The sequence below is a fragment of the Festucalex cinctus genome, chromosome 2, assembly GCF_051991245.1.
Source record: "Festucalex cinctus isolate MCC-2025b chromosome 2, RoL_Fcin_1.0, whole genome shotgun sequence".
Taxonomy (NCBI): domain Eukaryota; kingdom Metazoa; phylum Chordata; class Actinopteri; order Syngnathiformes; family Syngnathidae; genus Festucalex; species Festucalex cinctus.
In genome coordinates, this window is record NC_135412.1 from 32,743,019 (window position 1) to 32,887,197 (window position 144,179).

General features: G+C 39.6%; 6 protein-coding genes and 1 long non-coding RNA gene across 10 annotated transcripts in view; 6 read left to right on the plus strand and 1 right to left on the minus strand.

Moving 5' to 3' along the window:
- Positions 1-6,323: 6,323 nt before the first annotated feature.
- On the plus strand, positions 6,324-74,564 carry LOC144014608 (contactin-3-like). Its single transcript, XM_077514693.1, has 23 exons — positions 6,324-6,831; positions 13,285-13,421; positions 17,626-17,761; positions 22,062-22,237; positions 30,103-30,198; positions 30,293-30,496; positions 31,135-31,237; positions 31,511-31,695; positions 33,979-34,115; positions 36,472-36,601; positions 37,165-37,315; positions 37,581-37,708; positions 46,484-46,653; positions 48,826-48,943; positions 52,116-52,274; positions 57,948-58,097; positions 58,725-58,795; positions 59,731-59,965; positions 60,349-60,458; positions 64,656-64,842; positions 67,322-67,434; positions 68,578-68,746; positions 70,366-74,564. Exons 2-23 carry the CDS (start codon positions 13,367-13,369, stop codon positions 70,461-70,463), a joined length of 3,081 nt encoding a protein of 1,026 aa, XP_077370819.1. The 5' UTR covers positions 6,324-6,831; positions 13,285-13,366; the 3' UTR covers positions 70,464-74,564.
- Positions 74,565-74,922: 358 nt separating this feature from the next.
- LOC144013227 (uncharacterized) lies at positions 74,923-77,218 on the minus strand. Its single transcript, XR_013282190.1, has 3 exons — positions 77,126-77,218; positions 76,991-77,055; positions 74,923-75,498 (listed from the first exon to the last, which is right to left on the minus strand). It is a non-coding gene; the product is annotated as an uncharacterized LOC144013227 (long non-coding RNA).
- Positions 77,219-77,466: 248 nt separating this feature from the next.
- exosc10 (exosome component 10) lies at positions 77,467-88,204 on the plus strand. Of its 2 annotated transcripts, none has more exons than XM_077514694.1 (25): positions 77,467-77,701; positions 78,189-78,325; positions 79,013-79,136; positions 79,231-79,335; positions 79,413-79,572; positions 79,680-79,788; positions 79,873-79,948; positions 80,773-80,883; positions 80,972-81,115; positions 81,643-81,833; positions 81,917-82,073; positions 82,185-82,333; positions 82,444-82,494; positions 82,619-82,730; positions 82,805-82,849; positions 82,939-83,014; positions 84,103-84,212; positions 84,301-84,393; positions 84,488-84,556; positions 84,643-84,748; positions 85,052-85,125; positions 87,448-87,613; positions 87,705-87,769; positions 87,866-87,933; positions 88,007-88,204. In XM_077514694.1, the coding sequence occupies exons 1-25, from the start codon at positions 77,579-77,581 to the stop codon at positions 88,035-88,037; spliced, it is 2,652 nt and encodes an 883-aa protein (XP_077370820.1). In that variant the 5' UTR covers positions 77,467-77,578; the 3' UTR covers positions 88,038-88,204. The 2 variants fall into 2 exon arrangements, with proteins under 2 accessions (XP_077370820.1, XP_077370821.1); XM_077514695.1 differs by lacking the exon at positions 77,467-77,701 and adding an exon at positions 77,845-77,994 and having other exon boundaries at positions 88,007-88,203.
- A 1,158-nt stretch (positions 88,205-89,362) lies between these two features.
- On the plus strand, positions 89,363-94,573 carry srm (spermidine synthase). Its single transcript, XM_077514696.1, has 8 exons — positions 89,363-89,699; positions 90,005-90,125; positions 90,236-90,328; positions 90,742-90,895; positions 91,234-91,317; positions 93,140-93,285; positions 93,372-93,494; positions 93,751-94,573. Exons 1-8 carry the CDS (start codon positions 89,569-89,571, stop codon positions 93,766-93,768), a joined length of 870 nt encoding a protein of 289 aa, XP_077370822.1. The 5' UTR covers positions 89,363-89,568; the 3' UTR covers positions 93,769-94,573.
- Positions 94,574-99,947: 5,374 nt separating this feature from the next.
- Positions 99,948-101,819, plus strand: LOC144015103 (somatostatin-1B-like). Its single transcript, XM_077515420.1, has 2 exons — positions 99,948-100,273; positions 101,257-101,819. Exons 1-2 carry the CDS (start codon positions 100,166-100,168, stop codon positions 101,488-101,490), a joined length of 342 nt encoding a protein of 113 aa, XP_077371546.1. The 5' UTR covers positions 99,948-100,165; the 3' UTR covers positions 101,491-101,819.
- A 15,974-nt stretch (positions 101,820-117,793) lies between these two features.
- On the plus strand, positions 117,794-130,308 carry masp2 (MBL associated serine protease 2). Of its 3 annotated transcripts, none has more exons than XM_077514704.1 (7): positions 117,794-117,898; positions 117,967-118,189; positions 118,250-118,427; positions 120,587-120,718; positions 122,364-122,560; positions 122,740-122,834; positions 129,315-130,306. In XM_077514704.1, exons 1-7 carry the CDS (start codon positions 117,891-117,893, stop codon positions 129,445-129,447), a joined length of 966 nt encoding a protein of 321 aa, XP_077370830.1. In that variant the 5' UTR covers positions 117,794-117,890; the 3' UTR covers positions 129,448-130,306. The 3 variants fall into 3 exon arrangements, with proteins under 3 accessions (XP_077370830.1, XP_077370832.1, XP_077370831.1); XM_077514706.1 differs by having other exon boundaries at positions 117,823-117,898; positions 118,029-118,189; positions 129,315-130,308; XM_077514705.1 differs by having other exon boundaries at positions 117,830-117,898; positions 118,015-118,189; positions 129,315-130,308.
- Positions 130,309-133,678: 3,370 nt separating this feature from the next.
- pex14 (peroxisomal biogenesis factor 14) overlaps positions 133,679-144,179 on the plus strand; it is a 56,323-nt gene continuing 45,822 nt past the window's right edge. The window contains exons 1-2 of the mRNA XM_077514702.1: positions 133,679-133,788; positions 136,086-136,136. Of these exons, the coding sequence (XP_077370828.1) occupies positions 133,753-133,788; positions 136,086-136,136 (87 nt within the window). The 5' untranslated portion in view covers positions 133,679-133,752. The remainder of the gene's footprint in view (positions 133,789-136,085; positions 136,137-144,179) is intronic.

A 144,179-nucleotide genomic window follows, 5' to 3' on the forward strand; every position in this document is an offset into this window, starting at 1 on the left:
TAGCTAAACTTCTGGCAACAAAAGTGAGTACAACCCTTAGTGAAAATGTGAAGAAATATGAGGGGTGTACTCACTTTTGTGAAATACTGTACATGGCATAACTATCTGCTGTTCCATTGCAGTTTTGTAACATACTTTTGGTTTCTGTAATTGTGAAATGATTGCGATTGATTCAATCAAGTAAGCCCCCACTGAGGACCAGACACCGTTTTTTTAAGCATTTGAGCATTTATCAGACGTGTTAAAGTTGGTTATACCATCATATTTCTCTTAAAATGTGAAATTAGTAATGTCATCATGTAGCAGCCACTTGTTGTTAAGACAAAATGATAACAGGTAGGAACATGACAGAACTACAAAATCCTCCCAAAAGCTTGAATGTCCTACAGTATTTTTTGAAGATGTTCTAACCATTTCTTTGTGTATTTACCACTGTATGGCAAAATACATTTCATAACTGTATGGAGGATCTAAAGAGAAAAAAAAAACTTTGTTCCTTCTTTGAAGGCACTATATCCATTGGCAGTCAACACAAGAGGACAGATAGCGGCGCACTTAGGGAAGGAAATGATTCCTTCAGGAGCTGCTATTAAGATGGTTACTCCGCGGGGCCCGGGAGGAGAGTGATAAAATATTCTGGGAGGAAGATTTTCACAACAAGCGTCCAGGCTCAAGGGCATGAATAAATTACAGGTATAATTAAAGGAAATGTCAGCTGGCTTCTGTATGGAGCTATAATAACAGCACCATGCTCACATAAAAGCATCCTGTGTCTGAGATGAAGATGATCAATGCAAGTTGAGTCGGGGTCACATGAGGGACTGTGGGACATACAGCAACACAGTTAATGCAAATCCAACAACTGATGCTGACTTGTGTGGTGGCAACAGTGATATAGAAAAGGGCAACAAGGCTGAAGGCTGGTGATAATAAAAACGAGATTTAAGGATGTGTCTTTGAGAAGCTCAGACAAGGATGAGCAGGACAGTTGTATACGGCAGACTGTTAATAAAGTGAGGGACAAAGGGATGGAAAGCTTCCTTTTTATTTTCTCTCTTTTTTTTTAGTCATGGGAAATAAGTTGTTCCACCCGAAGCTGTCAGTGGATGCTTATCAAGAACAGTGAACCGTGAGCTTTCTGCAACTCAGTGTTTCTTCAGGGCAGAGACTTTGAAACTGCAATCAATTGGGGTGAAGTACTGTATATTTTCCATGCACCATCCAGAATCCAGGTATATATTCTGTAAGGGATTCAGAATCTACACAGCAAACAACACCCTCCATTTATCCTCTGAGCCTCTGTTCTGATAAAGGGGGAAAAGGGATTCAAAGTAACAAGGGAAAATATAGAGAAACCTCAGGACAAGAGCAAGCGTAAGAATATTGCAGGAAAAGACCAGATACCGATAGCGCTATCTATTCAGAATGTTGGCGGCGTAAATAAACTACTTTCACAGCCTTTTGTTTTTTTACTTTGTGACATATAACAAGCGGCAGTGTTACAGTATGTGCGCTCATAACATTCGGTACACTAGCACGAGCCAATAAAATCCTACACAAGAGTTGTACCAAGAATAACAAAGATAATAACGTTCAGTTTCGATCATGTCCAAGAGGTATTGATTTAACGTTGGTTAATGTAATGCCTAATTATATGTCCCTGTCAAATATTTCTTAAGTCAACTGCAGAAAGTACGAGGCATCAGGGTAAGGTGGAACTAAAGTTACAATCTAATATGTAGTCAACTCCCCGCCCATTGTTTTTGTTTATTCCATCCCCAAATTCAGTCTTCTCTTATCTCTGTAAACATCAGCTTCGCAGTTGCCGTGTCTGCTTTGTGGCTGAAAGAACACGAGACTTTAGACTAGCTAAAAGCAGGCCTAAGTTGTGGTAGGTGAATTTGATCGAGGTGCAGTTAGACAGATTCAGCGCTCCTGGAAAGTGTGGTGAATGTCATGGTCTTTCATTCATAACAGCGTACGTCGAACTGTCTGAATCATTATAGAAATAAATTCTGTTATGATTTGGATGTGGATGGACCCAAAGGCAGAGAAACCAGAAAGGAGGAGGAATAGATGAAACGAGAATAACTTTACTAAACAGACTGGATGAGTGAAGACTGGTCGTGACATGGACTGACTGGGCATGATGTGGACAGACTGGGCAGAACGTAGACAGGCGTGGACAGACAGGGCATAACGAACGTGGACAGATGTGGCATAACGAACGTGGACAGATGTGGCGTGACGAACGTGGACAGGTGTGGCGTGATGACTTGGCGTGGAGAACTTGAGCTGATACTGGTGAACTTGAGTAGACGTGGAGAACTGAGTGGGGAAACTTGATAATCAGGCGTGAGGAAACTAGACCAAACAGGCGAGGGGAAATTTGACCAAACTATGAAATCTTAACTAAAACTTGACTACAGCTTAGCACATGGGACAAGCAGCGACTAGACTAGACTAGACTAGACTAGACTAGACTAGACTAGACTAGACTAGACTAGACTAGACTAGACTAGACTAGACTAGACTAGACTAGACTAGACTCCAACAACGACAGGACAATGCACCCACAACGCATGCAACAAAAACCACTCCCTAAATACAAACACTAACGAACACCAACAATAGACAGCTGGGACACACAGCGGGCAGAGAGAACCAATTACCAACACACAGGTGGATCTACTCAGACCTAACGAGACAGGGGAAAAACACACCAAACAACAAACCCTCTCACCAAAATAAAACAAAAACACAACTCAAACAAAACTGAAACATGACAAATTCATTAAATGCATTGTATTTCACATATTTATTATATTTGTAAAATCACCTTCGTGGCCTTCCTAGGTGAGGGATGTCATACACAGACACGAACGATCTGGTTGGAAGGTGGAATGAAGTGCCCACTTCATAGTAGTCGCCCAGGCCAACCTTCACATCATTCGCCCATGGAGATCTTCTTGCAATTCCTTATAAGGGTTCTTAATGCGAAAGAAAAGTCCACCCATGCACACAATTAGACTGCCCTGATTTTTGATTTGATTTATTTGTTCATTTTTCCTTTCGGACAGCATTGTGACAATCAAACATTTCATCATACAATTTCAACATATAATAACCGAAAAGAAAAAGGGCTGGCAGGAAGAAGCATAAAGCTTATAATTTCCCGCCCCCATACTATACTAGGACGCAGAAAATCAACAAATATAGTTTGGGCATGAGAATAGAGCTCATCTTGGCAATACCCGTCCTGGAAAAAAAATACAAATAAAATGTTTACTTGAGCTAGGGAGCTTTTTTTTTCTAGTGGGCAACTAACCCAATAATTACTAAATGGGTGCTAAATAGTGCTTATTACAGTGGAGCATTATTGTGCAATTCTACACCACTGAAAACTTCAATCACAATAATAAACATATAGTTACATAAATACCTCTTTGATGTTGAAAACTGTACATTCTGATCTTAAAAAGGGGAACTCATCCACAGCCTCTCATTTTGGAATGGAAGTTGTGGAGGTGTACTTGTTACAGAGGCTTTTGAGTGAATATGTCCCATTCATGCGTGACATTCATGATACCAAAGCAAAATAAGTGTCTGAATTCCCCATGGAAAGTCTATTAGAACACAATTATAACTAACATCAATAGCAGTAGTTCTTTGTTTTTACCATGCTGCGTATTGCTTGTTATATTTTCACCTTGTCCAGATGGTCATACACGGACGGAAGCGAAGAGAACAGGTCCTCTTCATTCTCCACTAAAGAGAAACTAGATTTGGTGAAGTCCCTCGCCCCCACCTATTCAAAACATGCTCTGCTTGCACACAAAGAGACACACGCACACATTGTCTGAGTAATTTTATCACCCACTCTGCCGCTTTTGTGTTTTTAGTCACTTGCAGCTCATTATATTGGATTGCCGATACATGTAGTGTATGCTCAGGTCCCGGTGGCTCCGTCTGACCTCCCACATTATATCTGGTGGCTACTCACATCTCATAAACTCACACAGACTCATTTCATGCCACATGGCATGTGTGAAATGAAAGCTTGTTTTGAGTAAAGAAGTGTGAAGAAACTTGATGAAATCCGGACAGTAACAAGAATCATGGTCAGAGATGACCATAACGTATCCCATAGCAAATTCTCTCGAGTGATGTTGATTTTTGTACAGTGGAGTTGTTAAAATAGTAGCTTTAGCCCTGTGAGCAAAAAAAAATACAAATTTGATGATCATCTTTACCTATTAAGTGTGCATCTTAGTTGATCGGTTAGTATTTAACATCCCTTTTGGAATGCATTAACCTGATGTAACTTGTTTGGGATTTGGGAAAATTACCATTTACCCACACTAATAAACACCATACATATAATCCCATAGCTCAATGAATAACTCTTTGAAAATGTCAATAAAATCACGTTATGTCACGTTTAAAAGCTACCGAGGACATTTATTCTATCAAAACAATGTGTTCCCATAGCTTTGGTGACATTTAATTATTGAACATTAAGCTTGTGCTTTTTTAGGTTGTCACAAGCCACTTAGCATTCACAACAAATTGTTCTTGTTGTTAACATCAACAATTCTCTTTAGATAAGGTAGTGGATGAGGAACAACTTGCTTCTCCGGATTTGTTGTTGTACTGTGGGTCATGTTCCTCTAAGGTTTCTTATGCCCCTCTCACTTTATGTCTCCCGACTATTTTCTCATGTTGTCATTTGCAGAGGTTGGAACAAGCTTATTTAACAAAGTAAAGAATCATACAAGGTATCAATATTGTTTTGTTTTGTTTTTTAATGTAGGGAGTAACAGCAAAATAAAATACGATAATAATAATAATAATTAGAAAACTTAGTAATCCAGTAAATGAAATGACTAAAAACAAGTCGACGGCCCACTAGGGGTTGTGTAACTAAAGAATTTTCAGCAGGAGGGGTCTTGTTGGTGCTGGACTTCACTTTGATGGATTGGATGTACTGGCTTCTATGGATCTCACTCTGCCTTATCGATCCTTCCCTCCTTCCTCTCTTTAGTTTTTCCTCTGGGCTCTTGAGATCTCGCTAAATTTGCTGGAATTTAGAGGCTTCCGGGGTTGGCGTAAGACTTTGATTTTGTAATCATGGGGAAGGCAGGAAGTGTTTGGTCGGTGCTGGATTTCACTTTGATTTACCTTTCTTTTCTCTTTATTTCTTTTTTTTTTCTGACCTTTTCTCTGGTCTCCTGACCATTTAAACCTCACGACTCTGGCAAGATTCTGAAGTACCTGGTTAAGGCGAAGGGTAATGGGATATTTATAAGGTTTTAGGTGAATGAATGAGTATAAATGTATACGTATTTGCACGCACGCACACGCACGCACGCGCACGCACGCAAACGCACGCAAACGCACACACGCAAACGCACGCAAACGCACGCACGCAAACGCACGCACACATACACACACACAAAAAAAAAAAAAAAAAAAAAAAAAAAAAAAAAAAAGAGCAATGATGACAAGACGTTGAATCGGTAAGACTACCGAATGAACAATTCTGAGCTCTTTAAAAAAATAAAATAAAATTCAGCAGGAATGTGAGGAAAATATCAAGACTTGGTCTGGCCAGCCTCTGCGCAGATTTACACAATGTCACGTGCTGGACTTCCACTGGGCACGAAAATGGAGCACTATAGGACATTAACAACGTTGGCTGGGAGAAGAACTCACTGTCGCGTGATGCTTCCAGCTAAAGAAAAATCCCCTCACTCGGTCTGCATGCCGTTTAGACAGCCAGGTAAGATTTGCAGAACTAGTCCAAATGGGGAAGCCTCACTATTTCAGGCCCACCACATCAGTGGGTTTTGCATGGTGGGAATTTGCAATGTTTGCAAATAACAGACCTCTTTGTGCGCTGTGGAAGAATTTCCTTCCATTTTGGAAAATTGTTCAAATTCCTTTTCCCCCCTTTTACTGATTCTCCCTCACCAAGGCTGCACATCCAGAAATGGAAAATAGTTTAAATCAGTTAATGTGATGCAATCATTTCATTCAGTCCACTTTTGCAGGGAAGCAGCTCAGCCTCCCCCTCTAACCAAAAACATGTGATTAGTGACTATAGTCCATGTCACGCTTTAATTAAACATACAGTACCTGAAAAATCTACCGTTCTCACCAGTCTTATTTGACTGACACGCAACCACGTGGCGTGGGTGGTTATGATGTGATGTGACACAAGGTGGCGCAGTTCCCTGCCAGGTGCCTTTCCCACGTACACCCATGCTGCTGCTGCTGCTGCTGGTGCTGCTGCTACTCCATTGCCTCGTTGCCGTGCTGCCCACTTCTCCTTCCTGCTCTTCCTCCTCCTCCACACAAGGGGAGTTGACTTGATGCGCATAATAAATCACCTCTGCAAGATTGCCCCCCACTCCCCTCCTCTTTTTTTTTTTTTTTTTTTTTTTGGTCCAAGCCTGATTTGAAAGCTGCGCGCGTTGGATTGGAGACCGTGGAATGATTTCAATGTGATTCAGCGCCACAAGCAACGTGGGTGTTGTGCGTGCATGTGAGCTGTGCGTTTGCGCGCGCACGTGTGTGCGGTGTTTTCTTTCTTTTTTTCCTTTTTTTCCCATTATTCATTTTTGTGTGTATGTGATGAGGAGCGGAAGAAGAGGCGGGAGCAGTAGCTATGAAGCGCGTGTCATCTCGACTCAATTTCACCTGTATGAACGACCTTGCCATTGTGACCAAAATGTTCCTAAAAGGCTTTCCATGGAGGATACATGTGTCGCCCATTCCCTGAGAGCTGAATCTGCTCGCTGTTGGCCTCAAGACACTCAAAGATAAGAGGTAAGACACACGGACACATGCACGCAAACGCACACACAAAAAAAGGCGAGAAAACAGTCAAACCTGTGCGCGTGCATGGCTATTGTAAACGTGCATGTACGCTAAATTATTTACACTGTGCCATATGTGTTTTAATATTTATAGCACCTAATAAGTCTCACCAGCTCTTGTCTACCGTCTCAATTTGCCTCAATCAATCAAGTCACACTCGCATGTATTGCATCATAACAATAATACAGTGGAGAATACTTTATTATAGGCTAGAACATGGTGACATGCCCTCATAACTGCAGCCAATTCCTCCACATGGAGTTCAGTTTTATTTTTGGGCATGTTTAAAACCCTATAAAATATTCATTGATTACTATTATTCTGGGTCAGAGAGTGATGCATGGAGTTATATTAGTTACCGCGTGGTTCAGGCTACTGGGGGTGCCTACCTGGCATGATGCTACTGACTGCAGCCTCACTTGTGATCACTCTGTCAAATACGTGGCAGGAACCCAACAGCAACACATTTCACGCCCAACTCAGTCTCAGTGGATTGCATTACAAATGATTTTATGCTTGCTACAATGAAGAACCACCTCCTGCACAATCTAATGCAAGTGTTGGCTATCTAAAAGTCCGCCTTGGAAGAGATAATATCCAGTTTTGATGGGCACTGGTACTCAATGATATACTTAACACGTGGTAAACAAATAATGTTAAAATAAAATTATTTCCAATTTTAGTCATTTGTGCTGTGCTTTATATTCATACTCTTTTTTTTTTTTTTTTTTTTTTTTTATTGAATACTGTTACATTGTAAATATTGCTACATTTCCTGTTCAAATACACAGGGGAGACGCGAGTGGCATCATTCACCTCAGATTGTGCAATACCTCACTAAATGGGTTGAGGAGGCTTGTAATTGCAAGTGCCTTTTCTGTCACTCTTCACATCTCCAATATTGTGTATAATGTGCACTTTTTATATACACTTATTTAGGCTAATGCATTTAATGTAGGATACACAAGATTCTAATCACACTTTTGGTATGTCAGCCAGAAATCACTGTTTAAGTGCAGGGCCATAGCAGTCATTTGGGGCCTAAGGTAAACACAACCAACCAGTAGCCCACCTGTACTTTAGTCCATTAAGGTGAGTGATTGAATCAGATACAATTATCAGAGAGTTTGAGTTAGTCTACTAATTACCAAAAAAAGATTGCTCATATTAAAGTTTTTCCTCATGAACTGAAGTGTGAATTTGAGAAAAATATCCCATTTCCTGAACTAGATAAAAGTCCTTAAATTCTTACTTTAGGATTGGTCTCTAACAAGTGAATCATGTAATCACTTTTACTATATTTGAGAACATTAATCAACTTTTACCATTTTAACTGTTTACTTTCAGGGTGTCTTCATTTTCTACTTAACACTTTCAAAACTTCCAGTAGTATAAGAATGGATACAAAAAAAATGTTTACTTAAATACAAATTTGTTTGAAATTGCCCCCTCTGAAAATGTTTCAAAACAATAAAATACAATTTTCTGCTATGCTGTGTGAATTTGAGAACAGTTTATTATATAAAAAAAAAGGAAACCAACTGGTTATTTGAAATGTATTAAATACAAATGTAATTTTCACAGAATACACGATTATTCCATAGAATTTTTAGCGGGATAATCAAATATTGAAATATTTGGCAGCTGCAGCCCTACATTCAGCCTCCCTGCGAAAATGTTTTATTGTTTAATAAAACATTTGCTTCAGGTCCCCACAAAAATGTGCTCCTCAAAATTTGTAAATTGTTCCTTAAATTAAGTCACTGATGAGCAAAATTTCTCTTCAAAGAAATGTTATTTTGAGCCTTGCAGTCAACTCAAATCACTTCCAAATCATCACTCGTGTATTTTTACAACTAGTGAACATTTAATCAAAAATGAGGTTTCAAGATGTTAATACATCTCCCATTTTAAGTTTACTGACAAACTAAACGGAAAACCTTGGACTTAGATATACATCCATCCATCCATTTTCTTGACCGCTTATTCCTCACAAGGGGTGTGCTGGAGCCTATCTCAGCTGGCTCTGGGCAGTAGGCGGGGGACACCCTGGACTGGTTGCCAGCCAATCGCAGGACTTAGATATTGTGTATTTTAAATAAGCCAACAAAGTTTCCTTAATTGACAGTGTCCTGCTAGCTTGATGCTAACATGAATGGAAAATGCCATTGACTTGCTAACATTAGTGACAATTTTCACAACCCTTTAGTAATGCTTCTTTGAATACATTACATATGGTGGAACATCACATTTGTAGACAGATGATATAACTATTATAATAATAATTAACAATATTCACAGGCATATATTTTTCATCCTTAATGAAAAATTACTAATATTGCAGGAAATTATTGAGTAATCGGATAGTACAAGAAAACTATTTTTCTTGGTTTGTCTTCATGACTGTATTATACAGTATACTGCCTCCCTTCATTAATTTAAAAACAAAAACAAAAACAAAAAAAACACTTTTAGCGGGTGATGGAATGATATATGACATTTTCATTCATTTCAGTGGGGAGATATTAATATACTGTATGTGCTTTGAGTTAAGCTAATATCTCAAGGCACCACTGTATTTTAATCTTAAATTTGAATTTTGTATCTTAAATTTCAATGTGGACCACATTAGCACCTCTCTGACATTTATTGAATTGGATAGCACTCATTATACTGTGCAGGTGTACCTTTCTGATATGTATTTCATTAAATGGACCAAAGAGTGATGGGGTGGGGGGTGAGCAAAAAAAAAAAACCCTCATATCAGCTTAATTTATAGAGTGCTGTAGATTTGACTGCCACCATGCATTCAGAAATGCATTTGGTAAACACACACACCCGCACACGCACGCACGCATTCAGTAGGTAATTGCAGACTGGTATGCCACCATGTCAGCTGAAATAGCTGTGATGAATGCAGCTTAGGCCTTCAAAGTAAGTAGACTCCCACTCTTCCAGCTGCGCTATTTGTTCAAGCATCACCCTACTTGGATGCTGGCAGAGTATGATGGAGGTGCTGGATGTATGTCACCATCTTCTTTCTTTATGTCATTTAAATACTGGAAGGAAGGTACAGACTCCTTGGTGGAGAGTGATCCACACAGCGAAGCTTTCACACCACCTTGCATCGCCATCATCGTTAGCACCATTATTCAGTGCAAACTGAGAATGTGCGTGGTGTGTGGTAAGCATTGGCAACGGTGCACATGCGACATGTGAATCACTAGTCTGCTTCTGCTAATGCTAATTTCAGTAGCTGGGTTTGACATGCACATTAGCATTTAGTAGAGGTGCACGCGAAGAGAGGACCACGTGGCTATCATTCCTTATCAAAACCCCACTCCGAGTGCACATGCAAAGTAGGCAGAGAGTGTATTACCCAGTGTGCCCTCCACACATCACTCCTCAGTCTCTTGGTGCCAACCGACTGTACATTGTGCTCCCATCACGAGTTACGGCGTGCAGGACTCTTTGCAGGAAGGAAGGAAGGAAGGAAGGAAGCATAAAAATCCAATTTGGCCGACTTTGAAGGAGGGTAAAAAAAAAAAAAAAAAAGGCTGGAGCACACATGAAAGGTGGCGAAGAAAATCCTGGCTGAGACTCCACGTGTCTGACTTGACATCCAAGGCAGCTGACAAACAATTAGACCCTCTATAAGTAGTGCTGTGAACCAGGCTCTCTCGGGATTAGACCACAAATGAGCCACACATCACGGCTTATGTCTTCTAAATGGAAAGTGAGTGCATGTGTGGAGACACGGTATTGTTGGGCGTGTGTGTGCGTATGCGCGTATACTCCTTTGTGTGTGTTCTCTGACATTTTAGCAGATTGGTGTTGATATCTATCTGTGGCTCTCACTACATCATGAACCCCTCCCGAAGACATTATTCATTCAATGTGTTCTCGAAGCAGGTGCACACAGAGTGGCACATACTATTAAAAAAAAAAAAAAAAAAAAAAAAAAAAAAATATATATATATATATATATATATATATATATATATATATATATATATATATATATATGGTGGCCAACCATTTCGGCATAGCCACATACCAACCATTAAAATTGACTTCTTGATATCAAACCGTTGAGAGTAGTTGTGTTTCCTTTTGTGGTGAGTTTATTCCCAATTTTGGTTTGTGACACTGAATCTGGTTTTCTTTTTCTTACTTTAGTTGACAATTTGATGCTTTCATGCACCTCGTTTTAGTATTTTGTGAATACATACATTTTGTGAGCCTTCCACTTCGGCCTTGCCTCCCTATGCATGGGTCCTCCATTTTTTATATCACCAATCCCAAAAATTTACTCGTCACAGGAACATGTGGCTAGCATGTACATATTAATTGTACCTTCTGCCGATAGTGGAAGAGCATTTACCGTATTTTCCGCACTATAAGGCGCACCGCATTATAAGGCGCACCTTCAATGAATGACATATTTTAAAACTTTTTCCATATATAAGGCGCTACAATAGAGGCTGGGGTTACGTTATGCATCCATTAGATGGTGCTGCGCTAAAGGGAATGTCAACAAAAGAGTCAGATAGGTCAGTCAAACTTTATTAATAGATTACAAACCAGCTTTCTGACAACTCCATTCACTCCCAAAATGAATAAACAGCTGTTTTATTATTTTCTCTGAGGTAAAGTATTAGTATTAGCTAGCGATCCAAGATGGCGGGATCTTCTGCGCATGCGCGTCACTGATCGTGCAGGGTCACCGATCGAGTCTTGACAGCGAGACCTGGTGCGGCTCAATATTAATCCATATATAAGGCGCACTGGATTATAAGGCGCATGGTCAGCTTTTGAAAAAATTTAAGGCTTTTAGGTGCGCCTTATAGTGCGGAAAATACGGTAATCGTTCCCAATATGTCACTGGTATAGATTGATGAACAAAATTACATTATTTGTTCAGGATGTCCCAATCACACTTTTTTGGACCCGAGTCCGAGTCACTTCATTTTAAGATCGGCCGATTCCGAGTCCCGATCCGATACCTCGGCATTTTATTACGATTTTTTTTTTTTTAACAAAACACTGCAACACCTTTTAAATGGTGAGTGGAGCATTAAAAAACCCTTTTTGGCATATGTATTAGTTACTCAAAGGGGTATTATTAACCAGTATATTCATTTTTCACAAAAGCTTTATTTTTGCCGTTTTAACCCCTTCAGACCCATAAATGGTTCCAGTGGACATGAAAATATTCAGTCTAAACCAATAAAACTCATAATTTGGATTGTGTCAACACTTCTGATTCATGATTGGATCTTAACTAACCAATCACAATTGCAATTTAATTTGCATGATGTTCATGTTAAAAATGTTGCATATACGCTTGTAAATTTACAGCACATTACAGCCATATTATCCTGGCGTCCACGATCCAATACCAACTAAAAACATGAGATTCAAATGTGTTTTGCGAATTAGGCACAACATTCAGGCCACAACATGGCCTCCAACTCCAAAGGCAGAGTTCATAAGCCTATGAAAATGTTGCCATATGCCAGCCATGCCCGCTAGGCTGTTTGAATGACGCTCATGGCTCTCCGCCCCTGGAACAGGCACAGGGAACTCAGACAGGGAAACACTCCAAAGACATTACTATAATATTTACAATGTTTTGCTCACACACATTAATTTTACAAGTAAATCATTACTTTGTGTGGAATGTAAAATACATATTGGAGAAGCTGGCGGGCTCCTTAATGCAGTCGGCAATGTGCAAAACAGAATCTCATATCTGTGTGTACACCTCACTCACTCATTCACTCACCTTAATACAGTGCTCAGGATTTTTTGTTGTGTGTGTGTGTGTTTGACATTTTGTAATTGCATCATTACTCACTCCATCTGCCCCCACTCCCCTCCTGCCATAAGCAAGCGCATGGCAATTTGCAAACACATGCTCCAAGCAGACAGACACTTGTCCTTGATTACGGACCCGGGTGGAATGGCTTCCTCATGGGGCTGTCCAGGTCCATAGCAGAATGTGGGCAAGACACATTCTGCCACTGCGGGTTGATCTAATTGATTGGATAGCACCCCATTGTAAGGGCTAAGTCTCCTCAGGCTGCCAGAAAGTGAATCCGTCCGAGTGACAGATGAGCCGTGTTGTGGGTCGCTCCCCTAATAGTCTAACATTACCTCAGGTCCCACATACTGTACCTGTGCTATCCCCCTATATGACACCTCTGTGTGCAATGTGACCGCAAGTAAGACCGGCAATGCCATGCGATGCATCTCTTATCGTATTTGAAGTTCCATTTCATTTGGTCATTGTCTGCGCTTCCAGATTAGGTTATGAAACGCTTGAAACTGCAAGCATCACATAAAAATGATTGGCTGCCGAATTTGCCATTTTAAAGCAAAATTATCTTTTTGAAACAGGTCAAGAGCTGTCTCGCCAGGATCACAAGTGCCAATTCAACGCTTATTGGATGAAAGTGTCATTTGCCCTTGGTTGCCAAAGATGACGTTGCCATGGAAACAGATTCTACTGTTATCGATCATCGAGTGTTTGGCAGGTAAGCCACACTTGTATTTTTTTTTTTATAGGCATAATTATTCTTTCCCATTTAGACATTTACAGGTGTAGGATGCTTACTGAAGAGATGGAAAACATGTCATTGTCGGAGAGGATGATGGTGGTTTAACCGAAAGGGGGGACCGGGTGGGGGTGGGCTCGTCTTTGTTGACATGTACTCACAAACACCCACTGCTCTTCATCCTCCTCTTCATTCCATTTAGCTGATGAGCAGACTTTTTACCGTTGTACAGTAGTTCTGTTTAGACCCACACTGAGGAATGACATTTTTTTTCTTCTGCTCAATACTATCATATAAGTGTAACACTACTACTTTTGTGCATATTGATCCGTGTCTGTGCCGCAGCCAAGAGGGTGATTTTGAAAATATAATGCAGAAGATATTCAGCTTAAACCATGTGTGAAATGAATTTATTTTTACAATGATTGAGAAGGTTCGATTCACGTCGCCATCATTTTTCTAATGATATACAATGACATGGATCTTACAGTTAACCAAAATTGCGTTACACTACCTGCGCCTATATTTAGACATTGTTCCAGCAGGCATAAGGTTTGTGCGTCTTTCAGCCACCAAATTGGCAGGTGCACCGGCCCGGGTGTTGGTCAAAGAAAAAAACCCTTGGTACACGGAAATGTCCAACGATCCCAAACAGGCTAAACAAAGTTTGCACCAGTAAGGAAATCAGGATGTGCTAGGATTTAGGCTCAAGCACAGCTGTGCTATGAAGGTTGAGCCCAATATGTTGATTATGGTGGTTGTAATTTGTTGTGTTAAGTCGTGGTGCAACGCATCACAAAAGTCACGGTTCGGATCGGATCACGGATTTGAGTCACGGATCGAATAGTTTTTCGGATCAGCAAAAAAAAAGAAAAAAAATAGTACATTGTTTTCATTTATTTTTAAAAGCGCCTTTTCCATTAAAAAAAAAAATCAATTAAAAATGTCTAATATAGCCGTGTAGGATTTAGTGTCTTCATTTATTTTGTAAAACGCCTTTTCCCATTAAATAAAAATAATAATAATTAAAAAAAAATATTAAAAATGTCAAATATAGCCGTTTGGGATTTAGGAACAATATGAGGCACAACCATTCTTCTTTTTACATGTTTCAGGTGTAAAATAACAAGGTATTAATGGCTTCAAGCTGTGCACCTATAATATAAATAGATAAGTTTGACATTTTCAGTTGAATGTCCATCCGTCCATTTTCTGGACCACTTATTCCTCACAAGGGTGGCAGGGAGTGCTGGCGCCTATCTCAGCTGGCTCTGGGCAGTAGGTAAGGGGACACCCTGGACTGGTTGCCAGCCAATCGCAGGGCACACAGAGACGGACAACCATCCATACGCACAAGCACACCTAGGGACAATTTGGAGCAACCAATTAACCTGCCATGCATGTCTTTAGAATGTGGGAGGAGACCGGAGTACCCGGAGAAGAGCCATGCGGGCACGGGGAGAACATGCAAACTCCACCCAGGAAGGCCGGAGCCTGGACTCGAACCGGAGTCCTCAGAACTGGGAGGCGGACGTGCTAACCACTCGCCACCGTGCCGCTCTCAGTTGAATGTTTTTCTTGAAAATGGGCAAAAGCTGTCAAACTTACTTCCCAGTCGGCAGCAAGATACTCGTTGGTCTTGCTAACAGGTAGCACTATAGCCACTTACATCGGATACTTCTGCCATATCATACAATGACGGCATAATTAGTTTCTGAGCACACTAAATTAGTGATTGAACAGGAGTTCGGGGTAGAGTTGTGTTGATGTTGGTCGCAACTAAAATGTCAATCAACTATGATAAAGAAACATCTAAAAGGGAAGCCAAGCTAGCCATCACGTCACAACGTGGGCAAACTTCAAAGTAAAAGTTTACTCAGGTTATTTTCATTGCCATCAATGTATTACTGTATTTGATAAACATTATATTGAAGTGAGGCTTAGCGTGTTACGTTGAGTATGTTTCAGCTTCACTTGGTATTGACTGTGAATGCCACTTTGTTTTTGACCCCACCAATCTGCGGATCGGGCGTGAGCCGAACTGCGGGGCCTGATTCTAACTGACCACGGATCAATGATGATCCGTTGCACCATTAGTGTTACGTGCTTGCAAGGCAGGTTTATTTGTATGGCACCATTCAGAGTGCAAAGAGAACGTGACCAAAAACAAGACTGCATTGAAATATGAAAATAAGATAAAAATCGAGCAGAAAAGCAGGATAAATGACGATAAGGCAAAACAGTACAATGACAAATTGCATGCATTATCAAGTTAAAATCACCAAATAAAAGAGAGCTGGTGAAATAAATATTTTTGATTTATGAAAAAGCAGCAATGAACAATAACATTTTGAAGCAAGATGTAAATTTACTGACAGAGACGGTATCAAGTTTGTACCTTAGCTGAGGAGCAAAGAAACAGAATGCTGCTTCACTTGTTTGGTTCTGGTCCTCAAAACACGCAATAAGCCTGAACTCAACGATCCACGGGGTCTGGTGGTCTCATAGGGGACTTAAAGCTATTGAATACTGCATGTTTACAGTAGATGTGATGTCTCCTGAAAGGTGTTTTCAATATTGTTCCCATCCAATGTAGCCAAAGAAAGTGACCACAACCATCTCTCAGTTTGCAGTACAAAACCAAATAACTCTCAAACAGTGACAATCAAACAACAATATTGACTTTCTCAAGGCACATGTTTTGATTGGATATTATTGGATTTTGTTGCCAGCCTCATTATGAATTAACACACAATCAATGATGCTTTTAAATATCAACATGAATATGATTGTATTTACCACCAGGGAGTGAATCTAGTATTTGAACCTCAGGGATGCTCAGCCACCACTCTAAGAATGTTAATCATATAGCAATTTGCAATTACTATCGTACCACAACAAAACAGCAATGCTGAAAGGTCAAACGAGTTTGAATACACAAAATACTTCTCAAGGAAAATCAATCATGGAAACATAGCCAGACTTTGCACCTCTTCAAACCTCAATTCCATTACACATATTTCATTATAATGCACAATTTAGACTGAAGCATTTAGTTAATGAAACACTCCTTTGGTCATGAAGATTGCAAATGTTATTCACTTCAAACTCCACTGACAGTATTTAATACTACAGTTGAAATGCTGATTCTATTAATGATAACTCAGATCATTAAGAGCTCAACGCTTTTTGACCTTTGAAGGCTATTGCGCAATTTAAAGGTTTTCACATTCACATATTCAGAAATAGATAGATAGATAGATAGATAGATAGATAGACAGACAGACAGACAGACAGACAGACAGACAGACAGAGACAGGTCGATCGATCGATCGATCATAATGTGCCCTCTTTTAAGTGTTTGGGACACAGAGTTCCACATTTAAATGTTGAGTTAAATAATATATTATACACAATGAACGGTTCCTCGAATCAATACACCAAGGACTTAATGATTTTTGAATTATGCGCCAAAAATCGTTCAGTAGAGCTACCAAAGCGACCAAACACGACCAAACCAGATATGATATGACATCACCAACCCATATGTTTGTCTGTGCATGTGTGTGCAGCTATGAAGATGGTAAAGCTCACTCCTCACTTGTGTCACTACTAGTGCTGTCAATCGTTTAAAATTTTTAATCTGATTAATCACGCTTTTCAATTTTGATTAATCACGATTAATCATCTAATTTACTTGCGTAATATAAAATAAATACAAAATACCGTAATATTTTGACAACGCATTTTATGATATGAATGTCATTTGCAAACATCGATTAAATGCATGTACACAATTGCTTGCATGCGTGTATTGCTCAACAGCATCATATCAATTGGGTGCAATTCAGCAATTATTAATGAATTAAATGTAAATTACTATAGTTTTATCTAGAGTCCCAGTCAGAGTGTGAAATGGCTTGTGAAATTTGCAAAAAATATCCAATTTTTACGAGGCCTTTTTTTATCCCATTTTTACCAAAGTAATGATGTTATTTATACTTGTACTCTTTCTTAAGAATTTTTGTTGTCTCAAGTTTCAAAGACTTTCATGTACTTTGTGGGCCACTGAAATTTGTCGCTTAAAGTGCTACATGACTACGTCCAATGAGTTTAAAAAAAAAAAAAAAAAAAACAGCTCATGCAGATCTACTTTAACATACAAACTTCCTGCGCCTTCCAGATTGTCTGGACAGCGGATTGTACCATGGTCCAAGATGGAGGATGGAGCCAGGTGATCTGTTTATTCCAGTGGACTCCATTGAAGAAGAGGCTACTCTGACTTGTGATGCCAAGAGCACCCCACCTCCTCAGTACAGGTAGAAGTGCAATATATTCTTTTTTTATTTTGGACACATTTGTGTCAATTTACATCACTTAAAGTCATCATCCTGTGCTGAAAACAGTCTTCGAACATTTTCATTTGCACAGCACTCCGGGCTGTCAGTGCCACAAGAGGCCCTAGTTGAATGCTTCCTCTCTCGAAGCGCTATCGCACCACATCATGGAAACGGTTCATCTCCACTCGGCCGAGCGCGCCCAGAACTTAATTTGTGCTCTGTGCACCCAGGAATAATTTACAAGATAAACTCAAATCACAGATTCAATGTTGAGATATTTCACACAGGAATATAATTATTCTCAATATACCACAGATAAAATTTATTTTTGGCCTTTATGTCACAATATTGCTTTTAATGCTGGTTGCAAAATGTTTTCGTATTTTAGAATAATCATTGTTATGTAAAATCTTTTTAAGCAGACAAGTCTTAATTCTGATCAAATACACACTCACGTAATGTAAAAATAACCAAAAACAAAACGCCATGCCTCTCCAATGATATCCCAGAAGGGAAAAAAAAAAAAAATGGGGGGGGGGGGGGGGGGGGTATCTAGAAGGGAACCACTGTAGCAAACTTGCAAACAGCATTGACATGCATTACATTAATATTGCAATTCAACCACTACTCTGTATTAAATATAAATTCTATTGTATAGATTGGTGTCCCTTATGAGGAGTCACCATTGGGTACCATTACCTGACATTGGTGCAGGCAGCGTGGGTTCAATTCCCACTCAGTGACAGTGTGAATGGTTGTCTGCCTCTATATGTGCCGTGTGACTGCATTTGTGACCGGTCAAGTGTGCAGTCCGCCTTTCTCCTGAAATCAGCTGAGATAGGGTCAAGCTCACCTGCAACCCTGAAAAGGATAAGCGGTATAGACGGTGGGTGGATGATAAAGAAGCAGTATAGAATTATTAAGACTGTTTTGAAAAATACAGCTTCATTCTTCTAAGTGTCAAACTTTTCTATCCTGACAGCATACTGTATGTCTGTACTTGTAGGGAAAAATAAAAATAAAAATAAGAAAAAGCACATCATTCATCTCAAAAGAATACAGCTTTTCCACTCAAACAGGAATTCTTATTGTAACATTAAGAAAAACCTTCCTCGAAAATAGGCAACTCTCTAATTCTATGACATTTATGGGTAGACTTGGTAGCGATAAATTTTTGTTCGGATTATGAGGGAGTCCCTGGAGAAATTTCTCCCCCGTAAGGGATCCCTGGACCCAAAATACTTGAGAACCACTGCGCTGGACTATAAATGTCACCTGCGCTGTGCATTGAATTACTGCAGCACAGATGAGCTGAATGATAGTGGAGCACATTATGTAGGCTCATTATTTCTCACTGTGTGCCCGAGACCAGGTATCTCCATGTAGTGATTAAAGGTGAATGGAGCACGTTTTCGGCATGGTGTCTTGTCAAGCTGGCTGTGCAGGATTCTGCATGCCCTCAGCACCTCTCCACTTCTTCTCTTGAAGTGTAAATGGGCTCCTATTGCTCCGTCGCCCCGCTTTCCTTCCCTCCCCACTCTCTTCCTTTCCATCTGACAGTCGTGTCACTCAGGCAGCAAGATGAAGTTTCCACAATAAAAATACTGCACAGCAATCCACTTTTTGGGGGGAAAACACAACTTGCACTAAAAGGCATCTTTGTATTATATCTAGAAGTAATTCCAGATGAATTCATTAATATAAAGGGACTAAATTGATCTTAAATTGCTCTTTCTTTTGGAACTTTAGCTAGTCAGATGTCAATAAATTAAATAATAAAATAATAGATTAGGCCAATGTGCACCGACTGAGAAGGTTTAATCTTTACAAATGACTCATCATCAGTTCCATGCCCGTCAATGCTGCCCAGTTACAGAAATGGAAAAATTAATATTTGCTGTTTAGCATAAAATGTTGAGGCTAATCTCTTAGAAGCAAGTTGTTATCTTAATAGTACACTCTGCTAAATGACTGACAGTACAAATAAGGCTTTGTTTCATTACTATATCTTATTTGGAACGGTATTATATCATTTGTATTAACACTAATTGGGCATTTCTCTAAATGCAAATCCATGTAAGTATTTCAATTTCGAGTTAATTGAAGTACTAATTTGTTTTAATATAATAATACTGAAGGTGATTGCCCCAAACCACACCAGCACCACCGCTATTTTGTGTTGTCCATTGCCTATGTTGCCTAATAAGTAAGCTGGGCTCTGCCTTGAGCCTCTCACACAGCAAGGGGACTGGGGTCATTTAGGGCTAATCTAAATGCACACCAAATCACAGCATCCTCAACATCAAGCGTCCATTGACATTCAATGGTTTGGATTTATTCCCTAAGAATTTCATGTTTATTTTATTTTTTTCGTTTTTGAAGGTTAGGCTTGAAAGCTTTTGGAAAGTTTGCCATTTATGTCCTCCACACCTTTCATTTCCACTTAAAGGTGGCAGAATAGAGCAATGTAGCAAAGTAAAAAAGTTGTTATTTTACCGAGGGAACATTCATGAATACTGTCTGTCCTTGAACTTATCCATAATCTGTTTTGGAATAAAATCGAAGAGAGATGCATTCCTGTTGTAGCAGAGATATTCCTCAAATTGTATTTTTCAAGAAAGTAACTGAATTAACCTTTTTAAGTTACTTGAAATTTGTTAAAGTGTGTCTTCTTGCTCTATTTACACCTGCTGTATTATATTTTTACTTTACTGCTCAATGTGAAAGTACTGCAAAAGCTATTTCTGTATCATCATACGAATGTCTCTTACTATTTTTTTGTCATAATGAAAGGTCAAAAGTGGAATAATATGTTATGTAAATTTAATATGACAGAAAAGGTGATTGCGTGCGATATTGATGATAATGTCTCGATGCCTTTTTAAGCCTTGGTGTTCTGTTCCCCTTTAAATAGCAGAAGACAGCTTTGTGTATGATATGGTTAGATTAAATTTTAATGGTCCCAATGGAGAAACTGAGATTGTTGCCTCAGCAGGCATTGATAGTTGAAAGACACTGTGGATTAAAATTAATAGAAAGGGAATAAAACAACATGCCTATTGTATAAATAAAAAAATTCTGCTATGTTTTTAAATAAATTAACAATGGTTTCAAATCTTTGTCTTAATTGAGATTTATCGCCATTGAATAGATTTGGATTAACAGGAAAAAGTAGTAAACAATGTGTAGTAATTTGACTTTTAAACAACAATGAATGTCTTGTAATAAGGAGAATAGTGTCTCTGAAGTTGCCATGACAACCCCAGATCACCTTTATCAATGATCTCTAACGGTGCTATAAAGACCAACCCCTGAATTCCCTGAATAGGAAGACATTTTGCAGGGCAGAAAAAAAGACTTTCCAAGGGAGGTGTTCCTCTTGAGAGGACCGTGATTTTGGGGGGAAGGGGGCTGCTGCACTGAACAACATATTTTCATATGTTGCTGGACCAGGCAGGTCACCTCTGAGCAATAGTGTTATTATTCAGATGACATCTGTTGGTGTTTAGCATGTACATTTGTTAACGTCTGACGATGTCTTTGTTCCATTTCACGAGGTAACCCAGCAGACGTCTTCTGTATTCCCTCAGTCATTCCAATACGTGCAAATCGCAACAAAAGTGCGAATGCTCAGGCTAGTGTGGAATAAATTCTATTTCACAGTGGAAGTGGGGATCCCTGGAGCACATTTTCATGCTTTACCAAAACCTTTTACTATTATGGAAAATATTTACGGGATTGGGATGCCCACCAATTATTTTGAAAGCTCTAATCTTCCAGTTTAGGCAAATATGGCTATAGGAATACAGTTGAAAAAAAATGAAGTTTTAATTCTATGAGAATAAGCACGTTGGTATCACGTTTATACCTTTTTGTTTGTGTGGGAATTTTGACATACACTTCACTTTTATTCTTTGCCGTGGCCCCAATACTTCTTAAATGGTAGACAAATAACAAACAAGCAAAAAGCCATAAATGTACAGATAATAAAGGCTGCAAAAATGACAGATGCCACTTAAATGTCTCTTCAGTTGTCACATTTCTCAAGTGTTTCTTAAAGAGAAGCATTGAAGCTGAGCTTGTGAAATTCATGATAATAACGTAACCTTTAACGTCACAGGACTATGCATTTTAACCATTAGAGTGAGTGCATACTTAGGGTAGATTATTCATAATTTCAGTGAATTGTGTTCCTTTCTCAACTTGTATTGAAGCATCTTGGTTGTAGCAAATGGATGGTGCATTTTGCCAGGGACTGATGGTGTCTTTGCCCCCACAGATGGTCACTGAATGGGACTTTCATAAATCTCAGCCTGGATCGACGGCGGCGTCTGTCAGGTGGCAACCTCATTATAAGCAGCCTGGACCGCTACCAGGATGTAGGCGTCTACCAGTGTATGGCCTACAACACTGAAGGAGCAATCCTCAGCAGGAGAGCACATCTCAAGTTTGCCTGTAAGTCACTCCCTGTCACTTTGTGTCACTCGTCACTCAGAGGTAGCGTGGGCCTCGCACTCAGTCAGCAAATAATGCAGAGACACATGCAGCAATTATTTGCAATATTTATCAGACTGCCACTACCTTAGTGTGAAGCCGCATTAAATGTTAAAGTGCGTGAGGGGGGGCTTTGGATATGAAGACCTCTGACTCATCACTTTAAACTTCATAACTAGGAAACAACCCCAATGACTTGTTTACTGAATCTAAAGTGTGTTATGAAAAGATACAGCATAATCCTGTTTTTCACACAATGCAGATGTATGATAATGACAGGAAATAACTGTTAGAAAAAGGATATTTACCACTCATTAAGGACTCTTCTCATGCAGATCACCTACGCTTCAAGCCATATAGCCACGCACCATTGGTTCCAATCAGTAAGCTTTTAACACATCCACTGCTGAGTTTGGTATGATTTGTTGGAAACGTGATTTGTTGAAAACATGAAAAAAAAAAAAATCTTTTTTTTTAACAATGTAAATTGCACAACCCTCTTTGCAGAACCAATATTGCCGTTAGAACTTCTTAAAAATCACTGTAGGGGCCCCTGAAGGGAGCCTTAACTGTGTTTCAATGCAAATATAATGCGTTGCTACCATTAATCCACTGCTGCGAGCATCAAGGATTATACAAAGCAAACTGTATAATTTCTATGTGATGTTCTCAGACATTAAAAGTAATGGTTGCTTAACTAAACCAAAATGATTCAGAATTAATGGAGCACTCATTAGAAACTAAACCTGGCATATTTGCATACCTACATTCACTTGGTATTTTTGTCACGTAATAGGAAGATAGGCTGAAAAGGAAGTTGCAGGGTTGTTTCAAACTTTTCAGCCTTCTAACAAGCCTGAAAGTTTTACTTTAATCACAGGGTCAGAGTGTTAAAATACAGGGAGAGCTGAATAAAAATCTGCAAAATTAATAAATAAAGATAAGCATAGAACCGTTGGATTAAAAACATATTGAATGTGTTTGTGTAGATTCTCAGTCATCCAGATCATGGTAATTCGTAATGGTTGAATCATATCAACTGGACTGTTCTTGCTTGTGGATGTTCCACCATTTAATCCAAAAGACTTCTTCAGTTCTAATTTTAAAACGTCTGGTGTCTCCCTATCTTAACATGGAGGACGCAGCCCCGAGGGGTGGCCACTATAGAGTTGTTGTTTTTGTCTGTCTTAGCTGGTGAATAACCATCCTGCATCATTCATCTGGCTGGTGGCAAAAAAGCTCGTTAAGGTGGCCACTCTTCCTGTGGAATGAGACAATCTTCAGGGGAGGGATGTCGCCACATTATTTAGAATCTGTCGATAGGTGATGGTGCAAACCTAGTCCCCCAGAGACATTAATATGCAGGAAGAATCCGCACTTAAACATTAGAATTAAGAAACCTTTTAGATTAAAGCGGTGAAACATCTCCAGCAAACAAGAAAATTCATTTTGCCTCAATTCAACCATTGCAATTTTTACTGAAATGTTTAACAAACTGATTCTGATAAAACTGCCCAAGTGAATTCTCAGATAAAAAACAAAACATGTATTAGTAGCTCCCGAAATTCTCGACAACCAATCCGCATAGTATCGTCAAGAACCGTATAACATACAGCATAGGGATGTAACGATATCCAAACATCACAATACAATATTATCACGATATGAAGGTCACGATATGATAATTATCACGATATTGTGGGGGGGGTTGGCAATATTTAAATAAGATCACAATAGTGTAAAAAAAACAAAAACAAAAAAATAGCTCATACTAAAAAAAAGCACAACATTGTGCTTTTGTACAAAACAGCATTGCATATAAACCACCTACAATCTCTTAATAACAATATTAAGGCACTTACATGCTAATGCAAGCACACATTGATCGCTTCACAAGCAAATTAGGTTCCCCTTCATCTGACAGTTACAATATATTTTAAACATAGAAGGCCAAAACATCCCTAATGAAAATTAAATTGCACTAATAAACAAGCCACTAGAGGGTGCTAGAACTGCACAAATGGAAATCAAGCTGAATTTTTTAAACAGATGTGTTCCTTTTAAATATTGTGAACATGACGATGAACATATTGTGGAAGTTTTAATATCACAATATCAGGTTATTGTCCTTATCGTGACATCCCTAATACAGCATGGTACATTTAAATGTATACATGGTGTCACGCCGCCACCAGAGTGGCGGGTCAAGCTTTTATTTGTCACAGTCAGGTTCCTGTTTTATTTTGAAATTACTAACTCTCATCTCATCCCAGGTCACTTACCCTTCCTGCAGCTCACTGATTACCGGTCCACGCCCATGATCACCACCACCTGTTCCCAATCAACCCGGACATAAAAGCCACCTGCATTCTCCCCTCCGTTGCCGAAGTGTCACATCTCAGTGCATGGAAGCGTCCTCACAGTCCTTGTTTCACAGTCCTTGTTCGATGTCTTGCCTTGCCTTGTCTTGCGCCCTTAGTTTACCCCTTGTTTTCCTCCCTAGCGGAGCGCCTTTAGTTGTCCCTGTTTTTGAGTGCCCTTGTTTATTCTCCAGTTTGGAGCTCTTTTTGTTCTGCCTTTTTTCCCTCCTTGAGAGGTGTTTTTGGTTCGAATTGATTAAAGCTGCAGCCTTGTTGGCCAACTGTCACTCTGCGTCTGAGTCCTACCTCCTCGCTTCGTGTCAGTACACTTCGGCCAGCATGGACCCAGCGGAGAAGTTGGAGGCTGCACTTCGACGACAGGCCGCCCGCCTGTCGCAGACAGAGGAGCTCCAGCAGGCGATGGTCACCCGGATGGGAGAGCTCGCTGGACAGGTGCAGGAGCTAATGAGCCACCTGCGACACTCCACGCCGGCCATCACGAAACCAGAGACCGCAGAACCACCGAACCCAACTCCAGCCTTGACCGGGGCGGGGTTGAGACTGGCTTCCCCGGAGCGATACTCGGGAGACCAAGGACAATGTCAGGCATTCCTGACCGAATGCGACTTACATTTTGAACTTTCGCCACAGGCTTTCCCCACCGACCGTTCCCGTGTGGCCTTCATGATTTCACATCTGACTGGACGAGCCAGAGACTGGGCCACCACGGAATGGGCACGGCACTCCCCGACTTGCTCAAATGCAGCCGGGTTTAGCAGGGCACTTCGTCTTGTTTTCGATTCCACCAACATGGATCGGGAAAAGACTCGAGAGCTAAGTAATCTCAGACAAGGCCGAGAATCGGTTAATGACTATGCGATCCGATTCCGAACTCTAGCGGCCAAGAGTGGCTGGAATGAGACAGCCCTCTTTGATCATTTTTTGAAGGGGCTCTCCGCCGCTATGCAAGAACTCCTACTACCCGTGGACTTACCTAGCGACTTGGACTCGTTGATCTCGCTGGCCATCCGCATCGATCACCGACGGCGAGATCTCATGCACACCAGCGGTCACCATCGAAGGACCGGCTCCGAATTCTTTCGGCACCCCGCAGCAATGGAGTCACCACAAGGGGCGCCTCTCCAGTCGTCCACCATGGGGAGGTCCAGCGAGATTGGCGAGGAGCCGATGCAGCTGGACCGCGCCCGACTGACTCACCATGAACGCCAGCGACGTCGTCAAGAGGGGCGGTGCTACTATTGTGGAGAAAGAGGACATTTGGTGGTAGCTTGTCCTACCAAGCGAGGCCCTCCGGTGACTTCCGAGACTCCCAAACAGGTCAAGAACCGAAAACTCACGCAAGTCACGATTTCCGGCAATGCCATTTCCACAGACCTACTAGCTCTCATCGACTCTGGAGCGGACGAGAGCCTCATGGATTGGGGTCTGGTGGAAAGATTGCAGGCAGGCACGGAGCCACTTTCCACCCATATGAGGGCCAGGGCGCTCAATGGGAAAGACTTATTTCTCATCACGCATGTCACAGAGCCACTCGAGATTCACATTGGGCAGCACAGAGAACTCCTTCGTTTTCATGTCTTCCGCTCCCCATCACACACACTGGTCCTGGGACACCCCTGGTTGCAGTTGCACAACCCCCGCATCGACTGGCGATCGGGGCAAGTCCTGGACTGGGGAAAGGACTGTGAACACCATGGGTTGGAGCGGCCAGCGGCAGAGGCACCTCCCGCTGCCGTCCGACAGGTGACTCTTGTGAATGACCAGGAATACCCGGACCTGAACACCGTTCCCACCTGCTATCATCCTCTCAGGGAGGTGTTCAGCAAAACCAAGGCCATGTCACTTCCCCCACATCGATCCTATGACTGTGCAATTGAGCTGATTCCTGGGTCTTCCATTCCGAAGGGGAGATTGTACTCGGTTTCGGGCCCCGAACGCAAAGCCTTGAATGAGTACATCGACACGTCTTTGAAAGCAGGACTTATACGGCCATCGTCATCGCCAGCTGGAGCTGGTTTTTTCTTCGTGGGCAAGAAGGATGGTTCGTTACGTCCTTGTATTGACTACAGCCCTTTGAATGAAATCACAGTCAAGAACCGTTATCCTCTGCCTCTGATGTCCTCAGTATTTGACCAGCTCCAGCAAGCCAAGGTGTTCACCAAATTAGATCTTCGAAACGCCTATCATCTCGTCCGTATTCGTGCAGGGGATGAATGGAAGACCGGCTTTAATACTCCCAGAGGCCACTATGAATACTTAGTCATGCCCTTTGGACTCACGAATGCGCCAGCAGTTTTCCAGGCCATGATTAATGACGTGCTCAAGGACTTCATCGACCAGTTCGTATATGTTTATTTGGACGACATTTTGATCTACTCACCGGACTTGAAGACCCACCAGCACCACGTTACCCAAGTCCTGAAACGCCTGCTTGACCATCAACTCTATGTAAAGGCTGAGAAGAGCCTTTTTCACACCGACACCATCTCATTTCTGGGATTCGTGGTATCCCCGGGCAAGGTCGAGATGGAGTCGGAGAAGGTCAGCGCTGTCAGGGACTGGCCCACACCTGAATCCAGGAAGAAGGTGCAACAATTCCTGGGATTCGCCAACTTTTACAGACGCTTTATCCGCAACTTCAGCTCCATCGCAGCTCCACTCCATGCCTTGACCTCTCCACAGCAACGCTTTGCCTGGACCCCGGAAGCCAATACCGCATTCAACCAACTCAAGAAACGTTTCACAGAGACTCCAATACTCAGAGTGCCCGATCCTACCCGCCAGTTCATTGTCGAGGTAGATGCCTCAAATCTGGGCGTCGGAGCCGTCCTATCCCAAAGGAACCAGGAGGATGGAAAAGTGCACCCCTGCGCCTTCTTGTCTCGGAAACTCTCAAAGGCCGAGCGCAACTACAGCGTTGGAGACCGAGAATTGCTGGCTGTAAAGGTCGCCCTAGAAGAGTGGAGGCACTGGCTGGAGGGCGCGGAACACCCTTTCATTATATGGACAGATCACCGCAACCTGGAGTACCTGCGCCAAGCAAAAAGACTAAACCCCCGACAGGCCAGGTGGTCCTTGTTTTTTAACAGATTTTCTTTTTCTCTGACCTACAGACCCGGAAGCAAGAATATCAAAGCCGACGCACTATCACGAATTCATGATCCTGATACCACTGTGACCGAACCTGAACCCATCCTTCCCAAAGACTGCGTAATAGGCACGATGTCCTGGCAAATCGAGGAGGAGGTCAAGGAGGCCCTCAAAGACACGAGCCCTCCCAAGGAGTGTCCACCACGACGGCTCTATGTACCAGAAACCCTGCGAGCTCAGGTGATCCATTGGGCACACACCGCTCGTTTGTCTTGCCACCCAGGAACCCGCAGGACTCTGTTTGCCGTCGCCCGGAGGTTCTGGTGGCCTTCCATGGAGGCCTCGGTGCAGGAGTACGTCAAAGCCTGCCCAGTATGTGCCAGAAACAAAACATCGACACAACCACGGATGGGCCTTCTTCAACCGCTCCCTGTACCTTCAAGACCCTGGGCCGAAATATCATTAGACTTTGTCACTGGACTTCCCGTTTCACACGGTAAAACCACCATTCTCACTGTTGTCGACCGCTTTTCAAAAATGGTCCGTTTCATCCCACTCTCCAAGCTACCCTCAGCCAAACGTACTGCAGAAGTCATGATTGACCAGGTGTTCCGGGTCCATGGATTCCCTCGACACATTGTGTCAGACCGCGGACCTCAATTCGTGTCAAGATTCTGGAGAGAGTTTTGCAAAGCTCTAGGGGCCAAGGCAAACCTGACCTCCGGGTACCACCCGGAGGCCAACGGACAAGCGGAACGCCTCAACCAGCAGCTAGAGACAGGACTCCGGTGCCTGGTTTCCCAAAACCCATCATCATGGAGCGAAAATCTGGTATGGGTCGAACTCGCGCACAATTCTCTCCCCACATCTGCTACAGGTATCACGCCCTTCAAGTGTGTTCACGGCTACGATCCTCCCTACTTCGCGGACCTGGAAGAGGAAGCTTCAGTGCCCTCGGTCCACGCAATGGTCCGCAGGTGTCGCCGAATCTGGTCAGCAGCTCGACTGGCACTACAGCGTCAAGGGGACAGAATGAAAAGAGCTGCTGACCGGAAGAGGAGGCCCGCGCCACAGTACCAGCCAGGTCAAAGAGTCTGGCTGTCCACAAAGAACCTACACCTCAAGGTACCATGTCCAAAGTTGGCCCCTAGATTCGTGGGGCCTTTCCCGATTGCCAAGACCATAGGTCCTGCCGCCGTGCGCCTTCGCCTGCCTCGATCCCTCCGCGCCCACCCCACCTTCCACGTGAGTCAGGTCAAGCCAGTCCAGGACAGTTCCCTGGTCCCGCCCAAGCCTGCGCCGCCCCCTCCGGAGATGGTGGAGGGGGGCCCGGTGTATAAAGTGAGAAAGTTGTTGGACGTCAGAAAGCGGGGCCGGGGACACCAATACCTGGTGGATTGGGAGGGTTACGGGCCAGAAGAGAGGCAGTGGGTGCCCGCCCGGTTCATCGTGGACCCCTCCCTCATCGATGAATTCTATGATGAACACCCCGAGATTCCTGGGCCGTCGAGAGCCGGCCGTTGAGGGGGGGGTACTGTCACGCCGCCACCAGAGTGGCGGGTCAAGCTTTTATTTGTCACAGTCAGGTTCCTGTTTTATTTTGAAATTACTAACTCTCATCTCATCCCAGGTCACTTACCCTTCCTGCAGCTCACTGATTACCGGTCCACGCCCATGATCACCACCACCTGTTCCCAATCAACCCGGACATAAAAGCCACCTGCATTCTCCCCTCCGTTGCCGAAGTGTCACATCTCAGTGCATGGAAGCGTCCTCACAGTCCTTGTTTCACAGTCCTTGTTCGATGTCTTGCCTTGCCTTGTCTTGCGCCCTTAGTTTACCCCTTGTTTTCCTCCCTAGCGGAGCGCCTTTAGTTGTCCCTGTTTTTGAGTGCCCTTGTTTATTCTCCAGTTTGGAGCTCTTTTTGTTCTGCCTTTTTTCCCTCCTTGAGAGGTGTTTTTGGTTCGAATTGATTAAAGCTGCAGCCTTGTTGGCCAACTGTCACTCTGCGTCTGAGTCCTACCTCCTCGCTTCGTGTCACATGGTAAGGAGTAATATAGTAGAGTAGTACGGTGTCGGAGTGCAATATAGCAAAACTCCTGTATGAGCATTCCCAATTTTAGAAGGGCATTTTAAGTTTTCAGTTGGTCTGAAGTCTTTAGTGTGTCTATCTGTGTCACTCTTCCTCTTTCTATGTTGCTCAGGCGTGGCTGAAGTGCAATTCCCTCAACAATCCTTTCTAATGGATTTGTGTCGGTGTGCTGCTCAAAGCTTTTACCCTGTCTCCGTTCCACTCATACTGTCTGTATGTCGGATCCTGCCATTATGTCCCTTTTGTCTCCTCTTGCACCACAGACTTGGATCATTTCAAAGTTCACACCAGAAGCGCTGTGTCTGTTCGAGAGGGACAAGGCGTGGTGTTGCTTTGTGGAACGCCCACTTCCTCAGGAGGTTAGAAAAAAAAAAAAAGAAGAAAAAAAAATCTGATGAAATGAGCTCGCTTAATTAAAATGTATCATGACAAATGCATCCCCTGCTGTCACAGATCTTACATATGCATGGGTCTTTAACGAGTACCCATACTTCGTCCAGCAAGACAATCGCCGCTTCGTCTCTCAGCAAACAGGAAACCTTTACATCGCCAAAGTGGAGCCATCCGACGTGGGCAACTACACTTGTGTTGTGATGAACAGCATCACAAAGGGCAAAGTTCATAGCTCGCCTACATCTCTCATCCTCAGGACAGATGGTGAGAAATATATCGAGTTGTTGTTCTGATATGGCATGGTGTTATTCTGAGCCTCTCCTTCCAAAATTCAGACCTTTTTGTGTTTCTGCAGTTGTTTGGTACTTTAGTTGACTCACCAAACGCTAATGTCTTTAAATAAATAGTTGCTTGTCCCGTGTATGGCAGGAAAACAATGGCCGTCAATTGCTTTTTTGCTTACTTTAAAAGCTCTCCCTGGTGAATTTACAGGCCCAGTTCTCTTCTGGTGCACTTTCACAAAAATAGCCACTAAAGATTGGCTTTGAAATGAATTAAACATAAGCCATACATCACTGGACCATTACATTGAGTGTTCCAGTGGCTCGACCAGTTACTTTCCACTCATTGCACAGTACATGTCTTCAATTCTGTCACAAGTTTAAAATAGACACACTGTCAAGCATTCAAAATCTATTCAACTCAAGACCAGATTTAAATTTTTCCACATGACATTGTTGTGAATGCTCGCAAAGTGATTTTCTACATTGTGGTCATCCATGTATTTTTTTAAAAAATTTATTGTTCCTGTGTTGCTTTTACAGCCTACAGTATAATTTAAACCATATTGCTTGTAAGTCCTGAATAATGGGAGAATGAGATCTTGTGCTTACTTTTCATAGGAGTGATGGGTGAATACGAGCCAAAAATAGAAGTTAATTTCCCAGACAATGTACCCGCCGCAAAAGGATCAACAGTTACGCTGGAGTGTTTCGCTCTCGGGAAGTAAGCTGGATTCTTCAACGCTTGTTTTCATTCCTTTGCCAGTGGATGAGAAACTAGTGGATAAAGAAAAGTTACTGTGGCAATTATATTTCTTAGAAGGTAGCATTTAAAGCCGTGACGGGTATGAAAACTTGTGATGTAAATCAGACTTATTTTGTTGACGGCTTCTGTCCTTTCGGCTCCGTCGAGCACTTTAGTGCACTGCTATTGAACACTCAACAATCTCAAACTTTCAGAGGAACTTAAATGAGAGTTTGTGCTGTCTCCTCACAGTCCTGTCCCAGAGATCACCTGGAAGAGGGCCAATGGAGTTCCATTCCCCAGCAAAGTCAAAATGAAATACGCCAACGCAGTGCTGGAGATCCCCAGCTTTCAGCAGGAAGATACAGGAGGATATGAGTGTGTGGTTGAGAATAAGATGGGCAAAAATACAGCCGCAGGTCTCCTGTCTTTCTATGGTACACTACTTTTGATTAACATTTTGTACAGTAAAACTACAGCAAAGTTAAACTTTGTATGTGTTATGGAGCCACGCTATTTGCCAGAGGTGGGAGTCATAAGTCTCAAGTTCTTAAGTTAACCTTCAAGTTTCAAGCAAGACCCAAGTTACTGTGGCTAAAATCCAGCAAGTCAAGTCCTCTCTAAATTTCAAGCAAGTCATTGCTTGAGCTAAGCAAGTCTTAAATTTGCTTAGTCACAACATACTGATATATTCACACATTAGCCACTTTGCACTGTCTCTCAACTTACAACAATTAGCGCTTATTGCTTCCAAAACCAGCCTCTGTATTGTCTAAATTGTCTTTTCAATTATTTAAACATAACCAACATGAAGCTCATGTACTGTTTGACCTGCTGTCGGTTAGCGCAACAGTGATGCTAGCTTAGCTATCTTTGAGAGTTTTACAACGACAAATAAAGTTAGGCATCATAAGGTGTGTTGCCATTAGCCTCAGTTTTGCGCAAAAGGCAAGTCGCGTGAAAGCTGGTAATGGAAACATGATTTTCGGGGGAAAAAAACAAACTCAAATATAGCAAAAAAGTTTTTAACGCTCTAAATGAGGTGTTTTTTCAGACATGTTGATATAGAAGTATTTAGCAAAAGTGTAATGGAAACACTTTTTGCGCATTGCCTGCAGTTATGTGACCCCCGCCCGGTCAAGGAGAAAAGGCAGTAGGGGCCACTCGCTTTCATGTCGGAACTGCCTCCTGAGCAGATAACGAGTCTTTTTAAGCGCAAAGAGATTTAGCTATAGGGCCAAGGCCGCCATTCCATGGACTTTCCATATCGTTGCATGAGAAATGGCCGCAACAAGCTATTCAAGCGACATACGGTACAAATCCGTTCTATCCGTCCGCACCATAAGTTAAGAGTTATAAGCGCGCACACACACAACACAAACACCAAATACCCGAACCCGCCCGATGAGGGGCGTGAGATGTTTTTAAAGTAATCTTAACAACTCCAGGCGTCCTTCATCCATAAATATCATGAGCACCTCCTATAGAACTGCGGAAACTCACGAGACGGGACATGACGAGAATTGTGCCTCAGAAACATAACGCTCTTCAATGAAAACACCTATAAGTCGATATTGTACTTTATGGAAATAGTACAATATTTTTTTGTTTGTTTTGCAAAAAACTGTAATGGAAACTCAGCTATAGTTGTTTATCTTTGAGCTGCAAATCTTGCATGTTGCCATAATCTTTTTCCCAATTTTACCAAATACAACTTTAAATCCAACTTTAACAATTTTCCACGCTCTCTCCGTGAGTTTTGCTTCATGAGGTGGCCTCTGCACTCTGCAACATATAGGTTTGCCCAGTTTATATGTATTGTACTACAAGAAAAAAAACCTCTTGTTTCCAAAAATAAAACAAATGACACATTACCTTAAAATTTTCAATGCATCAGGCAAGACTCGTCAATACAGTTCAAATCAAAGCCATTCATGTTTACATTTTAACCAAAGCAAGTCCCAAATTCTAAAACTGGTGACTTACTATAAGTCTCACTCAGGTCAGGTCATGAGACTTGAGACTGCCACCTCTGTTATATGGAAACCTGACAATGGAGATGCTCACCTCCTTTACAGCGAGAACAGCTTTCATTCTTCTGAGGAAGAATGACAAGATGTTGTCATTTGTTGTTGGAGAGGAACAGGCTGAGCTGCATGACCAACAGCAAAAAGCAAAAGATTACATCCGAGCTAACTTTTCTGAGGGGATGCTCACATTCAATTGTTTTTTTTTTTCTCATCTTTAGTCTCATGTACATAAATAGATTTACCAAGTTATTGGAAAGAATCCTAATTTTAGATGTGGCTGATACTTGTGTAATTGTCTTGCTTTTATTTTGTAATAGGGTCTGAGTGAGACAAAGATAAGAATTGTAATTTGGTAATTTAATGACTGTACTAAAACCCAGTTTTATTGATGTAGCCTGAACTAAACATTGCAATCTTCTCAGATAATAAGTCCTGCCGGGTTTCATTTTATGCCAGGTATTACTGTTTTATTTTGGGCAGCATACGTTTGGCTGTAAATTTGAGAGTGAAATAAAATTGCACTTGGTGTGATATTGCATGTGGAAGGAACGAAAACTGTACAAGAACTAGCACAAATGTAGGTTGGTTATATGCTCAATATGAGCATGCTTTCAATTGACCTGTTTTCAATGTGGTGACACAATTTTGCCCCATCAAAAATATCTAGGCCTTGTGTTTGTGTTCCCTCAGCCAAGCCTCAGTGGATTCAGACCATGAAGGACACAGCTCTGGCCATAGAGGAGAATTTGGACTGGGAGTGTCGGGCCAGCGGCAAACCTAAACCCATTCACACGTGGCTGAAGAACGGGCAGCAGCTGCTCTCCAGGGTAAATGTGCATCCTGTCTTTACCAATGTTTTATTCTCAAGGCTTATTCTTCCCCTTCAACTCATCCTTTGTTTTTTTCCTTCTCAAATTGTTTTCTTTCAATTTTTTTTTCTTACACTCATTGCTGCTTTTCCAAGTGCAATTCAGAGGGCGATGGGAGGAGAGCGTAAACATGTCACCGAGTGATGAGACATGGTTCTCTGTCTACCTCGGCAGATCACAGAGTGCAGCACTGTGGTCCCCATGGAGGTTGCTCCATTTCATCTGAATGGAGTCACTCGCAGCTCTTCATTATTAATGCCGCATATTTAAGACCCGCCTGATTAAGGGACTCTGAGCTTAATCTAGTTTGAAATACACCTTGCTAGTACAGCCTATGTATGCATAAGCGAGAACCACAGCTTTTAGTTTGATTGTCTTTAGCATCGAGATTTATTTACTTAAGTGTTGAATAACGCCTAGCGGTAGGCCTAATTTAATGAGATTGACCTCAACACAGCATGTCTGATAAGAACATTTATTTCAAGTGTACATGTTGCTTCATCATTCAACTGAATGTCTTTGAAGGTATTTACAGGATAAGCAAACATAAAATGAGCTCAGTGGACACATGATCCGAAGCAAACCGATCAGCATAGGCAATTAGAGGGGCTTCAATTACTTGCGTTTTTGTTTGTTTGTTTGTTTTGCTTTTTCTGTGACTGATCTTGGTCTCTATCCCTCACAAATAGCGTTGGCGGGAGGACAGAGTGGTGTTCTCCAAACCAGTATGTACGTGTATAGATACACGCTGTGGAATTTCCAGCATGGAGACAGCAGAGAAATAAATGTATTCTAGTTAGGCTCATGTAGTGAGTGGGACGGCGCCGCACACATTGTACAAGTAGTTTCTGTACTCAAAAGATCCCTTGCTAATAGAGCATGTGCAGAAGACCAGTGGCCCCTTCAATCAAAGTATTCCAAATACAGTATGTTTATATGGACAAGCATTCGGGAAAAGAAAGGAGTAACAAAAGGGTCTCATCTGAGATTTTTAGAGCACATTGTTTTTTTTGTTTTTTTTTTGCAAGTGTTTACACGGCCTTTCAAAACCTGAATATTGTCGATATTCGGATCTACTGCATGTATAGAGTAGACATAGTCAATGTAGTAGTTATGGATCAGATAGAGTTACAGTGCAGAAAAGGTTATGACATTATTGCACACACAATAACTGACACATCCAACCATTAGTGGTGAGGTCCAATGATTGGATGAACAGTCACGAAAATGCTGGACAAAGTGTCTCATTAGATTATGTTGGGTGTTAAAAAAAATGTACAACATTTAAAAAATGAATATCGGTGAATGATTTCAGATGTTGCGATGTCGTATAATGTTGTGTTAGAGGCTTTTATAATAACATGCCTGACTCGGAAAGGAAGAAATGAATTAATGAAAGAAGAATCTGCGTAACTGCAATGTTGTAGGCAAAATAAATTAAATATACTTCATGTTGGAAAATAAAAATTGTAACAACACAGTCAAAAGGAATTACATTTTAGAAACAATTTTTCAAAGCTTCTCAAATGTTCAATATGAGCTCCATTAGTGACACGAGACGTTACATCAGTATTCCTTTGCCCTTCACAGTCATCCTTCCTCTTTGAATTTTTTGTTATGTCCGAATCTGCTTCAGAGCTGTTTTTTTTTTGTTTTTTTTCCCCCATGTTTAGTATTGAATTTCTCTGAAAATGAATGCTGCACACTCCGGTTTGATTTTGTTGAAACATATTACACAATGCCCTTTCATCACTCGTGAACGTTATTCTGCACCTTGAAAAAAAGAAAACCTAAGACATCAAAGTTAGTTTACGTGTAAGATATTGACCATCAGTGGTTATATTAATATTATTATATATTGTACTTTTTTTTTTTACTTTTTATTGTATTGTCATTTGTTTTTACTAGAGGAAAATATAAACTGTATTGGTCCAGCATGTCTTGTCAAACGAAAAGTACACATGCAGCTGCAGCCAAAACGCTGCTCATAATGTATTTTTTTGTAATGAGACTTCTTTAATGAAACCACAGACTCATAGAATACTTCCGTGCAAACATTTCAGTGAGTAAAGCTGCTGGTAGCAGTACCGGCTTGCAAAGTATAAACTGCTTTTTACATAATGGTGAGAGTTCCCTGGGCTCTATTTGGCAGCCACAAATGTGGTTTTTACCTGGATTGATCCATTCCTTCTTTGTTGATCCGGTATTGATCTATGCCCAATCCGATGCCTATTAAGCTTTGCCAGAGTCCGCTGAGCAAAGCAACGGCTATCTTAAGTGTCAGGCAATAATTACTTTCTTTCATCCCTCACAGGATAGGATCCTGGTGAAGGACGGCACTCTCTCTGTGTCTGTCCTGACACTTTCTGATGCCGGAATGTACCAGTGTGTGGCCGAGAACGAGCACAGCATTATATATTTTGCTGCTGAACTAATGGTTTTAGGTAGGGTGGCATTTATCTCTCCCTTAAATCATCAAATCATTGTTGCTCCAAAAATTTAAAGGTCATTTTACTGACATTCTAAAAGGTTGTCTGGCTTAGCGGATAATGGGGTCAGTCAGGATGATTCGTGGAGGTCAAACACATTTAAAATATATTTTCTGATATTTACCTGCCAAACGAGAAAAGAAATGCCACAATATGATTGTTTGATGTGTAACACTAATAATTTATTAGATGAACCCTTTAATATTCTTCCGTGGTGGCATTGCACAACAAAACACAACACACTAAAGCACACTTGTGGGTTGAATCATTTTGATTCTCACTGAAACTAAAACTCCTACAAGATTTGCTGAAGTCATTGTGATAGAATTCCAAGTTTTATTTAACTTTCATGGCCTGCTTGTCTTGATTTTGTATTTTGGTATTTATTATTATTATTATTATTATTATTATTATTATTATTATTATTATGAATTTAAAGTTGCACTCCTGTTAGAACAAGGTTCCACTGTATTCTTGGCTTGCCTTAGTTCTGAAATCTGCTGTTTGTTTCCTATCAGCCTCTCCTCCAGACTTCACAGGGACTGTCCTCAGAGCTTTGCTTAAGGCCAAGGCAGGAAGCACAGTGACATTGGAGTGTAAACCCCAAGCATATCCCTTGGCGAGCATTTTATGGAAGAAGGGAAACCTTCCTATTCTCACTAACAACAGGTAAGCACCGAAGTGCTGAGGTTTATTCAGTGTTAAAATCAACATATAAACTTGAAACCATCCTGTCTTTTAGAGGATTTAATTAAATTCCCCGTTGAAGCATAAACAGCCAATAAAGCTGATTCGGGCATACGTGAAGTGCTGATTGACTGGGCTCGGACCATGGACTCCAGTCGGCACTCTTAACTTCATGTCATGATAAAATCACTCGGCATTAATTGATGTTGGCTCAAAAACTGCTGTGTGTGTCGTTGCACTCTGCTAGGATCACCCTTTCACCAGATGGAACACTGAGGCTTGCCAATGTGAGCAAGTCTGATGCAGGCAGCTATACGTGCTTCGCTAGGAATAGATTTGGCATGTCCAGTACAACTGGAAGACTCCTTGTCACAGGTAAATTCTGTTTAGCACTCCACAGGTCAGTATGCACACCAGTTGAATAGTAGACCCTCAAAACTTTTCCACTTTGACTTTTGGTTTGCTTTAGATCTTTCCCATATGACAAAATGGATGACATTTTATCATAGTTAATGGTAAATTCAAATAAGTGAAAAAAGAAGTCACTGTTTTTAATAATATGTGAATCATCTAACCGCTGAGTCGTCTTCCAGTTTTCCATTTTCCATCAATCAATTGACTTTTGCAGATTTGCCAAGAGGTATACAAGGTTCTGTTTATAAAATAAAAAAAAAAGTACAAAAAAGAAAAAGAAAGGAAAAAATTCACCATTAGAACATCGAACAACCTCTGAATCAGGGGAGTTACAAACCACTAAACTTACAGATGAATCATCTGCCTCATATCATGGGCAGGACACTGATTAATAACCTGTGATGTTTCGGGTCAAATTGACCCCCTACAAATTTATAGGTTCAACTTTTCTGCTGGCCTTCATTTTTATTTATTTATTTTTTTGAATATTAAAAACCTTGCATTGCGTTATGTGGTGTTTTTGGGTGATTAAACATTAGAACGGGTCACATTGACTCATGAAAATTGTTAAGAAAACAAACACAACAGGAGGACTATGCTGTCCTTACATTATCGTTACCAGTTCCATATTCTGTATCTATTCATTTGTCAAAGGGGATGTATTTTACCTAAACTTTCTTTGCAAATGGAACACCTATGGTCACTGACTTTTTAAATTTACATTGGTTGTTCTATGTGGTTGCATTTCGTCACAGTTGCTATAAATCACTTGGAAAGTCAAAGGTTTCCCTTAGAGGAGGTGAAACAACCCATTTTGTAGCATCTAAAGAAACGTCCTTGAATGGAAGCAATGAAAATGTTAGTGAGGAGTTGTTACTGATACTATTATTGTTGAAGAAGACTGTGTCATGATATCTGGATCCGTCGGTTCCCCCATGCTCCTTGTTCCTCACATTTGTAACCGTTTTCTATCATCTCTAATTAGGGCTGCCTAGATTAACTGACTAGTACGACTACGTCAACAAACAAATCGGTCAACATAATCATTGTTGTTTTTTGTAGTTCTGTTTTTCCTCTCAAAACTGCCTCGTCCAAAAATGAGAACGTCTTTCAACAAAAATACTTCATCCGATGCAAACCTGCCTTTCATGGCAGCACAACGGTGAAAGAAAGGAAAAACATGTTGTGCCTGAATTTAGTTAGCACACACACGCACACCCCCACGCACTCACGGGTTATAGTGTGTGTAACATTGTAACACAATCATGTTATGTTTTGTTATGCTAATATTCGGTATTGTGCCATCGACTATGGATTACGGAGGTATTGGTCAATGAACTTCCCTTTATTAACAACCAACACAGCACATGTATGCCCGTAGTGATGCCAAAATACAAACAGCACACACATTCTGGTTCTCACACTTGTAAAGAGAATGAATTCTGAAACAAGAGTTGCTTAAAGTACCGGTAACAGAATTTGACGTTTGCCACAACACCGCAACAGCAATGCATCAATAAAACACAAATAACCCAATTCATTTCAATACTACATTACAATGCCAAAGCAAAAGTTCCTCCTATTTTGATTTTGTAGATCAATATTTAATAATTCTAAATTATATGCACTAGTGAAACAATAAATGTTAAATAAAAATGAAAAACAATGTTTATTTTAGTTTTCTTTAGCACAGTGCCTTTTCCTAATCTAATTCTCATCTAATTACACTATCTTTAAAAACAAATGCTTGACTCCTAAAAGTGTGAAATGTGTCAGAGTATTTTGTATTTTATTTTTTAGATATATATTTTTTTTGTATTTATAGATCATTTCAGAGTATTACTAGTGCAACTATGCATAGTATATAGTTTTTGGTTCCACTTTAAAATGTGCAAAAACATTTATAGCTAAAAATGTTTTTGCCACAGTATAAAGTTACACTGTAATTTATAAACAGTTCAGGAATGCTAGACAAGCGGCAAAGTTTAATGCAAATTTAATAAAATCATCTTAATTGTCTTTATTTTTAGTTTGTACATACCTTACATATTTCAAGTTGTAAGATCAACGATGCCTGGATTGGCTGGCATCCAATTCTGTGTGTCCCCGCCTACTGCCCGAAGCAAGCTGGTGCGCCGGCACCCCCCGACCTTTGTGAGGAATAGGCAGTTCAGAAAATGGATGGATGGATGAATGGATGGAGATAATGATGGTTATATGAGAGCAGTTTCTTGCTGGTGCGATTTGCCGCAATTTACAAATGATCCAATTTGTCGACTAATTGTGACTATCAGTAACTCGTCAACTAGTAAAATATACTGTGGCGCCTCCTAACCTCCCTTCTCCTGAAAAATGGGGAATTAATGGGAATTCACTGTAAATATGTGGTAATGTATATCGTTAATATGATATGCAAACAAAAATGAAAATTATGTGTGATGTTTTTAAAAAAAACAAATAGTAGTTCATCAGATTCTTTCATTTAACAACAAAAACATTAAATGAAATACAAAAAAATAAATATAATAACAATAATACATCATGTCCTTTTGACAGATGGATCAGGGACAAGGACGTTTTTCAATGCAGATCTATGATTGAATTTTTCGTAATTTGTAATCTGCACTGCTTTCTAACCATTAAAATAGTAAATGTATATACACACAAGAAAAAAAAAACAGACCAATGACTTTATGACTTCTCCCTTGTCTCTTGACTTAGCCAATCAGGTTGTTTATTCAAAGAATAGGAATTTGTAAATAGAGCAAGTGGGTACGTGTGAAAGCGGCCAGCTGTTAGGACAGTCTAAGAAAGGACATTCAGAGTTTAAAAAAAAAAAAAAAAGAAAAAGAAAAGAAAGAAAGAAAGAAAGAAAGAAAGAAAGAAAGAAAGAAAGAAAGAAACGTTTATTTTGTATTTATTTATTTATTTTTTAAATTGCTGCCGTCTTTTGTGCAACTGTGCCTTTAGTTCATTTGGAAACTTTACACAATGAATCGACTCGATAGTGAAATGTTCTGCAGGTTTCCTACTAGGTTTATGAATGTGCTGCATGCTATTGTCTGCAGTGAAAACCTGTCAAGGTCCGTTATTCTTTTAAATTACCAGTGCATTTTTCAAGGCTATAATGCAGGCAGTGACACGGGGCCATGACCTAGACATTGATTATTACCAGCTTAAGCAGTGAGGGGACACTCTTTCAATGTCATTTTTTAAATCCTTTGGCAGGCCCAATAAGGTACAGAGTGAGAGCAAATCGTCTCTTTGTTGTTCTTCAAGTCATTTCAGCAGAATTGATTTACCTTTTAAAAAGACTCAAGAGCAAACTTTAAAGAAACAAGAAAGTAAAAAGCACTTTAGATGATACAGAACCGTGTTGCAAGAAAAAAAAAGTATTTGGGTTTCATCATGGTGACAATGGAACAGGGCATAGCCATCAATTAAGAAGTAGACGAGGCAAGTTTTTAAAGACTAAGACAACTTAATGATCCTCTTCCATTCAACTGCTCTTCTCTAATTTCCAAAGAACTAAATAACCAAGCATTCAAATTCTGGGTGCATTAACACACAGTGACAGTAAAGCGCAAGTCAGATAATTAATTGAGTATCGTAATGAGTAGATAAAAAAAAAAAAAAAAAGCACAATGGTAACACGGAACATAAAATTCAACATTAGTGGTGGCAGAAATTACTGCACATAGAATGAAAAAAAAGTGAAAAAGTTTTGAACCGTTGTAATTATTATTTTAGCCCAGTCAAATCCAGTTCCTTTGATTTAAGATCTCAAGTGTGAATACGTTCTGAGTCCCTTAATCCTCCATGAAAGCAGACAAGTTATCTTTGTGCTTCAAGCAAAACAAGACATACATAGACATCAATTTAGATTCGGAAATATCAAACACTAACTCAGTCCTTCTGACACTTTTAGAGTGCCACAGCCCAATTGGAACTCTGAAAACTCTGTGACACCCAACATAACTAAAACAACTCTTAAAAAAAAAAAACACACACACACACATGGGGCTAGGTTAAACAATTCCCAAATATATACTTTTTTTTTTAAATAAACATTCCATTTGCAAGGCAAGCAGTGAGCATCGATTCCGAGCATAAACAAAGGAGCGGACTTGTTTCTAGCATTAAAGGGTCCATATCATGTAATTTTAGAAACCCCTTCACAGTTAACTATAGGCATATATATGATTATCTATTTCCTTTAGCACAGTGGCAATGTAATTTCTTATGAAATAAGAATTATTTTGGGAGATATTTTCTCATTCGGAGGTAAGGTGTCCCGTCAACTAAAATCCAAAATATACCAAATGTTAACAAGCGTATAACCAATATGATTAAGAAGGTGATGCAGGGGATATTCTAACACAGTTGAAAAATTGGAAATACCAGTAAGCGATGATGAACTTTCAGTTGTATTTACTTTGGTGTCTAGTGTATATAATTTGATAGAAAATTTCCATTCAAATTCATCTCTGTTCTGAGAGTTATGTTTAATGAATCATTTGAGATTCTTTGTTTACCCCTAACACTTGATCAACCTTCCATCTCTCGTAACCATAAAAACAGAGGTGGACAAAACTGTCATTACATCGGCCCATCATTGATGGATGCCCACCTTTCGGCAAGTTCTTCCTCATTTTCGGCAAGTGCTTTATGACGTCAAGCTTCGAAAAAATACACAAACTCAGCATCGATCCGGGTCAGTACAGACGGTCCATCTAGTTTTACGAGGCTTCGCATCATAAAGCAATCACCCAAAGTGCGGAAGAAACTCACCGAAAGGTGAGCATCTGTTAAAATGCGGGCTTTGCCCACCTCTGCTTAAAGAGAACAAAGACCACCGTGTCTGCTCTTCCCACAGGTCTGTTTAATGCTAATTTCCAAGTTACTGTTTGATGCTTGCTCTCTGTTTGGAAACTGTACTGCCCACAAATGTTGTGTACATAAGGCACATTTTTAACTCAAGATGGCTTTTTAATACAATTTATCACCACCTCTTGACTTCTCTGCCAGATGCTGTCATCTCAAAGGATGTGGAAAAGGCCTTTGATTGTGTGGTGGTATCGATTTTACAATCCAAAGAAGTTTGGCTTTGGCAAGAACTTTGTCACATGGGTGAAACTCGTGTATTCATCCCCATAGCCTTGGTGAGGACAAGCAATTCCCAGTCAGCATACTTTCCTCTTAATCGCTGCACTCGCCAAGGTTGTCCCACGAGTCCCCAGTTGTTTGCCTTAGCTATCAAGCCCCTCTCCGTTGCTCTTTGTTGTGACCCCCGTATTGCAGTTATTTTCAGAAATAGGGTGGAACAAATGTCCCTCTATATTGCATTTTTTTTTTAATACTAATTCTAAAGGTGCAGCAATATCAGAGACACCATTGAGTACATAGGAAGCACAAGGAGTAGCAGTAATACATTTAGATCTTAACAAAACATTCAATAGAATCAATCATGAATACTTGTAGAATTCAGTACTGAAGGCTTTTCAACTAAGATATGTGTATGAATGCTTTTAGGCTGGATAGGTCGTGAAGCAAAGGTGTCCAATGTCAGCGCTGTTATACTCCTTATCAGCAGGACCTCTTACTGCTCTGCTGTTAAACAACGGATACATGACAGCGATATAACTACCAGGAGAGAAAGGAAGATATTTCAGCGTGTGGATGACACAACAGTGGCACAGAGCAATAGATAGCGTAGCGGTGAGGTGTTGGCTGGTTAAGATGTTTCTAGTAGGGCAACCAAAGCAAACCTAAGAAGGGGGAAATCAGAAATCACATACATATGCAAAAATAGGATCGGAAGAACAGAGTTTAGGGTTGAAAGCGAGAGAGGATTAAACAGTTAGGAATAGAGGACAAGGAAGGGAGAGAGATCATCCGAAGAATGAAGAAATAAAATTAGAAGCACAGTAGGATACTGGAAAAATTGGGTGTTGATAATAAAGGTGAAGATGATTGTTGTGAATGCGTTAATAGGCTTGGTTAATGACGAATTCGGTGGTATGCGAAGGGCGCAAAAATGGCAAAAGAGGTGATAGAAAACGAGTACAGAGATGAAGGGTTGAAGCTAATCAATATAGACAATGGGGGAGGGGCACTAATGGTGATGCTGAGATATCTGAGTGGCAAGGATGCCCAAGTGAGAAAAGGAGGTTGCAAGAAAGAGGGTGTGTGTGTTCAAATTGAAGAAAAGCTTGATGAATGGAATGTCTGTATTTTAGGAATATGGGGAGCTAAATACATGCAGTATGAATGTGTGACTATATGTCAGGAGTGGAACCAGTCAGTTTATTTATTTATTTATACTGGTAATATTTGCATCATTCTGGCATTTGGCAATTATTATTATTTTGTTTTTGTATTTCTCATCACGCCTATTACAATAAACAAATGCATGTGTAACTCACACTTGGAGAAACCACAATTTTGTTGTCATGCAGAAGTTTTATGTCAGCCATACAAGGCAATATTAGTGTTAACTTACAGAATCACTATCGTTGAAAATCCTGCCTGCAAAAATATTTCAACCTCTTTCACAATACAACTCTCAATTAGTGTATAATGAATAAATGTAAAACTTTTAGAATAAGTCAACTTTCAATATGCATGCTTTAGCTGGACTCAATCATAAGTGAATAAACATAGAGGCAATGACTCAGTCATGAAGGCCACAATTTTATAAAGTACCGTAAGTTAAAGATTCATTTACAGCTAAATATACACCAGGGCACTTAGCAAACACTAATAACTAAAAAAAAAAAAAAAAAATAGATGTGCTTTGACTTTATAAATACAATATTGTTGCTGTTTGGCTTGCAACCTTCGGCTTACTCAGAAAGCAAAAATAAGCTCATCCACATTAGCAAAGGAACGTTTGTGCTAATATTTTTGATAAACACAATTCAGAGAACAATCATGCATAGTAATGTGTTTAAAATGTACATATACACCCTTTGAAATTTGAATAATGAAATGACCTTTTAGACTTCCTTGAAGAAAATAGCGCTAATGAGTGTCACACTGGTAACACAGGCGCCAGGTGTACCTACATCAAATGAGATCATCTATCCGTCCATTTTATATTCCGCTTGTTCCTCATTAGTACGGTGGGTGAGCTGGAGCCTATTCCTAAACTTTGTGTGAGAGACTGGGTACAGCTGAGACTGGTCGCCAGCCAATTGCAAGGTTCATTTCAACAGACAACCATCCACACTCACATTCACACCTATGAACAGTTTAGAGTCCTCAATGAACAAAATGGAATGTGGGAGGAAGCCAGAGTATCTGGAGAAAACTCACACGACAGAGAACATGCAAAACTCCACAAAGATTCAAACCCAGAGCCTTACTGTGAGGCATATCTGCTAACTAATACTCTATTAGGGTGTGTGTTTTGACATTTCTACTTTTCTGTAAGGGGCACCACTGAAACAGCTGTGAGCACAGAGACCACTGCAGACTGGGATAATAACCCTTGAGGAAAGAAGGAGAGCTCTGAGTGCTCCGACACATTCATTGATTTGAACTCAAAAGCTTTCATTTGTCTTGTATGCCCTGTCTGAATTTGAAAGCAATCAGATAAACCACCTTGACGGAGAAGATTAATATATGACATTTGTTGACATTTCCTGGTGGCGCTGTGACTAATTAAGCAAAGCGGTCTCTTCGGGGCGGCACTTTAACTACACACGAACTGCTCAGTCTGGCTATGACCTTGTGGAGTTACTGGAGCTCCATTTTGTTTGACGAGTCATCAAACTTTATCACCATGCCACGTGACATTTGCATGCTTTTGTGATTTTTTTTTTTTTTTGCAATTTAGCACCTAACGTGGTTCAAATTTTGCGGCAATAGGACATATTCCCTATGAATGGGATCACCAACCTTTTTAAAATTGAGAGCTACTTCTTGGGTACTGATTAATGCATAAGGCAAGGCAACCAGTTTGATTTGCACTTCTGAAATACTGAAATAAATTTGCTCAAATCACATTTTTTTGAATGTTTTTATTAAATATTTATGATATGTACCGATTTGGAGACAAATATGTTAATGATTTCCCACTATCAAAATGATTTATCAAGGTAGGAAATGTATCAAGCACGTCCGCCTCCCACTTCTGAGAACGCAGGTTCGAGTCCAGACTCCGGCCTTCCTGGGTGGAGTTTGCATGTTCTCCCCGTGCCTGCGTGGGTCTTCTCCGGGTACTCCGGTCTCCTCCCACATTCCAAAGACATGCATGGCAGGTTGATTGGGCGCTCCGAATTATCCCTAGGTGTCCTTGTGAGTGTGGATGGTTGGTCGTCTCTGTGTGCCCTGTGATTGGCTGGCAACCAGTCCACGGTGTACCCCATCTACTGCCCAAAGCCAGCTGAGATATGCGCCAGCGACCATTGTGAGGAATAAGTGGTCAAGAAAATGGATGGATGGATGGATGGATGGATGGATGGATGGATGGATGGATGGATGGATGGATGGAAACGTATCAATATTCAACACTATTTCTCTGCAAGTTATTATGTATTTAAATGATCACTTGTTTATAGGAGATCACAGTGTCCCATCACTGGTGAGCTAAAAACAAGTTTGACACTCATATTCTGAGATTTAGGATAAAATGCGCCAAATGCAGCAATAGTTCTTTGTGATATCAGCTGTCCAGAATTAAAAATATATGATGTTGTTGTTGTTGTTTTTTGTTGTTGTTTTTTGTGCTAGATCCAACCAGAATTACCCAGGGCCCAGTAGACATGGAAATCATCGTAGGCGAGAGCATCGTTTTACCCTGCCAGGTGACCAGCGATCCGGTCCTGGACGTTTCCTTTTCTTGGGCCTTTAACGGACAGCTCATTGCCAACGATGACGGTCACTTTGAGCTGGTGGGCGGGGTGAGTGACCTTCGGCCGTCTTCCTCTTTAGAAAGTGTGAATGGGCAGTTGGCACCTCTTTTCCACCCTTGCTTTCATTTCTGTGTTCATTTGAAGAGAAAGCTTGACATTGAGATAGACCTTAAAAAAAAAAAAATGTGCAGCTCGTGTGATGCTGCTTGTTCCTTGTTGAATAAAATCTTTAGACTGTGGAATGTGGAGACCCTAGATATAATTTTACTTAGATGAATGGATTTGTGTCGCTTGCTTTGTCAAAATACACCTTTTGTTGCTCTTGTGTTGATTTCTTTCTCCCTCAGCTCAGCTGCTCTTTTCCTTTCAGATGTTACTTTGACATTGTCTGTTGCAAGCAAGAGAAAGCGGAAACAAATAATTAAAGGTGTCTTTTAAAAGAAGGAAAGCATGGCAAAGCCCCAAATGACAGTACACTTTCAGAACACCCTCAGACATCGAGATTAATCATTCTTCGTGTGTGTGTGTGTGTGTGTGTTTTCTTATCTGAACAGAGACTCCCTTCCCCAGAAATGCTTGAATGTCCCCAGCTCAGAGAGATTATCAACTTAACTTTGCTGCTTCAAGGAATCTAATTTCCATAATTAAACCATGTTGGCACAACTTCCATATTTTCCTTGCCAATGCCAAGAGAACAATTTCTCTGCTAATTTACCATTTGTCCTCACAAATTATTCCCTCATTTTTCCCACTTCTCTCTATGAACCAGCAAACCTGCAACAGTTCAAACATGAAAGTCCAATTGCTTGCAACAGATCCTTGAAACTCATGGGAATGACCTTGCAAATAGAAAAGGAAGCAGCATAAACATAAAAATTAAATTTGTCACACATTTACAAAACTTTCATCTTTTTCATCTAAACCACAAGGTTCTGCCTGATTTGACAATCCCTGTCATATTTTGTGACCAACCTGAGCTCTCAATAGATGTGTGAAACGTGGATTGGTTTTCAGTTAAGGCCAAAATGAAGGTTTTATTTGATAAATGGAGGACCTTTGGCTGGAAAAGACATCGATACTGTGTTGTGTTACAATATTTTTTAATGCTACAGTGTTTTCATTGTGCTTTAACTTTGACGAAATTATTTATTAAATGACGTTGAATTTTCATTGACATGTCTTCTATTTCTGTACAGTAAAATAGTGCTCGGGAAAAAACAAAACAAAAAAAACATAGCTAACAATAATGATATAAAATCAAAGTTTTCAAAGAAATGTAAATGAGTTATCGTCCACATGGTTTACAGTCGGTGAGCCTGTGCTACAAAAATACTGTACAAAATATTGCACCTGTTAAAATTAACCATGTAGGTGAAACAAAACGCTTCATGGAGAAATGACGTGGTAGTCATGCAACTAAAATGAAAGTGACGCCAGGGAGAGTGACAGTAGAAAAAAATTCAAGTTAAGGTTCAATATGACATCAATTAAGAAAAACTGAATGACTATAACAGAGCAATTAAACAGCTTAGACAGTCATCTAAAATCATAAATGAAAACAATAATAAAGTATTTTTTTCCATTGTTGACACATTTATCAAGCCACCATCTATATCATCATTCTGTGTCATGAAAAATGTAATCAACTGACCTTGTTTTTCAATAAGAAAATCACCAAATGATTCATTACCCAAAGCAGGCGCATCCAATGTTCATATTTAATCTAGAGTTGATTACGCTGGCCTAATGGTGGACTGTACTGACAATTACACAATTGTTATTGTTAACAAAATAAATATTAGAATTGTGTTTTTAAGTTTTTAAAAGCAATAATGCAATTTGTAATAATGATGTGGTTTCAAGTAAAACAACTTTGATCATCAAAAAATGATTCATACTCACATTCATTTTATAGTCATTGATCATGAACCTTACTTACGTTCATTTCAGTCTTTTGCCACTTCTAGCCAGAAGCTACCTATTACTGTATGACCAAATCACAATTCACATCACTATATTCCTAAATCATTTCGAGCCTGATGTAATATCTCTTTGAAACAGGCCTTTAAAGTAAAATATCTCCACTATCTGCAGAACCCTTTTTTTTTTCTTTTCCCCTTTTATTTACACCACCTTAAACGTGCCCCGCTCCATCCCTTAGTAAGATGTCACACGCGCTAATCTTCCATGCAACATAAAGCTTTCTTTCCTCCTTGCCAGAGAGCCGCGGGAGATCTGATGATCAGGAATATTCAGCTGAACCACACGGGCAAATATATCTGCGTGGTGGACACGGATGTGGAAAGCCTCTCTGCCGTGGCTGTATTGATCGTGAAAGGTAAGAGAACGTCTCCACCGCTCTGGATGCGCTAATTAAAACAGGGCTCAGCGCGCAGGGTCTTTTTGGAAGCTCTGGAAGGCAGAAATTAAAAATCCCACCCAACTTTTTAAAGTGTGTGAAAGCCACAAATTGATCCAAAATACTATTTATGCCCTGCGTGTTGGCAAACTGCTTTGCTGCAAAAAGATAAAGCACAATTTATCTTCGAGGAGACATTATCCATGCATGCTTCTCTCTGGGTGCGTATTGTTCACTCAGGCTTTTAAGCTCAAATAGGTTTGGTTTCAGCTGCTCAATGGAGAGCGGCTAAATTGCCCACATTGTCATCAAGATTAAGCCCCAGGTTTTATGTGCAGTTTTTGTCTGTACTTTCACTCACTTGATTACGACAAATACAACAGGCTTGTTTTTCTGCCAGCCATCCTTCCTCTAATTACAGCCAATAGTCTGCATGCATGACTATAAGGGAACCATTTGTCATGAGCTACATCAGGCTGTACAGACATTTTTGGTTTAATAGCTGATTTGTATGGCAGCTGGGTGAGAAGAGGTCGGCTTCTCGATTGGATCAATGTGCCAAATTGCGGCACAAATTGACACTACACAAATGTGTTAAATGCCAAACGAGTGGAGAGAGGATGTTCGGCATGTGAAAAGGTTAAAGGCATACACCCGTGGGGCACAACATTGGGTACGTAATACGTATATTATAGTATATAAGCACTACAGAGAAACCCCTAGAGTCGATAGGCTCACCATCACCAAACCTTAGAAACTATAAAGACAACATTTCTAGTAGTTTTTCTACCTTCTTAATCTCATATATTTATTTAAAAAATGACAATGTACTATTATTATTATTATTATTATTATTATTATTATTATTATTATTATTATTATTGTTATTATTATTATTATTATTATTATTATTATTATGGCATTGTAAGTACACTAAATTGTACCACCTTTTAGGGTGTTCGACCATAAATGAAAAATTTTGACTTTGTACGTGAATGTTTATTATTGAGAGTGCAATTTGTATTGCTATACAAATGCATAACGACAAACAGACATTTTGAACATTTACATTTTAAATAAAAAAAGAGGTGTACCTAATAAAGTGACAGTGAGTGTATGTGAGGTTGTTGATTCAGCTGAAAGACATCTTGGAGTGAAAATAGCTGTAATAGCTGAGGGCTAAGTGGAAATAAGGCTCGTTCTTAATAGAAACAATGAAATGCATGTCAAGTGAAGTGAATCCTGCCTGTGACTCTGCATTATTTATACAGAACATCCTGCTGATGGCAGCTGTCAGCAATGTGTCATTCCACTCGCATCAAACGGCTTCAAATGTTAGGCAGCAAACCATGAAGCTAGTGGCAACCAAGCGATGTGTCATTTCAGATATTACTTTCCAGTACAGCTGCCAGCTGATATGCTGTGCGGAAACCATGCTAACCTTTAAACCTGTGGCCAATGATAGTAATAACAATAAGAAAAAGCACAAAAAAAAAAAAAAAAAAAAAAACTGTTAAAAAAAGATGAGAAATGCAATACAAAATGTTTTGGGGGTTTTTTATGCCCACAATGGAGAAATCCCAGTTTTACACCATTTGTAAGGTCAAAATTTCTTGTTAATTTGTTCTATAGCCCCACCGATGATTGACTGATTGATTAATTATTGATGTGTCTCAATACTTTTGACCATAAAGTGTACATTGAACTGGGGATGCAAGCAATAGGAGACTTGCTGAATTGTGAACGTTTCCTTCATTTTAAGTGAACGTAGCACGAGGTATTGTTTTTGCAATGTTCTCATGGCATTGAAGGTCAATGATCTTTTCTCTTGGCACTCCAGAATGATTATTGCTCCCTCCCCAGCTCCTCCTAATTATCCTTACCATGGGAGTATCTTTGATACCACTCGAGTTAGTACTTCACAAACACTACACTGTGGCATGTTGGCCCTTGGGAAGGTCAGTGTTTAAAGACAAGACCATGTTGATGAGTTCTAAAATTGTTGTCATTGTCCCTGTCCTCAAGATATGGTGACACTGTAATTTGATCATCTCACCCAGATTGTCACATTTACCTTATAATTTCTATACTATAAACAAAGCAAGATATTCTCAATTCTGCCACATACTGTATGCTTGCCCCAAGACTTAATCATATTCTTAAAGATCTAGAAAATATGCCCTTATTAAGCAATTAGCACACCTTTTTGGGGGCAACAGTGTCAGCTCGCTCCAGCTTCATCCAACATAATGTAATTTAAGAAGATGGAGAATTGAGCGTTGATTGCTTTTTGGTTCCAATTATTATTTATTAGCAAGGACATACATTGTTATTTTTCTTATCAAGAGCGACTAATGAGTCTTATTAAGATCTGTACTTTAAATATAAGTGTATGCCTGCAGGGTGTAACGCTATGTTAATATTGAAATACTGTATCCCATTGAGGAATGCAGGTTGAGTGTTATAACTTCAGAGTACCGCAAAATCTATTGTTTGCTTGTTAAAAAAGATTTAACCCCTTTAATAATTAGAGTATATAATTTGCTTCTGTTTAAGATCCACTTTAGTGTGTGAGCTAGGACTCGGGGCGTTGTTATTCTGCGGTGCACCTCATAGCTCTCTAGTGGTCTATTATTTCTGATGAGCTGACACCTTCATTAGAACAGGAAACAGTAGATGAGGATGAAGCACTTCTCAAAAGAAGGAGTAATAGAAATAAATGATTAAATGCTTATCCTTCTCAACTATGAGACCCTTTTTCATCTTTAACTTTCATTTTTGTTACGTGACTCCCGGCATCTACTCGCGTCTGCTGTTTCATCGATCAATTACCAGGAGGACCATGAAAGGGAAGTATTGCAGCTTGAGTGAATATTGGGGGATAAATTGTGAATTCAATTTTAATTCCTTGTGAAGGGCATCACCTGTCTTCGAACTCAAAACTTAGGAAATATGTCCCCATGCTAATATCGATTTTAAGGTGTTAAGGCTTTTGACAAAGGGCTGACAATCAGTGGGATAAATATTTTATTCATGCCAACACATTCCTTGGAGCTGTGTGAGCGCACGCATGCATGTAAACACATGTTGTACTGCCTGTGGCCGCGCGTGTGCGTACATCTCAATGTGTGTGTCTTTGTGATCGAGCCAGGCCCGCCCAGCCCACCAGACTCTGTGACAGTGGAGGAGGTGACAGACAGCACAGCCCAGCTGGTGTGGACCCCCGGACGGGACAACGGGAGCCCCCTCAACAATTACATAGTTCAGACCAGGACGCTTTTCACTGTGGGCTGGCAGAGGGTTAACACTGGTAGGAAAAAAATTCAAAGAAATGTTCATTTAATTGCACACCTTCTCAGATATGTTGTGGCCCTCCGTAGGGAGATTCAACTGCTGTGTGCGACGAGGACAGCAATAGAGGTCAACCGCACAGGGGAAGTGGGGGGAGGGGGGTTGCTTAATCGATGTGGTGGTCAGTGGGGCTCACCAGAACCACTTCACACCTGTGTCAGTCAAACCTAAGTCCTCTCATCTTCTTCAGGTTTACGCTTTATTGTGCAGGGGGCAACTAAAGTGGTGTTCCAAATTGACTTTGCGCCTCACTAAAGCTGGGGACACATACTGGAAATGAGGCCAATTTAGAGCAATTTCCCTCCCATACAATTAAAGTTAGCAAAGCCATGATATGTTAAGAAGGATTGTGTCTCCTTGATATGATCATAGAAGAGTCAGGGCCGGCAATTGTAAATGACAAACATGTTTATTATTTATGCTTGCAAATCGTTGTGTACAGAGGAGTAACTGGTTGTCTCACAAGGTGATTTTTTTTCTTAGTCTTATGTGGGGTCTCTGTAAAAAAATAAATAAAAAAAAAGTCACTTAAAGGTATATGTAATGCCCTTATAATGATTTATAATTAGATTTAAGAGATTTATTGTCATATGCACAAACACAGTGTTTACAATGAGCAATCAAATTCCTACCTTGTAAAAAGTTCTCATTGAACAGCTGCCAATTCTTTTATTTTTAATGCTCACCATTAGGGGTGTGCCAAAAAAATCGATCATAAAAGAATCGAGATTTTCTTTTATTAATCGAATTGAATCAGTATTAATATCCAAAAATCGATTTTATTTAAATTAGAAATGAAGAAGAAGGGGAAAGGCAGTTGTAACCCACATGTTGTTTTTGTGGAAAAAGGCACTTAGAATACAAAATTAATAAATGTTTAAAAAAAAAAAAAAAAAAAAAGACATTTTAATGTCTCTATTTGTTATTTTGTCTTGCAAAGCATACTGGAGTAGATCATGACAATGTTGTGCATATTTGTAAATTGAAGCAGAAATAATTTGTCAATCAAATAATTTTGAATCGAAAATCGTTTGAATCGAGAATCGAAAATTGATTCTGAATCGAATCGTAGACCCACAAATCGTAATCGAATCAAACCGTGAGACAGTCAGATTCCCAGCCGTACTCACCATACAAGTACATGGACCCGTGGATTATCAGCCTCGATGGTGCATTTATTTTATTATTATTATTATTATTATTATTATTATTATTATTATTATTATTATTATTATTATTATTATTATTACTTTATTTATTTTATTTATTTATTTATTTTTTTAAATGATCCCTGTTCTTCTTTCTTCAGCTCACTGGTCTAGTGGTAGAGTGTTCACCCTGAGACTGGGAGGTCATAGGTTCAATCCCCCGTCCGGGTCATACCAACGACTATAAAAATGGGACCCAATTGCCTCCCTGCTTGACACTCAGCATTAAGGGTTGGAATTGGGGGGTTAGATCACCAAAAATGATTCCCGAGCGCAGCCCCTGCTGCTGCTCACCGCTCTCCCAGGGGATGGGTTAAATGCAGAGAACAAATTTCACCCCACTTCGGTGGATGTGACAATCAGTGGTAATTTAATTTAACTTAATTTACCTATGCCTATGCAGGAGTATGGCATAGGCTAAACAATGTGTTAGTATCATCCTGTGTGTGACTCCACGGTCTTAACGTTTTCAACGGCTAAGGCCTGGTTCACACAGCAAGATTTTTAAATTGTCGGCCAATTTCCAATATTTTACAGACACCACACGTGAAGACAAAAAATCACGAGAGTTACAGTTTTGAACCTACCGTATGTGGTGTGCAGCCACACCGCACAATCACACACCACACACGAGCCGAGTTCATTCAAGAAGGTGACGGGAAGTCTCGCAAAACCTCTCGAGATTAAACGTGACTTCCAAGTCAACATGAGTCGATCCTGGTTTTCAGCCAAAAAGCGGCATAAAAAGAAAAGGTCTTGTTTAAAGGAGTGTAAATGGGCACTGGCGGGACATCGCTTGCCCTCGGCTCGGTGCTGGCGGCGCGGGTTGGCGTCCCGCCGGAGACCACGTTTATTTGTGGAGAATGTGTGTGCGTGTATAAAAAAAAAAAAATACAAGTAATTTATTAAAAAAATATATATATAAAATAAAAAGAGTGTAATAGCGCGAGCACAGACTTTCTGCTGCGTCATAACTGTTTTGATTTTGGATTCCCCACCGGCTTGTCCTCAGCTCGGTGCTGGCGGCGTGGGTTGGCGTCCCACCCAGAGACCACATTTATTTGTGGAGAATGTGTGTGCGTGTATAAAAATAAATAAATAAATAATTAATTTAAAAAAATGCAAAATAAATAAAAAGAGTGTAATAGCGCAAGCTTTCTGCTGCGTCATGACTGTTTTGATTTTGGATTCACCACCGGCTTCTTTGCTGGCTTGCTTTCTGATTGGCTGCAGAAATAGAAATATTGTGTTTCAGATAAAAGCATTTTCCAAAGGAGTTTGAAGTTCTTTGTAAGGCTGTTCTGCTAAATAATGGAGGAAAAAAAGAACTCTGGGACAGCATGGCTCAGTAGTAGAGTGGTCGTCTCCCAACCCGAAGGTTGTGAATGCAGTCCTCAACCCTTGTGACCATGTCATTGAGAAAGACACTAAACCCTATTTTTGTTGAAGTGGAGCTGAACCTTGCAAGGAGCACCTCCCCTTAGTGTGTGAATGTGAGGCCTTGTAAAGCGCTTTGGGCATCATATAGTGTATATAGAGAGTGCAGTCTATTTAACATTGAATGAGTGGTGAGTGGTATGACTCATTCAAAAATATTGGTCTTCTCAATTCACTCTATTATCAATCCATTTTCTTTCACTGGGTTCCTGGGAAGCCCAAGTCTATCCTAGGTTATTCTGAGTTTCAAACGGCGTACACAAGTGGACTGATTGTCTGTTAATCATAGGGTGGAAACTAGACAAGCAACCAAACACACTCATATCCACAACTGCAGGTATTTTAGAGTTTTTAAATTAACCAGACTGCGAGAAAAATGTAGTATGCAAGCACGGAGGATAACATGCAAACTCCACACAGAAAGGGCCAAGCTTTTGAATTTGAGCAAAGAAACCCAAGAGTCCAGTGAATCTGGTATGGTAGACATTCCAACCACATACTTGCCTCTCGTTTCAACATAAACAACACCATTAGCTCCAAAGTATCTCTTCTAGAAACCTGTGATATTTTTCACCAACAAGAGGTTCTTAGTGCCACCACCAAAACACAATGTTCTTCTAAGAATAGTGTTTCTGTACCTGTAATATAAAATGACAAAATCATATATATATATATATATATATATATATATATATATATATCCCTGTTGATGGATGCATTTGTGTTTCTATCAGGCGAGCTAGCTTTTTGCCCTGCAACGCGTTTGTGATTATGAAAATGAACTGGCCCGTGTGATTGGATTGTTGGATGCCAACTCTGTCAGGGACCTTCAAAAGAATGGGGAGATGAAAATCATCCGTTGCAATAATTTATTCCAGCACTTGATACTCGGAAATCTAATCACAGTGCATTGCTTGTTCTCAGGATAGTGTGGAACAAGAGTTGAGTCTGTGGCAAATCCTGAGGAGGAAAAGATCTAACACGTTCGGAAATAGCCTGGACAGGCAAATAAAAATGTCTCAGGATGCTCTATGGTCCAAGTCTATGAGTCAAAATGAGAGAAAAACAGAACTTGAACTCTGCCTATAAGTACCTAATCAGGTGAACACAAGCTTACATAATTGAAGCTCATAAATTCACAGTTGGGGAACAAACAGCTGCTCTTCTGCACTGCAGACCAATAAATCTGAACTTCCAGTGACCATTCACCAGACCAGACTCCAATCTGCACCTTGCCTCTCAATCATCCAAATTGCCTCGAGATTATGGAATGCACAATTGGCCCACAAATCCCAGTAGCGGTCATTAATAGTCTTTTTCACTAGGCAACATAATGCTTTAAACAAATGGCTCATCTGCATCCGTGGAGATCCCCTAATGTTAACGCGAGAAACTGGTGATGGCTATTCTCACACAAAGTAATACACCGCAGCTATCCCGGGTGGCCAGTCAATCACAGGGCACATAGTATCTAGTTTTACCTCATTCTTTATCGTAACTCGAAAACAGGGAACAAGAGGAGGATTGAAGGTGATGAACTCAGATGGCATGTTTTCTTCATAGGCCTACCAGTAGTTTTATTTGAATTGAGGTGTCATAATCAGAAAACCTTGAAAGAAAACAATATTTCTATTGATGCATGAAAGAAACTTAGATAATCTTATAATTACTTCCTAAATCTACATTAAATAACTCTGGATTACCAAACACTATGCCCACATGACATGACAGAAGCACAAGATAAGCTAAGTTTAGGCTATAGGCCACATGGTACTTAACATTAGAATGACAAGCCAATTGTTAATCTAATAGCTAGAGTAGCATGAAACTAACATTTGAACATAATAATAGTAATGGATAAGCTAAGAGCTAGGATAAAGACAAAGCAAACAGTAGGCCTTAGAGCACAGGTCTCAAACTCCAGTCCTCGAGGGCCGCAGTCCTGCATGTTTTAGAGGTTTCTCTCCTCAATCATATAAATGAATCATATAATGAGGATCATTATCAGGTTCCTGCAGAGCTTGCTGATAAATCAGGTGTGTTCGTGGAGAGAACCCTAAAACATGCAAGACTGCAGCCCTCGAAGACTGGCGTTCGAGACCTGTGCTTTAGAATCTTAATTCAACCTCAATATTTGTTGGAACGGGGGAGAAGGTTGGAGTACTTTGGGGAAAAGTCAGGCAAGCATGAGGAGAACATGCAAACAGGAAGGCCTGAGATGCAAATCCTTATACTTTTGCCTGTGCGGCTGCATGGCATAGGCTACTAATCATTGTGCCCCACCCTATTGCCTGGAGTGGTGGGGGGTCAGATCGATCCAAATATCAATCTTAGCGATACCCAATCAGTATCGAGAACAGATCGATACTGGCACTATAATATTGATGTAATAGTTTAGTTTCAGTTTGGCTCTTTTATACCCTGCTGCGGTTTGGTCAATCAGATAACAGGTATGTCACCACACACTCCACTTCTGGAGTGAGCAGAGCAGAGCAGGAACAGACAGATGTGGACCCGCTCTCCTCACTCCCCTCCTGTTTCAATTATGTGCCATCATGTGATTACTTGTAGCACCTCATCTTTGTAGTAGACTTCCTGAACACATACAGTATTGTACTTGAAAAATAATTTGTTTTGCATCTTATTTAATGTTATATATGTTATGTTATGTTATGTTATATATATATATATATATATATATATATATAGGGCCAGTATCGGCGATATTTACTTGGTATTGGATCGATACCAACATTGGCAGTATCGCATACCACTAACTGCTTGCACTTTTGCTATAACAAAACAAACATTATTTCACTTACTTAGTCAGTTTTTTGTTTTGTTGTTAAAATGCTACATAATTGTTATGAGATAACTCCTTCAGGATTTGTCAAGTTTTCAGAACGCCACCATTTGTATGATTTTCCTCTGAATTTACTTGAAGGAGTTGTCTTAATTATGTGTTGTCTTTGTCTGTGTGTTTGTAGTTCCGGAGATAATTGATGGAGGCACGCTGACAGCCACTGTGGTGGACCTTAATGCCTGGGTGGAGTATGAGTTTCGGGTATTGGCTAGCAACAGTGTCGGAGTTGGAGAACCCAGCCCTGTGTCAGTCAAGACAAGGACAGAGGATGCAGGTACGTAATGTAATCTTCCAAGATCATTTGGTACTATTACAAGAGGAAGACAAAAATGTGGAATATTTTTTTCAAGTGTGTCTTTGTCAATATAAATTTGTCAAATTATGCATATATGTGCAACTTCCTTGTCAATTTGTGTTACGGTCTGAATTAGTTTTTTTTTTTTTTTTTTTTTTTTTTTAAGATGCATACTCTGCATTATCTCATCACTGTGTTTCCATTTATAGCATCATGAAAAATATATATTTGTAATGGACGGAACTTTGAAACACATTTGTCAAATCTTATTTGATTTAAATCAAATTGGCTGTGTACCCAAAAATGGCAAACTGAGTTTTATCCAGGTTTGACCCAGATAGTAGCAATTCAAATTCCACATTGAAAATCTCATTAAACACATTCAAAGTCTAATCAATGTCATAAATCTCATCAAATCATATCATGAATAGTGTATGTTATTTCATTTTGTTCTTATTGTAGACATTTTGGAATAAGAAGGAGTTGTTATTCTGGTTAAATCTTTACCTTCTCGGAGCCTTGGCAGATGTCTCTGCTCTCTGAGTGCTCTTGTTCTCTTTCAAGAGTTTCTTATGTGGAGGTGTTGACAAGCTGTCTGTTGTGTAGTCCCTGATGCAGCGCCAGGTGATGTGGGCGGAGGGGGCGGAAGCAGGTCAGAGTTGGTCATCACATGGGAGGTAAGTCATCGATCTTATGTTGTTCATTTTTATTAGATCATAAACCCCAGAAGTGATGACACTAACTGCATAAAAAAAATGTGAAGGCTTTGGTCTTTATATTATTGTTCAGCCAAATGTATGCAATGTAATGAAGTAGCACAGGTAACATTGCATTAATGCATTAATTGTAGATACTGATGATACAGTAGGTTTGAAAGTCCACTGCTGACTGCATTAGGAGCAGTGCACCAACAGATTGCTGTTCTATATATTTAATACACAGTGACGATAAGAAAATGAACATGCATAATTAAATTGACTTTTGTCCACACGCACATCTCCTTCCGCACAGTTTACCATTCAAAAGCCAGTGTGATTTGTGAAACATTTTCATTGTCACAGTCTTTGGGGCAAATAGGGTTGAGTCTTATGAAATCTGCCTTGCAACAAGTTGTCAGCCAAATGTGTGATGTACATGTAGGTAGAAAAGCAAACAAAAATTCTGTGCATTGCTTTTCCTGGTATGTAGCCCCATTACTATACAGTAAGTTCCTATGAACATATAAAAGACTGCACTTGTTAATGCTGCATATTTCTTGTTTTAATTATTAGACTTCAGTGAGCTGCATATGGGTATAAAAAGGTGAACTCAGTTTATTAAGAAATTCCTCATTCCCGTTAAAATGTTGAGTGCTTCATTCCTATTTTTATGATAGGAGGGCTCATAAATTTGTTAAGCACCGTACATAAGGCGAAATAATGTTTTCATTTGAAAGATACACTGTTGTGAGCTTCGACACTTTTAAGGCCATTTTCTTCATTCCATATTGTCAGGTGGGTCTCAAAAGCAATTTGAGGGTCACACAAACCGATCACGTTGGCCCAAGGGCGGGATGAACGTGAGTGGTTTGTATATGTTTTAATATCACTATAGTTTTGTGTTTCAATCTCAGCCTGTCCCTGAAGAACTACAGAATGGCGAAAGCTTTGGTTACATCATTGCTTTCCGCGCCTTTGGAGAAGTCAGCTGGACCCACGTGGCCACCTCTGCCCCTGGCGCTTCCCGCTATGTGTACCGCAATGAAAGCATTGCACCCTTCTCACCGTTCCATGTCAAGGTTGGCACATATAACAGCAAAGGGCAGGGTCCCTTCAGCCCCGTGGTCACCATCTACTCTGCGGAGATAGGTAAGTCAGTGAGAACCAGACAAATGTGTGCAAGGCTGCAAAACATTCTGAATGCCAAAGGAGGACAAAGATCATATAAATATTTTTTGTTGAAGGCACTCGGGAACACCACGAGGCACGCTATGCAGGCAAATCTTTAAATCGAGACTTACAAAGTGTAGACATTTTGGAACACAAAGAAGATTGCTTGGAAATATCACATTTTTCAAACTCGCAATCAACTGACATTTACATTCAGGCGCTGCGAAAGGTTTATTCTTTTGGATTTTTGCCATCATTTTGAGATGCTACCAATGTAATTCATGTTTAGAGAGACAGATTTATTCTTTGTGCTGATGTAAGAAGGCAGTGATGCTAAGTCCGGCTCCTATTGTCTGCTTCAGAGCCAAGTGGGCTGCCAGTGGGAGTATGGGCCAGAAGTGTCTCAGCCTATGAAATCGAAGTGAATTGGCAGGCGCTCTCCTTCACCCCTGAAAGGGTTCTCGGCTATGAGGTACATTTTACCCTTTTCACATGAGAAACAGAAATCTCATGCAATGCAATTCAAAATTCGTCATCAACTTGGTCATTGGTTGCCCTGGAGACGGTTGGTTTCGCTGGGCTGCTGCTCCAGCTGAAATTATATAGCGCTTTGTTACATCGCGACAGGCATCCTGACAGACTGTTTGCGCCAGAACAAAAGAGAATTGCCTGCTCGCACTTTTCACGGTGGCTGTCAATTACAGGGTAACGTAGTCAATACAGTGTACACACACAGCACTGGATGTCAAAATGCCGAGAAGTGCCAGCTCCACAAATAAAAATGTTTACTCTCTCACATTTTTTAGTTCAAAAACACTAAGAATATGTTGCCCAAACATGACTGCCAGCCTAGCACCAAAAACCTTGTATTGAATTCAAAAACATGTTGTTTGAATATATGCAAACAGAAGTACACCATAGGCTGGGTGACATTATTCCTTATGTCTAATATTAATATTATCATTTTTAATCCACAAGTATTATTCCATGTTTTCTTGAAAGCTAATAAATGACATACTCTTTAGACTGAAAAAAAATGTACATATTTATCGTAGTTATTACTCTCTGGAAATGGGCTTTAGAAGTCTGACTTGACAGATTGATTGTGATGATACACTCTTAGAAGTAAAAGTGCTTGTTAGAACCTTTTTAGGTTCCCCAGCTCATCGTCATAGGAGAACCTTTTTTGGGTTCCTGTTATAACCATTTATGAAGGTTCCACCTGGAACCCTGCAAAAGGGTATAATGGGTTATACCCAGAACCTTCTGTGAAAGGTTCCACCCAGAACCCTGTATGAGAGGTTCAACAAAGAACCCTTTAAGGATTTCATCTACATCTCACACAGGGAGTTCCACTGAGAACCCTGTTATGTTCCAAGAGTTTCATCCAGAACCTGAACAGCGAGTTCCACTGATAACCATTTTGTATTTCAAGGGTTTCATCTAGAACCTTCACAGAGAGTTCCACTGAGAACTCTTTTATATTGCAAGGTTTCATATTGAACCTTCATGGAACGTTCCACTGAGTACCCTTTTATATTACAAGGGTTTCATCTAGAACCTGCACAAGGACTTTTTTTTATATGGGTTTTTTATTAAGAACCGCACTACTCAACAGATCAAAAATATTGTGTGTGTTAATTATTGTTGACACTGAGAAACATTCAAACCATTTTTAAATGAGGATTTTGTTTTTATTATTGAAAAATCTTCAAACAATGATGGATAAGGACAAGCAGACGCTCTAAGGAAAAACTATTATGTAGGTCCCGGAGGGAGGGCAGGACAGGCCATGTACACCATGGCTGTCCTCAGCAGGTGGATTCAGATCATCTCCAGCAATCGCGACATGGACAGGGAGGACAACATAAAAAAAATAATAATAATAATAATTAAAAAAAAGAAGACGACAGTTAGTAGCACCAATACAGTATACATACTGGACCATATGAAGCCATTTATAAAAAGTAAAGTAAAACCATGCATGGTCGAATGAGAGCAGTCCGAGTATGCAGTCATTTATTTAATTCATTTATCAGCACATCCTAATGGTGGGACAGACTGAATAAGCCTGGCTCCTATAACAAGAGCCTCCACTGGCACAAAATCAGGTGAAAGTGAAGGAACCCCACAAGGTTTTCATATTAATTACTTTTAATAAAGTTGAAATAATTTTCAGTAAAAATAAATTACTGGAAAAGAAGGTTCAATAGTCACCCTTAATCCACTTGTTGAAGGCAGTGGCACACTTCTTTTTTGTCCAAACTCTCTCATGCCTACAAAAGAGAAACAAATGTTAACATTAAAAAAAAAAAAAAAAAATGTCTACCATTCTCCATAAGGTCCGATTCGATCCGATAAGAGTCACACTTGCTGAAAATATATATTAGATTTAACTTACCTTGATTATTTGAGTTTTCCAATTGCTTGATGTTTCACTTCAATCCAGCATGTCCTACCAATTCATACACAGGTGATCACGCGAGTAAATAGTAATCACCACTGATATGTCACACCTGTTTTGAAGAGGGCGGAGCGTGTAATCTGTAGAAAAATCGCCATTCAACTCTCCCAGGGCAACCATCATGGCGGCCAGCTCCCAGGTCACACACTAAAATCCAGCTTTTCCCCTGAGCAACACGACATCGACCACCACCAAACATTCGCACCATCCGTACACCAGTGTGAGCAGCAGTGGAAGGAAGTCATGTGTGCAGAATGCCTTGCCCAAGGACTCAATGACACAAATTGGAGAGAGTGTGATTTGAACAGCTGAACTTCTAGTTACTGCCCAAACATCTCTACCCCCTGATCCACAGTCACCATTCACACACAACCAGAAATAGGTTAACTCCACAATTTTCAAAAGTGAATAAAAGGTTTACAACAGCAGGAACAAAGTATACAGAGAGTATATTGTGTTGCTCCATCAAATATTTGTATTGTATTCTTAGGTTAAGTGTTGTACATCACAAATTGGAAATTGTCATACAAAAAAATAGTTCTTCTGTTGACAAATGCCTCTTAAATCCCAATCTCAGTCGCATAGTGCACTGACAAAAAATAGACAGAGTGGGACTTGAATAGCAGACCTTCTGGTTACTGAACAACCAGCTCTACCTCATAGGCCACAGCCACACAGCTACACACAACAAGAAAGAGACTTGAAAAACCTTAGAATTTCTGAGTGAATAGCATGGAGTACATTTACCGGTTATTTAAAAAAAAGAAAAAGAAAAAAAAAGGCTACTCAAAGGGTGAGGTACAAAGCTTCAGGTTTGGGGACACCCAGTGTACCAAATGAGCCATGCTGCTTCTGCTGTGTGGTAGTATATTGCTGCTGTCAGGTGGAATCCTTGCAAGTTGGCCTCATTTTGGACACACCAGCAATGCAGTACAGGGTCAAACATGGTTGCAATAGCTCAGGTCATACTGTGGTTGTCTCCTAACCTGAAGGTCATGAGTTCGTTCCGTAATGTTGGAGTAACTAGTTTTTGGTTTGTTTGTTTTTCAAACTGTAAAATTTACTCAATAATCTCGATGTAGAATTTCCTTCGAATTTCTGAGCGAATACTGAAACATGGCTAAACATTTGAAAATTTGATGGTAAGCATCTTCTAATAGCCATGTTTCCAACAGCCCTTGAAGAACCCCTTCTTCCAAAAAGAGTTCTCTGTATTGAAACGGTTCTTACAGGAACCCTGAGCCTCAAAAGAACCCTTGAAGATGTATTTGTTTATTTATTTTCCAAAAAAGGGTTCCCCAGAAGCTCATAGTTCTGGATAGAACCTGCGCCCTTCATGAAGAACCCTTTTGGAACCCTTACTTCTAAGCATGTATGACTTCCTTCCGTAAAATACAAAAAGTCACATTTGCTTAAAATGTCCATATTACAAAGTTTCATTTGGTGTCATTTCATATCTAAGAGATGAGTGTATCAAGGGGACAAACGGTAGTTTTATTACATTGAGTATGTGTTTTGCGTGCTAATTGTCACAATTCGATATGAGAGTATTTATTAAAAACATGGTATGCTTTGAAGCTGACCCTTTATGATACCAGAGGATGGATTTTTAAAAGCGCTTACTTCAATGTTAATAATATGTCGGAAATTAAATGTATGGATGTTTTATTGGTAATATTTCTATTACAGTACTGTATCTCTGCACGTTAAAATGTCCTAGAAGGTCTTTTTGTTTTTTTAGAACTGCACAAATAATTTAATTGAAATAATTTTTGATTACAAAGCTCATTTCCATAATAAGAATTTTGGACCGTCTGAGATATTTTTTGGGGGAACCTACGTGACACAATTGGACTGCTGCATCCATCTCATATGATGGTTCAATATCTCTGAAAATCTATGATGTTTATCTACTCAGACATACTGCTCTTCTCTTTGCTGGCAAAATAAGACTTTACTCCAAGTAAAATAAAATAAAGGCTGCCCGATCAAACATCTCAGCGGCTAGCTCGAATGCTGTGATCTCTCTTCATAAGATACAGTCTGAGGTGATCATTTAACAGTACCACATGCTGACACATCCAAAACAAACAATCCTAATGGTTTTGTGCCACACGTTAAACGAGATGCTTTCATCCATTATTTTCCTGGGACTTGGAGTTGTATTATTTTGATTCAGTCATTGTCATTCGATGTCCCACATAGGTGGTGTACTGGGAAGATGACACAAAACCAGAGACCATGGGGAAGGTCCGCGTTCCGTGGAATCACACCTCGGTTACAGTTAGCGGCTTGGCAGGGCACACGCAGTATTTCCTGACTGTCAGCGCCTTCAACACAGCGGGCACCGGCCCCTTCCTTCCTGCAATCAATGTTACCACCAAAAAACCTCGTAAGTCTTCCAGACACCCTGCTGCTCTGCTGCTTGATTTTGTTTACACTAGGATGATTATCTCGAGGTATAAACTATGGAGGGTGCTGTGTGTTCTGTTTGTCCCTCCGTGTTGCTTTTTGATGTTCTCAGCTATGTCAGGGAAGACAAAGTCAATTACTGAGTACATCCATTGCATTCTCAGTGCAAGAACAACTTATTCTCTACAGTATATATATATGGCCATTAGAACAGTGTCAGACTTGGCCGAAACTTCCCCTCTCCTGTCCCCTGTTGGCCTGCACTCAAACATGACTTTCTTATACATTACATTACTGCAATTTTCCTGACTTCATTATTTGAGTTGCTCTGTTTATTTATATTGTGCAAGTTGGTCATTATTAACTGGCGAGAGAACTCTTCTCAGACACGTGTTTCCTCTCTGTTTGACTCCTTCAAAGTTCATCCTGAGAGAGATTTGATCAACAGTATCATGTGGTCTAAGTTGGTGACACTCCCCAATGAGCCATCCAGCCACCACATCTTTCAGTTATTGTAAATAAGTTCAACGTGATCAAACTATAGTACATCATTTGATAAGACAGTTTATCATTTCATGTCATTGCAAACAAGTCCAACCTTGTATTGAAGTCCATCAACTTTAACCCAACTAGTTGAAAGCACTCCTTTTGAAGAGAGCGTTTGAGCATGTTACTGTTGACCACATGCTCTTCTCTGAGTGAAAATGACTTAATGGGCCCAAACTCCTTTGGTTCGAATGTCAGTGTTTCCCAGTGATATGCAAAGAGGAAAGGAGGAGGAGGAAAATGGCGCTGATTTGTCTTTCTCAAACTGGAAATGTGCAGGTGCAAAGGTGGAGTTAATCTAACACGTAGTAGATTTTGTCTCACTTTAATTGAGCAACTCTGTGAAATGACGCCTATTCTGGGCACCGTTTAACTCAGAAAATGTTAGAATTATACTTTGGAATTTAAAAATATCTCCCACAACTTTGACACTTCAATTGTTGCTGTATTGCACTGTAACACACATGCATGTGCTTAATTTTGCTTTAGCAGTGTGATTCATTATTTGATGTACACTACATTGTGTGCTGGTGTGCATGAAGTTCCATGGACTTTATTGACTGTGGAATATGTCTAGTTGTTGGATTTATTTCTATTGTGCACGGTGGCAGTTAATATGAACAACTGGTGAGAGGAGCCATCAAATTAATTGCTGTATATCACACATATTCCGAAAGTGGATTGCTGTGTTTTACTAGGAAGGTGCATCTCTGTCTGTATTACATTGGCTATTAAACTTTTTTACCAAAAAAACGTGCCCTCGGCTGGTCACAATAAAGGCCACTTAGATCACACAAACCACTCACCCACAGGATGCCACAAACGGTGTCTGCCATCTGCCCTAAACAATGAAAACCAAGATTCATCAGTAAAGAGAACACTTCTCCAATGTGCTAAATGCCATCGAATGTGAGCATTGGCCCACTCAAGTCGACTACAACGGCAAACTACACTCAGGTCACGACCCTGATGAGGATGACAAGCCGATTGGCTGGTCTCAGACAATCTTGGAGGTGAACATGTTGGATATGGTTACATGTGGTCCGCGGTTGTGAGGTTGGTTTGATGTACTGTCAAATTGTCTGATACACCTTTGAAGCCGGCGTATGGTCGAGATAATGAGCATTCAGTTTGTGGACAACAGCTCTGGTGGTAGACATTGCTGCAGTCAGCATGCCGATTGCACGCTCCCTCAAACCTGCAACATCTGTGGCATTGTGCTGTGTGATAAAACTGCACACTTCAGAGTGGCCTTTTATTGTGGCCAACCTGTGCAATAATCATGTTGTCAAATCAGCATCTTAATATGCCACACCGGTAAGGTGGGATGGATTATCGTGCCAAGGGAGAAGTGCTCACCAACAGATTTAAACAATTTGGTTTTTAGCAACAGAATATGGATGCAAATCCTTGACAATGAAAGCTGGAGCAATCATGTGAATCGCTTGACACTCTCCAAGTTGTGTGACAGTTTTGATATTTTGAATTTTTTTTATTTTTTATTTATTTATTTATTTTATGACTGTACAGTGGTTCTCTGACAGGCAGAAGAAGTTCCAACTGGCTGCATCTCCGTGTTGGAATTGTCTGATGTAATTCCTCCTGTTTGTTGTTACCAAATTTTTTTTTTTTTAGTTTTGCTTGCTTGTACACTCCAAATTTATGCCACATTGACTACCCAGTAGGATCTGAACTTCCACAATTTCGAGTTCCGCCACAATTGCTATATTTGAAAATCCATTATTGACATGTATGACTCAGATTCATTTAGATCTGTATCACACCACACGGTGTTTTGTTGCCACGCTACTGAAATATTTTTCTCAATCTTATTCAGTCCTTGCCTCACCGGGATTACAGTATGTCTTGTTATTTGCGACACTTTCTAACTTTGCAAAAATATCATGTCACAGCCCCGTCTCAACCACCGCTGGATATTGAATGGACTCTAATTGGCTCCCAACTTTCTCTCTACTGGGAGCCTGTGGTGGCACTGGAGTCTGAGTCAGAAGTTACAGGTTACCAAGTGAGTTATTACTTATATTTACACTGCCATGTACAATACTTAACACATTTATTTTAAGGTAAGGTTTATGACTCAGCTTTGCTAAATAATGACATTAGTTCAGTGTGGGTTCAGTTCCTTCTCAGTGGTGGTGGTAAATGCCATGTTTGTCTGTCTCTTTACGGGTCTTGACTGACCACCATCCTAAAGTCTGCTGGGAGAGGCTGTAGATCCCCATGACACTGAACAAGATAAGCCGATAGAAAATGGATAGATGGTGTGCAATTTAAAGCACCTCTGATAAGCCCAAAAATAAATTTCCAATGTTCTAATAACTTTTGCCTATTTTTTTTTCTTTCTAGGAGAAGCCTGGAGGTTTTTGTGGCAGCACACAGTGCTATTTCAAACTGTTCTTAATTCCCTCCACCTTGTCAAAAGCACCAGTTCCAGCTGAAGAAAAACAGCCCCAAAGCTTGATGCTGCCGCCTACATGCTACACTGGAGTTATCATCATTCTTTTAGTGATGAGTGTTTTGTTTGCATCTCACATACCTGTTGAAATTATCAACATCAAGCGTTCAAAATTTTTCAAAAACATACTTTACCCTTGAAATCTATCAATTGCACTCAACTCGAGGAAATATGTTGTGGTCTGATGAAACCAAGGTTGAAGTTTTTGGCCATAATTCCAAAAGGTATGTTTTCTTCCAACACAGCACTGCTCATTAAAGAAGAATGAATGCCTAGGGTGACACATGGTGGTGGCAGTATCGTGCTTTGGGGCTTCTTTGTTCACCTGGAACTGGGGCTGTAGTCAAGGTGTCGGAGGGAATCATGAACAGAAATAAAAATATCAAAATATCAGCCAGTGTTAGCACAAAAACCATAAGGATTCTGTTAGAAAAAAAAGAAACAAAAAGAAAATCCTACTAAAACATCTGTAATTAATGCATTTTATTTATTTAGGCAACTTTAAATTGTGGTAGGGACATGCACACTGCCACATTGGTTTATTCTGAACACAGCCACATCGCAGCTGTAAGAGGCTATGCATAACCACATTATTTTTGTTTTCCTTTTCATTTTTTATTAATTTTAATCTGTGTGGACTTTTTATATTAGGAAGTATATAATGTTCATTTTGCCCGCCTTTTTCCTATTCAGTTGTCATACAGAAGAAGTCAACTCAAAGATGTAAACACATTCACAACAACCAATTCAACAGCTGACCTGACCCTCCCTGAGGTCGATGATGAATACATCATTCATATTCAGTCCCTGAGTGAAGGAGGCCCGGGCCCTGCTTCAGATGCCATTCGAGTCCACCAGCTTAGTAAGCACCTTCTTTCAATTTTAAGTGGTTCAAGGAAACGGCCTTTGCTCTTGCATGAATGGGAAACATTGACTGCAACACATTTATTTGCCCACAACAAATGCAATGTGTTTTTCCCGTGCTTTATGTCTCGTACCACTGAGCACGTTGACCATGACATGAGGATAAGCTGGGTCCTCAATCGAAAAGATATTCTATTTTCCTTTTATTGAGTCACTGTCAAAATGAAGTAACTTCACACTTTCTAAAGGAGTAAATTTGGTCCTGAGTTCACACAACATTGCTTGAGTCCCCATCCCACTCAGCGGGCTCAAACCGCTGAATATTGCTGCACAATTCATCTCTGTCGCAGTTGACTTCCTCTCTCACCACATAAAATTACTGTCCTGTGCGACTCCAGGGGGGATCGTCTTCAAGTGTAGATGCTCATTTGCATTTGCATATAAAGCTACATTTTATGTTCCATCCCCAAAAAACAGCAGTTGAGAGAGGAATAAGTCTAAATATTGTATGACAAAATTTGATTTCTTTGAATATATGAGTGCTCCTAAATAAAGTATGTGGCATGGGAAACGTGCTCATACAAATTCTAAGCATCGTTTTTTGTTTTTTTGTTTTTTTTTTTAAATCAAATTTTTCTGTCTTTATTATGTGATTACTGGAAAGAAGGCATTTAATCCAACTGTAATGGCACTCAATAGAGCATAGATGTAGGAGAGTATTGGGACCACACTGAATATGAGAAAAGCGTGTGAATAGAATTCTGAGTGAAGTTTAATTTTACAAGAACAAATTTATAATAATTTTCTGAGTAAAAAGTTGCAATGCTATGAGGAATTATTTTTTTTTTAAACAATTAGTATTATTACTATAATATATCACAACCAGCATTATAATAGTTTTGGAATTTTCATTATATCTAATTTAATATAATTTCCAGGCCGACAATCTATTGTATGTGGAAAATAGGGGTCGATATATGGGATATGATGCGATTCAATTAGGGTAAATTTTCAAGTGGAACGATTTGATTGAGTTTGATTCAGTAGAATTATGATTCCATTCGATATGGTACTATGGCTGTAGCTTTTGTCATTTATGTGCCATTTTATTGTTCATGAATTATGTAACCATATGTAATAGCTCCACATAGCTCTTCAAGGTAATTTGAAGCAACAAATTGTCAGCAACATCAACCTGATTTGTACCTATTTATCCCTTTCTCATAAAAGACTATTCAATTGTGTATCTCGATACATGGGGTGTGATACGAGTTTCCAATTCAAATTGGTTTTCGTTACATCCCAGGTGGAAGTGTGTGTGATCTACTGAAGTAACCAAGCAACAATTGTCTGTCAAAATGTGTTAAGTGACAAACACATACAGCCAGCAGCTCGTGTTTCCTCTTTATGCAGATTGCCACTATAGAACACCATTAAGCACATTAACAGAGTAGATAGGCAAGCCCAATATAAATCTGTTGAAAGCGTCATTTTCAGCTGTTTTAACCATCTGTTATTGTATCTTCCAGTTATATCTCAGAGATATCACATTTAAACAAGAACTGATGAGCTCAGATGGCTTTTTCACATGCGTTTATACCTCTGTGTGTGCTACAGGTATGAGTGCTCGCGGCTCGAGAGCCTTGAATGCGGACGCATCGCTGCCCTCCCTGCTCCTCGCCATTGCAATATCAACATTCAGGTCGACACTGTGATGCATTTGCTATGTTTTTTTTTTTTTTTAATCTTTTTTTGGTTAGGAGATGTGCTAGTTTTGCGGGTATGAGATAGAAGAGGAGTAGAAGCACCGTCTGTCTTCATTTCAGCTTTTTGTTCCTTCTCTACTCTAGAATGATGCAGATGCCTTACTTCCATTCATGTGCCACAGTAGTTTCAGCCTTCCTATCATTTTGCTCCCATACATAGACTCTCATTAATGAAGATCTTTGTGTATTCCGGACAACTGCGATGATAAGTGATGTTTTGTATTGTGGGGGTTTTCCTCCCTCTATCTGAATTGGCAAGCAGGAGCACAATCCTTCACACGCATCCGTGCCTTTCAAGCTCATTGACAGAGGAGAACGACACTTACAGCCATCTTCATCTTTACTTGCTTGTTGCCGGTCCCGTCCCAGATTCCAACTCATAAAAGTCAATTTACCTTGTATGATTTGATTATGGAGCGCTCCGTTTAGCATGAGGGCTCCTCAAGGTTTTTATGCCTCAGAGCAGTTCTTGTTGCTTTCCTGCAAACTGATGGATTGGACTTTACTGCGCATTTACCAAGACTGCATCTGCAGGGAGATCGAGTCAGAGAGGTCTACAAGTACCACAACAGTGCGAAAACAATCAGACTTCTACTGTAGTTTTGGCTGGAGGTGCGAGGATCAATACATCACAAGGTAACTCAAATAAATAGATGGCACTTTATTTTATAGCACTTAATAGATAAATATTGAGAGTTCACAATTAAATGTTATTACCAAAATAATGACTAGTTCATGCGCCGATGTATTTTTGAGCTTGTGTACACTTTGGCAAAAGGGTCAGTGCTACAACTTGTAAGCATTCAGCGTCTGTTATGTCCGGTAAACGATGGTCAGCAAATTGTAACAATATGGAAGCCTTGGCTTTACTGTGGGTATTCGGTATCATATACGGAATACATCGGGGGGGAAAAGAGAGAAGAAGACGGAGCAAATTAGGCATTTAAGCATTTAAAAGTCATGTTTTTCATTTTTTCGCCATCACGCCATAATAACTTGGACAGTTTACATTTCCCATTACTCGCAAAAAATAATTAAGTTCCGCATAATTATCAATTAAACGATTCTGTCTCGCATGCATTATCAACACCATTATTCCAGCCATATTAACCTTTCCGAAAAACTGTTTTGTTAAACTCATGGCATCATTTTACTTTGAAAGCCCTACTTTAATATTACAAAAGACGGGTCTGGACCTACAAAATAACCACTTGGAGTACTACACAGGCTGTGCTTACACTGAGCAAAACTTCCTAAGGATCCTCTGTGATGGTCGGAATAGTGTTCATGGGCATATACAGTATTTGTCACCCACAATTTCACTGGTAGTCATAATTAACAGAGACCAGGCAGGGCTATTTTATTTTGTTAGTAAGCTACAATAACCTGAATCTCACCGATTTACGGAATGTAAATTTTACCATGTATCGAGTCCTATGTGGCTTCACACTGAGCGTCTTCGGCGGAGAGCTAAGTCCAACGATTACACGTCACGGTGCATGGTCGCCTTGCATTTCAGTCTGAAATGCTTCCACGCTGCCATTTCCCGCACCGTCAACCGAATAGCTCCTTTCCATCTCCGACTTTCTCATGTGGCGTCTCGTGCCTGCTTCTAGTTTTGATTTTCAGACTCACAAATTTTGAGCCTTTTTACATCTTCTTCCTAAACTCCTTTTCAAAGATAATCCCATCCATCTAAATTAATCAACACACAGACTTTCCTTTGTGGCTGATGGGCTTCCTTTTGCACCAAAACATTACAGCTAACAACTTTTAACAAAACAAGTCCAATCCAATCTAATCATTTTCACTCGTTATTGTCCTAAAAAAAAAAAAAAAAACATCCAAACTTTCAAACTTTAGACAACATACTGCAGCATGGTACTCACCTAGTGAGGAAGAAGTGGAGATTTGACACTTTTCCGAGAGTTTAAGTGTCCAAAAGAGTCAGCTGTCAAGCTATTTTAAACACTTTAAATTGGTTAATAATGTGTAAAAATAACACACAACATGGGGACAGACCAATCGTATCAATTTGTGAAAAAAATATGATATCATGCGGTGTCATTTTTTGGGGTATTATTTCTTGGCACTGGCCCCTTTTTACTTTTGACATGTTTCCTAGTTAAGTGAAGTGAATTTTTGGTTTATTTTAGTTCTAGAATAATGATGGGAGTAACATACCCTGACTTAACCCCCAGACACTCAATAAATGACAGCACAAAATGTCATTTCTATGGCACCATTTAATGGTTGAAGTGCAACACTTTGGAGCATGGAATGTTTTGTGGCGGAATACAACAAATAATAGTCCAGTTCCAAGCATAATACTGTATAGTGATTGGCTTTTAGTGCAATGTCCTCATGAATTCTTGCAAGAACACATCACCGTATTTCTATTCTTTCTCACTTCTCACCCTTCCAGACAAATCATGAGGCCAAATATCTTGGACTTACAGCCGCTTACATTGTTAGGCAATGTAAAGTACAATTCACATTCCAATTATAAAAAGGTACTTTTCCATGCATTAACGTTAGTTGTCGGTCACAGGTGTAATGGCGGAGTTCCATTATCTTGTTGATTTGCCAAAGCAATTTGAAAATGCCACTTTGCGTTCTGGGAAAACTGTTGCAAGCCTTCTATGTTTTCATTCCTGACATTTTTCTTCAATTAATAAGTCATACAGTCAGCAGATTAATCAATGGTGAAATCCATCTGGGCGACGCCGTTGCCCAGCGCCTCAGTTGTGCATTATCAGTGTTTGCAATCAGCAGGAGAAGTTTCAAGCGCTGCCAAAAGAACAAACAGGAAATACATGCCAGTGTGATCATCGCAATCTCGCCACCGGCTTATTTGGCAAAATGTATGTTCAGCTGTGTTTATCACTTTGTGAATCTGTCCGTTGTTGTCCGTTGGATTGGCTTCTTTACAATATGTGTGATATTTGTCGTCATTGTTTGTTGTATTCAAGCCAGTCATACCTGCTTAATATTTTAAATGTCCTTTTAATGGCCAGAAGTTAGATATATGACATGTGCCATGACTTGATGAATGGAAATTCCTGACAGATGTCATTATTGAGCAGACACTAAAATAGCTTAATACAAAATTCGAGCAGGTTCGGAGGGAAGTAATGGCGCACAGGAAAAATGTGTGTCGGTCACTAAATTAGCGCAATGTTAACGAACACATTAAGTTGGAATAGCATGTATATCTCAAACAACTTCAAGTGCACAGGGATACGTTTACGGTCATGACTTTTGGATTAGAGGACAAAATATTTCCTTCCATCATTCACATTTGTTGTTTTTACATCTTTGGATGCAGTTGTTTTGTGTACATTATTACATTAAGAAATGTCATATTACCAATGTTTACATAGGAAACATCTTTCAGTTTTTCTGAACATAAACTGAAAAGTAAAAGAAAATAATTTCTAATGTGTGTTTTGGGTACAGCGAAGCAATGGCGACACCTTTGTTTTTGTAAAGTAGCAGTACTGTGGCGATGTTTTAATGAATTAAGTGTGAGCACTGCCAAGCTCTTGCAACTGTTTTGTTTTTCTGACCTTGATTGTTTGGATTTTGTTTTCTTTCGCAATTCTGCACAAAGGTCAAGTGTTGATTTAAAAAGAATTCAGGACATGGTGGCAAAATTCTGTACATGTTGAGATTTGAAGCAATGTCCCACAAAGGGAAGACTAATCATAGAAATTCTCGGTTGAACTTGAAAAATACATGAACAGAAAGTAACATTTCTTAGGTTGATGCCATCACAGAGAGCCTTTCGATTTCTTTCATTTTTGATCGGAGGCACAAAGCCACAAAACTGATTACAAAGCGACAAAATGACAAGTTGCGCCCCTCCTACGTGACAACGCTTGGCCTTTCTGTTCACTCTTGTATGTATTATGCCATGCAAGTGATCTCTGTGAGATTGTGGCAGGAGCGTTTTCACATTGAAAAGTCATTTGCTGATATTGATATGCTGAAGCTGTGCATGTATAATATTGTTTGGTGCATTTGTGTTTTCTAAATGAGGCGGTTAATAAAAACAAACAAAACCAACTGAGATTTGTGACTGGATTTGTGTAATACACTATACAGCATTGTACATATAATGTGACAGTCATTTTCAGCATCAGCGGCTTTATTGTCTTTTACTGCAGGTCACTTATAAATTGGGCCTCGTGGGGGACACAGAAGTCATAAAGTGCAGAATATTAGGAGGATTTTTTTTCCAATTTTTTAATTAAATGGCAGGTGTAATGTCCTATTCATTGCTAGAAAAAGCACATTAACCTGAATGTGTTCATTTATAAATTAATCTCAGAAGAGAATTCATGGCATGTAATACAATTAAGGCACTATAACATCTTTCATTGGTTGGTTTATTTCATTCTTTTAAACATACATAAAAACACAATTAACAAATAAGCACAAGTTCATTAATATTATGAATAAAGGGTGCAGAAAGAATGTTTTAGCACACAATGGATTTTGAAGTTGTTGATTATTATTCAAGTGTAGACTCTCATCTATAACCCTTTTTCACAATATGGCATTCGCCATTTAATAATCACAGCTATTCTATAGAATGCCTCCATTTTCAGACTACAACAGTATTGACACATAGACAATTGACATACTGTAGTTGTGTATACAGACATTATTGCCGTTAATGACTGCCCTCCCTTGAGATGCGTAGCCAGGCCTTCACTTGCTGCTTATTTGCAGGTCTTGCTACCTTCTCTTTTGTCTTCAATAAGTGAAAAGAATTCTCTATTAGGTTGAGATCAGACCACTGACTTGGCCAATGGATAATACTCCATTCATTGCCTATTCGTCTGCATTGTGAATGACTTGTGCTTCTGTGTCCAGCATTATGTTCAACCAACTTCTACATTCAGCAAATTGGGACAAAGCACTTTTTTCAACTTCAAGTGACTGGTGGAGCCCAATGCAGGAGACCGGGATAAAACACCTGTAGAAATATAAAAAATCTAAAATGTCATCAGCCCATAGTTATTGTAGTTATCACTGCGGACACACTGTGACGTTTAACCCCTACTGTCTGGTAACAGTGGGGCAGAACGTCTCACTCACAGACCCATATTCAGAAATAGGCAAATAACTAAAGAATTCTACTTAGGTTAATTTTACACTTGATGTGTGGGCAGGCCCCCCAGACACACAACGAGTTGTATACAATATATTACAAAGTCAATTTTCACTCCTACTATATGTCCCATTTAACTCGTAGTATTGCAAGCGTACAATTTCATTAACGTCCGGAATTGTTGGAGTCCGTATCATTAGAACTAAAACAACAGAATGTCATGGAAAGCTACTGTGAAATATCGATTCAGGCAGTGTTGCAGAGATGCTTTTAAGATAATAAGGAGTCGAGGACCCTGTGGAGAGATCAATGAGGAGAGGAAGTGAGGAAAAGAGAGGTTTCTCCCCACACACCACAGATCATCCATAACGAGCTGGGGTGTCGATACTTAGCAATGGCTCTTCACCTTCTTGTATTGACCACTGCATCACCGCGTCACGAAACCGAAACTTCGTTTTGCAGTGAAGACAGCAGGATATGGCGAAGTAACTTCTGCACACAGTGTAGGCTACTCCCCTTTCTATGTATGTATATTGCTGAATTGCATCTTGAGTTGATTCGCTCTTCTCGGGGTATATTGGCTGAAATGGCACACACTGTGTATCGCCTCTCATCAGTGAAGATGCTGGCAATGAATCACATTGCATCCATTTTCCATGGCGCTTGTCCTCGACTCCTCATTATAGGTTGCAAGTGAGCTGGAGCCTACAACAGCTGACTCTGGGCAAGCGGTGGAGTACACCCTGGACTATTGCCAGCCAATCTCAGGACAAATGAACATGAACGCTCACATTCACACGGTGGCGAGGGGTCCATTTGGTGCCTGGGCCTTCAGCGGGGACATGTTGCAATTTTAGAAAGGGTTGCTAATGTACAAAACCGCAATAAAATAACAATTCAGAATTGATATTTAATAACATGACAAATTTGATATTAAATGTATTAATATACCGTATGTTAAGATTGCGACATACATTTTGCAGCTTGGCTTGCAACCAATCAGAGGACGGGAAATGCTGACATCACTGATCGTGTCTCTTTGGAGGATTAAAAAAACAAAAAAAAAAAAAAAACCTCTAATCAACTCTAATTGATTTCAACAAACAGTCCCATTGCTACTATAATTCAAATTTGATCTGCCAGCACTACAGATTCTGAAGTGCCTCAGCTATTTATACAGACCAACACGCTCACCAATCTGATTGACCCCCAAAAATAAATAAAAACATTTACATAGTGTACAGAGACAGTGCAGCCAATAGAAATGCTAATGAGTACAATAACTGTTGGGAATAAATTCAAGCAATTTTATGGAACACATTTAGGTTGTTGTAGGTCAGTGCTTCTGATGGTATACCGTATATGGCCAGCAGGGAAGTCTTGCAGGTCATATATGCCCGCCTCTGCGTTCACATTTCACACCTACAACAGACATAACGTGAATATGATATATGCAAAATGAAACACACATGGTGAGATTTGAAGGCAGAACCTCAAAACTATGCTGCAGACGTGCTCGCCACCATTTCAATGTGACGCCAATCGTGAATAGAAGAAAGAAGCAGATTGCAAATGTCAACACTGCCTCCCTGTGGGTCAAGCATCTTGGTGCAGTCAAGATGCGTCTGAAGTGCCCCTTCCTTCTTTGAACAGAAAGAGCGTGACGATGCTGTGCATAACATGAGAAATCACCTAAATGTCATATAAGCAAGTCGATCATATTTAAATGGAGTTGCAGTAGTGCATGTAGCTACTAATGGATGATTTGTAATGTACATTTTCATTCAAGAGCCTTCAAGACTGCAATTCCGTTTTATTGCCGCTACATGCCACGTCGCTAGGTAGCTATGGGTCCACATTTAGGTTCGATTGACTAGCGGCGTAAAAGAAGAGAACGTGGAAGTGGTCCATAGTCTCACATGTACACAAATTTAAACACTCGGCGATGGATTCTTCAGATAAAAATCACGCCGCAAACAGTTGCTTAGAAAACAACACCAGCGACGACCGAGAAGAAAAAGATAAGGAGTTCTCTCCTGGTTACAAAGACGTTGAAGCTTTCGTTAAAGTAAGTATGTTGTAGGCTATGTGAGTTCATTTCTTTCTTTATTTTTACGAAACAAAGACTTACGAATCGAGACTAGTAGTAACGTGGATGTCTCGTATGCACGTTTGCTCTTTTGGTTTCACATCAATTTTAGTAATAGACATTTTAATGCAGTAGTAGAACTACAGCAGTGGTTCCCAGCTGTCGTCCGCCCATCGAAGTCGCAATCCACTTTTATAAGACGTTAACAGCAGTATTAAGAAAATGAATTCTTCAAAAATAGTCATGGGGGGCTTTGAATAAATAAATAAAAGGTATTTGAGGCTGTGACGTGAAGGAATAAAGCTGCATCTCCGGAGCGAATGCAACACCCACTACTCCATGGGCCCGTACACTTTATCCGGCGCAGAATTAATTCTCATCATGCGATTCACGGCAAAATAACGTTAAACGGCAAGTTGTGAGTGTGTAAATGTAAATGTGAGTAACTTGTGTCTATTCTCTGCAGTATGGGTTGGGTTCAGTGTTGTTGGCCACCAAAGCATCTGGCGGCTTACCTCAAGCTGGGGACGAGTTCGATTTTTATCGCAGCTTCCCCGGTTTCCAGGAGTTCTGTGAAGTTCAAGGAGATCAGCTCTTGCTCTGGTAAGTTGATCAAGCAGGATGCTGCTCGCTTTGGGGAAATAAATGCCCACATGTCTAACTCTGAGCAGAGATTCTCTGTAAAATAGAATCAAAATGACTTTGTGTATGTCAATAAAATTAGCTTTTTTGGTGTATGTTCCCCTCCAAAAGTAAACAGGAAGAGCAATTCTTATATTTTATATGAACTGAAATGAGAGACATCAACATTTCAGCTTGTTTTGCCAGGCACTGAAAGGTGCATTCAAGGATCTTTTGTTTCTTCGTCTTCCGGTGGATCATCTTAACAATTGGTTCTCAATCCCGTCAATCAATATGCCGTAATGCCCTCGTGCCTGCTCGTTCTTAGCTGAGCATGCGCACCGCCCCTGGCCCCATCCCGGCAGATGAGCAGGAGAGCTGATAGGATGTCTGCCATGCACATTTTTTAAAAAGTGCCAAATGGACGTTTGGCTTCTACTTTTTGAGAAGATCCTTGAATACACCTTTAAGTCTGCATCTGTTAAGATGTAATTTTTCGAAGGAACTGGAACCGAAAGACTTAAAATACAATAAAATTAATAAGACTAATTGATAATTCTAAATCATTTGCTTACAATAACGACATCTGTCAATTGCATGACGTCAAACACAATTCAGTACTTCTGGAAAGGAGTATACAGTATGTCCTGACATATTTCTCTGTGTTAGCATGAGTCAGATCATGCAACATCACAATTGCCGATCTCACATGAGAGACCGCGACAAGCTTACTGGCCTGGAGGAGAGGTTCGACTTGGTCGTGGATTGTAACGATGTTATCCTGGAGAAAGTGGTATGTAGTATGCACTACAATTTGTATCTGTGACACAGATTGCTTAAAAAATGCTTGATACAAACCAACTTGAGAATTTGCATCCAATTCCCAGGGGATTCTTTTGGATGAGGCTGATGGTGTGAACAGAAGCCAGCAGCCTGTCATGCCTGCAGGTTTTCAGCCTCCAAAGATTGTTGTTTCTAGCTGGAATCGCAAGGTTGGCTGATTCGCCTCTCATCATCCAGATACGAGTCTGCCTCTCACCTGAACTAAAGCGATGCTTGTATTGATCAGGGTTCGGGCTCTGGAGGACGCTCAGGGACATTCAGGATGCTCCAAGCCAAGAATATCCCAAGGCCTCAGCTGAAATTCAAGGAAAAAGTCGACAACAGCAATACGCCGTTTATTCCCAAGATTTTCATCAAGCCTAATGCACTGAAACCACTTCCCTCATGTAAATTCCCATAAGGAATAAATATTACAAAAGTATTAGGGAAAAATGTTATGCGTTCCATAACTTTCATGCATTCCCTCTTGCTCCTTTTACTGCCTTGGTAACAGATTTCACCACCAAACGTATCCGTAAAGAGAGACCAGAAGATCTTGATGTACCGGCAGCACTGGCCGACCTTATCCACCATCAGCGAACACAAGAACACATAGAATACATGTAAGGTTTTCACCAACATGGATTGTTTTTGCCTTTTGCTTTTTTTTACCCTCCTGGGTCTCTTAATCTTTTTTTTCCTGATAGGTTTGTACACCCTTACCAGTTTGAATTGGATCATCTTGCAGTGCCTGATAGTCTTCTGACAAAGACGGAGCCTAAGGTACTTTGTAGTAGGCTACTGAAGCATTTTAGGCCATAATCTCGCGCGCACACACACACAAAAGTGATTCTGGCCGTTGGTCCACAAAAAAATTGTATCAAATGGGTGTAAAACTCTGTACGTGGTACAGCCTAAAATTTGAACACGAGTTAAAAAAAAAAAAAAAAAAAAAAAGTTAGTCTGGAGCTCAAACCGCTCATGGTTACATTTTCTTGGGGACAAAAATATATAATACAACTTGTCCACACTTTGTATAAAATCGTAGTACTTGTGTATTATATCAAAAATGTTCTAAAAATAAAATATATCTAAACATATCTGTTAATATTTTGAGATTAGATTGAACCCCTATACCAACTTCATGTGGTCATGTTTTTTGAATGAGATTTCCTCTACGTGTTTGACGGACATGCCCTTATGACGGGTTTTAAATGTTTAGCTTTCCGAAGCCTGTATCCCACTGAGGGGGTTAACGTTTGTGAGTATTTGCGAAGGTGGCAAATGCACGTTCCCGTCAGGGTTCGTTCAAGGTATGCCAATAGTTTTAATGTTTTTTCTTCTTGCAAGGAAATGTTGAATATGGTCATGTTTAGGAGTTGTGAACTTGAATGAATCCTGACAAGAAATCAACATTCGCTAGTGTTGCAAACATTTGTCCCTCAGCGGGATAAGGGTTCAAATCTGCAGATGGGTTAGACAGTAAAATAGTGCTTGATGGCCCGTAAACCCAAATTGGTTTAAAATTCCACTCGTATGATTTTAAATGCATGTTCATTTTATCTTACTGCTAGTAAGGTCTCAACTGTATCTCTCTACATTTGTAGATGTACAAACCACTGGAAGAGACCAGCTGCTCCTTCATTGAAACCCTGGAAGATCTGGTGGCCATGAATGAGAAGCTAAACGAGGTGTCCGAATTTGCAGTGGACCTCGAGGTACGTACACATTTAAAATTAATGCCTTTCATTCAGGTCTGGTGTAGCTGCCAGTTTGTCAACTGACATATCCTGCATTCCATCACAGCACCATTCATACAGGAGCTTCCTTGGAATCACCTGCCTGATGCAGATCTCCACCAGGGAACAGGACTTCATCATTGACACCTTGGAGCTCCGCAGTGAGATGTACATCCTAAATGAGGCCTTCACCAACCCCTCGACGGTCAAAGTATTGAAACTTTTTTTTTTTTTTTTTTTTTTTTTTTTTTTTAATGGCATTATGTTTGCAGGGTTTCTTTTGGAAGTGTGAAGCTTTACAGGGACATGATGATGATGATGATAATAATAATGATGATAATAATCATTGATTAATGACTTACCATAATTTCAGAATTATCTTGATCATTATTTGAGATTCAGCTCTCCATAAAAGAACTATGTTTTAAAGAATGTACTGTATATTGAGTATTTCTTCCATTTTTTTATGTCATATGGTGTCAGTGCATTTTAATTCTTGTGTCCTTAATGTGGCGAAATACATGTCACTCATAGCAGCCCATTAATCACTGACTACTGAAATAGTCTGAAAATGATCCATTGGTAAAGGTTGGAGCCCTCCTATTTCTCAGTTTCTTTACTTCATTGAGGTTTGTGTGCAAGAGTCACTGTAAAAGGTGTTTATTGAATGGAACCCAATCTGTGTGAATACATGGAGTTATATAAGTAAACTGACTTAATTCTCTGAACGTCTGTCAGGTGTTTCATGGAGCAGACTCTGACATTGAGTGGCTCCAGAGGGACTTTGGCTTGTATGTGGTCAACTTGTTTGACACGCACCAGGCCAGTCGAGTGTTAAACCTGGCCCGACATTCGCTTGACCACCTGCTCAAGCACTACTGCAACGTGGATTCAGACAAACGCTATCAGCTTGCTGATTGGAGGATCCGGTGTGGTGCCATTTTCAGTTTGATTTGATTGTGTGAATGTTGTAGTTGTAATAAGCTCAAACTACTAACTTGACACTCCATAGGCCCCTGCCAGATGAGATGGCACACTATGCCCGCAGTGATACCCACTATCTCCTCTACATCTATGACTGTATGAAGGCTCAGCTGTTGGACTTCAACCACGGCCAACCTGGTCTGCTGCAGAATGTCTGGAACAGGAGTAAAGACGTTTGCCTGAAGGTTTGTAAGACTTGTTGCCACTCCAACATTGTCTCTTTACTCCACGTGTTCTCTCTAATATTTTACATTTCCCATGTTCACAATTCTCACTCTTTTCCTCCGCCCACACAGAAATATGCAAAGTCAATATTCACAGAGGAATCCTATCTGGAGGTGCAAAGGAAGCAGAAAAGGTCTTTTAACACCCAACAGCTCGCTGCCTTCAGACTACTGTTCGCCTGGAGGGACAAGCTGGCTCGGCAGGAAGATGAAAGCACCGGGTAGGGTGTTTGGAGATAGATCTCAACTCTTTCAGACAGGTTTTCACAGCCCACGTGTTCAGTGAAAATCTCACTGTACTGTTCTCAACACAGTTTTTTTTTTTTGGCAGATACGTCCTTCCCACCCACATGATGATCAAGATATCTGAGGAGCTGCCCAAGTTAGTTGACTCAGTCTCCCGCTTGAACAATGATTCACTTGTTCAGTCAATTCTCACCACTTTGTGCATGACTTTTGTGTTTTATTCATAAACTCAGCGCAGTATTGTGTTATTTTCTACTCAGGGAACCTCAGGGCATCATTGCCTGCTGTAACCCGGTCCCACCGCTGGTGAGGCAGCAGGTCAATGAGCTCCATTTATTAGTGCAAGAGGCTCGAGAAATGCCTCTCCTCAAGGTAAGAAGCACTCTATCCCTTCAACTCTTGCCCTGTTTGGGTCATTTGTCATCACTTTGGGTTTCTGCACACAGGCTGAAATTGCAATGCAAAAAAAAGGACTCATACCAGTAAAGAAGGTGAGAAGTTTGTCAGTCAAAAAGAGCTATTTGCCTGCAGTAGATACTGAATATTTGGAATGATTATGATTTTTTTGCCCATTTTTCAGCCAGAGGTTACATTGTTTGGTCCTCACGATACTTCCAGGGTCCCTGAGTGCAATGAACCCCACTTTTCTGCTGATGGTGAGCTACACTCAGGTTTATTCAAATAATAATCTATAAAAAAATAATAATAATAATCTCAATTTCTGTCCACAAGAAAGCTTTAACAGGCTGTGATGCACATGTTGAAGCAATGGTTGGCCATAAAACCCCTTATTCTGAGGCCATATCATATCATATCAATCGAGGCCCTGAAAAGTAATTCCCAGAAAAGGCACACAAACAAAAAGAGAAGATTCAGGAAAAGGGAGTCAATATAGATTCAATATCACACTTGAATGTCAAAATGACAAAAATCCTCTGCTTGTCCTCATTAGGGTTGTGGATGAGCTGGAGCCTATACCATGAATCCGCACCTATGGAAAATGTACTCTTCACTGAGCTAACCTGACATGATTTTTGGGGGAGAATTTTGGAGCAAGCTAGAGTACCTGCAGAAAAGCCACACAGGCCAACATGGAAAAACTTCACCCGAAAACCCAAATTTCACCATAATAACCAACATTAAAATAACAAATAAAATTGTGTAGTGAAACAGAAGTTACTTTCCTAAATATATGTTGAATATTGTAAAGCCACTGTAACATTATGCATTTTGAACATAAACACTGGCCGTAGGGAATATTGCACATACAAATTTAATAGAAATTATACCTAAATAAATGATTCTAAACCAACAGTTCTTCAAGATTAGTGGTCAATGTTTGTCAACTGACATATCCTGCATTCCATCACAGCACCATTCATACAGGAGCTTCCTTGGAATCACCTGCCTGATGCAGATCTCCACCAGGGAACAGGACTTCATCATTGACACCTTGGAGGATAATATATTTATATATAGTATAATGTAATATTGTGCATTTTGAACATAAACACTGGCCGTAGGGAATATTGCACATACAAATTTAATAGAAATTATACCTAAGTAAATGATTCTAAACCAACAGTTCTTCAAGATTAGTGGTCAATGTTTTGAAAGTGAAATATATCTCAACTGTATTTAGGAAGTACGGTAATTCTTTGGTGAACCAACAAAAGGAGGCTGCGTACCACACTTTGAGAATCACTGCCTTTAGCAATTAATCAGTCAATTCCTTTCACCCCAGAACTGCCTGTTAAACAAGGAATGCTCTTCACTGATGATGACCACAACTCCGGCAATGATGTTGAGAAAATAAGAAGTCTTGTGGCATCTCCCAAAATTACACTGTTTGAGGTAACCTTCAGCTTTACTTGAAATATTTTAATATCAAGCCAAGACAGCTGGCTTGACAAGTATTGTTCTTTTTTTTCTTTTTTTGTAGGAGCCAGAAACAAAAGAAATCCAAGACTCCCTTTCTGTGGCTCAAATGAAAGCTAGACGAATTATCGAGTCCTTTGAAAATCCTTTTAGAATGGTAAGAGTTAACTAGACGCCAGCCTCACAAGAATCATTTGTATACTATCTAAACTGACACGCACAATATTGTATTTGTGTCTCTGTGATTTCAGTACTTGCCCTCCAGTGGCGTGCATGTTAATGAGAATGCAAAGTTTGACCCTTCTTCAAAGATATTTGAGGTATAGCAAAACGATACACACAGTCATATTTTGGCACAAATGAGGACTAAATGTTGAACTTAATCAAACCGTCTCTTGATTTTCAGATTAGTAAAAGATGGAAACTGCAGAGTATGGAGCAGCAGCAGAGGGAACAGGAGTCAGCAAAGAAAGCCAAGGAGGAAGCAAAGCAACAGGCAAAGAAGGCAGCAGGTAACGTCGTGAAATTTGCAGGCTTCCCATTGGTGCATGAAAATTCTTCCATTTCGGATCAAGTGTGACCAATTTGATTGTTATGGAAACAAATTTAAATCAAATGTGGGCATAACCTGTAATGCTGATATAGATGGGAAATTGATTTAGAAAAAATATGGACACAAAGTGATGCGTTTTTTAGTGAATAATTAAGTTCCACTGGTCCTTCACTGTACAAGCATTTGAAAGTCAATTTTCCATCCTTCCCCTGTAATACTACCCATTATAATCCAAATGACATTTTATTGTTGATTTTATCAGAGGAAAGACAGAAGGCTAAAGAAAGCTACAAAGAGTCCCTGCAGAATGTGGCCACTGTGCGCCAGCAAGCCACCGTGAGTACTTGTCTCTCTTGTTCTTTATTCACTTACACTAAATGAGTAAGGCTGCACTTTCAGTGTCCCTTTTGAACCACTTTCTAATGTTCCCTAACATTTTGCTGACTCATGACTCTTTCGTGAATGTCTGCTAATACATGTGATGACTCATAAAATGTGAATATTTTATGTGGCTGTCGCATGTTGCGTCTAGGGAAGAACACTCAGATTGGAACAAAGGGTCATTTGTCATCTGTCATTTGTCAAACACTTGGTTTCTCTAGATTCCAGAGAAACTAAAACCCAATGATTCCCAGCCAAGGTGCAGTAACAGTTGTGTGCCAGAAGAGGTCATTAGAGTACTGTTGGAAATTATCCAGTTTCCCTTTTGTCTGTAAACGTTCTAATTTTTTTAATGACAAATTGTTAGGGGTGTGAATTGCCTAGTACCTGGCGATTCGATCCGTATCACGATTCATAGGACACGATTCGATTCGATACCGATTAATCCCGATATGAATTTACAAGTCGATTGTTGTGACTTTTTACTCAAATTTAGAAAATACCATTCAGTAAACCTGTACATGCACACTCAGTTTTGTATTAAAATGTATTATTATTGATCTGAAACGTCAGTCAGTGAGCCACTGTATTTAACAAACAGGTTGTAACCTTTTTCATGTTTGAACAGCGTTGAAATAAAATATTAAGGCTTAATTTTCCATTAATATAAACATTCTTCCATGCTTAATGTGTGAAAGTTAGACGTTTTGTTGAATATTTTTCCATCAAAAAAGGATGTTAAAAAATCGATTCGGCTGCCTATTGAATCGATTCAAGAATTGCGTGCTGTAGTATCGCGATATATTGCCGAATCGATTTTTTTTTTTTTTAACAGCCCTACAAATTGTTCATCTATGTATGCCTATGACCCTTGGTGACAGGCATAATAATGAAACGCTATTCTTGCACTAGATGGAAAACCATATAATAAACTTGTGTATCCACCTGTTGACATTCAAACAAAAAATAAATAAATCCTGGCTTCCTGCGAGTATATTGACTATGTTCAATTAAACAGATTTCACGATGATTAAGTCAATTTGTAAGTAAATTCAGATAAGGTAATTATTTCAGTATTGTTTCCTGCTGTGCGGTGAGATTTTTCTAATGTAAAATTGGGTGGTATTGCTCAAGAAAAATTCATAGAAAAGCACTGCTCTGCAGAAGTTTGCCTCCCTGTCTAAAAGTCAACTCCCAGGCTGCTGTACATCCACTTGTCAAGTTTTTTTTTAGTTTTTTTTTTTTTTTTTTAGTTTTTTTTTTTTTTTAAGTTTTTTTTTTTTTTTTTATCTTCTTTTTGGTTCCTTCTAAATGGATTTAGGAAGGCCTTTGGTCCACCTTTAGTCTGCAGTGCACTGAACGGTCTGTCTCTTCATTACTGGGTGAACACTCCACCATCAATCACGTGCGCGCACACACCCGTACGCGCGCACACACAGTGTTCTGGGGTAAGGTTGGTGTAAATGTACTACCTGCTGAAGAAAACATTTACTAAAAGAGATGGAATGGAAAAACTTCTCAGTATCAGTCTATGTACAGTGTAGTGATGTGTACTGTGTAAACAGTCATTGTTTAGGGGACTTGTACACCATATTAAGTAGGGGTGTTAAAAAAAAAAATAATCGATTCGGCGATATATCGCGATACTACATCGCGCAATTCTCGAATCGATTCAATAAAAAAAATCGATTTTTTTTTTTTTTTTTTTTTTTTTTAAGAGCTCAGAATTGTTCATTCGGTAGTCTTACCGATTCAACGTCTTATCATCATTGCCTTTTTTTTTGTGTGTGTGTGTGTGAATCGATTTTTAAACTTCCATTTTTAATGGAAAAATATTCACCAAAACGTCTGACTTCGGGTTAGGATTCACACCTTGAGCATGGAAGAATGTTATATGAACGGAACATTAAGCCTTAATATTTTATTTTAATGCTGTTCAAACATGAAACAGATTACAACCTCTAGAAGACTGAAATTTCAGATAAATAAATAATACATTTTCATATAAATCTTACACTCTACAAGCTTACTGATTAGTATTTTCTAAATTTGAATGAAAAAAAATCGCAACAATCGACTTAGAAATTCGTATCGGGATTAATCGGTATCGAATCGAATCGTGACCTGTGAATCGTGGTACGAATCGAATCGTCAGGTACTAGGCAATTCACACCCCTAATATTAAGTACACTGTAAAACCCTATTGTTGGTTTAATAAGTACAATGTATCTCATACATACTGTCGTGATTATAATAGTGGTTCACCTTTTTGATCAGGAATGTGCGAAAGTGGCTGGAAAGAAACGTGAGCGGGTCCCCAGTGAGGATGGAGAATCGACGAGTAAGAAACTAAAATCTGCAGAGAAGAAAAAGGCCAAAGCTCCTCCTCAAGAGATCTTCAAGCCTTTCGACTACAGTCAGTCAGACCTCAAAGTGTTTTCTGGTATGGTGTTTATCTCCCTTTAGTTACAAAAATACAACTAGGTTATGCTATTCGATACAAACATAACCATTGAGAGTTGTTTACTCTACAGGTCGTAAATCAAAGGATAACTCACAGTTTGATCCAAACAGGCAATCCCATGACTCAAAGAAAAAGGTATTGTTTTTTGTTTGAATCATTATAGTTTAATACAAGTGTGTATAATACATGTTTCTTAGTGCTTAGTGGAATTTTTTCACCCTTGTCTTATAGAAAATGGCTGGGAAAAAGACAGGGGCTGGAAATAGAAGTATGTCATACCTAGCCGGAAGTTCAAACAGGTGAATTAATCTAATATTGGAAATAATAGTTTTCCTCAATCACTTAACCATTATTTCCTCTTCTTCCTTACAGAGGATTTCGCCACAACTGGCCCAAAAGATAGATGTTTCTTTTCGGGCACTGGTATTTTATTTTGTTTTTATTTCAAAAATGAAAGTACACCATAGCCCGCCCCCAGTCCCCCCTAAGCGGTTTATTCATGTAAATATGCAGAACAGTCCACTATTAAAGATGGTGTTACTTCATAAAAATGGATTGGTTGTCACTTTGTTACAAAAATATACTTCAACTCACTAACATGTTGAAATCCATCCATTTTCTTAACCGCTTATTCCTCACAAGGGTCGCGGGGTACTGGAACCTATCCCAGCTGGCTTTGGCCAGTAGGCGGGGCACGCCCTGAACTGGTTGCCGGCCAATCGCGGGGCACACAGAGACAAACAACCATTCACACTCGCAAGCACACCTAGGGACAATTCAAAGCGCCCAATTAACCTGCTATGCATGTCTTTGGAATGTGGGAGGAGACCGGAGTACCCGGAGAAGAAAAGTTGTGGCAATGTTCCCAAAGTAGTTGTTGGTGTGGGTTTTTTTTTCTCCTTCTTCTTCAGCAGGACAATACTCTGTCACCCAGCTAGGTTGATCAAGTTTTGGATGAAGGACCACCACACCAAAACCTTGTCATGGCCATCTCAATATCCAGTTGAAAACCTCTGGAATGTGATCAAGAGGAAGATGGATAGATCGTCACAAGCCATCAAATAAAGCTCTTGTCCTTCAATTCTTGTGTCAGGAATGACATAAAAACACCAGCCAACAGCAATGTGAAAAACTGTGGAGAGCATGGTAGGACACTTGAAAGCTGTGATGACATATCATTCAGTGTTATTCCACCAAATACTGACTGGTGATAATTTGATAGGTGATTAACTTGAGTTAGGACCTTGTATCATTGTGACCTTTTCTCATGCTGTGGCCTTCCCTATCAAAAGCACTTTTTGACACACTTGTACTCTATTGAATCCAGTTAGTCACATATTGTAACAAGGGCTAGGCAAAGCCTCCCCCCTATATGGAAGAGATTAAGAAGATATAAGAACAAAAATCATTTTGGACGGGGTATCCGGTAGAAAATGCTAACTAAGAATACTGTACATTATTCAATTTACAGTATATGCAAGTATACAGTTTTCTTGTAGTTAATATAGTGAGCATTAAAGATGAAAGAACCTGAACTTTTCCATTTTTGTATTATTCCGAATAAGTCACAAGGACACATTTGGATGAAAAGCCCACTCCAAACACACGTGCACACACGACCCGAGTTCGTCTTGCACTAGCTCTGAGAACTGCGCAGCCGCACTGATTCGATTCGGGACACCCCACCGCGCTTCCGCCTCACGTGGGTTATAGGGCGTGCTGGTGCAAGTCAAGCAAACTATGTTATGAGCCCTCGTATCTCCGCACTCCATTGGACAGTTAAGCATTGCGGCGTTACGTCAGGCGTATACTATTCGTTCCGATGCGAAGCAGCAAGTATGTCTGTCAGTCATATCGTTAAGTGTCAAAACGTTGTCGCGTGTCACGTTGGCTCATTTATAAACACGTTTACCTGAGCTCGCGGTGCTACCGGCATGGACAATATCAGGGACGGCTGGTTTAAGGAGACGTGCACATTATGGCCCGGCCAAGCCACTAGTCTCCAAGTGGACGAGGTCCTCTATCACAAGAAATCCAAATTTCAAGACGTGTTGGTGTTCAAGAGGTGTGTTCTTTACTGCTCCTGCACTTTGCTAACGCTACTAGCTCCTGCTCCTGTTCTGCCAATGTGCTGTAGTATCATCAGGATGTCTATCTAAGCTGTTTCAAGATAAAGTAGCGTCTTCCTAAAATAACTACGATTTGTATTTTCATACGTGGAAACAACTTTGTGGTAAGACTATTTAACTGCAGGGTGTGTCCGTTCCCGAAACAGTTTATGATATGTGGTGTGAGTTTACAAAAAAAAAAAAAAAGCTGTAAATAAATCACGGTTTTCTCTACTCCTGTTTACTGTGTAACGTATTTCAGTAAAACGTACGGCAACGTGCTGGTACTGGATGGAGTGATCCAGTGCACGGAGAGGGATGAGTTTGCATATCAGGAAATGATAGCCAACCTCCCCCTGTACAGCCACCCTTGCCCCAAGAAGGTAACTAATGCATTTAAATTAAACACAATATCTATTTTATGTGATTTTATTCTTCGACAATCCTTAAACAGCATAGAGACATACCAAGTTTGTGTCACCTGTTTTAAAAGGTCCTCATTATTGGGGGTGGTGATGGTGGCGTGCTAAGGGAAGTGGTGAAGAATCCGCAGGTAGAGTCGGTGGTTCTCTGTGAGATCGATGAGGTGAGGGCAAATGACACTCGGCAAACTTGTGCTCAAGTCTCATAACAATGTACACTACTCAAGTTAGTATTGTTGCTCTTCTCTACCAAGGAGCTGAACAGCAAACTTCATACCTTATAATTAAGTATCAGTAATTGCCCTTGTTCAATTACAACTGGTTACATTAGGTAAATTGTTCAGTGGACTTTTTGCTTACAAGTGCATGAAATCCACAACAAGCAGCAGTTTGTCAGAAAGCAAACCGTTTAGCTTGATGGGCTAACAAATAGCATCTGTGTTACTGAACTGGTTAACAGTCCTTTCCATCATGCGCTTCACATTTTGACATTATGAGACTTACTTAGTCAAATATTCCTTCTTTTTTTTTTAATATAGCATGTTCACTGCAACTGTCACATTTGTCTCCTGTGTAGGATGTTATTGATGTCTCAAAGAAGTTCCTCCCAGGCATGGCCAAAGGTTTCTTCAGTCCAAAGCTCACCCTCCATGTTGGAGATGGCTTTGAGTTTATGAAGCAAAACCAAGATGCCTTCGATGTCATTATTACTGATTCATCTGACCCTGTTGGTAAGTGTAATGACATCTCTTTGCAAAATGTGTTTGTGCCGGGGGCGGGGGGATCCAGTCCCGAGGACGATCGAAGGCATCTTCATGCAGCGCTCATTTCACTAAATCTATGCACCCCCACCCCCCATCTGCGGTCCCTTCGACCGTTTTTTGTTTTTTTTTGTTTTTTTTTGTTTTTTGGGGGGGGGGTTGGGGGTTAGATCACAGTATGTCGCTAATATCTTTCACCTGTGGACGTGAACTCCTTTGAGCTCCATTTTATATTTAAGGGCTACACAAATAAACTTGACCTCACTTGTCTGATTCGTATTATTTTTTTTAATATGATCATATTGCAGGTCCAGCTGAAAGTTTATTCAAGGAGAGTTACTATCAACTGATGAAGACAGCATTGACAAATGGTGGAATTCTCTGCTCCCAGGGTACTTTTTTTATTTCATTTCTTCTAGGGGGGAAAAAATGAGGGGCATTTATATATATATATATATATATATATATATATAATAAAAATATGAGTGTATCAAATTGAGCTGAGTAATTCCACTAAATATGTATCAAATCATCTTTTATTGGAGGAATATCTTTGAAGGCTGTATTTACCGCCCAGTCAAGTTTATTTATATTGTAAAAAAGAAACTCATTGCGTCATACCCTCTAAAACTGAGCCATATTGGATCATAATCCTACTGAATCGAATCTTTTTCTGAACAGGCCAGCCTGTGAATAGCGAAAATGTATTATAAATGCATTGATGATATGCGTCGGTTCTCCGTACCGCTTTTTCTTGTGTAATGCCTGGATTTCTCAAATGAATGCATTATTTTTTTCCCGACCATGGCTATTCCTTGATAATTTTCTTCACACTGATGATGGACAAAAATCATCTGTATTCAAGGGACTGAAATAATACAGTCTGAAGTAGGGGTGTGAATTGCCTAGTACCTGACGATTCGATTCGTATCACGATTCACAGGTCACGATTCGATTCGATACCGATTAATCCCGATACGAATGGTCACGATTCGATACAGATTAATCCATCCATCCATCCATTTTCTTGACCGCTTATTCTTCACAAGGGTCGCGGGGACCGATTAATCCCGATACGAATTTATAAGTCGATTGTTGCGATTTTTTTTCATTCATATTTAGAAAATACTAATCAGTAAGCTTGTAGAGTGTAAGATTTATATGAAAATGTATTATTTATTTATCTGAAATTTCAGTCTTATAGAGGTTGTAATCTGTTTCATGTTTGAACAGCATTAAAATAAAAATATTAAGGCTTAATGTGCCGTTCATATAACATTCTTCCATGCTCAAGGTGTGAATCCTAAAAAAAAAAAAAAAAAAAAATCGATTCTGCTGATTATTGAATCGATTCGAGAATCGCGCGATGTAGTATCGCGATATATCGCCGAATCGATTTTTTTTAACACCCCTAGTCTGAAGCTACTCAGAAGTGTGTGCTGACTGTTCCTGTTATGCTATATTCGTTGCATAAGCACACATGCACAAAAGATCATATAGCCATGCCGACATGTGAGAGCATAACTGCAGCAGTACATTTCTGCCAGCAGGGATCCCAGACGAAACCCTGAAGTGTGGAACCACCCACACACGGAGGAACACTTGAAATTTAATGTCTTTCTACTTGGTTCAAATTTCATTTTTACATTTGTTTAGGAAAATGGCCCAAAAATGGTGCTAAAAGCCAAAATGGCTGTGTTTTTGTTTACTGCAACTTTTCAAGAATGGTGGAGGCCAAGGGTGCTGCCAGTGATTCACACCAAGCATCATTTTTGACCTGGGCGAACAGTGCTGCAAAATGTATTTTTTAAGAAGCAGTGACGTGCATGCCAGCGTCATCACACATCCGGTGCATTTATTTTATTTTATTAAATCAATTTATCTGTTAACCATCAAGGTTAATTCATGTATAATAAGTTTGCAAGTTATAAATGTTTTGATCATATATATGTATATTTTAGTTCATAGTATTAATATCGGAAATTATAAAAAATTTTAAGGAGTGTTGTCACTTATCCCGCACATAGCTAGTGTTTGCTGTAACTAAGAAGAAATGAAAAGCTGCATGCTCAGGGCCTAATTCCAGTTTTGTTTGCAGGACCAAGTAGAAGTAGTAGTTTACCTTTTAATGTTTCAGCCTTTGTGTGAAATATGACAGAAGTACGCCACAAGCACTGGTGCTTATATTACAGACTGTTCTTTTCATGTGCGCAGGAGAATGTCAATGGTTACATTTGGACCTGATAAAGGAAATGCAAACTTTCTGCAAAACCTTGTTCCCTGTGGTGGACTATGCCTATGGCACCATCCCAACATATCCCAGTGGCCAAATTGGATTCATGCTCTGCAGTAAAAACCCTGTAGGTAAACACACACACACACACACACACACACACACACACACAAATGTGCTTGCTGTTTCTCAGTGTTTGAGTAATTATTTCAGGATACACATTTCCCGAAGCCAGTGAAAGAACTGTCAAAAGGAGAATTGGAAAGCATGAACCTGAAATATTATAACACGGAGATCCACAAAGCAGCATTTGTCCTTCCCGAGTTTGCAAGAAAGGTCAGTGTCAAAGAAGAAGCAAAGCATATCCTGGTTGAATTCATACTTGTATACTAGCTTAAAAGCAGCATATGCAGCATGACATATGGCTAATTATAAATAAGCAGTAAACATATCTTCTTGTTTAAATGGCAAGCATCTAGAAACATATCACTGCAACGGGGTTTAAATGTCAAATATGCCTTGGCTCAATAAAGGTGGTGAACACTTGTCAAACCCATAATCTTTGCTACTTGGTCTGCATGGTGACTGACAGGTACTCAAAGAAGCTTGATTGGCCACAGCAGAGCAGCGTGTTTGTCCTCCACCTGCTCCTCAAACCACAGATGAACAAATACAGCTCCTCCAACCTCTCAGCACGGTGACCCCTCCCCCCCTCCACGAAAGTGTAGCCTCCTCAAGATTTCATGATTTGTTTGTGGATTGGGGGCAGTTGCCACCTGTTCCTTTCCATCCTTCATTCCTAAACAAACACTCGTGTTATTTCCTCATGACTTCTATTAATCATGTTCATTCTGAGCTCGTCTCATGAGCAATTGATGATGACGCCATCCAAGCCTGACCTCATGCTCAAGGACTGAACTGTTCAAATTGCATTGTGTAATTGCATGTAATTGCAATGTATTGCTGCACTTTCAATGGAAACGTTCTTTGCTCGTTGAGAATCCAAACACATCCTCATGAATTCGCAAACGAGTGCTCCTCAGTGGGTTCGTTGTTGAATCTGGTTCTGTACATATTACAGTAACAGTCAGGTAGAACCGGTCCCTTTAACCTCCTGCTTAACCTCTTTTGCTTTGGTATGAATGATGCATTTCATATTTAGAACGGAAACTGCGACATTAGTTAAAATGCTAAATTATGCAATTACTGGGGTTTGGCTTACGGTAGGTAGGAAACTTGTAATGTGTTAAGCCTGAGTGCGGGATGCCATTCTTCAGTATTAGTTTTGTTTTTTTGTTGTTTTTTTTAGCTAACGTCTAAAGCCAATTGCTGTGAATCTTTAAGGAGAAACTTCATTTTTAAAACAATACATAAATAAAACTCATAAACTGTAATAAATCTGTTTTTAAAAATAATCAGTTGTGATTTTTTTTTTTTTTTTTTCCAGGAATTTTTGAGTAGTTCTGGTTGCATAGCTTCATCCATTTTCAAAGGTCCTTGAAATGGTGTCTCATTTTCTGTGAAAATGTTAACTCATTGATTAATCACACAAAAAATAACGCATTAAACATATATTAACGCTGATTAATCACACTATTAATGATGACCACAGGTTATCGTTTGGCTTGACAGCGAATGTTACGTAAAAGGTAGCCCAGGTTGTTTAACTTGAGCAGTATCTACATACATTAAATCATTTAATAGATGTTTGCATATGGCATTCTGAATATTTGTTCATGTCAAAATATTGTAGTCTCTTATTTTCATTTTAAATTATGCAAGTAATTAACTGATTAGAAAAAAATGACAGTGTGCAGTGGATAAAAAAAATGCTGACGTCCTCATAACATTAAATGTTGAAAGAACAGGTGCGCTTAAGATTTCGGAGGCAAAAACTGTTGATTAGAAAGCCTTTTTAATTAATCAATCAATCAACTTTATTTATATAGCACCTTTCATACATTTAAAATGCAACTCAAAGTGCTGGACATCCATAATACAATAAAATAAAAGAAAGAAAAAGCCCCCCCATCCCCATGATCGTACCCACAGACACACCCAAAACCCAACAAACACATGAAAACCACAACATGGCGGGGCACAGAAGTACCCTGTAAGGAAAGGCACCCAGGGGGAGTTCATCCACAGTGAGATGGATGAAGACCAAGCATCCCTCTCACTGTGGAGGCTCCCCCATGAGAAAACACTGGAGCTAAAAATTTTATAACTACCAAATAAAAATAATCATGATTAACCACAATTCTGAGATGTGGTTAATCTAATCTCTAATACATTTGCATGTATGTTTTGTGACATTTCTTTGTTCTAATATTTTTCAGATTTAAAATGTGTGCATTGGCTCAATAAAGTGGGGAGACACTCATAGGGCAAAGCATGTCAGATAATGCTTTGATCAATAAGTCTTAATGCTTCAATGTTTACTCTTCGCTTAGATGCCATATGCTGTTCATTCCTTGGCGTATGTTATCGTGAGGACTGAGGAGTGACAGGGCTTGAGGCGGGCCCTCTCTGAGCTAGTTAGCCTTGAATCAGCTTTGCATACTGTTTAGTATTGAAGAAGTGGAACATCACCAAGATGAAGGCTTCCCTGCAATTGAAGAGTTGTAAAAAAAAAAAAAAAAACATGAATCATGTAGGAGTTTATAGCCATCTTCTGAGGATCGAATGTATTCGGACAATGACTATTTTGTATCCGATAGTATTAATACTTGGTAGTTGAAGGGTGCTTGAGGTCTCAAGTAAACCCAGGCAAAATTCATAGAAAAAAAAAATCAGTGCTGGCGTTGCAACCTTTGTTGCACTTACACGTTCTAAACACCAGATGGCAGGAATGAATTTGGTGTTGCTCCAAATTTCATCATTGCGAGTGATTTAGTGTGGTGCACCGCACAAATATATCATGAGACTCATGTTTTGACTATAATGTAAGTTGTTGCTTTCTTCTGTTGTTTTTATTTTATTTTATTTTTTTATTTTTTATTTATTTTATTTTTTTACAGATGTAATTGTTTTTTTTGCAATGTAGTTTTATCTATGCCAGCAAATGACAGTGGTCATAAAGTGTTTTGCAAAAAGAAAGCTCGGAAGAGGTTATTAGACCTTAGAAAAAAGATCATAGATTTTTTATGTATTTATGTTTGTTTATTTATTTATTTATTCTTTTTAGCAAAAGAAAATTAACAAAACAAAATTAGATATATTGTGAGTTAATTTATGACAAACTTAGCAAGACAACCAAAGCCAGTCAAGAATAGCAGTGAACTTCAGAAAAGTGATTCAGCAAAGAAGGGGGTAATTAATTAATTTTATTGCAATTACTTAACTAATTCATTAGTATAAAACAGATGAATGTGTGCTATACAATTAAGAACAACTTACAGTAGTTTCTTCAATTCAACACTAATGTGGAATATGTACAAGTTGTGTTCTGTTTTCCTTGATTACGACTTCATTCTCTTTATTTACTTGAAAGTATGAAACTTCTGTTAAAAAAATGTCCAACCTTTACTCCAAAAATATATAACTTTTTTTTTTTTTTTTTTTAGTAGTCTACTGTACTTGTTTTTCACTAAAATATATATATTTTTTTAAATTCACAACTCTTAATCTTGTTTATCTTGAAATATGATCTTTCCTCCGGAAACATGTTTTTCCTAATAAAACCGTTATTTATTTTAAAATCTCAATATTCTATTTTCTCTATAGACCAATCAATTTTTGTTCTCAAATAAACAACTTTGCCTGAAAAAATACTTTTTTTTTTCCTTAAAAATGGAACTGTCATATGAATGACTCATTTTTTTAAATCTCAAATATGCAACATTTTTCGCAAATATCCAGCCCTTTTCTCGAAAATGTTTACCTTTTTTTTCCTCAAACATATTGCTTCATTACTGAAGTTTTTGTTTTAGACTATTTGTTGACTATGCATGATCCATTTTTCCAAAATGAAATATTTTTTCTAGTCAATATGACTTTATTTTCATATGATTGAATCATTCTTTCTCAACTATATGACTATTTTGTAATGTTTTGTCTTCTCAAAAATATGCAACTTAATTTCTCCAAAATACATGACTTTCTATGCAAAATATACATTTTTTTTTCTTAGAAAAAAACAATTCTGGAATTTAAAAAAATATATCTACTGTATAACCATTTTTCTCATGGGATTGTCATCTTTTTTTCTCCAAAAATAGACACGTGCAACAAATTTTTTTTCTTTGTCTTTTCAAGTGGCCCCAATACTCAATACCCTTTCATATAGAGCATGCATTATGTTTTCTGACACTGTAAAGTGCAGGTACTAGACACACAATTCATGCTGACAGCAACGTCGGCCTCGCTGTCACCATTCCACATTGAAGTGTTTAGAGGCGCTAATACTGTCACGTAGGATCAGAATAGCCAACATGTTAAATGCAATAATCAAATCGGCTTACGTCACGTGAACTGATGAGCGACAGCGTCTCGATGACGTCTCTTACATGGTACATAAACTTTGTGTGTGCACCGCTTGAGCCTTCATTTGTTGCTTTTTCAGCTCTCGTTTAATCTCCGGATTGGCTCGGGGCTTTCCAGAGATCAAGTAGTGAGTGAGCCAAACATGTCAAAAACAGATCTGAAAGCACAGCCAATCAATTGATACACACCAACCAAGACGTACCGGCTGGAATAGAAGGAAGCTCTGATCCCTGCCAGTGGCCTTGTCTGCAGACGTCACAACTGCACGTTAATTGTCCTGTATCACACACTGAAGAATGGCTTTGTAAGAAACTATGCAGTAACTTAAAATTGCTATTATTTGGATGGGAGACCACTTGTAATTAAGCAGGTGTGTGCACGTCATGGCAACCAAGCAGGCTGCAGGTTCATTATATAAACCTTTCTATCTATCTCGAGGGTGGCATGGCTCAGTGTTAGAGTGGACGTCTCCCATCCGTGAGGTTGTGGGTTTGATTCTCACCCCATGTCAAAGTGTCCTTGAGCAAGACAGTGAACCCCGATTTGCTTCTAGTGGACCTGGCAGTGCCCTGCATGGCAGCAGCTGACCACTGGTGTGTGTTTGTGTGTGAAGGGTGAATGTGAGTCTTAAATTGGAAAGTGCTTTGGGCACCATATGGTGGAGTTAAACCGCTACATAAAAATATATGTGGATATCATTGTTCTGCCTTTCACTATATGTCAGCGGCATAAGCAGATGTACCGTACCAAGATACATTATTTCTAGTCAATATTGAGCACATCTGTGGCACACTTGATGATTGGTCACAGCTGGGCACAGTTGTTAAGAATCACAAGCCTACAAACCGTAGCGTTAATTTCATCAACGGAAACGAAACAAAAATATTTTCAACACATTTTTCAACAGACGAAAACTAGACCAGACTAAAACCCTCATTAATAAACAATAGCTGGGACTAAATCACTATGCAATTTTTGTCAACTAATAAAAGCTAGATGATGCACCTCACTTAATAAAAACTGGACTAAAATATATGGACATTTTAGTACATTAACAAAGATGAGATGAAAATTATATGATTTTGTAAAATCCTGTCTCTGCTTTTAAATCTACAGCTATAGTGCAACATGCACACACACATGGGACAGACAAGAGGTGGATTCACTATGACAGATAAAAAAAAAAAATACAATAATAAATTATATTTATAACGTAACATTAATCCAATGACTAACGACTATAAAGTACCAACAATAATGTTAATCCGATCGCCTTTTTGTTTTTCCATCAAAATGATGAGAGAACATTTTATGTGAAATAACTTTAGATGCGAATTGTTCAACATTATCTGCTGACAAAAAAAAATATACAGGGATAAAAATGATTAAAACTAGACTAAAAAGTTTCAAAAGAATTGTTGACTAAAACTAGATGAAAAAATTGTTTTCTTGGACTAAAAAAAAAAGACTAAAATGCTTGACTTATAGATGACTAAATGTTGGCTAAATAAAAATGGGATTAGGTTGACTATGATAAAAACTAATAAGTGTGATTGAAACTGACTGGACTGAAACTGAGACTAAATTTAAAAATGTCTGATAATATTAACACTACTGAACAGCATTCATTCCCTCTTGGACTAAAATAGTTAAGGCAGATGGCGGCCTCACAAACAATGTGGTTATAAACTTCTACACAAGAAATCTTTTCTGATATGTTATTCACTGCTATAAAAAAATAAAAATACACTGAATTGTATTCAATTGTTACTGATTCAGCTAAATATTTCAATATGACAGGGGCTGACTGATAGCTGAAGTTCTTTTCAAAGCACAGTCAGCACCCGCAAGAGCGCCGTTGTTCATGATAGTACATGAAAATTGGATTGTTAGATTGATGCGTTAGGTTAAACTTCAGCTCCATCTCCTCGCTGAGGAAAATTGTCTCCGTCGTTCTTTTGAAACGTTTCCTCGGGGTAGATTTTGTCGTGCATTTCCTGAAGTCGTGTCGCGTGTCAGACCATTCGATCGTCATTTGAAGGTGTCACTGAACCCATCAGTAGCGGCGCCACATCATTGACAACAAGTCAGTCTGTGGTCACTTGGTTATTTATACATTTGAGTGACCTTTGGATTGGCTGTGTGAAGCAGTCTTGTTAAACTATATATCGTCTAAGCTTCTTTTTTTTTTTTTTGGTGGGGTATTGGTGATGCATCTGTTGCCGCAGATGAACCACATGCCTTGTCAGGAAGGTTAACTGTTCACTCCTTCCATTTGTTCTGCTTTGACCCTTCCCCACCCCCGTAAACTCTCACACACAAACCCACTCCATCATACTCCCACCACCTTCCACGTCACACAGCCGTATAAAAAGGGGCATAGAGGCAAAGCAGTACCTCTCCGACTTCCAAATCTTGGTGACCACCAGCTGAGCTACTACCTATACGACTTCCACTCCCGCTGCGCCATCTCCTGCTCTGGATCCCTGGCTGGTCCCAGCGCTTCTCTCCAAAGTCCCAGCATGCAGATCCTGGTGGTGTTAGCAGCTTTCATGGGGGTTCTGCTCAGTGTCAGAGCAGCCGCCGTGCTTCCTGTGGAGGACAGGAGCCCCATGCAGGGGTTGAACTGGGTGAGGATGATGCGCTTTTTTTTCCTCTGTCATTAACCAATTTTAGTGTGTTAACGTACAGGCTAGTCTGCATACAACGTTAGGTACACCTGCAAAATGTTGGCTTATTGAGATAAAATATTATTTTTTGTTGACACAGAGGTGTTTATTTCAAAGCATGGTTGTTATTGTGATTGGCAGAGGTTGATTTGTTTGCCACTTTTCACAGACTAAAAAAAGTGTTTTATTTAGAAAAAAAAATCGTATTTCGACACCTTCAATAAATTCTAAATCAATATTTTTTTCATATTCAGGAAACACAAAAAAATGAAACCATTTGCGTAATGAGGAGATGATTTAGGCAAAAAAATAATTTTTGCTAAAAAAAAAAAAAAAAAAAGACAGGCTATTATTTTAAGAGGGTAACAATATGTGACTTTTTACAGGTAATGCAAGAGAGACAAATTGAAATAAACTGAAAATAAATAAAACAAAACAATTGAGTCTTACTGGTGTTATATGAATAAATGTACATATGTATATAGATGTATATACCTATGTATTAATTGTATATAAACGTGCACATATACATAAACTATAAATAAGTGTATAACAAATTTGCTGCATTATACTGAGAACTGTTCCTAATATTTAGAAGCAGTTTTTAACCAGAATAATTACTATATTGCTAAATAACTGTATATTCTGGAATCTGTAAAATAAATAAAGAAAAATAAAAAATATATACTTGAGAAGGTGTAAAGACCAACAGAGTAAATGTCTATAAAAACAAATTCTGGAAGTATCTTTTGAATTGAAGCATATTATATAGAGCAGGTGTACCTAATGTAGTGTCCAATATGGACAGACAGACCGATTGCTCAATTGATGTATTATAACAACTTCTTGTTCCAATTCCTCTTTGAAATGTTACAAAGTCAATACTGTCACATGCAAAAAGTGCAAACGTAAACTAAATGTGCAGTGTTACTCTGCTCCTGTAGGGACAGGAGCTCAGCAAAGAGCGCAAAGAGCTGATCCTAAAGCTGGTGGCCAGCTTGCTAGAGGGGGCATTGGACACCAACATGCTCCCAGAGGAGCCGTCACCCGAGGAGCTGGAGGAGCCGCTGGGGTCGCGCCTGGAGGAGAGGGCTGTCTACAACAGGCTATCACTGCCTCAGCGTGACCGCAAGGCACCCTGTAAAAACTTCTTCTGGAAGACCTTCACCTCCTGCTAACAGAAAAAAACAAACAAACAAGCAGGCCACCCCCTGCCAGCCCCTCATGAACTGTAGTGGACCTCAGCTGTGAACATCACCTCCACCTGTCAGACATGCAGTATTGATGAACTTCACAGGACACACTGTGTCACTTATCAATACGTGTACTGTATTTATGTACTTGTTTATTTATGTATACCCTATGTATGTGTGTATGTATTTATGGATGTGCCATCTTTCTTTTTCAGGGTAAAGAATAAATCTTGTAATATTTGGACATGGTAAAATAAATATATCAGTCTTTCCACCTGCTTGGAAAATAGAAGTGTTGGATGGAAAAAAGTGTATTCCTCAAAGCTTTATTGTTCCTTACAATTATTTTTGGCTTAGAAATGTACTATGTAAAAAGTTGTAGTCATAAAAAAGTGACACAATGACTTTTAGTACTAAAAAAAACAAAAACAAAACACATACAAGTCTGTGTCATTATCACCAAATGTGATCAAGAAATGCATTAGCAAAATGAGTTTAATTCAGTCAAACTGTGACCATATTATAGATTTAAAAGATGTTTTAGGAATCAATAAGGAATCTTCAAGTCTGTTTGCATTAGGTCATTCATTGATGCAGGTCCTCAGTAATTACTGTCCAATTCTGACGGCCATCATTAATTATTCACGGCCATGCGCTTCAGTGACTTATCACAGGTCATTAAGCCCAAGGAAAATAATTCATTTTCCAGTTTATGGAATGCCGTCCGTTGGTAATCCTGTTGTCATGAAAGATCAGACAGAAAGTTTCTGCCCCATCGACTTGCTATTAGTTCTCGATCAGACACATTAGAGCTCAACTGACTGTAATGTGAATGCACAGGATTTAAAAGCAAAGCATCTCCATGGTGATTTATTACTGAATATGTTGTGTTTATTAGTGGCCCATCCGGTTACTCATTATACTAATAACATTTAATAAACTCACAAGCACTTTAAGTACAATCATTCTGCAGAATAAAACCATTTGGTATATATATATTTTTTTCATTTTTATTTTTGACAAGGGTTCACCCTGGACTGGACTGGTTGCCAATCAATAAACACAAACATTGAATCACTCCTCACATCCATCCACACCTATTCAATGAATGTATTCAATGAACCTATATATACCTGCATGATTTGGGAATATGGGAGGAAAGTGAAATACCAAGACATGCTAACTCCACTGCACCATCTAAGCAAAAGATTTGAACCCAGAATCACTTTACTGTGAGGCATGCCAACTTTCTGAATAGACACATTTAAATATGCTACCAAGGAGGAAATGCAAGTACAGTGCGTTTTCACTACACTCCTGGATCCCTTTGTGACTGCCCAGAACAGGATGAATAAGAGATAATGACTCAGAAATGCGTTCGTTTCACAGGTGCAAAGGTTGAGTTAATATTGTTCACAGCACTGACTGAATCATGACTGGAACATTAAAGGTTGTAGAGATCTAATTCTTCTGTTAGTGTAGTGTGGGCTTGCAAGAAAAGCGCTTTAATGACCCATCTTGCAAAATCTAAGGAGACAGTCACAAGATGGTGAGTAAGTGCTCAAAGACATGTAATTACATCCTTTGGCTGTTGCGTGGATCACGACACCCGTTTTTCTTTCATACTGGCAAGCGTCGACTCATATCAAAATGAATTGATCACTAACACGTGGGAGTCGGGGACCTGAATCAAAGCGGTAAAAAATGTTACAAAAGTAGAGATTCTTTCAGAAATTGAGTCTATATTCTAGGTGAATATTATTGCCTGTACACAACCTGCACGGGTTAAACAGTGTGGCTTTGTGGTAAAAGAATGCGAGTGCTGGTTTGGTCTCCAGACCTGTCTTCCATTGAAAATAGGGCTGGGCAATACATTGAAAAATCTTTGACATTGCAATATTGGGCAATATGTATATCACAAAGACATTACATTTTACACAGCGTCCCAGCTTCATTGAAATTGGGCTTTCTAAATGCTACTTTCAATTTGCAACCATTTTTGTGAGTGGAAGTAGTGCACATCACCCAGCAATGATTGATAAATAATTTAATTTAATTCAACTGAATATGGTTAAGATCCTTTCTATTAAACAGGTGATAAATATTTAGGTTGAATTGTTAAAAAATAATTTCTATGGCATTTTGAGGTGCAGACGGTAGTTCTTGTATGTTTAATTGGTGGTGGGATTAAGAGGGGTACCTGGACCTAAAAAGTTGGGGAACCCCTGGCAAGTGGACCTCCACCAATGCTTGTCAAGGCCAAGCACCTTTAGTGACCCCTGTAAAAATAAAAAAATAAAAAAGATCAGTTATAGAAAATAGAGCCTCTTGGGCAATTGGCGAAGGTACTTAATAATATATTATACAAAATGTCAGAATGTTGCGAAATAGAAAACCCAAGACTTGAGATTCTAAACGCGATACAATTTGAAGTGCTGGTCATTCAACAGAGCGCAAATGATCGTGCACAGGAGCCAACATCAAAGCGGATGCCTGCAAGCCAAGCATTTTGTTTGCCTTCCTTTTGATCTGAATGAGGCAGAAAGGACCGGGCAGCTTGAATAGTCTCATTGCCGATCCTAACAGGAGGAATAAAAAAACAACTTCAAAGTGAACGAAACCATAACTGCAAAAACTTTTACACTAAAGTTTCATAAGGCAAAATATGAAGTCATTATTTTAGAGTGTGAATTGTTTTGTTTGCAGTCAACTTTGTTTGCACAGCCCCAGGAATGCTGCAAAGTATCGGGAACGGATGCTGAAATATGTGTGTGCTAATTGAACTACAGGAATTGGCAGTCGTACACCAGACCAGTGGGTTAATAAGAATTTAAAAAAAAAAAAAAAAAAAAAAAAAAAAAAAAAAGTGCTGCTTTTAGACTAGAAACATTTCTTATAGATCACTGTTGCTTTGGTGGTAGCCATTGGAAATAAATTCTATTTTAAGGTTACCTCAACTGGACGGCACATTGACAAAGTATAGCACATCATCTTCATTATTTGGAGATTGGGGGTTTGACTCATTTTGGCATTTTTTTTCTCCAGGTATTCCAGTTCCTCCACATTCCAACAACCTGAATATTTGGTCAGTGAAGACTCCAAATTGTCTTTATGTGTGAATGTGAGTGCAAATGGTTGATATATGTACCCTGCGATCAGTGTCCCACGCCGCTTGCCTGAATAATCTGGGATAGGCTCCAGTACACTTGTGGTCTTAGTGAGAATAAGCGGTATAGAAAATTGATGAATGAAATATTATACTACTGTGCATGATGCTAAACTTGCTAGGAGATAAAGGTGAGTAAGTAAGGAAGTACATCTTACATACTGTCCATGCTCTCTAAAAGGAATTCTTGTTTGAGAATGTAGCTGGAAGTCATGTTAAGGTGAAATGGATTTTATTATCCTGGCAACAGGATGCCATGCCCATAGCGGTGTTATCCATCTCTGTCAGTCAGGCTTACTTTGTTAATTTGTGAAATTTTGGATGGCCTATGTGCACAGCACTGCAGCATTGTGGAGTACAATACATAAATAGAGCACATTTTTTTATTACTTTGGGGAAGGGCCATTACCAGTGCAAGTAAAGAGTGTGTATTTTTGTATAGTACTTGAGTTGTTGGTGACTTTTGGCTGATGATCCATTTCTACCTCCATTTAGCAGATACCATTTTGCGGTCATATCATCAAGAATAGCTCGGACTGAAAGCTCTCTGCATTCTCTCACACCATGCTGAAGTATCTTTGATGTATTTCGCTTTGGCAGTTCTCTTCTTGTTTGCCTCAGCAATGGGAATGGAGAGCTTGTTTTTCCCCAGCAGAGACAAATGACGGCTGATGGCTTATTCAAGTGCGCAATGCCCTCGCTAAGATAAGCGGATCATTACAGGGTCCTGAGTGCTCTTTCACTGCTAAAGCTTGGGCCCCAGAAAATGAGCTGCCTCCCACATGAGGAATTGAGATCTTAAATGCTAGGCACGTATGGTGACCCTCTTCAAATTTGGACGCCAATGTGCAGGGCTGTGGCCTTAAGCACGGGCTAAAACACAGGTTGCAAGATTGTTATTAATAATGACATTTTAAAAAGTGCAATGTGTTCCTAGCCAAAACGTTGTACGTGAATGTTCTATTGTTGCTGCAACAGTAATATTGAACAGGAATAACTGATGAATGAATTTCTTTAAACCCAAATTAAGTCAGAAATTAAGCATTAAAATGACCAAAACAATTGGTTTTGTTCATGAATGAAATTAAATGACATTTTAGTCAAGAAACTTACATTGGAAGAAACAATTACATACGGTACTAAATATACAGTAGCATTTGAATAAACTATACACATGAGATAAAATGTAAATATCACAAGATGTTACAGTCATTTGAGTGTGTTGCAATGTCATTAGTATGATGTGTACTATTTAAGCAAAAGTAATACCCGTTAGTTGTATTTGCAGCATGTAAAATTATGAAGTTAAATGTTTTTTAGTGCACTCATTTCAACTTGTGCGTTCAAGATTTAAACCACAAAGTAAAAGGTTGAGTGGCAATTGTTATTGTAAAAACATATTTTTCAGTACTTTACAATTATTATTTATATTACTCAAGAGTCCTGACCCTGCTTTTGAAAATAATTTCTTGCTGCTTTAAAATTATGTGAGCCAATAGTGATAACCAGTAGCAGCACTTTATGCACTGTATAAGCAAAGTGTTGAAACCACCAAATTAAACTTGATATATTGATATTGTTTTACTTTTCCTACTTATTTTGATGCACTACATGAATTGAAACAGAACATCTTGCACTTATCATAGGAGTTATTTGTGTTACTTCTCTCTATCAGAGTGGGTTGCAAACATCACAATAAAGAGTTTGAACAAATCACAGTTCATTACGTTTTTTTAGATTTACTTGTTTTGTTCCTGTCCGGGAGCTACTCGTGGTAGCAGAGTCATTAAAGGGATAAGAGTGCAGAGAGCGAGGAAAGAGCCACAAGATGCTATAGAATTTACTTTTGAAGCAATACAAAGTCCTCTGCAATGTGTACAATACATCTAATCACACTTCTGTGATTGCTTACGAGGACCAGAGCAGTCCTTGTCTGTTGTAGCCTTTGCACCTATAATAGATTTGTTGCCACAGTACCAGATGAGGATTTCACAATGGCCTGCTTAAGACTATTTTCAGGACAATTGGGCCCTTGTGGCATGGCAATACACCTGATTGCAGTTGCTGTAACAACACAAAATACTATTATGTCAAATGGTCAGGCCGTGACACAGACATGCACTCAAGCATGTTCTCTCTCTCTCTCTCTCTCTCTCTCTCTCTCTCTCTCTCTCTCTCTCACACACACACACACACACACACACACACACACACACACACACCAACCCCCACACACGCACCAACACACATCCTAAATGTTAGTGCAGCATAGACGACAGTGATGTCTTCTGTGAATTAATGGCATGGGAACTCACTGCCGTCAACACCATTGCTTATATTGGAAATCCATGTGTCGTGTTAATACAATTTTTCTTCAGTCTAACAGACCAGAAAATGTCTCAACTATATTCCAAATTGACCGTCTCCCATACCCCCCCACCATGTTATTGAGTCATGGTCTGTCACCATTGTTATATCATTTGATAGAAATGTGAGCCAGTCTCTCGCAGGTTTGTAGAATACTTGTCCAGTGTGTTCGTTGGCGTTTAAAAGTCCTGTGTTGGCCCTGTATTGTGAGCAATTGGAGGCGTAATGGTGGCAAAGCAACATAATGAAGGAATCAGTGACAAGCGCCGCACCTGTGTGCCATTTCTCATCATTGCTTCCTGGCACCAATGTCACGGTGCGCAGCTTTCGGGCCTCATGGTCACCCGGCTGAATTGCTCAACCTGAGGCTGGATTTGAATTAGTGAGGAAATGACCGTATTTGTTATGTGTGGCAAAAGGCACCCGTGGCGGACCAAATTGAAAGAGTAATGGGCCTGACATCAGGAATGGAATCCAGCACAGAAAGCCTCAACATTAATTCATCTGGGATCGTTTTTGATCAATAACACCAGGGCAGGTTCTGAAACATGGTGGGCAATGCATCATAAAGTCTAACTCATTGTGGCTTTTGGAACAGTAACTTATGTTTCTATTCTAAATTGCTACAGCTAAGCAGTAGCAACCATTGTTTATATCAAAGTTCATTTTTTGATATGTTAAAAAAAAAAAAAAAAAAGCTTAGTACGCCATTGAACAGACCAATCACGAGCGACGCTACGTCCCACCATCTACGGCGTGCAAGAATTGGCGACGTGCGCACTACGCGGCACTTCAAGTTAATTGAGATCTACACCGGTTATTAACGCAAGAGCAAACGCAGAAGTATAAACCAGGCTTTAGTTGACTATTCCGGGTCCAACATCTTGCTCCAACAACTCAAGCACTTAAGCACTTTTAACCTTGATAAATGATACTTCATTTATGTAGCGCTTTTCCACCTTGCTAGGCCCTCAAAGCGCTTTACATTTTGACTATGCATTCACCTGCTGATGACGCATCAGCAGCAACTGGGGGTTCAGTATCTTGCTCAAGGATACTTTGATGTGGTGAAAATGGCCTGGGATTGAGCACACAACCTCGGGGGTGTGAGATTGTAACAATCCGCAGTGTGGCATTGCATCACAGGGTGGTGCCTCCTTGTTTTTATTGTGCCTATGCAGGACTTTTTCATTTGGCCATCAATGTATTTGATGCTGTGGACTTGTACGCGAAATCGTGATGCGTGGTAGCGCCAAGAAGCCTACTGTTTTTGCTTCCTATTAATTTATAGGAATCCTATTAGTTCCTTTGTTGCTCTCCAGTTTTTTTTTTTTTTTTTTTGCTATCCAGCGGCGCCGTTCATGGCTGATCAGCCACCACACGTTACAAGATGACCACTACCACTGAGCCATGCCTTGTTAGACACTGTCGACACAACCACTAAAACATTTTCCACTGTGATATGCACTTGTGTTGCATGATAAGCAACTAAGTAACTTAACTCAGCAACTCAAGATTGACCATACTTGTGGCTTATGATGTGAGGAAACCAATATAAGACAGTTCGGGGAGTTTCCCAGGGGATAGAGTAAGAAGTGGTCAAGAAGAGGAAATATTAGACAAAGAATTATTATTTCAGATGAAATAAAGGCAACTGATCCACTGTGTTGACCAAATATTCAGAGAGGAGAACACCAGGTACGTTCATGTTTACAGTATGACTTACATTCTTGTAATAAGATGTTTCAATACATCAAGTTTCCAATATACTTTGAAGCCTTACATTATTTTTGTCACTCCATGTTCTATTTTTGTAGAATTGCAAGACTCCCGCATCGAGTGAGGACAACTACAATATGTTCTTTCCACCATCCACAACAAAAGACCCAAATTTTTTACATGAACCGTCTGAACAATGCAATCCAACTGCATTAGGAACATAGCATTAGCAACTATACAGAGTGCCCTTTGAACACAACTCAGAGAGCGAAGGAGCAAAGTACAGGTAGGTGTAAGTCCTTCTTTCTCATTTACTGCTACAGTATGTGTTTCACCATATAGAGTTTTTCAACTGGATTCCTTCCAATGACCACATAACTACAGTATAGTTGTATGGATTAAGCTTGGTTCCATATCTGACTAAAAGTAGAAGGAGAGTCTGATTGTGATTGGCCAGCGAGCGACCCTTGCTGTCGATGGCCGGTGTGATGACAATGTCACGTTATGTACTGCCATCAGCAATCATTGGGGCCATACACCACTCAACAACTCCTCACATTTGTTAGTGGCCTTCAAGCTGTTGGGCCTTATTGTTGTGCGCATGTGTCGAGTTTCTTTCATTTGGTATTTTGCTAGACTAGCACAGATAAAAGAATGCATTTGCACCGTTGTGGGAGGGAACACAGCCAGGTCAGAGCATGGTTCAATAGTAAGCAGAAATTCCTGAATGCTTACCTTGCATCATGCTCATCGTACTAAAAAAAAAAAAAAAAAAAAAAAAAAAAAATCATTTAGGTTGTAAATGTTGGTAAGTGCTTCTAATTGCTATTAGGCTAGCAAAGGAGATCCTGACAATCGCTTTAGTCAATCAAAGCTGATGTCACTCAAGAAGAGTATACAATTTTAAAACTGCCTTCATTTATAGTGGGTTATATGCTGTGCAAAAGCACACTTCCTTACCACTTCTGTGCAGTCACAGCGGACAAGCAAATTACAGTGGACTTAGTCTACATTTCCTCAGTGCTCAGCTCAGGCGACACAGCCCCACTTACTCAAGTCCATAATTACAATTTACAACATTTGGGCAGCTGAAGGGACTGTGATTGTAGCCCCTGAAAAGTAAAACAAGGGTGGAAGGTGGAGGTTGAGCAGAGGGATGAAGATGGCAAAGGAAATACTGTACTCTCGTAAAGTAACTGATGAGATGAGGAAAAGGATTTATTTTGTGTCCAAGATGTTCAAACAGATACCACATCGCCGCAAGATTGACGCCAGCAGAAGGAAATGAACAACACGCATAATAAAGCAGAAAGCTTTCAAAACCAGACTTTGTTATATTCCAAGGCTCTGGTCTCATCTTTTGTGCACTCTGCAGACGTAAACAGTTGCTGCTCTTTCATCTTTTCAATTGGTTGCTGCTTATTTAATGACTGGCTGACTTCCTCGAAGGAAGCACTTTGTTGAAGGCACGGTAGCGCGAGCACAAGTGGGAGCACAGCACACAGACAGCCATCATCCTCCTTGCGTCCCTGCAAGTCTGGTCTTCATGCACGTGTGGGTGCAAGTTGTTTCAATTATTAATGCTACAAGCACAAGCGCATGCAGCACCAATGTCCTGTAAATGGGCCTCACTTGTGACGTATGTCTAAACTAGCTATAGTGCTTTGCAAGTTCATTAGAGCACCTGCCATGAAGTCATTATCCAGCACCCTGGTACTTTAATGGAGACTTTCAATTTCATTGAGGAATCTATTCATCAAGGTTTACTTTTTAAATATACTTTTTATATTTGTATAGTGTATACTGGTAGTCATTTAGCAGTAGGTTTATTGTGGGTGCAGTTTTCACTGAGAACATACACAGCAGAGAATTTTAGAGAATTAAAAAAAGGAATTTTGTCATCATACGTTTTACTGAGGCTTGCACAGTAGTGTGTAAAACAACTGTACCTGTCTGTCGGGTTGTCTGTCTAATAGGGGTGTGCCAAAAAATCGATTCATAAAAGAATCGAGATTCTCATTTATGAATCGAATCAATATTAATATCCAAAAATCGATTTTATTTAATTTAGAAATGAAGAAGAAGGGGAAAAGGCAGTTATAGCCCACATGCTGTTTTTGTGGAAATGGGCACTTAGAATACAAAATTAATAAATGTTTAAACAAAAAAAAAACACAAAGACACTTTAAGGTCTCTATTTGTCATTTTGTCTTGCAAAGCAGACTGGAGTAGATCATGGCAACGTCGTGCATATCTGTAAATTGAAGCAGAAATCATTTGTCAATCAAATCATTTTGAATCGAAAATCGTTTGAATCGAGAATCGAAAATTGATTCTGAATCGAATCGTAGACCCAAAAATCGTAATTGAATTGAATCGTGAGACAGTCAAAGATTCCCAGCCCTACTGTCTTCTGTGTCTATATTGTATATTGACCTTAGGATGTGAAAAGGAAAGCGAAGGATAGCTAGTGAAGTAAAATGGGTGTAGTGTCAGTTACCCAAGATTGTTCTTTCTATAAGCAATTACTCTTTTACAATCATGTCAATAAAACATTCAAGCATTAAAATATGAAGGACTAGTTCGCCGTCCTGGGTTGTCTAATCATTGTGGCATTTGAGTGTCAAGCCCTTCAGTGACATTCAGAGCCACTTGGCAAAGGTCTAAGCTTGAAATATCGCTCTCATCCATAATTTGACACAAAGCTACTTTAATCAAGACACATTTTGAACAAATGTGTTTGAACACAGTCAACATTCATTAGGTGCACATACACCTCATTAAAAGAACAAGAGTTGTATAAAAAGATATAGCCTTGGTTTTGTCTAACTGAAGAAATTGGCATTACCTCATAAAATGTGTGTGAATGTTGAAAAGTTGTTGCAGAGCTGAAATGCCAATAATGGATGTACTGGTGCTATGTGAGGACTCACATGAATAAAATGTATACAGATGGAAGTTTTCTCACCTTGATGCCCCTCTTCTTCGACATGCCTGTAAATACACAACCATATACAAACATGACCATGAAAAATGATTTGTGGTGTGGAGGTGGTGCTGGGTTTGCTGTGAATGCCCAGGGCCACCACCCGGTTGGCTGCAGCCTCTGCAAGCCCCTGTCCCTGCTCCAGTGAAGGGGTGGGCTCAATTCTTTAGTTAAGCTCACTGAGCATTTACATCAGCGGTCACCAAATTGGTGCCATGGAAATCATGGGAAATGTATCACTGCGATCGCCAGTCAGACAACCCAAGTGATTTTTCTATTGGTATATTTCCAGTGTTACAATGCGTGACCGGCACGAGATAAACGGCGCAGCCTGCTTCTAATAGCTGTCGGGACCAAGCACAAAACGTTGATAATGGCGAGTGCATTGTATTGTTTAGCACTATTGAACAGTTCACCAAATTTGCATTTAGCATTAGCGATTGATATGCATGTCGGCCATCTTTCGCATGCTCGCATGTACTTTCTGTCTTCAATTTACTATCTTACAATGTTGTGGCACATAATTGTTGTGTATTGGCATTCTACCTCAGTAACATCTGTCCAGATGCAAGAGCTGTTCTCAAATTAAGATTTTGGAGCCACATTGGTTGTTAACATGCTACATGTTAGCAAGCTGGTGGGTAGGCCACTTTTTTCTGCAGGGTGGCCACACATCCGGATTTAGGCAGGACAGTCCTAATTTTCAGTGATGTGCCCTGCGTCCTACGGAACCTGAAGCCGGGCATTGGGCTGTCCGCCTTTTCAAAGAAAATGAGCCTCGGTTGAGTTTATGTGACCCAACATCAGCCCAACCCCATGTTTGTCTCAACTTCAGTTCAAAATCTCATATATCATTGGTTCAATAAATGTTAACAAAGCTCCACGTGGCTATCTGACTGCATATTTCCGCGCCATCTTCTTTGACAGCAGCGCTAGAAAGAAAGAAAGAAAGAAAGAAAGAAAGAAAGAAAGAAAGAAAGAAAGAAAGAAAGAAAAAAAAAAAAAGCACCGGTAGCAAAAATGCCCAAATGCCAGACATCTTTTAATATTGAATGGAAGAAAGAGCACAATTTTTGGCCAAAAGTAGTTGAGACTCGTTTCACGGTTTCTGCACACTTTACCGGTGTGATGTGAACGTGGTCAGGGCAAAGCAGCCATAAAAGTCAATATGGGGACGGAGAAGCATAAAAGCAAGAGGTGTGTCATCCTTGAAGACATTTTTTTTCTTGTTATTTGCTTTTCAAAATAAGTTGTGGCACTTTGCACTTTTACAGAAGCATGTCACTGCTTGGTGGTTTAAAAACCTGGTACTGGAAACTAAATAAATTGTCAAAATAAGGGGCTCGACACACGGTAGGCGACAAGCGACAGCGAATTACGTATCGTGTCACCTCCCATGTCAAACTGCACACACGGGAAGCGACAAGCAGTTGCGACGGCGGCAGCGACTGACGTCACCCTCTAGCGCGGCTTGTTGACAACAGGTTTGATTGGCTATTAAATTGGAGGGAATCATTGTAAACGGATGTTCCACAACATAGTTCGAGGATGAAGATTCACAATGTATTACTGGAATTAACTCAACTATTGTTGCTAAGTGTCCTGTCCACGTCATGGAAATCATTGAGTGAAGTATCATATAAAACTGGATGGTCGGACTGCTAAAATTAGATCCTCCCATTTTGCCGTGTATCGCACTGTCTAGCATGCCCTGCGTTCATTGGCTCGACAATGAAATGTTCGCTGATTGGTTGAAGCTTCAGCGACAGCTTCGGCGACGCGACAAAAGTGTTTAAAAATGTTTAAAAAAAAAAACAAAAAAACTTTCTAGTATCGCCTCGCAGACCTATAAGTGCACGTCGACGTGTACGCGCGCGATTATTCACATGCACGAATATCGCGTGTCGCCAAGGGGGAGGGAGGAAGGCGATTTTCACCTTGTCGCCTTGCTTCCATAGGAAATGAATGGAGAGCGAGCGACGTCGCCTCCCGTGTGTCGAGCCCCTAAGTTTGACTTATTATTTATTTATTTATTTATTACAGTTTAGTTACACAAACATATCTATTTTCTTCCTGAACAATTCAGCTCGCCCATGGTGATGTCAGCATTTTTGGTTGGTCGGAGCAAAACAAACTTTAACTAGCAAAACTCATCTGTAGCAATCAGCATAGATTAATACATTTAATAATCAACATCTCTGGTCACTATAAAGAATTTTATTTTAATGTTTTAGGTTTATGTCATGTTATTAGATAAACATTGATTCTGAACAGTCATTGATGATTTTGATTAGGGATGGGGGGATTACCACCATGTATTTCACGACGGTGGCCGAAATTAGTATCAACTGCCTTCTTGTGACTGTTTTACAATCAGAACTAGAAATTAGGTGAATTGAGATTTGCCATTAATTTAAGGCAATTTTAAGGAAAATGATATTCTGGAGGCGGCACGGTAGTCGAGTGGTTAGCACGTCCGCTTCCCAGTTCTGAGGTCTCCGGTTCGAGTCCAGGCTCGGACCTTCCTGGGTGGAGTTTGCATGTTCTCCCCGTGCCTGCGTGGGTCTTCTCCGGGTACTCCGGTCTCCTCCCACATTCTAAAGACATGCATGGCAGGTTAATTGGGCGCTCCGAATTGTCCCTCGGTGTGCGTGTGAGTGTGGATGGTTGTTTGTCTCCGTGTGCCCTGCGATTGGTTGGCAACCAGTCCAGGGTGTCCCCTGCCTACCGCCCAGAGCCAGCTGAGATAGGCGCCAGCAGCCCCCACGACCCTTGTGAGGAATAAGCGGTCAAGAAAATGGATGGATGGATGGATGATATACTGGAACATATACTGTAAAGTGGGAGTGGTGGGCTTAAGAGATGGTCCTCACTAGGGGTGTTAAAAAAAAAAAATCGATTCGGCGATATATCGCGATACTACATGGCGCGATTCTCGAATCGATTCAATATAAAAAAAAATAGAATTTTTTTTTTATTTTTATTTTTTTTATTTTTTTTTTTTATTTTTATTTTTTTTTAAAGAGCTCAGAATTGTTCATTCGGTAGCCTTACCGATTCAACGTCTTATCATCATTACCTTTTTTTTGTGTGTGTGTGTGTGTGAATCGATTTTTAAACTTCCATTTTTAATGGAAAAATATTCAACAAAACGTCTGACTTCGGGTTAGGATTCACACCTTGAGCATGGAAGAATGTTATATGAACGGAACATTAAGCCTTAATATTTTATTTTAATGCTGTTCAAACATGAAACAGATTACAACCTCTATAAGACTGAAATTTCAGATAAATAAATAATACATTTTCATATAAATCTTACACTCTACAAGCTTACTGATTAGTATTTTCTAAATTTGAATGAAAAAAATCGCAACAATCGACTTATAAATTCGTATCGGGATTAATCGGTATCGAATCGAATCGTGACCTGTGAATCGTGATACGAATCGAATCGTCAGGTACTAGGCAATTCACACCCCTAGTCCTCACTGTCCTCAGTAAAGAAATAAATAAGTGATCACTGAAGGCCCAGGTACCAAATGCAGTACCAAATGCATAAACTGCCACTGATATTTTCAGTATAACTACTTCAATGTAAAAGTAGCACATCTGTATGAAAGCATGGATGATGAGCATGTCACAAGTAAGCATGTGTGAAAGGGCTGACACATCTAACAGAATGCTATGATGTCACAAACCTGCTAATTAGAACATCATGTCACCCAGCAGCATTTTGCAACTTTTCAATCAGTGTTGAGAAAAGCTGCAAATAACTGGAAACACTGATTTAATTACTCTGACTGCGATGTATAACCATACAACTAGTGCCTAATGATAGACATAAAAGCTGCCTATTGAATCTTCAAAATGTATTTTCCCGACCAGAGGAAAGGAATATGAGCTGGCAGACCCGAATGAGTAATGAGCTTTGAATGTTACCAAAAAAATAAAAATAAAAAAAATAAAATAAAAACCTTCAATACGTTATTTATGACTATAGCAGATATTTTTTCAGGAAGTATTTGTTTAGAGTCAGACGGTGACATTCTGAAGTGTCAAATGCAGAGTGGCAGCTGGTCTGGATATCATTAAAAAACAAAAAAAAACAAAAAACAGAAAAAACATCTGCCATCAAAACGTGCCTTGCATTGCTGCTCAACATCACCCCAGCTCGCACTTCACAGTCATGAGGGTGCGGCGAAATTTTATGGCACCATTTTGAAAGAGCACCATCAGAGAGGTCATTTGCAAACGGGAGTTAACAATGATGTTTATGTGGATGATTATAGTAATTCACTGCTGGCCGGAAAATGCTTGGGTATTAAACGCTTACAAAATGTGAAACTTGCACTGCTGAAAGGCCCGTACACACCGCTTGAGTGTTGGGTCACTATGTGCATTCTATCAAAACAGACATCATTTCATACTCTGCCATTATATATCTTATCGTAATGAAGTCTTACATTTTAAGCATTGGGCAGGCACAGATGACAAACTTACAAACATCAAGTATTTTCCACGTTCACTTGGAAAGTGTTGTTAATATGACTAATGTTATGCTGTGATTATATCCGAACAAAAGGAGATCGTCTGCTGAAAGCAATGGGAGGGAAAAAGCGTAGTCATTGTTCTGGGGCTTTTATTTAACCATCTCACCACCATTTAGTTCCCACGAGAGCAGGCTCTGAAATAATTAGCTGTGTGAGTCTTGTCTGATTTGCATCAATATCCAACCAGTCTTTTTGCATATGAATAACAATTTACACATTTTGTTACCTCCTCCAAAGCAATGTTCATCATTGCTATTTGTTGTTTGGGGGATCGTTTAACGACTACCTATTGTTTGAACAGTAATAAACAGTGACTTATTCTGCATTAATATTAGTCTTAACATTACTTATTCTATCCCTTTTCTTTTGTCATTTCCATATAAAGGATAGCTGTACAATTGTAGGATTAGAGGAGTTGGGGTAGTGAAATTTCCACAGTTTTGTACATTTTAACACAATTTGACTCCTACATTAATGAAAGAGATGCATAATACTTTTTGAGAAAGTATCCAAGGAGTAAATATGTTAATTTATGAGCTACAGCAAAAGAGGAATGAATTGGATTGATAAACAAACCGATTGTAACCCTTATTTTATTTTCTGTGACAACTCACAGCTGCGCCTTCTACATATACATTAACAGTATGCATTTAGTAGAATAAGCCAGGCCCTTAAAATGTGTACTAAAAATAATAAAAATTGACCTTTATTTTTGGGGACTTTTAAATGAGATGCAATGCACAGCGTTAACAGAAAATTGCTTTTTGTGAATATGGTCTGTGTGTCCTACTAGGAGTTATATCGTTGGGCATCCACTTAGTTAGCTTCTCAATTGGACCTTGGCTTTAATATTAAAACATTTACCAGTACATGACACAGCAGCTAGCTTCTCTCCTTCCATTTCAAACAGAGGACAATTCTGCTGTCTGTGTCCACTGGAAATGTTTCCTAGCTAGTAAAAATGTCAGCTAAATCCTACCTAAGAACATTAACACTATCAGATTTGATTACCTGCAGCAAAAATGAGGACTGGTAATGATAATAGTATGTTGGTATTGAGTGGGACAACTTAACAAATGTTACATATACACTATCCCGTTTTAAGCCACGTACTTACAACATGGCTGTACAATATCACTGGAAGGCAGCGTATTGCTACATGCATATAGTGTGCTCAGAGTCCAGTCGGGGAGAGGTGGGAGGGATTGGTTGTAACAAATCATTTTTGAAGCACATTGGGTGCTGTATTTTGTTATACACTTTCCTAGCTTGTTTAAAACTCCTGGCGTCATTTCTTTTTATAAATGTGTTGTATGTTTTATAACGTCAGTAATGAGCTGTCATTCCTCCTTCCGACTTGTAAAGCTGTGATGAAGCAGCAAGGTTGGAAGTTTTACCATATTATTGATGTCGAGCGCCTCTGACATCTGTGACCAAGGGTGGTGGGTGATGATGACGCTGATCATGTGCCTGTCGCACTTTGTTTACCTAACTGTCAGCTGGGAAGGACACACAGGTTCAATTACCCAGAGAGCACTGAGCTGAGAGGGACACAATTCAAAGAGAGAGAGCATATTTCAGGACTGGTGTCAGCATGACCAGGTGAGCGTCATTTTTATTTTTAAACAAAGATTCCTTCAAACTGCTCCACTGATACATAATTGTGATAGTGGTGGCTGCGTATTTTTCCTATTCTGCCTCTTCCATGTGTCGCTGAGTGTGGAAATGACAGGCTTATACGGCAACTTTACCACCCCCAACTTCCCCCAGCCATACCCTGATAACACATACATGGTGTGGAACATCACCGTCCCACAGGGCCACAGGGTCAAGCTCTACTTCACCCACTTCAGCGTCGAACCCTCAAATCTGTGCGAATACGACTTCGTTCAGGTACGGCCTTCTCACTCAATTTGATTGTTGGTTAGAAATGCCTTGACCCTGTCTAAACAGGTTTTGGCAGAAGGGAATGATACCGTGAGGTTTTGCGGGGAAGAAGAGAAGGACGATGAAAGCACCCCGAGGAACACCGTCATCCTGTCAGCCGGCAACCGCATGTCAGTGGTCTTTAGGAGCGACTACTCTAACGAGGAGCGATTCACCGGCTTCCAAGCATTTTACACCTCTGAAGGTGACGGAGAATAGTGACACTTTTTTTTTTTTTTTTTTTTGCTTAAGGCATACATTTGCTGGCTGTTTACCCTGGTAAAATTCTAAATTATAAAATAATCTCTTGAAAAATTATGTTTTACATTTTGTAATGTTTGAAGTCGGGCTTGGAATATTAACACATACATTTTCACTTACATTAATTAGTTCCAGAAAAAAAAGTATTAAAAAATTAATCATTAATTCGGTCTTGACATATCAATAACAAGCAGTCACAACCCAGTTTTATAGATGGTAACATCATTAAAAGGAAAATATAATTGCACTCAGAAATAGTCTAGAAATGCAGGTATTTGTAAACATTCAACACTTACGGCACCTTTTAGAGTACATTAAGAAAGTGCATGTACAAAATTTAACATACGTAATCAAATTAAATATCCTAATTTCACAAAATAGATATATTTTACTTGCATCTCTTCTATTTCTGGAAATTTCTTACCTAATTTAGTATATTCTTTGGAGGACCTTTGTATGGTACAGCAGTGTGCCAAATACAAATGCATGTAACATTGCACCCTAATTAATAACTAATAAAATAATATTAGCCGACCTTGGATTCACATCAGTATTTCACTCTGCAGGGAGTCCTCAATTTTTGAATCAGAATCCATTTTATTTGCCAAGTAAGTTAAAACAGACAAGGAGTTTAGTACTGTAGCAAAAAGTTCACCATAACAAAGTACATTTAAGGACATAAACACAAAAGTAAAAACAATCATGAAGCAATACAAAGTGTCCTGTAATGCGCTAATACTGATACAACACATGCAAATGATGCAGTCATGAAGAAATTTTCTGAACCCAAATTACACTAAAGATAGGAAAATGTTTAAATGTAAATTAAAACAATGCAATTATTTTTTATATCCTTTTCAACCTGTATTCAGTTGAATACACTACAAATACATACAGTACTATATAAGATTGCTCAAACTGATGAAAATTTGTTTCTCCCACTAATATTTTTACTACTGTGTAACCTTTCCCTTTAAGAACACTCAATAAGTGTTTGGGAACTGCGGATGTTGAAGCTTTCTAGCTGGTATTCATTCCCATTCTTACATGATTTACAATTTCAGTTCATCAACAGTCCGGGGGCACTAATACCGTCTCGTACTCATCAGAGTTGCTGACTACTTGCATTTAATGAAAATGCAAATAATTGGGATTCATTAATTACAAAGACCCTAATTAATTAGACTCATTTTAAATTGAGTCAGACTACTACTGTTCCCCAACAAACATGGGAATACAGTCAGGAACTATATCAAATATTGTGCCTTTACAAAAGTAATAATGTTGAATTGATTACTTTATGGTGTGTTGTAGTTTGCAGTACTGAACAATTGTATCTACTAAAGTAATATTTTGGTTAACTCACTAGATACTTGAGGAGTGAAAAATATTAAGAACAGCAGTATTCAATTGTGCAGTATTATCCCAACCCCCAATAAATAAATAAATAGATAAATAAATACATTTATTTATTAATTCCAAAAATTAACATATAACAACACAGTATCTCTCTGACAGTGACAATCAAAACTAAGCATTAGCATTATTGTAATGTATTTATTAAGGATTTAATTGGATATATTTACCACTTATGTCCCTTTCCGCTTCTATGTAGACATACTTCCACGAGACATTGGAAACAGTTTGTTCAGGAACTGGACTCAAATCTGAATGTGAAGGGTTTACTGGCTAGTTCACCATATTAATAGATTGTTAAAATATGCAGTGACATTTTTTCAAGGCCACAATAGACACTACGGTCGTAAGTGTACGTCTTCCTTAACAACAAAATGAATGACTACAGAGTAATCATTTCATGAAGATGGTGTACACACCACCTGTGCTCATTAGTTCAGTCTCAAAGAGTAAATGACCTATATGATGACCTGTCTTGTTATCCAGATAAGTTTTGAGATTCTTTTGTCCAATTTAAATTCTCTTTTTAATTGGATATCACAAACAAATGATATATTACCTGAGCGCTTGCTGCAGACTTGACCCTCAACCTCCAATTACCACCAGTCTTTTGCAATCAATTGATAACCACTTAGACAACAGTCTCACAGCTTGATGCTTATCCTCTGATTGTACTGTCTTCTGCAGACATCAATGAGTGTCGATCCAGTATGCACGATGAGAGAACGTGCGACCATTTCTGCCACAATTACATCGGTGGGTATTATTGCACATGCAGGCCAGGATATCTTCTCCATCTCAACAAAAGATCTTGTACAGGTGAGCAAGATGACGTCTGATTCAATATAAAATTCAGTAGTGAACGTAATTAGACAAAAGACGGTAAAAAGAGATGCATATGCGCCTGTAATTAATCTCTAAGTATAATTGACTGCATTGCAATTGCATTGTTAGTATCACTGATGGTGGAGGTTCACTCTCTCCACCGTGGAGGCAGTGTGGGTTCAGTTTTCCATCTGTGATGTCACTGCCACGGGGACTATAGTCCAGAATAGGGTCTGCATTTAACCCACCCCCAAACCTCTCATTAATTATAACCACACAGTCCATTTCTAAAAGGTGCTGATTCCATTCCAGCCGCCATGTGCTGAGAGATTTTTACAATCAAATTGCATAAAGCATTTGATCTCTGCCAACTGCCAAAAGACAAGGCTAATTACTGTTGATTCTCCAGAGAGAAGAAACGTCAAATTGGTATTAAAAATTGATACCTGTGTGCAACGCTAATAGTGTGCTGACGTGAGGTAATACATCACAATTACTGATTTGACGTGCCTTGACTTGATCATTCTTTGCTGGAGGAGGAAGGGAGACAAAATAAATCATGCAATGAACAGGCAAAAAAAAAAAAGATTATCTGCCCACAGATTTTGCTAATTATATCAATTACAGCCTCATTGCAACACTCATTTGTATTGTCTGGGACAACATCTGCACACTTGCTGCGTCACTAATGCAATCTTAATGAATGCTATTAATTATGGCACCAAAAGGAGTCAATTTAAATATGTATTCTTATATTTTTTAATCATTTAATCTTTTTTTTTTTTTTTAAACCTACTCCCTCTCAATGTCTAATTTGCAGTACTTTCCTTTTTTTTACAAAAGCAATGTTACAAATTGTTAGCCTACTAGCACAACTGTTTTGTCCAGCTGCTTCTGCTTCCAAATAAAAAAAGCTACAAATATTTATCATGTTTTCCAAAAATGTAAAAATATGAGTAGGCTGACAAAAGGGCACAGACAAAACTAATCAAAACATAACTGATATTTAAGATGACAACCATATTAAGGAGAAAGCTGTTCATGTGACATTGTCAAGTGGTCTATTTTACTATTTCAATCATTTAAAAGCAAATGGCTTCTAGAAACCTATCTTATAATAGCATAGCACTGCAAGATCTTCAATTAGCTTGGATTGCTAAACTTGCTCATACCATGTGCTTCAAAGTGTGCTTCACTCACTTTAGTTCACTAGCAGCATACCATATTTTTTAATGAACGTTGCTTACCTTGGAGCAAATGTCTCGAATTTGATGGATGACCGTGTAACTTGAAAGTTTTGGACTTTGGAAGTTGATGTGGACCCACGTTTGCAAACTTTTCATGATCAACTAATTATGGTAACCATCATTTCCACTGAGATTGCTTGTCTTATTTTTTTATTTTTTTTTTTTTACATGGCCACTATCGTCACTTGGGGTTAAAGATTCTCACACTGTACTAAAGTAGCAGTACCGTCAGATAGCCTAAAAATGGAGATGGCACCGTGTGGATATGACACATTAGACTTTAGTGTGATGGGCTGCCGCAAAACCAAAACTTAAAAATTCGGACTCACGGAAGTATTGTGAACACAAATTTAACTAACACAGCAGTATGTTTGTATGTTGTGTGTCAACAGTGCCGTGCCTCAGCCAGATGTTGACCAACGAGTCAGGACATTTGTCAAGTCCAGGCTACCCGAGTCCATACCCGCCCATGAGTCACTGCAACCACACCATCCGTCTTCCAGACGGCTACAAAATAATCCTGGACTTTATGGAGCCTTTTGACATAGAGGGACACCCAGATGTCCCCTGTCCATACGATATGTTGAAGGTTAGTCACGTGACTTGCAAGCAGTGACCCAACAATGTATTCGTCCTCATGCGTGCGTAGGCAGTCTGATGCTGTCTAAGCCCCGCTAAGGTGATGTACTGTTGGGCCATGTGGTTTACTGCATATTTAGCGGCAGTTGTGTGTTTCATAAATCACCCTCGCTGCTTGTTATTTGGAAGATTTCGACAGCTGGACGAGAGTACGGACCGTTCTGCGGATCGACAACACCAGACGGCATCCAAACCGGAAGTCACCGAGTGCATGTTGCATTCAGGTCGGATTCAAGTGGGAAAAACAAAGGATGGATGATCAAGTACACGAGTATGAAGTCTACGACCCTCGCTAAAACTGAAACTTGAGTTTGCCGAATAAAAGTATAACAAAGCCTACGATAATAGTCCTCACATACAGTACTACATAAGTATTGTAGATGCAAACATTTTTGGTGCAGTGACATTTTGTCTTCCTGATTTTATGAGATGAAGAAGAATGTAATGACACTTAAACAATTGATACCATACTTAAAATAAAATGTTACATGATGGCTTTTTATATAGCCTACCATAGTTCCTTAACCGAAATGAGCTGATCATGTAGTGATTTGTTTTAGCTAACGGCAAAGATTCATGTAATGCCCAGACAATCAATTCAGGACCTAAAAAAAAAAAAAAAGTCTAGGACCTAATTTGTGAAAGCTACTCCTTTAACCTTCATACATTATGCAGTTTCTTCCTAACTCCAGCTGTACTTCTCTGTCAAAACAGTTATTATAATGTGCTCCACCACTATATAAATTGCTTCTAATTTGACACGTTTTGCACTTGCTCACTAGCATTTCATCAGTCTTTGCCCAACAAGTGGAGCAAATGATCACACGTAAGAGTGTTGATGTGCCAAAGAAGCACCCTTGTATTGATTTAGTCATTTCTTTCCTTTGTGACTGTGAATAATGCAGAAATAGGCCAACATTATGACAAATCAGCATAGTAACTGGTATGCTGCTTCATATAAATATGTTTTAAATGACATGGCAGCATCACTCCCATTAAGATGTCTAGTGGTAGCATGCTACCAACGTGCTGCTTGTCTACATGAATGTATTGAAGAAATACAGGCAGGAAAGGTTCCACTGATTAAAAAAAGGAAGTGTTCTTTTAAATTTTTCTGACTGGTTTAAACACTCTGCGATTGGTTGGCAACCAGTCCAGGGTGTCCCCCGCCTACTGCCCAGAGCCAGCTGAGATAGGCGCCAGCAGCCCCCGCGACCCTTGTGAGGAATAAGCGGTCAAGAAAATGGATGGATGGATGGTTTAAACACTAGTTTTTTTCCTTCCAGACAAACATACTGCTCTGTGATGCAAGTTGACGTTAAAGTTCAAATTTATTATTAAAAATAAAATTCAGTAATGTGAAGTGAATTGGCTTAAACTGCCAGCATCATAGCCACAGTTGTACTTATAAGTTTACATACCTAGAGGTATGTAGACGTATGAGCTAACTGGTGAGAAAAAGGCTTAATACAGATAAAACCCAAAATACAGTAATTGTTTTTGCTATTTTCAGAGGTTGAATTGGTCACGAGGAGAGAGAGATGTGCATATAAAGTACAACTGTATAGCTTCATACTCTTACCATCACTATTGCCTTTCAGTGGTCTGTGACATCATGATGGCTTGAATTCCCGTTGTTTTTTTTTTTGACACATTCTTGGCATATTTTTCTCCACAAAACCTGGTTTAAGTATTCCACTGTACAAAAAAATGTCCTGATTTGACATACAAAATACAAGCATAAACAGTTTCAATTGCAGCTTGCATCTGACGGGGAATCAAGTGAGAGTCCGAGCTTTAACGCACCATGCATTAGTAACCCAAATCTGAATACAAACTCGTAGTGATCGTGGTGTAAGTCTCTCCCTTGTGAAAAATCAATTGCACATCTTGTCACGTGTGCCCTGTCCACTGGAGAGAAGATCATGTCTTACATGACTCACATGACATGCATCACGTGTTGCTGCCATTAGAGGCAACACTCATTTATTTAATTGATTAATTTTATAGTTTTGATTTGGTAGTAAAAGAAAAACAGTCATTATTTTTATGTAAAAATGTTAAATAAGTCATAATATTGAGATAATTTCATTTGAATTAAAAACTATTGAAAAGGGGAACATACTTTTTGTTCCATCATACGTTGGTAAGGGACACTGTTACCCCGGGTTTTCACTGGATGCGGTTGCGGTGCGGTTGCGGTGCGGTGCGTCTTGACTGCGTGCTCCGGACGGGTCAATTTTTTTGTCAATCCACACCGGCTCCGCACAGCTGCGGTCCGGCAGCTCCGTCGCCGCCCACTTCCCAACGTGTCTCGCGGGACCGCGCGCGCGCGATCATGTGGCATTTCACAACGACAAACATACAGAAAGTCTGCTCAACAGAGAAGCAGAAAGATATGAGATTCCATGCAGCATCCTTTTTTTGGTTGTCCTTGTAAAGTATATTAATAACGAGAGTCGGGTCAGTGCGGGTCCACTCTTTATTTCTGTCTTCCCCGTCCGGCTGCCGCTCAGTACGGCAAGCGAGACGGGCACAACAAGCAATCGCGAACATCAAACTCACAATACATTACAGTCCTTATAAAAAGGATGTGCCGTGTCATATATTATTTTGTGGTTTTCCACCTCCAATATAAACCTCTCCTCGTCCATGTTCGCTGGTGTCTAAACCGTGAATGAGCACATGGCCCGGCGACGCCCACGTCACGTTTTGCTGAAAAACTTGCGAAATAGGAGCTGGTGAGTATTTTATTCTGAAAGGTAACCGGAAATTTATTTTGAAACTGCCTCGGTCTTCCTGTCCCGCTCGATGTGTTTTGTGCTAGCTTGCCATTGGCCGGAGGCCTACCGCTGCGGCGTCCGGTGTCGGTACCATATGTGTTCGGCCTGCCAGATCCATTCGGGGTCCTTCGCCTACAGATGACGTTACGCTACAGGATTGGCTGAGACGTTTTACGCTACAGGATTGGCTGAGATGTCGACGATTGTGATTGGTGAGGCAACTTTCCAGTCGTTGGAGGGAAAACATTGACGCTTTTTACGAAGAAATTTATTATTATTTATCTAATGGGACTTATCACAGCCGCACTACTGGATCAAACTGTTCGGCGACCCAAAAGGCAAGGATTCGTAACGCGTCAAAATCATTCATCAATCATAATCAATCAATTACATCTCACCGTGGCTATTCTAATGTATTGATCTCTCGTCTTCCCTTGTCTAGGATTAAAGGTTTGCCGTGAAACCCTTTCAGACTTGTTTGTTGTTGTTGTTTTGTGGAAGGAAAAAAATACTGAACATATAAAGAAAAGTTGTGCATTCATTCATTCATTCATTCATTCATTCATTCATTCATTCATTCATGTGTCATTCATTGATTTGTTAATGCATTTGACATCTTTAAAGAAAAAGTAAAATGTGCTACTGTAGTTGATGAAGTTAACTTATGAGTTTCGACTTTACGGTAGTAGGCCATTACCTTTGATTAATATTTATATCAATAGTCCATGAGACACACATGCACACACATGAAGGTTACAAATAAATTCGTAGTTACCTAATAACCTGAGGCTGAGTACAGAACATATTGGTGAGGAAATGTCACATCTCAGGCAATAATTCCATCATTTTATTATCATCATCATGGTAATTATTTTCTGCAATACGCACGACCCTCCGCAACTCATAGTGCAGTGTCACCTCTGAGGTGACATTGGCAAGAAAATATTAAAGATGTCATTTAAATAACAAAATGTATGGGCTGAGATTGCAAAACGTAAATAAACGTAAGTATAAAAGCAGGATACTTTAAGATTGACTAAATAATGAAATAGATTGAAAAAATACATTAGATAAAATAAATATAAAAAATGGAGGTAAAATAGCACATAAATGCAAAAAAGTAAAACTGCGATGGGACGAAATATTGTCAGTTGACGTGCTAATGTGTTCCTATAATCATTACGAGTGTTTTTGTGATGTATTGTGATACGTGAACCGCAAAATTCGTAAACCAAACCAACGTGAACACATTTGACACTGCTCGCTTGCTGTACTGACGTCATCAGCAAGCGCCGACCAGACGCGAAGGCCCCCGAATGGATCTGGCAGGCCGAACACATATGGTACCGACACCGGCAAAAAGAGAAAATAGGCTATCCTTGCGGAAGGCTTGCGGCACGCCGCAGGCCTTCCGCAGTCGACACGCAACGCACCCGCAAGCAGTGTAAACTGCACCATTCGAATGAATGGAATCTAATTGCTTGCGTCGCCGGACCGCACCGCAACCGCATCCAGTGAAATTGACTCACAGGTGGACAAGGAAGTAGCTTGTCCAAAAGACGTGTTTTTTTTTGTTATTATTCCTTTTGAGTGAATGTGGCCAATGAGGTAAATACTTGTCATTGCATTTCTTAATTGTTTATTGTGAGGCCTCTTTATTTGGTGTGCTATATTGAGCTTATTTTCGCTCTTTTCTTAGTTCTGACGGCATTGTTGGTGTGTTAACATGTACAAGACATGTAGACGACATTAAATGTCTGTTGAAACCCAAGAACGAATTTGAGCCTTGATTGAACTCAAAGGGAGTAACATCACGTGACTCCTAAAGCAATACCCGCTTCATAATAATGGTACAGGCCTACAGTTTGTTTGATTTTAAATTGGTTCAACAATTATCTTTTAGGGCGGCACGGTGGACAAGTTTAGCACATCCGCCTCCAAGTTCTAAGTACTTGGGTTCGAGTCCAGGCTCCGGCCTTCCTGGGTGGAGTTTGCATGTTCTCCCCGTGCCCGCGTGGGTCTTCTCCGGGTACTCCGGTCTCCTCCCACATTCCAAAGACATGCATGGCAGGTTAATTGGGCGCTCCGAATTGTCCCTAGGTGTTCTTGTGAGTGTGGATGGTTGTTCGTCTGTGTGCCCTGCGATTGGCTGGCAACCAGTTCAGGGTGTCCCCTGCCTACTGCCCAGAGGCAGCTGAGATAGGCGCCAGCTCCCCCCGCGACCCTTGTGAGGAATAAGTGGTCAAGAAAATGGATGGAATTATCTTTTTAGAGTGCAGCAATACAGGAGTGACCACACCCAACCAAGCTTTGATTACAAAGCTTATGTTTCTATTGCCACAAAATTGCCATATTTCAAGAAGTTGATTGGAATCAGTCGGAAAGCATTACGTCTGCCTCACAATCTAAAGGCCTAGATACATCAATCCGACGGGGTCGGCCCAGACGTCGGCACGTCACGTAGAGAAATGATGTAAATGCACACCTCACCGACCCCAATTATTACGTACATTTAGCGCATGCGCGAGAAGCAATTCCCCTCCATCTGCGGCGGTAGTCATTATTCCTAAAGGCAACCGGAAACCTCTTTATGGGGCCAGGATATAAAAATGTAAACAATGCATACCGGTTACCTTTTCTCTCACGATATCCTCCCAGGTGAATGAAACCCTCCTTGCTTTTTGCACAGTATCGTAGAATGCTGTCATTGTCAACCATCGCTCTTATACGCAATTAAGGCAGCAAAGGTGCAAGATAAGGAGAAACGGCACAAAATGGGCAACATCCTGGATACTCCAGCGACCAAGGAAAGGAGCTTTGTCAAAAGCTAGAATTGCAGGAAACTGCTGACTTCAACAATTTTGCCCGGCTTTTTCTTGAGCAGTTCCTCATGTTGAAGGTCCAGGCTTTCCATCAGTAATGTTTACCCACGTTCGTCATTTCCTCTTCTTGCCCTGTGCGCTGATTTGCTAGCTGACAGCCAATCACAGTGATCAAATGCCCCAACACTCAACGTCAATTGAACATGTCGAATTTGTTGAACCCCCCAATTCCGTCTTTATGACAGTAATTTATACACTAATCAGACGGTGCATGCCACTGGCCCAACACTGTCTGTCTCCAGACGTCGGATTGGTGTATCTAGGCCTTAAATTCCGAGTTGGATTCTCAGCTCAAACCCTCGTGTGCAGATTGCATGTCCTTCCGGTGCTCACATGGGTTTTCTCTACTCTGGTGTCCTTGCACATTCCAAAATATGCAAGTTAACTGAAGTCCATATGTGTGTGTTATTGTCTGGTGACCAGTTCAAGCTGGAATAGAGTCCAGTTCTCTCAGGACCCAAATGAGGACAGAAAATGTATGATTATTAGAATATAGCTCTCTAAGGACGGATGGGAAAATAAACTGCCACTTACCAGGATATGACAACAAAGACTCTTAATATTTAAAGATTACTGGCCTCAAGAAAAACACATCTGCATCTGAGTCTCTGAGCTCATTTTCTTCACATTAAAAGCATCAAGTCAGCTGTATCCAAGTAACACAGTAGATCCACAGTGAATAAAAATATGAATGCATGTGATGCTCTTTTCACAGCAGCTTGTTATCCAAATAACAAATATGTGATTATTGTCAGATGTTTGATAAAAACATAACTTGTACAAAGCCCTCCACTTCTGCTTGAGGCAAAAGCATCTAAGTGGTTTGAAAGTTGTACCAAATGCTACAAACACCAACCTTGTTGACATTTATACAAGATCCAGCGGTAAAAATAGTATCAGTAAGCCAGTGCGAATTCATTCTGTTGGCCCTGAGGCAGTCGGCGTAAGCACTTTGGAGTCTGTGCTCAGGTAAGGTAACCGACTATTTCCCACTGTGAGGTGACGTTGCTTTGCTCTCCTCTTCCTTGTTCTCATTTAGACGGCTGGCTGCTGTCCCCCTGCGGCATGTTGCCCCTCAAAGACTGCACAGCCTGGACCTGCTGAAGACGTTGCTTCAGCTCCGACTCGCAGTCTTGAAGCAGCGTCGACGTCCTGACTTTGTCCCAGCCTAGCACCTGCTGCATTGTTTCCGCCCCTTTGGCCACCACCATCTTTAAAACAAAGTGGCACATTTTAATAGAAATGCAAACTCAAGTTGGACGTGCCTGAAGTTGTACAATTCCTACTTTGGTCAACATGCCTTAAGATAGAAGCACATTTTATGAAAGGTGAGTACAGAGACCATATAAGGATGCAGGTTTTAATTTTTGAGCATCAAAAGCCCCTTTTCGGTCGGCCTCACTGTTCTTGGTTAGCCAGATGGATTTAGCCTTACCTACCTCAATTTAGGATGGTCCATTTTCCCCCTACACAATAAGCCTACATCAGCCAATGTGTGAAAAATGCTCTGAAGTAAATTATTTGAAGCAGCATTTAATGATTAGGTGGAGAGAGATGCAAACGAAATACAGCCAAGGAGGGGAAGGAGGATTTTTTCTGAATGTTAAACTTGTGAAAACTCATTAAGGACGCGGCAAGCGACACCCAGTGTGCGACTCAAAGTGATTTAGGGTACCCATAATATATCGGTGCAGTCTGTTTGGAACCACCTACTCCAATTTGTAGCTCACGGTAACACTTTATCACATCTGTTTTTGAAATTTGGAAAGTGTCATTATTTTGAAGAAGAACATTGTCAAGGCTTAAGTGTTGATTTTTAAGATCTTAATATACGAACAGTATGAACTTATTTTTAGACTTATATGACAATGTTAAAAAACAAACAAAAAAAAAACATGGGTGCAACAACACATCTTATGAGGTGGCAATTTGTCTGTGAAAATGATTATTTCCATTGCTATTACAAGAGTGTGTTTAACCGTTACCTCAACCTTGTAATGTTCGTACTTGAAATGTTCAAGAAAGTGCAAAGAACAGTGTAACATGAAGACAGTGTGTTACCTGGAGATCTTCAGTGGACAGTCTGGTCTCTGGGCTTGTTTTGCCTTTCAGGACCATCAAAGTCCTGGAAGTGAATCCAGATGCTTGATCCACTTCCATCCCATCAGGCAAATCAGCACCTACATTGATTGAAATATAAATAGAAGAAATACAAGTCAATGCTCTCAGTGGTTCTTTAGCTTCATATGAGTCACTTGCTTCAAGGGAATCAGACTATTCAACTGTGACAACAGTTCCACCTAGTGGCTACTGGCATCAGTGTAACTTCCCTAAAATATGAAGTAAATAAATCCTGATAAATGCCAGTCTGTAACAGGCCACTTATAAAACTATGGATGAATGGGAAAATAAGCAGATTGAAGTTATTCAACTATCCACACTTAAAATCACACCTATGGACAATTAAAGTCCTCAATCAACTGAAAGTGCATGTTTTTGGAATGTGGAAGGAAGCAGGAATACCCAGGGAAACCCATGCACACACGAACGGGGAGAACACCCAGACTGTGAGTCAGTTGTGTTGCCACTAAGAAATATTATTTGTAAAAATAATTACATTAAACATACCTCCCTCGCTGGGCCGCCTGGTCTCCTCCTGCGACTGTCCGTCTTCTTTCTCTACTGCTTTGACGAAGAGTTGGAGCAACTCCTTCGATTGCCTCTCCTCCTCCCGACGGTCTAAAACCCTCTGCAGTGTCTCCTGAAAGTTCTCGGTTTTCTTTTCTTGGAAGCCGAGAGCAGACGCTAGCTCAGGGCAAGGGACGTCCACTAAGCACTGGAACATGTGAAACTGATTTTACATAAAGTACTCATTTAGATAACAAACAATGGAAGGCAGTGTTTGTATTGGCGTTTACAGATAAATCAGGGAGAATATTTTTACTTCCTCTCTGGTTAAAAACAAAATATGCAGTGACAAACATGACTAATTCTGGCACCTGTAAGTCTTCCTCACACATGAGGATAATGCTGGCCAGGTCCTGTTTCAGCTGCAAGGCCAAGTCCAACCATGGCGAAGTAATTTGGGCTGATTGAGCGTCTACAACGTCGCTCTCAAGCATCACGGAATCCCTCGCCATCCACGCTGTGCCACCATCAACTACAAGGCAAGGCATAAAGAGCTGTATAGGATACAATTCAATTGGAAAATAAAAAAAATCAACAACATATACATAGAAGATTTAGGCCAAATGAAACATGCTCACCCCTGCGAAGTGGCGACCACGTCTCCTTTTCATGCAGCAGCATGAATTTTGTGTTTAAGGGTAAACACCAAAAGTAGGCCTCATCTTCGACTATTGTCCCATCGTCTTCTAAAACTACTGTGACTGGGTCATGTGGTGTGAAACCAAGAAACTCACTTCCTGGAATGAAATAATCAGGCATGAATGATGATCAATTCAGCTCAGTAATCCCTTTTTATACTTCTTTCAGCTGTGGACATACGGTACTGACCAATCACCGAATCAATGTTTGGTTTATTTGCAATGAAAGAAAAATCAGTAGTTTCAAGTCATCGTCAAGAGAATGACTGTGCCATTTAAAAATCCTTATGTCATTTCCAAGATAGGGTATGCTAATTCATTTTATTGTGCAGTATACAAGTTTGAATGCACTAAATATGAGATATAATAAAGCTAAAAATAAAATTAAAATGATAAAATGAGCGATATTACTTCATAAATATGTCGCTGTATAACGACAAGCAGCTCAAAATGTTTTTTTTTTTTTTTGGAATCACACGAGTTGCAAAAACCTTTAGTTTTAAACATAATACAATATTCTTATGATATGATGTGATGTGATGTGGAAGATTAACTCATGACACTTTTCCAACGAAAACACAAATACTATGACAATCCAATATCTTGGAGGAAAATCAAACATATGGAAACACATTAAATAAAGCTTCACTGTCCAATACAAAACGTATTTATTCTTGGGCTTTTGACTCATAATGAGACTCGGTATTGTTTTAGTGTTTTGTGGTATTTACAATTTTTATGTTATTAATATATTGTTTTAACTGTGTTGTTGTATGTTGTGTATTTACTCAATGTGTAGCACTTTATTTGCAGCGGTGGATGTTTAAAAGTGCCCTATATATATAGTTGAGTTCTGAGGTTTCAGTTTAGAATTTTGGCTCCGGCCCTCCTGTGTGGCATCTACATGTTCTCCTCATGCCTGTGTGGGTTTTCCCACATTCCAAAAAACCTGCATGTTAGGCTCATTGAAGATTCTCAATTAGCCACAGAAGTTATACAAGTGTGAAAAGTTGTTTATTTGATTGACTGCCAACCAGTCCAGGGTGTACCCTGTCTCTTGCCCAAAGTCAGCTAGTCTGCAGTTGAGCTCACCTTGTACCCTAATGAAGACAAGCGCTATAGTAAATGGATCGATAGATGCCTGATTATGCAAGCTTACTTGGCTCATATTTTGACCAGTGCAAACATACTTTACATAAGGAGTGGCTTGGCTCTCTAAAAAATATAAGATTGAGTTATCTCTCCCCACTGCCAAGTGCAGCTAGTGAACGCCAGAAAATCGTTTGTTTTGGCCAACGCCTGGTGGTGACTAGCATTTAAGGAATGAGACGACAGGAGGGAGGTATCTTCTTGAGTAGTTTTACATCACCCTTTGCAAGTTTCAGCACGCTAGAAATGTTGCTAGACCAAAAGCCAGTTCTTGATCATGTGAGATAAGTTGAAGTGAGCGGCCACTTAGCAATCGTTGAGACGTATGTTTAGTAACACTTGAATACTTATATACATTATATTTCTGTACCTTACATAGGGGTTTAAATCGAATAGATAAATGCGAATCACAGCCTCATTCATATACAGTACTTTTAAAATTTGATTCGATTTTTCTTGGTTTTTGTGCACAGACATTACATATGTTATTCTACCAAGCTATAAGCATCAACAAAGTTGTGTTTAAAATGTGTATCATCTCACCTTTTACCTTCAGCTCCTCAAGCGAAGGAACAACCAAGCCATATGACTTCTGGCGTGTAAAGTTGCACACCTTACACGGCTTTCGATCCGCCATTATACGCAGAAACGTCCAACTATTATGATTAATAAGACAGCAGGAGACAGCTCTCAGTCCAGTTGGCAGTTTCGAATACGGGAACGGCTTAGACGATAAGGACTCTGGGATATGAAGTCATTTTGCTTATGCGCGCCACCAAACACTTTCCCCAAAACTATTTCACAAAAGAACTATATGTTTAAACTTAGGATCGAAGTTATGTTATTTTCGAAACACACAAAAAAATAACAATAATCTTATCGAGTCATTATAATTTAATATTAATATTTGTGTTTATTATTATTATTTAGGTCAGCGAGAGTTCATTTTCAACTCAGGCAGAAGCAATCACACATCGAGCAGCCTTCAATGCTAACAGGAAGATGGCATCCACGGAACAGTGTGATCCACCAGCAAAGGTCATCAATTCTGAAATAACAAAACTTACCTTTTAATATCCATATGCAGGAATAGCACCCCTGCAGCGTGCACACTGTTCTTTAAATGTAATTCAGATTGGACTCCTCTGGCTGTTTTAATGCGGGGTTGTTAGCATAACAGCTAGTTAGCAATGCTCGGTCGATCTCGAAAACGTTCAAAAGTTACCACGCTAAAAGAATTAAAGTACTTTCCACTTCAAATGTTAGTTTAAACTCATAAATGCCATCGCATCAGTATCGAGTTTTGATTTATTTACTTACTAGAGCAAAGGCGTGTGTCGTGGACTGTGTTGATGTGCAGTTAAGTTGACCTCATCAAGATGGCAATGTTTGCTAACTTTCTGTTTAATAATTTCCGTGCCCTGTTGACTAAAACAAAGCAACACAGGCAGTTTTAAACCTTAAAACGATTATATTCTTTTGTGGTGTAGATGTTAACCACACAAAATGAGATGTAGGTTACCATACCCAGATTTTCCATCTGTTGACATTTTCGATGTAACATGGATCAGGGTTAGGAGTGTCCTCACTGGCCTTTAAACTTTGAGTCCAATTTTAAATAAATGCTCAGGTGCGACACTTGTTCTTATTCAAAGGGCCAAGCATAACTTCCCACTGTCATTGCTTTAAACTGTCATAATCATGTTTTTGCTGCCATTATATGGAGTATGCAAGTTTGGCCTGGGCGTATGTTGATTTTCTTTGAGCACTCATGCTTTCAGACACTGGATGGCTGGATAGCTTATCGTAACAGCTAGTAACACAAATAACAATGATACCACTCAAGTGGTAACGTTTCTTAGATAGATTGATAATTCAATTTACTGATTGCTTTAATTACCGATTGATAGATACATAACTAGAAGTGCTTCCTCTCTCAAAATGTAGACACAAGCTTTCATAAATTCACTAATTTCACATTATAATCTGAACCGTCAAAGTGCAAGGCTCATCTTGTCCATGTAAGAGTAATATTAAGAGTTGTAGTAACACCACACCTCCTCCAGCTTTCTCACGCTCTTTTCTCAGAGTTGCACAGGTGATGCAAAGCGACCTTGCCAAAATATTTGTGCTTTGTAAGTTCATACCTGGTGTCACAAGTTTCCAACAGGTAAATAAATCCCTGCTTTTGCAATGTATTAACCATGTGCAACAATGTGTAGCCCAAATGACTCTGTGATGGCTTCCCTTCCACGGAGCTCTTTTCTTGCCATATGCGGAACAACATGAAAATTATTCCGCTCATGTTGTCTCTCACATTGTTTCTTTACTAGTTTTTTTTTTTTTTTTTTTTTTTTTTTTTAGATGGCTGCCAGTGGGAGAGGAAATGTCACATAAGTACAGTACATTATCAATGTTGACAAACTTGCTAAGTTGTCAACACTGACTGCTTTTTTAAACAAGTTCCTCCCTATTTGCAGCCATATTGTTAATGTGAGCAGTGCACATCAGCAGGGACATGCTTTAGTTTGAACAATGAAAACTGCAAAATAATGATGGAAAAAGGTAATAAAAAACCTAAATTAATCAATAAGATTGATTAAGATCTCTACTGTTTTATTCAATTGCCAAATCTTTGATGAATGTTGAAGAAATTTACCCAAGTCTATAATTTTGATAATGGACGCATTTGTGTGAATGTGACAATTTACCATAGGTGAATGCTATATGTATGTTAAAGGTTAAAACTTATGCTTGATCACACTGAAATTTAATTAATCATGGACATTTTGTCACAGTTTTCCAAACAAGCTACTTTTCAGTGCTGTATGTTTGGAAAGAATATTCTGCTAACAAATCCACCAATCATTTCAGTTCTGCCATCTGGCAGGAGGTATAAAGTCCCACTGGCCCGGAAAAATGCACTATATACAAAACATATTTTATTCTCTCTCCCATAATCATTCTGGACAGCTTAAAATAGAACATAGCACCTCCTAGCATGAATTCATTATTTGTTTTAATCCTGTGTAGTTTTTCTTTTTATCATGTTTTTAATGTGAAATGCGTATGGATGAGAATGTTTGAGAGCCTGGTCGAAGAAGAATTTCTGTCATCATTTGTGTCAGACAATGAAGTGTTCTGTTCATTCTATTCATATGGTGTAACTGTTAAAGTCAGGTAAGCATCTGTGATTAATACTAACATACTAAAAACTTCATCATGGACACTACAGTATCTCCTTTGGTACAGCAGCATGAAACATGACAATAAAGCTAAAGATCATCTGTCATCCAGCAGGTGGCACTCTAATACTGCTTCTTGTTTACACTCAGGCTGTCCTTCCTCCTGGTAATGATGCTCCAGCTCCCTCCAGAGAAGCACTGGTAAGGAGTCAACTTTTCAGTTATTAAAAACAGCTTCACTGATAAGGTGATGGGGACAAGAATCTCTAGCAAAAAAATCAGTATACTGTCTGTCTTAAATGTGAACACCTATTAGTGGGAGCAATTTAGATTTTTATTTTAATCTCATGTAATCAGGAAAACGTGTTGCAATGAATACATTATAATAAATGATGGGAGTTATACTGTTAATTGTACGGCATGTCGTGATCCTCATGTGCCTTAAAATATCTAATGTGTGTAACATTTTAAATACTAAACAGATGATTCACAGTGCTGGAACCTGAACCAAAGTTTGGCAAGGGTGAACATCAGCCAGCTTTTGAGCAACAATGGGATTTTTATGATATAACTTGTTTGGCAGCTTTATAAAGAATTACAGTGCACTTAACATCATCTACGTGTAGCTTTGTTGTTGATATAAACTCTCTTTTGGTAAGAGATGTCACAGTCAAATGAGCCACTACTCGCCCAGAGTATGGCTTTCACTACAATCATGTCCGGGGGTTAAGCTAACCACGAGATTACAACGCATGCGTGTGTGTTGCGGATCCGCTCCGCTTCATATTGACTGCCTACCGGACACATCAATACCGTGGACAAAATTCGCCGGCTGTGCACAGTTGTGGTCCGGCAGCTCAGTTGCCGAAAACTTCCGGCCGTGTCTCGCGTGATCGCGCGCGATAAGTTTTTACTTTAGTTAGTAATAACTCACCGTCTACTCCGTTAGCTTCTGCTATGCCGTTCTACGCAGCATCCTTTTTAAAGGCCTCAGGAAATGCAACTAGGTGAGAAGAGTGGCCACTTTGGTTCAAAAGGCCAAAAGTCGGAGGAGGAGAACTCGATGTTATGTAAATTAGTCGAATTGCTGTGAACAAATTGAAAACACTTTGCTTTTGGACACATTTTTGTAAATAGCCAGTGAGCAAAAGATTTGCTCGGTTGTGTAATTTGACACTTTTTTTTTTTAGGTGGGCAGATCACCAATTAGCGACAAAATAAACTGATCACCGATCCAATCACAAGATGGGGAAGTGTCTCATTAAATGACTTATTTACTTGTGTATATACTTGTGTACTGTTTATTATTATAAACTCATTTAATGCAAGTGGTGAATACAAGATTGGCAACATTTTAAGTCGTATCAGCTGTTTTTCAATGGCGTTGTATGAAGTGTTTATATGTACACATAAACAAGTTCCCATTATATGACCGTGATAAAAAAAATAAAATAAAATAAAATAAATAAAAAAATGGAATTACTGTTGCCAAGCCATAAAGGGAACACATCACATAGACTGTACTGTACATTAAATGTCCTTGTATGAGTGCAGCATCACATCCAGGTTTGGAGTGGGGTATTGTTTAACCAACATGTCTCAATGTCATTCACCATCATTCACATCCCCTCACACCCCCACCCCTCTCCCAACATCATGCCTTCATGCCAAGGCTAATTTAATCCTGGGGTTATTGATTGTGGGAGCATTCTCTTAGGCTTTCTTTCAATTTACTTCAATTTCATCATGCCACTGCGCTTCAAGACGGCCTTCTCAAAAAGGGGAGAAATTCTTGTTAGGAGGGTTCTGATTCGAGACTGGTTGACAAGCAGCAAACCCTAACCCCGCCCTCAATGAACGCACACACATACACAAAACTGTCCTCACTTGCAGTCCCTTTTCTCCCTTCTCTTTTTGATGAGCTGCTCTTTCTCAGTTAAGTGGATTATTACAGTAGGGATAATTCTTGTCACATGGCATTATTTGGATGAGGTGAATAATTGAAATTTGTGTCTGAAAGGATTTTATCTGGATGAGAGGAAAGGGAGTGCTGGCAGGGTTGGGAGGGCATTGAGTGAGCGAGTAAGAGAGTGAGAGAGAGGGCAAACGGATAGAGAGAGAGAGTGCACACATTTGTATAGCATTTATGTGCACATGTGCATGTCAGACAGGGGATACCCGTTAAGCTAAGAGGTTGTGACTTACCTCGCCCAAATCAGCAGGCCCTGGCACACTGCACCGCGTGGGCTTTCCTTTGTGGTGACGGGGGTCCAGCTGAGTGGGGCATTGCCACAGCCTCTGCCACTATTTAGGCCAGAGGGGCAAGTCTGAATTTGAACCTGCTTTGAGAGCGAGAGGGTGCGAGAGGATGGGGGAGACTGGGACAACTATGCTTGACTGGTGTACCAGTCGCTGCCAGCCACTCTCTGCCTCCGGCCCTGCTCTTTGTCCACTACTCAACCCGGCCCGACACCCCCACCCCATCCACCCGCCACCCACCGCTCGTTGGTGTTGCGTCGTCGACCCTCTCTAATGTTTCCCATGCCTCTGTTCTGTCTCTGTGTGCGTATGCTTTCTTTAGACTGTCGTTAAAGTATCTTAAATGTTATTTTCTTTAAATCATTATACTTGTATGCAGGGCAATAAATACCTAAATCAAAATGAAATATATAGGTAATGGCCAGTCAAGTCATGAATAACATTTTTGGGGATTACATGTCCATGAGAGTAGTAAAATAGGGCAAACTTTAGTTTGTTATACTATATTTTGTTTTTTTATTAAGCTCTTACTGTGATGCCAAAATAGTAAATCCCTATTAACACCTGTGGAAGTCAAGTCAAAATTTTTCTTTGTATTAATGTGTTCTCTGTGCACCCACTAGTCAAAACACAGTATTCTGATTAATATTGCGTTTGTGGAATATGAATTATACGACGTTGTTTTAGGGCCACATATAGATATATTTTTTTTTCGAGGGTGGGGGCAATATTCAGAGAAAAATTTGCAAAAAAAACCCCTCGTAAATTTGCGACTTTATAAAGTGTCAAATTTGCGACTTTATAAAGTGTCAAATTTGTGACTATAAAGTGGCAGATTTGCGAGAAAAAAAACTCAGAAACTTACGAGAAATACACATAGCGTACTACCCGGATGTTTGTGGCAATACTTTTCACTCATGTTTTCAAATAAGGAGATGGTACATAATTTCTTTAGCAGAGATTAACCATATGATGTTAAGCATTCACTCTTTGAAGCATTGGGTGCGGCCAGCGACAAAGATGTCTCGCTTTGCGAAGGTCCACACCCTGAGGATCAATTATTTAAGTAAATTTGTTAAAATGTTTATTTACTTGTACATTTATGTTTCCAGAATTATTATTTATACATTCATACATTTTGGTATTTTTTTTATTTTTATTTAAATTTATTTATTTTTTTTTACAAGTAGCGAAGTTGAATTTGCCGCTCCCATCATTCACTTGCATTTACCTAAAGTGTGCTAGCTTCTGATTGGTTAGTGTTAGTCAGCTGATAGGGGATCAGGAAGTGTTGCTCTAGCTGCCGTGTATGACTAGTAAAGTTTAAATTGAGAATGATTCCCTCTCCCCCCTCGACCCTTGTGAGGAATAAGCGGTCAAGAAAATGGATGGATGGATGATTCCATCTCCATCCTGCCTTTTCATTTTATAAACAGTGTCCCATAACCACCAACGAATCTTCACATTAGACTATAGCTATAGTGTATTTGTTGTAATTTTCTGAGTTTTTTTTCTCCCAAATCTGCCATTTTATAAAGTGGCAAATTTGCGCGAGTTTATTTCACATAAATTTCCGAGTTTTTGTCTCACAAATTTGCCACTATAAAGTTGCAAATTTGCAAATTCTGCACTTTATAAAGTTGAAAATTTGCAACTTTATAAAGTGCAGAATTTTCTCGGAATATTATCTGCCCCTCTGGGGGGAAAAAAAAAAATTGTGGCCCTATCACGCCGTCGTAGAATTAAGCAGGGGGGGGGGGGCGAATGATGCCATAGTGCCGGACAAAATGGCAGCCTCCTATCACATATTTATGGTATATAAATTACTAAGAGAATCTATACAGCTTATAAAAATGTTATTATGTTGACTGTGTGTGAAGGTGTATGCAATGTAAAGTGCATATGTTTTTTATTTATTTTAAGAGCGGGAGAACACATTGTAGAAACATCCCTGCTCTCGCTGTAACTTCAAAAGCTCCTCTTCCCCAGGATATTTAGCGACTATGATGAAAAATTTAGTGAGCGTTAAATAAGCTGCTTTGAAGTGATCTGTTGCGGCTCAGCAGTCTCCAAATTTCTGTCGCCCATCCGCAGCCGTCGTCATACTACAGAGGTTGTGTGTTAAGCGCAGGAGTTGGTGGGGTTGGGGAACCTGGCTGGTTGGCAGAGGATGCTTGTGCCAGCAATAATCAGTACAGCAGCAAACATGAAGGGACTACTGCTGCTACTGTCTCCTTTTGACTCTGTCTGAAGCCTTTATTCATCAAAATAGTTTACAGGCAGGCAGATGTTCTTCATGTGTCAGTCCTGAAAAGTGATTTTTGAATTTCCTCAATTTTTAAAACTTCACACTGGACAGTTGTGTACACTCTCTTACTGTCTGATAAGCTTTACTTTTTATAAGTCCAATTTCGTGTCCAACAGCACCATACTAAACCACGTATACCAGGAGGAAAACATTTGAGTATATTTCCGGTAAAGAACGACAAACACAGAATAACGTTTAAAATCCGTTAACTTTGAAACTGATAAAAGTAGAAGTGAAAGGAAAATACAGTGCCCAACTTATTAACACGCATTTTCATGCTCACAACGACATTTTGAACGTATTCAAAATTTGGCGGTTGTGTTTGCGTGCACAAAAATGGTTTGCGAGGGTCTGCCGAATGTCTTTACAATTGTTTTGCAGTCTTGAACGAAACCTGATAAAATGCCAACACTCGCTACATGCGTGCACCCTGACAAGCCTGCACCGCTTAGTGACATACGGGCTTTATCGAGGTGAGATTTTAACAAACTCAACTTTAACTTCCCACAGTCCAATCGTCTTTGAAATTTGGGTGATTCTTCCACAGATATTTAAGATGAAAAAATTGTGTTCAAAGTGTTTGTTTTTTTTCGTTGCATACTGCTGCCGTGCCAACGCACTGTTTGCAAACAAAAATCATACTGTTTGGCTGAAAACTTATGAACGTTTGCACCAACATCACACCTGGCAAAGACGTATATATTAAATTAATACATTTATGTTTTGTAGGGATATTGTGTGATTTCTTAAAAATGGCTCAGTAGCGACCCTATACATTTTCAACAAAGCAACTCTATTTGTATTTTTCACTTAAATCTATGAAAATTGATTGTCATATGTATGGATGGGCGAGTACCGATACCAGGTATCGGTATCGGGCCGATACCAGCCTTTTTTCAAGTACTCGAGTACTCGTGACGCAGACGTGTACAAGCGACCGATGGCAGAGGGGGAAGACGTTAAGTGAGTCCTCCTTGCCTGTAACTGGCGCGAGCTTGCAGCAGTTTTTCACCAAAACTTCACCGGTTTGGAAATACTTCAAATTTGTGAATCTTAAACTAAAAGAGCATTTTTGTGTTTTATTTTGAGCGTTAAGACTATTGAAGAGTGATTGTGCTGTTTTTTTGTCAAAATTAAAGGAAATATATTTGTTTAAAAATATCTTTTAGTGATTTTTTAAATTTTTTTTTTATTTGTCAAAATGTTCTACTGGTATCGGCAGTTGGTATCAGTATCGGTGAGTAGTGAGGGTCGGAGTATCGGTATCGGTCTGAAAAAAGTGGTATCGAACATCCCTAGTCATATGTAATAACCCAAGACCTACTAAACATCAAATGTAGCTAAACCTAACTGGAAATCCACCAATTTGAATTTACGTTCAAATATTTCATTGTTTTTTTGGCCTATTACAGAAGTCATATTTGAACACACGCCTCCTATAAATTTGATCCGATCAACTTCACACATTGTGTGTCTCATATAAAGATGTTTAATCATCATTATTGTCCGATGTGCCAGTACCCTAATGTAGCAGGACCCAAATGTGGCCAAGGTTGCTAAGTCCTTAATAGCTGCTCATAGCAGCCTCTACTTGTAAATTTGTTCTCCTAATTTTCTGATTTGTCAAAAGAATAGTTGCAAAAATACAATGGAAGTTCTTCTCATCTCTGATAGTTCATATTTCATATTCATCACTTTTTAATATTCATTATTTCAAATTTTAGAGCTTGCAAGTTCCAGCACTCTCCAAATTAATTATTTGGGAGTCACTGATGATTCTGCTATGTTAACTCAATTCTGTCAGGAAACTAGGCTACCATTTAGTTAGTCAAGGGAACCTTCGGAGATCTTTCCTTTTTCCTCTTTGCTCATTACTTTAATTGTAATTGTAATCCTTTATTGGAGTTGTCTGCCGTAAAGGAGAGTTATGGTCCGAGCGGGGGCAAGAGGCTCAGAGATATTTCATGATTATTGAGGAAGATGGTCACTAGGTGGCAGGCCTCTGTGTAATTACTGGGTGTGGAAGTGAAAGTGAGAAACTGCAGGATTTCTGACATGCAAGTTAAATAAATGGCACCTGTGACCTCACATTGAGTAGGTTCTGACATACTGTAGTACCTAAGAGTGCACTTCTGTATGAGTGCGGGACGAAACCCAGTCTGTCTTTGAAAAGTGTAAGAGATGTTTTTGCAGCACAACAGTGTTGGTGCATCATGTGCTGCTTGTTTCAGTGGTTAATGATACAGGAAGGGCCCTCCATTTTATTGTTGCTGTGTTGCACTAGCCCACCCACCCCACCCCACTCAACCCCGCAGCCAGCAGCATCCTTCGAGGACTCTGAATGAATTCTCACTGTCATGTCCAAGGACGAGTGGCACAGGGTCAGCTAATTGCTTTTATGATTATGATTTCACGTCAGATTTATCGTGCATGCTCAGAGCACATCTTGCTGCCGGCATTGCTGCCTTGAATGAGGGAAAATGAGTTTACAGCTTCTGGGTGGGACTTCTTGTTTAAGCGCAGGTCACACTTTTTGACTCATTAGCGTTGAATGCAAGAGGTGAATCACTGTCACACGTACTTTTTACATTGTCAAAAGAGAATTTCTTTAGACACGACATGATTTAAGTTTGATTGAAGGCATTGAGGGAGGAACGGCAGATATTTTTTCCCCCTCATTTTTCAAAGAACGTATTTTTATAACCGATAAATCTCTTCTTTGTGTCTGTTTGCAGATGAAATCACTTTGCTTAGTCCCCTAATAGTGTGCCAAAATTACCAGTTGACTTCTTTTTGATGTTGGCAACTCCTTTCTGTTGGTCCCACCCACATCATTCAAAATGATGAGGCCAGATGATTCCAGCCCAGTTTATGAATTTGATCTATTTTGTGGTTTCTGCTTGTGCAGATCTGGATTTGGATCTGCTTTGCGCACAACCTTTTATGTTGCCATTTTGAATGAGAGAATTGAGGATCCTTTAATTCACCGAAAAGTTCACTGTACTGAAGCTGTTGTCACTTTGTGTCAACACATTTTTGTGTGGATTGTGTCATCTTTCGCGTCTGTTTGGTTTTAACAATTATTTTTGACCTTGCTGCATGGGCCACATTGTGACTAGTTACAGATGTAGCTCAGAAAAATGTTTTTGTCAGAGCTCGTTATACATGAAATTTTATTTGGTAACTGTATGTGTTAAGGCTGTGATTAGGCCAAATTCAATACAATTCAATGTCTTAGGAATGTGTTTGTTGTGTTTTGTCTCTGCAAGATTAGGAACGTAAAGAGTCTGGTAACAATGTTGCAATTCCTCATTCTCCCACAATTTAGTGACCTGTCATAGTTTGTTTATTTGAGAAATTATAGAAGTATGACACTGGTTTAATTGCACTATAGTCATTTTGCTACAGTAGTGTGGAGAAAGTGGCTTCACCAAGCCGAGCTTCGTTCCCTCTTCTGCTTTGTAATTACTTCCGCTTGATTTATCATCTTTTCTTTGTGTTTACGGTCGCAAACTGCTAGAGTGAGCGACTTGGTCGGAGAATGGCTTGTCTCCTTGCAGAGAGGTTGGAAATCTCCTGATGAATCGGAGACGTCTCCGCTGTCAAGACTGCTCACATCGCTCTCGGCCTCCAATGTCACTTTCAAGGCATAATTACACAAGTTGTGTTGATTAGTA

Coding starts and splice junctions, on each gene's coding strand:
- LOC144014608 (XM_077514693.1), top strand. CDS start 13,367: ATGACGTTGCCATGGAAACAGATTCTACTGTTATCGATCATCGAGTGT. Junction 31,696..33,978: donor AGGTCTCCTGTCTTTCTATG/GTACACTACTTT, acceptor GTGTTCCCTCAG/CCAAGCCTCAGTGGATTCAG. Junction 64,843..67,321: donor TGTTACCACCAAAAAACCTC/GTAAGTCTTCCA, acceptor ATCATGTCACAG/CCCCGTCTCAACCACCGCTG.
- exosc10 (XM_077514694.1), top strand. CDS start 77,579: ATGGATTCTTCAGATAAAAATCACGCCGCAAACAGTTGCTTAGAAAAC. Junction 82,334..82,443: donor CAGGAAGATGAAAGCACCGG/GTAGGGTGTTTG, acceptor TTTTTTTGGCAG/ATACGTCCTTCCCACCCACA. Junction 84,394..84,487: donor TTGAAAATCCTTTTAGAATG/GTAAGAGTTAAC, acceptor CTGTGATTTCAG/TACTTGCCCTCCAGTGGCGT.
- srm (XM_077514696.1), top strand. CDS start 89,569: ATGGACAATATCAGGGACGGCTGGTTTAAGGAGACGTGCACATTATGG. Junction 89,700..90,004: donor GACGTGTTGGTGTTCAAGAG/GTGTGTTCTTTA, acceptor AACGTATTTCAG/TAAAACGTACGGCAACGTGC. Junction 90,329..90,741: donor TTCTCTGTGAGATCGATGAG/GTGAGGGCAAAT, acceptor TCTCCTGTGTAG/GATGTTATTGATGTCTCAAA.
- LOC144015103 (XM_077515420.1), top strand. CDS start 100,166: ATGCAGATCCTGGTGGTGTTAGCAGCTTTCATGGGGGTTCTGCTCAGT. Junction 100,274..101,256: donor CCATGCAGGGGTTGAACTGG/GTGAGGATGATG, acceptor CTGCTCCTGTAG/GGACAGGAGCTCAGCAAAGA.
- masp2 (XM_077514704.1), top strand. Junction 118,428..120,586: donor AGCATTTTACACCTCTGAAG/GTGACGGAGAAT, acceptor TGTCTTCTGCAG/ACATCAATGAGTGTCGATCC. Junction 122,835..129,314: donor CGAGTGCATGTTGCATTCAG/GTCGGATTCAAG, acceptor GTTCTCATTTAG/ACGGCTGGCTGCTGTCCCCC.